The sequence below is a fragment of the Strigops habroptila genome, chromosome Z (genome assembly GCF_004027225.2).
Source record: "Strigops habroptila isolate Jane chromosome Z, bStrHab1.2.pri, whole genome shotgun sequence".
NCBI classification, from domain to species: Eukaryota; Metazoa; Chordata; class Aves; order Psittaciformes; family Psittacidae; genus Strigops; species Strigops habroptila.
Genome location: NC_044302.2, coordinates 78,249,513 through 78,393,691, shown reverse-complemented (window position 1 = coordinate 78,393,691; position 144,179 = coordinate 78,249,513). Strand labels below are relative to the sequence as shown.

General features: G+C 39.9%; 1 protein-coding gene across 4 annotated transcripts; it reads left to right on the top strand.

The window, feature by feature from the left end:
* Positions 1-57,946: 57,946 nt before the first annotated feature.
* Positions 57,947-117,940, top strand: PIK3R1 (phosphoinositide-3-kinase regulatory subunit 1). Of its 4 annotated transcripts, none has more exons than XM_030511795.1 (16): positions 57,947-57,976; positions 62,809-63,565; positions 91,086-91,178; positions 92,177-92,251; positions 95,837-95,968; positions 96,883-97,084; positions 97,286-97,365; positions 106,880-106,982; positions 107,599-107,697; positions 107,822-108,002; positions 108,477-108,602; positions 109,622-109,764; positions 110,051-110,227; positions 110,333-110,401; positions 112,711-112,881; positions 113,330-117,007. In XM_030511795.1, the coding sequence occupies exons 2-16, from the start codon at positions 63,232-63,234 to the stop codon at positions 113,517-113,519; spliced, it is 2,175 nt and encodes a 724-aa protein (XP_030367655.1). In that variant the 5' UTR covers positions 57,947-57,976; positions 62,809-63,231; the 3' UTR covers positions 113,520-117,007. The 4 variants fall into 4 exon arrangements, with proteins under 4 accessions (XP_030367655.1, XP_030367654.1, XP_030367658.1 ...); XM_030511794.1 differs by having other exon boundaries at positions 57,965-58,121; positions 113,330-117,940; XM_030511798.2 differs by lacking the exons at positions 57,947-57,976; positions 62,809-63,565; positions 91,086-91,178; ... (2 more) ...; positions 96,883-97,084; positions 97,286-97,365 and adding an exon at positions 103,023-103,351 and having other exon boundaries at positions 113,330-117,940.
* Positions 117,941-144,179: the final 26,239 nt, after the last annotated feature.

The following is a 144,179-nucleotide window of genomic DNA, read 5'->3' as shown; positions in this document are numbered from 1 at the left end:
TCTGCTTCTGTGCTTGAGGAAGTGCAGAGACCTCTCCATCAGTCTGCTGCTGTGGAATATTTACCAGGTCGCTCTGCTGCTATTCTGGTAGAATAGCCTGGCAACATCAGCAGTTAAGGAAAGGATTGTTTCTCTTCATGGAAAAATCCTTGTCGAATTGCTTATGAGTAAGTATCATCTGTCCTTTCCCCCACCCTAATACCCTACCTCTGTGCCAAATAGAGCAGTGCTCAGTTGCCTCTTCACAGCAAGAACATCAATATCATTAAAAGGTCTGCAGTAGCCTCTTAAGCTCAACACCAGGCTGACAAACTACCTGGACTTCTACAAAGCGTTTGACACTGTTCTGCACAACATCCTTGTCTCTAAACTGGAGAGACATAAATTTGATGGATGGACCACTCGGTAGATAAAGAATTGGCTGGATGGCTGCACGCAAAGAGTTGTGGTCAATGGCTCAATGTCCAACTGGAGACCAGTAATGAGTGGTGTCCCTCAGGGGCCGCTGTTGGGACCGATCCTGTTCAACATCTTTGCCAGTGATATGGACAGTGGGATTGATGCGCCCTCAGCAAGTTTGCTGATGACACCAAGCTGTGTGGTTCGGTTGATATGCTGGAGGGAAGGGATGCCATCCAGAGGGACCTTGACATGCTTCTGAGGTGGCCAATGCCAACCTCATGAAGTTCAACCAAGCCAAGTGCAAGGTCCTGCACCTGAGTCGGGGCAATCCCAGGCACAGCTACAGGTTGGGCAGAGAGGAGATTCAGAGCAGCCCTGTGGAGAAGGACTTGGGTGATATTGGTTGATGAGAAACGTAACATGAGCAGGCTTCAGTGTGCGCTCGCAGCCTGGAAAGCAACCGTATCGTGGGCTGCATCAACAGCAGGTCGAAGGAGGTGATCCTGCCCCTCTACTCTGCTCTCATGAGAACTCACTTGGAGCACTGTGTGCAGTGCTGGTGTCCTCAACATAAGAAGGACCTGGACCTGTTGGAGCAAGTCCAGAGGAGGGACATGAGGATGATCAGGGGCTGGAGCACCTCCCATATGAAGACAGGCTGAGAAAGTCGGGGCTGTTCAGCCTGGAGAAGAGAAAGCTGAGTGGAGACCTCATGGCAGCCTTCCAGTACCTGAAGGGGGCCTATAAGGATGCCAGGGAGGGACTCTTCATCAGGGACTGTAGTGATAGGACAAGGGGTGATGGGTTCAAACTGAAACAGGGAAAGTTCAGGTTAGATATAAGGAAGTAGTTCTTTCCTGTGAGGGTGGTGAGGCACTGGAATGGGTTGCCCAGAGAAGTGGTAAATGCTCCATCCCTGGCAGTGTTCAAGGCCAGGCTGGACAGAGCCTTGGGTGACATGGCCTAGGGTGAGGTGTCCCTGCCCATGGCAGGGGTTGGAACTAGATGATCTTAAGGTCTTTTCCAACCCAAACCGTTCTATGATTCTGTGAAACTATACCCTGGATTAAAAACATGCACAGACTTCACCGTATGTCAACAGGTGGAAGATTTTACTGTTTCCAGACCTTCTTCACGATGGAGAGTAATTATTATGATTACACGGCAGAGAGACAGCAGCACAGAGAGACACTACATCAGTGAGTCATTCACAGCAGTAGAGTTAGCAGAGGCACAGCCTGGATAATGGAACTAGCAAGGCAAGACAGATACATGCCTTGGGAGTGCACACACACGTGTGTGCTCATTAGGTGTCAAAATAGACAGCTAAGGATTACATTGTATTAAGAAGATCAAGCAGGATTTAGGGCACATTCATGTCAGCTGCATTGGTAAATTGATCACAGCACCTACAAAATACTTTCCTCTCTCCTCCCCACTACACATTTTCCCTGTTGTTTAGTTAACTGCAAAGCCCCAATGCTAAAAATAGAAGCTTAGGCAAAAGAATTTATCTCACTATATTTCTAAATATTGTGGAAGTATTCAAGACTATTGCAGTGTATTTATATAGAAACACATAAGACGCATTTCTCCTCTTCCATTTCCTTAAAGCTGGCATGACAGAACTTTCATTCCTTCCTTTCTTCTGTCCTGGAACAGTTTATTTCTATTAATAATTGTATGCCCGCATGGGGAGGGAATCAGTGTGATTAAGGGGTCAGGTATCCCTCATGGCAACTGCAGACTGGAATCACTAACCATGCAAAGCAAATTCCCAAGAGAGGGACAGGAATATGCATCAGAGTTCTTACTTTTCTGATACACGTAGCTACCAAATGGCAGCTACAACAGGGTACTCAAAAATCTTTGTTCTCTGTTTCATTTTTGCTCTTCTTTGAGTACAGCTGTGTGTTGGAACTGAGTAACAGTTCCCCTCAGGTTTTTCTCCAGTTCTGTTTTATAAAAGTCTTCTTTATATAAACTATGGTCTTGCATCACCTTTGCTATATTCTCCTATTGCAATTAGAAGCAAGGTGATAAAACCAAGGTTGTTTCTATCAGGACATTAATATCATGCAACAAAGTAACCCCTGCATTGTGGTCTAACCAAATATTTGTAAATAGTTTGCATCTCCCTAATTGCAGTGTATTTTCTATTCATTACGTATCCTACTGCCGTGTTCAGCTGTAGTTCAGAAGTTGTACAATGGAAGCAGTGATGGTCAGAGACAGTGCCTGTGCGGAGAAAGAACAGGGAATTTGGATAAAATCAAATGAGATCAGCATGCAGTAACGCTCTGCACTGAATCTCAAAGCACGATTCTTTGTGCCTTCGCCTACCAGTTTTAAAAATGCATGATGGTGTTATTTCCTACATCTAGGGTATGTTTCAGCTAAATACCCATAAAACTTTCACATCACCCGATCTTGAATGTCTTACATCCTTTTTCTTTGACTGAGAAGCATGCAGTGTCCATACCAGTTGGGAGTGTATGGCTGTTGGTGCCTCTAGCACAAAGCAATCTCATTAACTTTTCATGCTCATCAAGAGCTGCTCTACACACAAATATCTTCTCTAACGTGAACAAATCAGCAGTTCTGATTTTTATCAGAAACATAACAAGAACGGACATGCTTTTTTCCTCCCAAAGCAGTTGGTGAGAAAATACAGCATTTCAAGAGTCTGTGGGGATGTGCAAGAAAGTTGCTCCTCCTCTGCAGACCATCTTACGTCTGACACTGTGTAATCTACAGAGAGGAATCTGTGAAATTAATTCAGCGCTTGTGCTCTCTTTCATTTGCACAGATTAAAACTGGGAATGACTCCACCAGAGAAATGTCGTTACAGCAGTGTAATTAAGAGAAGACCTATACCCTGGGCCTCCACAGTGACCTGTATCCCCAGTGGGAGAAACTAGTGGCCTGAACCATTGTGCCAAAACAGGATGCAAACCTGCCTGGCAACAAGGAGGGCTTTGCTGTGTGCCCGCGGCAGAGGCTGGATGTTGGCAGCCCGCAGCATGGGGGAGGCACCCCCGGCTCTGCAGTCTCATCTCCATGGCTGCGGCAGCTGAGGGAGGGAGGGAAGGAGGGAAGAAGGGCCTTCGCACGCAGCCTTTTAAAAATATCACTGAGTAGGCTTCAGCTGAAGTGCGTAAAAATAATCTAATTCCACTCCTACTCTAAGAGGATAGCTTATATTGTTCTTTCTCTTCATCTATTTCCCCTGAAAGCTTTCTGCGCCCAGCTGCATTAATGAACACTGAGCTAATGGGGATGTAGATCAGATCAATATGGATGTATGCAGAATTAGGTCATTCTGATGGAGAGCAGGCCCAGCCACTCCAAGAACACTTGTCCAGATGAAAGGGAGTGAGCTGAGTCCTCATCCCTTGCTTTCGTTTTTCTTTATATGATATGCATGAGGGTGAAATCCAGCACATTAGCCGCGCATTTTGCAGAGACAGAAAATTGCTCTAAATGGGAGCTCAGAACATGAGTACCTTGTACACTAAAGTACCAACACTTGGCCCTTATCTGCAGTTGTTGAGGTCTCTAAGAGCTAGGCAGGAGCTGCTTTTTATAAGCAAGGAGGAGGGACAATTTGGGAAGAAGAGACAGATCTGCTCATATAGTCTGTGTGGGAAAGTAGCAAGTCTTCAAGTCCGGGGGAAAAGCAAGAATGAAGCCAAAGGGATCTGTCTCTGAGCAGGTTCACTGTTACATCCCATTTCCTGCCCTCAGTGAGGCAGGTAGGAGAAACTGGAAAGTGCAAGGGGGTCCCAGAGGGTCAGCTGCTGAAGAAAGAGATGTTCTGGATAAAGCCACTTTAGGGCAAAGCCATAAGTAGCAGGCAGGGGTTGAAGAGCAGGTCAGAAGTGAACCTTGCTGCTTCATGGTATTTCAATGCCAGTATCTCAACCTCCCAGCGATTAGCATGAGTTTTTATATTAAAGGCTATGAGCTTTACTTCAGAGCAAGTTGGAAAAGGCATGTTCCCGGACTTCACCTCAGAGTTACACTAAAAACTCAAGGAAGATATCTTGTGCTGAGGGTATGATATGCTTCATTAATAATACAAAAGACATGAAGTCTGAAACCGTTACCCAGCAACACTGCAAACATGTCAGGTATTATGGATGTAAAGATACTGTTATGCTGGTACAGCCACCTCCTCATACCTTACAGTAGCAGTACTGAGAAGAAGCAGGTAGCTTCTTGGAGCATTACAGGCCCCCACAAGTTAAGAGACCTTAGGGGACAGTGGCAGTAATGCACCTCTATTGCCTTGACCATGATCCCACCATAAACTGCACAAAATGTGAATGAAGGGCATGCCAGTGTTTGGCATCTCCACCCTGTCTCTCAGCAGTTCAGACCAAATGAGAAGTCGATACAGGCTACAAGAACTACCAGGAGATCATCACCTATTCACAGGCCCTGAACTATGATCTTACAAAACAAAGCAATGAAATCTAAAATTCTTGGTTACTCTGATGAACTGTTAATCACTATAATGATATTTCAGTTCATATATGGTCCGCTATTTAAACAAACTGAGACAGAGTTTTCCTGATATGAAGAATGAGAATATGAACTGCATGCTGGTGTATGATGAGTAGATGCTTCCAGCAGAGGTATGCATGCTGGCTGTCAGGACAAACAGCAAAACATTCCTGCCTGTCTGGAGCAAGAAGCACAGCCCAGGCAGTATTAAGTGGCCAGTACGAGACTGAAATTTGGTTCTAAAAAAGGTTGTGCTAAGGAAGAATGAGGGGGATGGGATTTTTCTTTTTAAAATAGATCTTTTCCCCATTTGTAGGTTGGTCTCATTTTGCAGCAGCTATATTCTACATCAGCACGTGGTAAACCAAAGATTAAGTCTCAAATTCCCAGACACTGGGTTAGAAGAGGCCACGTATGTCACAGAAGTGACAAGCTTAGTTTCAGGAGATGAGGATTTGGTAGCCATACTTTTCAGCACCTCTTGTTATTAAAATCTTTCAAGAACCTTGACATTTATAACAGAAGTGGCTAATTCCCACCTACCTCTTTCCTAGAAATAAGCTTTCAGTTGAAGGCTTAGCTAAAAAGAGCCCACTTATTTTTTTCAAATGGCAGGGGCTTACACCCTCCCACTGGCAATATTAATACTGTCCTTCGGGTTTTTAATGACGTGGTCAGGACTTCATCAGAGTGCACAGACTTGGAAGCAGGAAAATATCAAAATAAATACTATTAGTATTTATTTGAACTAGAGTTCAAATATGTGCCAGGTAGTCATTCAGCTACTTTACGAAATGAACACTCTGTTTTAAAATCATTGATAGCATATATGTCTGAACTCGTTCTGACTGCTGAGAAAATTATGTGCATTTTCAAGGCCAAACTCTTGGTTGAAGTTAGAAAATACAGACTAGGTGCATAAAAATTTAAGAAAGATCAAAGGGATACAGCTACACTACAGCGTGAAAGGCATTTCTAGGGCATCCTGCAGCCCATACACATTCAATCAGAATCACACCGTAAAGTATGGGCACTGGCTGCTCTCATAGGGATGTGCCTCAGCTCACCTAGTGGCTTCTTACATTGCAACTACTTTTTTAGGTGCTTATGCAAAGTTCCTGTGGCCTGCAAGATATCAAGTGTACAGGACACATGCGGATGTGGGAATCATGTTGCTCTTCTGGATGTTCCTGGGAGCACTCCATAATGTCAGGGAAGGCAGAGCTCTCCAGATTTGTTTGAGACTTTTTTAAGACATCATGAAAACCAGAGTCTATTTCTCAGTATCATTCCTGCTCTTTAATCCATATACTTCATCCCTAGCTTAAAAATTCTAAGCTTCAACATTTTTACTGTTCATATGGAGTCAGGAAACTCCAAACTCACCATTTTTCTCTGCCAGCGGCTCCGGGATGGAATGTTATCTCTGTTCAGTTCAGGGTTTCTGATTATGTGCTTCGTACTCAGAAGCAAAAGGCTGAGATATGCACTGGCTAAGAGCCTACTTCAGATCACTTCAGCAGAAAACAAAGTTCAGTCTGGAAAAGGAATGTAGAATAGTTTTCAAATATGTTTTTCCTGGATTGACATACTCTAGAGCGCCTGAAGAGCCAAAAGTCAGCTTCAGATCTCATGAGAGATGGCAGACAAATGAGTGCAGAGCATCTCAGTCTTTGTCAAGCTTATGCAACAGCAGAAAATAGCATTTAATTTCACTCACATCTCTGAATGGGAATTACGTTGGTTTTTTTTCAAAAGAAATGCTCATCTATACCCCAGTAAGTGATCAACAGCGCCTTGGAAAGTGAAACCTATGGAAGTCACAGTAATCCCCACCCACCTTTCAGATCAGTGAACTTTTTCCAGATCATTAAACAAACCAAGCACTGATGTATCAGCCTTTTCTACTGATACTCACCAGCCCTCTCTCCCAGCTACAACAGCCACTCCAGCCCACCCCATTTATCCAACTGTTCAGGTATCACCTCTGTGCTCATTAGCACCCTGTGCTTTTGGTTTCCAGAAAAGCTCTAGGTGTTGCAGCTATTTCAGGCTACTATCAGCATTAGATTTTAACAGTCTATCTTACACCACCATTTGGGATGCTCCCATGTTTACTGAAGACAGAAAGCAGAAATGCAGTAAAGCAGCTCTGATGCCTCCTTGTAACAACTCATACCACCACAATGGCTAGATCTGAAACTCTATTTCAAAGTAGGCTTGCCAGCGAAAGTTAAATTTCCTAGCTGCTACAGCTGCTGCCTTAAGGCCTAGTCTAAAGACCAGTGAAGGTAAGGAAAACTTCACTTTGACATTAGCATTCCTCCAAATTAAGGAACCACTTTGCATAACTACCAGTTAGTTTGTCACTGTTTTCATATTGACTACGCAATGGTGTCCATAAAAGTGAACAGCACCTCTCCATTTTATGTTTATATTTCACTCGTAAATTGCCTGTGAACAAACTGAAACTTCCCCAAATTCATTCTCTCTTCAGCATTCTTCTTTGTTTTCATAGTTGTTGTGTTAGCCTACAGATATTTGTTGTTTGCACCTTTGCGCAATAATTGCCATTGAAAACTCAAGCTGCTTTTGTTTAACAGGCAAGTTATGTTCATTGATAGAAGAATAATAACAACAACAACAATTAATAATGCACCATATTTTCAGTGCAGGTTATCATCACTATGAATCTGAAATTTACTCTCTCTGAATGTTCTAAATAATAATTTGAAATTTACTCCTTTAAAGAGTATTCCTTTGTACAAATTTGGCTCTAGAACTCTACTGGAAAGAGGATGGAAAAGAGGCATAAAATAAGCTGAAGCACACATTAAAAATTGAACAGGTTATCTATGAATATGTTTTTTGTAGTGTCTATTGAACTTTATTGGTAGTTAAGTGTGTATTTGATTCAAACTGCCATCTAATTTATTCTAGGATTAAAGTCATGTTTTACTTTTTTAATGAATCACTAACATAAATCAGGAGTTGTGAGTGTCAAGGAAATATAAAACCGTCCATGCATATATTTTATATCATTTGTGTTTCCTGTTCTAACATTTACCATTTCCCACTCCCACATCACAATTGACTTTTGAGCATACAGAGGAGCAGATGTATCAGAAGTATCCCAGGGCATACTGAAAGAAAGGGAAAAAAATTATTCAGTCCTGCATGGTTTAATAAGGTTGTTGCAAACACAAATATCCACTAGCTTAATAGCTTTAACTAAAAGCTGAGCATTGTAGTTCCTTTTGTCTCCTGTGCTGACTTGTCCTTTTGCATAGTTTTACTGAAGTTGCACTAAGTTTTGTATTTCAGCACATTCTCAGTGCATATTAAAATAGTGGAGATGTGCCATATGAAGAGATCTGATATGTAGCTAGACCTGGGCAAAATTTTTTTGTCCAAAATAAAATCCAATTTTTTTTTTTAATTTTTTTTTTTTCCCTTTGGTTAAGGAAAGAAGAAAAATCTTAAATCTGGAAAAATGTCAACATTTTAGTTCTGAGATACTTTGATTTTTAGTTCAAAGCATTTGGAAATCAACTTCAGTTTTATGAAAAAATGAACATGGAAACAAGTAACCTCTCCCAAAACCCAAACCTTGTTCTCAGTCAAAAATAATTATTTTTTCAACTTCTCATTTGGCTGAACACTTCATTCCAGGTTGGTACAAAATAAATTCTTGTGGATTTGCCAGTGAGCCCCCAGATCAATTATTTGGTCAGCTCTGGATACCGAATTCTAGTTGGGAGCACTTTTTGGCAAAAACACCAGCTATAATTTCTGTGTGAGTGTCATACTCCTAGGTCATTTTCAGATGAATGGTATACTTTCAAGTGACTGTCTTCCAAACACTCTCTCTGTTTGCACTTATCGTGCATCAGTATTTTGGCTTTCACATTGAAAATGTACAAAGATATGATGTGCAAAGATACAACTCATGGTCACGGAATCGTGAAAGAATGATGCTGATAGCAGGCCAAAAAGGAGTATCTGGTTTTGAATCTACAGCAATACAAACATGAATGCCTTGATGGCTTAAAGGGGATGCCAGCATCCTCCACTTCCATTTTACTCTTTCAAACCCTGGATCCAGCTCCTCGTGATGTAAAGGGTGAATGGAAGAATTTGCAAATAAAATTTGTTGAGAGTATCATAATAATAAAGGTTCAAAAAAAAAAAACCACGGACAATTAGGTGCCTGAGGCAAGATAGGTACTAACATCTCCATTACATAAAATCCTTGTTCTCTTATCTAATGGTAGTGGGAGACATGAGTGCTCTTCTCCTCTGAAAATCAAGACAAATACTTGTGCAATAATACTGGCATGTCATGGGCCTATGCAAATCCTTTTAAGTTTCCAGGGCAGCACAGGGAATTCAGGAAGAGTAAAGGAGGAAATACCCCCTTAGACAGGTGAGTCAGCCACAAAGACAGCATTTGTAAGAGGTGAGTCACCTTGTGAAAGGTGACAACAGTCTGGACAATTTCCAAGGTCATCTTTTTATGAGGCAGTATTGTTGATAATGCTATGATCATTATTCCGTGGCACCACAGACCTGAATCTACTACTCCCTGCCTACCTGGAGAAGATGGCAAGGCCTGACCAGCCTGTTGTTTGGTGAGTTGGGCCTGTGAGCTCAGAACTCACCTTGCTCTTGCACCATGTAAACAGCGTGATTACCAGCAGTTTCTGCGCATGGTGACCCAGGAAAGGGTTCTCACTCTTTTGGCCCTCATGCACAGGCTTAAGCAGATGCGTACGTATCCAATGCAAATCCTCATGTACCAGCCTCAGAGACCCTGCACAGCAATATGTAACTAGGGTCCTTTCCCTGCTAAAGGACTTTGAGTAACTGAACAGTGATTCCTCTTTTCCCTCTCTTCATACCTTTTTTATTTGCTTTCCTTTTTGTTAATTAATGCTAGATTTATTGCCTTGGGTGAGTTTCTCAAAGCACTCAAAGCTGGCCTAATCCTGCTGCTGTTGAAGCCACTGGGAGTTTTGCCAATGCTCTTAATGAGAACAGTTAGGCCAGTGCTGTCAGCTTTGAAGTCTCTGCTATGTGTATACTTGTATGAAGGTGGGGAACAGCGTGCAGGTAAAATGAGAAGCAGTCCAAACCTGGATCCAGCAAGAGAAAATAATGCAAACACAACCCTTCCTGTGGTTCAAAGGAATTTCTTCAGCCATTTCTTGCACCCCTTCCAAAAAGCATCAAACTAATTTTGTAACCAGCACCCAGTCTGTGGGGATGCTCCACTCTGTGGGCCTATAGCTTGGTTTAATGGTGATTTAATTTACCTTGTGAAGATGGCTGTTTTTCACTTTGGAAAAGTGTGCAGAATCCATCTTTTTTCTTCAAGTGCACCACTGAACAGACTGCTCATAATCCACATTTAGTCAGTTATTTTAAAAACAGAAGGGACCATCATGGTCATATAGTTATACCTTCAGCATAATAACAGTTTGTAGAGTTACAGACAACAATTTCAATATTCACTTACAACTTCTGTTTTAGTTATAATAAAATAGAATATTTAAGTGTGTGTGTTTTCAGTGCTATAAATAGAGAAATACGAAATAATCTACCTGGGTTGCGTGTGCCACAAGGAGAAAAAGCATTACCCAGACTGAAACAGGCAAAAGATTGTGAAGGACAAACTAAAACAAAACAGAGATTTTTTGGTTGTTATTTCTAAATTGCAGTAGCATTTTCTTGTTGTCCTTAAAAATAAAAAAATGTACTGATTTTAATTGTCATTGCCTGTTAAGATTGCTAGACAAAGTTTATACTTGTCAACACAAAATGCTCTCATAAGTTCAATTTCTTCATATGCATCCAAGACTAATACTAAGAATAGCATTTCTCCAGAACAGATTACTACATTGTCCTGGCTTATGCATTGCCAAGATAGACAATAAACAGGCTTCAACTTACTTGAAATACTCTTGCTAGTGCTAGCATTTCATGCAAGAAAGCAATGACAATTTTTACAATTATAGTATTTTTCATAAGCTGTCAAAGGCAGTTGATTATAAGATATTATTGTTTTAAAAGCCCTCAAGCCCTAGAGAATCCTTGCTAAAAAAAATTAGCAGAAAACATACAGCACTGGAATAAAAAAACCTCTGAATTAGAATCCTGGTCCTATGGTCAGATGCTCTGTGGTCTTCTCAGTGTGGCCAAGTCTCATGATAAATCAGTTAATTTCCTAAAGTTTCTGCTTCTAGAGTCAAGTGATTGCATGAGAAATACAGCTTTTAGGTCAACAAAATAAAAACACTGTTTCTTTATGGCAGTGGAGGATATCTTTAAAACAAACTCTCAAGGCTCAGTAACATACAAGCAGTTAAAACTTCCCAAATCCCAGTAAGGGCGTGGAGTAGGGCTGGAGCATCATTTGCACATATTTAGGCAAATCAAAGTTCATGCTCAGTTTAATATAATTAAATATAAGTATCCATAAGCTTGTAGAGGCTCAGAAAATCCTTGTGGACAAAGTATTATGGTATAAGAAGAGAAGTATCACTCTCTGATTGGTTCACATGTTCTTATACTCCCACTCCCATACTCTTAGACAAAGAAGTTGGGTACAGTGGTTCTAGTGGATACTGGGCTGGATGGACCTTCACCTGAACCAGCTGGTATGCCTGTGCAACTGAACACAAGAGGTCTAGGGAAGAATCTCAAGGTTTCTAGAGAGATTGAGATTTTGTGAAGTAATGTGAAGAGTGCACTATGCCAGAGTGGATTTTTATAGAATAAAATTCAGGGTAATGGCTTCATGCTCTGGGGTATAGAAAAGTGTATGAAAGGACACTAGGGGATGCAAAGGCTGACAGGGTTGCTTTGGAGGAATGTGTAGCGTGAAGGGACTGAACTCTGGTGCAACACCTACACTGCTGTTTAGGGGGAGTAGTCCCTGAGGATACCTGCCCATAGAACCAAAAATAGGTTGATCTTGGACAAGGTCAGTCAGAGTCACTTAAATAGTGTGAAGGAGAGAGCTAGTAATCAATCTCAGCAATCAGGATTCCAACACTCTTGCCTTCCTGGACTCTGTTTATTTAGAAGTTAAATATAGCCAATGTGGCTGTTCTTACAAGTTTCGGGAAGAACACTTAATTAGCAATTACATTGTGCTCTAGCACTGTACAGAAGTACGTAGTGTTATGAAAATTAGAAAAAAAATGGTTTCTAAAAATGGTTCTTAGAATTACTCTCACAATACTTGATCATTTTATTGTCAAGAACACTCTCAGATCTAACTTGCAGGTATCTTTTCCAGTATCATTCAAGAGCCTTGAGGAGTGTGTCTTTGGAATGTGTTTCCTAGTCTATTTTAATTCATGTTTTCACTACTGCTTTAAATGTAATATTTGACTGTGTTTCTTTAAATGTTTTTATGTACTCTTACTGTAAGAGCTTTGAATGTGCGTCTGAAAACCACTAAACAACAAAGTTGTTGTTTCCATTGCTGCTTGATCTTTCTGGGAGGCCAGTCCCACACAAACCTCCTTCTCTCTCCAGAATACTGCATATTGTAAATACAACAACAACTTTCAGTTTAGTCAGAGGAGAAGAATGCAGTAGCTTTCTCTTCCTTCAGATCGTGAATTAAGTTTTTGTTTCATGAATACCAGTTTCAATAGCTGCACAGCCATCTATGTTAACCAAAAGACCTCAGATATAACAAAAAGCATGAGTGCTGTGGTGAGATGCCATTTCAAATTTGCCATTCTGGGACTGAACAGAGCATTATATTTAGATGTGTTCCCAGATTTTTATTCCTTATTACACTTTTAGAGCTCTTCATGTGCTGTAATCACAGGCATTTAGTTGAGAAATTACATAAATAGTTATTCCCATCATACAGCAGGAAGATGTAAGCTTTCTGTTCAAGCCAGTGAACTCTGACACTTCATACTGTGATAGCTCTAGCACCGTTCATTCAACTGAAGAGAAACTAAGGGAAAAGCAAACTAAAAGAAGAGGAAAGAACAATATTATTCATGTTATATCTGGTCTCCAAATCTAAATGGAAAATTATCCTCCCCTTCCATAAGAGTTTTTGAGATTTTGCAACTTTTTTTTCCATGCAGAAATGGGAGGAAGTATTGAACAGTAGGAAGATATCATAAACTGATACACTAGAGAAGAATAATGTGGACCAGATGAACTGTATCATTTTATTTAGTCATGTTAGAAATTTTTCATTTTGGTTGTAGCTTTTTTAATCTGATTTATTATTCTAAGTGAGTTAAAAGATTTACAGAAAAATATAAGGTTAAGGGGTAAATTGAAACTTGTCTGGGACACTGAAGGAAGGAAAGGAAGGAAGAAAGGAAGAAAAGGAAGGGAGGGAGGAAGGAAGGAAGGGAGGAAGGCAGGAAGGCAGGAAGGGAGGACAGCAGGAAGATAGGAAGGCAGGCAGGCAGGCAGCAATAGAGGCAGGAAAGAAGGCAAGCAGGCAGGAACAGAGGCAGGAAAGCAGGCAGGCAGGCAGGCAGGCAGGAATAGAGGCAGGAAAGAAGGCAGGCAGGAATTCAGGAATTCAGGAAGGAAGTTAGGAAGGAAGGCAGGAAGGCAGGCAGGCAGGAAGGCAGGCAGGCAGGCAGGAAGGAAGACTACAGTTACGTCATTTGTGCAATGTTCTATTGGTTTAGGCTGTACATTAGGGCGTTCTGATGTCCTCCCACTCTCCAGTCAGGTGAAGAACTATCCTTGGAATTAGACTGTTACCAGGAAAGGTGGCAACCCAAAACATTTCATAGAAGTATAGACTAGATATATTTCATAGACAGGATTTTCAAAGAATCTCCTTCCAGCACATTCAGTTGAATTCTGAAGACCTGGGCTTCTGCTGACAGGATAGGGTACCATGCCTCTCACATGGCATGTGCCTGGGGACTGTTGCTGCAGGGCAGTTGGACTTCTAACTTCTCAATTGGGTCCATCCTGTACCTACCCCATTTATCACTGTTGGAAGAGTTCTTTAGTCTTGCAGACTAAAATGACTTTCAAAACAAGAAAAGAAACCACACTTTTTACATCTTGAAAACGGCTTTTAGTGGTAACACTTTCAGTATTATTTCTTTTTGAATGAGGGACCGTCTCTCCTTATGGCAGAAAGTCTCTACGCATGTTGTCTTTAACTACTTTTTTTTCATAGATTTCTAAACCTGTTAGCTCTGTCAGCTAGTGTGCTTCTGATTTTAGTTATTTTCTCTGAGTGTTGAATATCCTATTATCACTGATCAAACCCCCACAGTGTAAAGACTTTGGTGCTATCAGATTCTTCCGTATGTTTTGGCTTAGAGTCACAATGAAGCAGTAAAGCTGTATTTGCCATTACCAAGTAAGCACAAAGCAGTGCTCTACTTACTGGGAAGCAGAATTAAGATCTTGTAGAGCAAATGTAATAGAGGTATAAACCAGTACTTCTCAGTACTTCACCTCTTATTTCCCTGTTTAGTCTCTATAGCAGGACATGCTGGATTTGACTTTCTGAGTGTTGAAGCCCAGCCTTCTATTACTGCATGCACTGTAGTGTTCACCAGTTTAAGGATTACTTAGGTGATCTGCTCCACTGTTCTGGTTGAAAGGACCACTTAATTTAACAGCTACACATTGTTGCTACACTTGTGGTTCTGCCCCTGCAATTTGTGTAACTCTTCTTCCTTCTTGCTTTAGAAAATTATCATAATCCTTCATATTTTGTGTTTTACAATGTAAAGCAAATTAGGCTTTTCTGGTGTTTTGTGGCCTTCTCTAATCTTCTCTTTCCCCTCCATTCCTTCCTCATCATAGTCTGAACTAACCTTTCTGAAATATGACAACCCAACTTTGAATTTTTTTGTATAAAAGAGGTTTGTGGCTGCAAAAGTACTCCATTTCTGTTGGAAGTACTTCTAATACATACTAGTATCATGTTTGCCTTTCTGACTGCATCGCATTGGCAGCTTGTAGCTGTTCTTTACTCAACTTCATACTAAGCTCTTCCTCTTCACAAGTCGTTTCCAACTGGTCTTTTTGTTATGAATCACTACAGCGTCAAATTTTTCCTAATCCAAGTATAGAGAATTTCCATTGGGCAAAAAATGAGTTTTCTCCTAAAAATGTGGAGTAGTCTCATTGCAGTTGTTCATGATAGCATGAGGTACTAAGAAGTTTTAGCTTGGACAGATTTACAGTACTCTGAAGAGTACTCTGTGGCTTTGCCATGCGCAGAAAATGCTGAATAGTCATACCAATAAAAAGTCCATTGTATATCACATCATTAGTATTACTAATTGCATATCATTCATTTGGATCTTTTTACATCTGAGCCAGCACCAAAAATATGAAGGACATACTGGAAAACATCCAGTTTAAACTAAAAATAAATTGAAGAAATTTCGGAAGACTCTTTTAAAGTTTAGCTCTCTAAATGTAAAAAACTCAAAGTAAATTCACAAAACTATTTTTTGCCCTTACCATTCATTCTTCATCCTATCCTATTCTTTCTGATGACTGACATGAGACTTGCTAACAACTGCATAGAATTGCCTTGGGTATAAGTTTAGCAAAACTCTTAACTGTAATGCAGAGCAAAAGTGGTGTATTACCTCTTCCACATGAAGGAACAACCTCTACAACTGTATTTTTAATACCATTGTATTGAGAGGTCACTTTGCTGAAGGAGAATAACTGTACTATTTACCTTGTATCCAGAATTGCCCATAGTAAAACAATATTTAAACTAAAAATCTTATGCCAAGAAAATGGCAATACCTGATATTATGTGTATAAGAACTCTGCAAGCATAGATGTATTTTGTAATCAGAAATTGAAATTTGAGTATTGAAACTTTCTGCATTTGTCTTGGAAATTTTTTTTTTTCTTTTTTTTTTTTTTTTTTTGCTTTAAGTATTTCTGTATCTTCTGTTGCAGGTATACGTATTCCTATGTTTACCAAAATTTACCTGTACTCATCAGCTTCTGTCTCTCCATCAAATATAAAACAAAGATACTGAATCTTACGCAGTAAAATGTTACTAGTACTAGAAACATGCTTATGTGCTAAATCTTACTAACGGATGACATTTTTTCAGTGATAAAGCTAGAAAGAGAATATCTTTAGAATTTCTTGCCATGGAACTGCATGGTGTGTTTGCCAGCTTCAAGGTTTCAAGTAAAAATACATGCTAGGTCCTGTTTGTTTACCTAAAGACGTTTGAACCTGCAGTGTCCCTTTTTTGTGTTTTGCTAAACAGGCCAGTTCGTGGAGTGTTACGTATTATTATTTTAATGTGTGTATTTTTTTAGTGAAAGATGAGATTCTAAGGTAGTCATAAGATCCTTGAGAGATATTAAGCTGTGAGAGCTGTCAAAACGGTATGTAATTATCATTGACTTGAGAATATATTATGTGATTTTGAAAGACTTTTGTCATTGAAAGTAGATTTTTGAAAGTACAGTAACAAATGGTTTTGAAACTTGTGGTACCAGAATTAGAAAGACACGTATGCAAATATAGCCACTAAGTAGCACACTGACATTGCTGTGGAATGCAAGGCTGCTAGAAATTATGCACTTACTTAGTGTCTCGATATGATGCTGGGCTTTTTCTCGTAATAACTGTAAGGTTATAGTGCATACGGGCAATTGACATGACATTGGAATATATGACCTCAGCTACTGACACAGAATAATTACTTACGGAGATTAAAAAGCGTGCCCTTTAAGAAAGCAGTCTCTGAAACAAAGGTAGTCTAACAACATCCATAGTTGTAAGTCTTGCTAACAGAAAGCTGATCATCAGTGATGTTGTAAGAACAGTGAAGGAGCACAAAAGAAAAACGCTGGAGTTTGGCTGCTTCTGGGCAGCCAGGCAGCAGTTTCTCAAGAACACCTTGTTTTATATCTGGAAGGCAATGAGTCTGCCAGTTTCCCTGAGCTGCAGGTTTCTTCACTTCTCAACATAACTTTGTCACATGAAGATGAATACTAAATGCTGGATGATAGGCTTCCAAGAGGCTCACATGCACTGGGACAAATCCTGTGAATCTCAAGGAAATTATTCTTGGTGGTAGAAGTGACCAGAAAGTGCTTTTGTGGCCCCTGACCGTCACAGTATGGAGCATGCACCATGTTAGGCTGCTGATTTTAAGCAGCTATTTGAAGTATTAATTTGGTCTATGAAGCCTTAAATTGTTTATATCCTTGCTATATGAGAAGTTCCTTCCATTTCTTAGTTCAGTGGAGTTCATATTGATTTATGCCTGCTCATTTGACAGCTTTCTTTAGTTTCAACATCTTCCCCTTTTTCTTATTGTAATTCACAAAAATTTTGAAACGGAAAACAATTCTAAACTAAAACTCACTTTCTTTTAACTTCATTCTGACCCAAAGGATGTTTTGGCCAATTTGTGAATCAGGACGTTTTTTTAAAAACAGCTCTGCTATCAATTTTGGTTTGAATGAATGGGTATTTTGATATATGGGATTGGAAATTTCCTCACCAGCTACTTCTTTGAGATTTGTATTTTAATATCTAAAGCTACTGAACTGCGGTGTTAGTGTAAATGTAGAGACGCCATAATAAGTGACTTTATCAGTAACTGAGGGATTTTAGAATCAGATCCCTTTTAAGACAAAACTAGGGAGAGAATGTGCAATATTTTGTAATATTGGCAAGTGATACCATAAAACATGTGCAAACCTCTGGCCATGTTTTATCAATATAAGGCCATAAAGAGGAAGTCATAGTTTAGGTTTTTTCTTCTACAGCAGCATGGTTTGGTAATTCCAAGGTGTATTTCAAGCAACTCAGAGGCACACCAAGAAGTGAGAACAACTGCCTTCCTGACAAATTATCATTCATTCTGGAAATGTTAGGCAAAATACATTCACCTAGATCTACTCTACTGTGTAATACAGGACCATCTTAGATTTAAAACTTAATATTGTGGCAAGAACTCCTTAAAAATGTTAGCACAGTTAGTCTGCTAAGAGACAAGCTACTGCATAGCACTGATAGTTCAGGATATTCACGTTATACTGGGTACTGGCACTTTGCCAGTGCAATAATTATGTCAGTTGCAACACAATCACATTTTATGTGTTGTATATAGTTGGTGGTTATATTAGTTTCAGATGCAAAATGCTTAAAAATAAAGAAGATTCACTGCCTGCATTTCTCTGAATCCTGCCTGAGGGACAGAACAAGGAGTGGTGCACAGGCAAGCCTTTTTCAGCCCTCACTCTCAAGCTCGTTGACACTAATCAAGGAAGGGGACTAAGGAGATAGATGATGAAAGCTCTTCCTGGGCTCCTTCAAGATGATTTGGTTCAAAAACCGCTTCAAAGGATATAGTCAAACGCACGCTTCTTGGTTTTACATCTGTGGAACTGCATTTGCAAGGACTCCCTCTTCTCCTCACCTTCTCCAGACACTCTCTCCAGGACTGGCTGGGGCATGCTGGAACCTGACTGCATGGTTTTTTGCATGTGAATCTTTTACAGAAAAGACACAATTATAACTTTAATTTCTTTTTTCCCCCTAGGTACCATCTTAAGAATATTCTAACCAGCATTATATATGATGTCCAAAATACAGAGCCAGCCAATAGAGTAAATAATCTAAAACTTGTAGCGCTATTCTTTTAAAAGGAATTCCTATCTATTACAGCTAATGGATGGGAAGTACAATCTTTCGATAGCTCAGTGGTCTATATCTGGTTCTAGTCCGTAAACTTCCAGTTGTCTACAGACTTCTCCTTATTCACATCTATCTTCGACATTTGGAATAAAAAGCCAAGTACAAATCTGAATATTAGGGGCATGTGGGACAGATTAAATCGCCTGCTGTGGCTTCACTTTTGTCTGTGGGGTCTGTGTTGCACACACTGTTTGGATTTTCGTAGTCTCTGAAAGACCTGGAGGGTCAAAGGTTGCTCCTATCTCAAATTCAGCTGGAGCCTGATACAGCTCTGCAGTTAAATGCTAAGCATTTTTGTCAGTCTATGGGAACGGTGAGTCTGAGAATATTGACAGAGATGAGAGAGGTTAAACTGAGATTTGTTTATAGACTTCTATTTTAATGAACGGCTGTAAGGATTCTATATTTCACCTTGTTTACACCAGTTCATTTCTAGGACACGGAGAGCAAAAAGTGAGATCTGAGAGCACGGGATCACAGTACACCTTCACTTGCTGACAGTTTTGCCTGAGAAGGCACAGCACAGCATGGTGCCCAGTAGCAATAGATACTTCTGTCAGAGCTGGTCAGCTTTCTGCATACTTAGACATTAACCAGAATTATACACATGGAATGTTTAATTGTCACTTTGCTGCATGGTAACAGCTGATACCACTCAGCTATTCCCCTCTTCCTTTTGGAAATATCCCTCTAGTGCATAGTGTCTAATGCAATAGCCAAATACAGCTTAACTGTGTCTAACTCTGGTGTGGGTTGGTGACAATAATATTCAGGATATAAATATCCTAATTCTGGCTTAACCTTTGGCCACCAGACTGCATGACAAATATGTAGAGAACCAAATATGTGCTTGGAGGACTATAACTTATAGCTGCCACAGTTGACAGGCATTCCCATTCAGAAGGCTTCTAAGGATTCACACATAACTAACGCACTGGCCCCTGAAATCTTGCTGGCAAGGACTTACTCAATTTTATGACAACTGATCTTTCTTAGGACAGTTGCACATCTGTCTTTTTTTCCCACCAGTACTTGCCCTTTTTATTGCGTAGTACTTTAAAGCGTCAGTATTGATAGCCCTTTAAAATTCACCTATGATTTGTAGCAGAACAGAGGGGCTTTGCACAGGGTAATGACTTGAAAACTATTAATCAGTCTCATTAATAATTTCTGGAAAGTAACACTGATATCACTGGTTAATTCCAGAAGAAAAGAGAAATCATACTTTGCTTCTTAGTTAGGAAGGTAGATAGAGCTAGTGAGAAAATTACTCAACTCCATGAATATCTACAATTTCATCTGAGAAGATATATCAGAAACACCAAGATACCTATGAGGGAGCCTAAAGTGTCAGAACAGGATTTAGAAAATGGATCACTTCTCTTACATTACGCATTAGGCCCATTAATTCTCACTGCATCTCCAGCAAACAAACTGTAGCAAGGAGGAATATCCTGGGTATGCTGGAGAGCAGAACTGTCTTAGCACTAGGAAAAGCAGCAGCTGAGATGTACTACGTGAATATGGCCAATATATGCAAACCAAACATTACAAATCAGACTAAATATAAATGGTGCTTAAGAAATGGCACACATACACAGAGATTCTTCTCTAATTCTGGAAACCCCTCAAGGACTTGCACTAAAAACACACACTGAATGATTAATAGGGAAAATTCATCTGTCAACGGATTTATTTGCAAACATCACGCTTCATTGTCTTTGTCTTACAAATCTACACATTACTTCATCCCACTAATATCATTATAAAGTTGCATGGTATCGACCAGGGTTAAATAGCACTCACTTTATTTCAAACTATAAACTGAAGCCAATCAACATGCCTTGATATCACTACTCCAAATTCTCAATAGGACTGAATAATACAGAAGAGGTAAATCAAAGCTAACTACGTTAGCTCCAGCCAGTCTGTCTCCACTCAAAGCACCCATTCAGCTGGGAAGCACATCAAAATTTATAGCATAGACATTTACTGTGAAAGGCTTTAACACTACGAGGAATCCTATCCTCGTGCCTTGAAAGCCAATAATATGACACAGAGCCTATATTTGCACTGTCCTACAGGAGTGCTCAGTGGCTGACTATGACAGCAAACAAAAGCATTTATTAGCCTGTGAATCTTATTTCATCTGTGTACACTGACACTGATTTATTCTCCTTGAAGCTGAAAACACGAAAGACAGATTAGAAATGGACAGCTCCAGCCTTTTTCTTCTGCTTCTGACTGCGAGTCCAGATTCACAGAATACTGATACAATTCTCTATTAAAAACCTGGGCAACACAGCGCTGTGTTTCCAGCATCATAACCAAGGGACACAGAACATAAAAATTCTTGCACACGGAACACAAAGCAAATCCATTTTCCTGGACAGTAAAACTAATGTTCTTTCAGGTTTATGAAAAGAACCAAGGTTGCAAACATTCATATTGCTGGCAATTTTATGCCTTAATTCTTGATATTACCAGTGATGATATGAAAGACATGAGCATCTGAGTCACCCTCTTACTGTGAAACAATTATCATATGTTTTGGACAAACTCTCACAGCTTTTAAGAAAGACCAGTGACTCAATTAGAAATAGCAGAAGTATATCCTTCCTTTCTCTTTTGATCGTAAGTTTAATTTCATTGCATATTCCTCATGAGAAACATACATGGTTAAAACAATGCATAGGATATATATATTCCACTGAATTCCCCTTTATGTTTGAACAAGCGGATATCAGGTGAATTAGTTCTACACCATTTTCCCAGGTTGGTGTTCAGTCAGATGTATAAGGTAATTGAAGACCTGTTGGAGTCAGTGTCCTTTGCAACACTTGTATGGCTTACAGTATGTTCAATAAAGCCTGAATGTTACTAAAAGAGATGACTCTTTCCCTCATGAATGTAACAAGGAGCTGTTTGGCAAACAGGAAGGACATGAGATAGGATAACCTCAAAAGGCTCTTGATTTCATTCTTGACCTATGATTTCTTTTTACTTTGAAAAAGAAAGATTTATTTTAGCCCTAAGACCTTCAGACTGTCCTAGCATTCTTTACGGCCAGAGAGGATGACAGGCCATCGTAGCTGTGATCTGTGTTTTGTACAGCAGTGAAATGCTTTGTCACTTGCAGAACATCAACTGCTTAAGAGTGCAACCCAGAAGCAAAGAAGGATCTTTCTTTGGTTTTGTTTTTTTTCACTTTGCTTATCATCGAGTAATAACAGTACCAGATGTAAAATCAGAGGTCCAGCCTACTGAAGGGATTCTCAAACAATAGGAACTTCCCTAGATACTCAGTGGACATACAGACAGGAAAACAACCTCACATTAACATAGCAGGAACCTTCATGCGTTCATGAATAATCAGCTCACAGCATATTATGATATGAATTGTATATTTTCACCACAGCTAACTATGAGAGTTTTCAAGGGTTTCTGCTATCCTAGCCAAAATAGGATAATGTGACTGATTTATATGAGTATTTAGGGGAGGGGCTTCCAGCTGTCATTATGTTTACTTACCATTTCATTTCCTTTGTTTCTTTATTTAAATGTTCAGTAGATCTCTGAAACTCTTCTGTGTTTTGTGGGGTTATTTTTGTAATTAATTTGATAATAATATTTACCCCTTTCCTATTCCCATCCAGAAAAGTTCAGTGGTTCACTCTCCCCTTATCTTTTGATCTGTAAGTTTGTTTAAGCAAATCTAGGAAAGGAAGTTGTGCTTAGAACTGAGGAAAGGTACTAGCTGTTTAGAAATAGAAAGTTTAAGTTTGACAAAGCATCATAGCATTCTTTCAATAGCAACTTCTCTTCCTGGCCTACATTTATCCTGAATAACTCACCTTTTCCACATTTTGGTGGCTTAGTCTTTTCTTGTGTTTTCTAATTGCATGCCGATGGCTATGCACTCACTTTCTAGGAAGAAGGTTTTTAATCTGACATGACTAATGTATATTAAGGAAAAAAGAAAGCGAAAAGCGGAAACAAAGTACCATAAGGCAATCTATGTGAAGTCAAGCAGGGCCTGTATGCTGACCCTGACAAGCTTATCTCCTGATAGAACTACACTTTGCTGCTAAAACAAGTGAGTGGGGGGGTGTTAGCCATTCTGCTATAAAATCACTAGAGCTGATGAAAGTAAGAATTTGCTTTCCATTAGTTATTACAAAATTGGAAGATAAAGATATTCTATGTTGTTCCAAAATGTTGTCAAAATTTCAAAGGTTCTTTGGAAATGTGAAATTCCCACCACATTTTGCTTTGAAGTCATGACAAGCATTTCATTTCAGGTATTTCAAATCAAACTTCTACCAAAACCAGAAGCAACCATAGCTCTTAGGTGTCACTTAGGTGCACTTAACAAATCTGAAAACCTCTGGACTGCTGAAACTCTAGGGCAGCACACAGGATGAGAGCCTCCATGGGTGCCAACCTATTAAATCTTAGGTTCTGAACCTGAGGCTGCCTTATAGGTGGGTGGTCAAGCATACAACTGAGCAAACTGGCAAACTTCTGATAGAAATCTGTCTGGCAGGCAACTTTTGCAGCTCTCCTGTAAGAAAAGTTCCCAGCCTGTCCTTAGATTCACAGATCGGTATTTTTCCGTGAGCTGACTTCATGCTACTTTTTCAAAATTTTTAATAGAAAAAGAAGATCAATTTGGAAATTTCTGAGTGGTTCTAGTAAAATTGGTTGCATAAAATCAGGCATTATTCCCATTTCTTTTAATCTCAGATCCCCTTGATTTTCTTTTGGGTGAAATATTTTCACTGTAGACAACCTATTAGATACTTGTCACATCCCTTAGCTCACAGCCCCTATTGAGCAATGCTAAGAAATATTCAGAGATATTTAATTAGGGAAGACGTAGCTCTCGGCTGACTACTGTGCACTGTGTGATGTAGGACCACGCTCTGACCCGACTAGCATTGCTAAAAGCCTGAGGTCCCCTTGGAGTCCTGATAAACTATATCTGGGTATCAACAGGTTGTCAATGACTGACAATGGCGTGTGCTGTCTTTTCAAGTTAATGCATATTTTCTAGTAATCCTCACCTTATATCAGCACATTTGAGTCAAATTCCCAACACACCTCATGCTGAATACACGTGAAACACCAGGCACAGATCGGTGTCAGCTACAAAGTTTTTAATGTGACGCGTATTTTGAGCTGAAAATTTTACCTTATTCTCGTTGAAACTCCTTCCTAACCTGAAATATATTTAAGGCCAGATGTGCACAGCTCCTATCATTTGTCATGGATGGCCTCTGAGAGGCAGTAAGATTCGCTCAAACATATGCTTCCTCAGAGGGCGCACCACATAAACCACTTCTATTTTCTGAAAATATTAACAGGAGATATTTTCAAGACTATATGTTATTCTAGAGATTGTACTTTCACATTTCACAAGAAACATATCAGCCTTCACTCTCTGTGAAGGAAGCTGACTGGACATATGTATTCATAACATGTATATATCAGAGCTCAAACACCTGCAGCTTGGATAGTTAAGGTTTTGGGATAATCCCTTAATGAATCTGATTCCATAGGGTAAAGCTGAGCTACATTTAGTCTAACTTCCATATGCTGCCCTCAATAGTACTTCAAGAGAAATTCTTCTCACATGTCCTAGATCAGTGTTTGAAAAGCAGCTCCACAGGAATCCATAAGATCAGAAGAATAATTTGGTGTCACCTTGAGAGCTGTCAAGCACAAAGGATGACCAAAATAGATACAGCTCTCTTCCAGCACATTATGGTTACCATATGTGATATAGGAAGTATATTATAATATTACATGATACTGTCTTGTGCAGCATAAGCAACAGGAACCTTTCCCACCAATATATTGTTACAACTCATTAACTAATTTCTCAGCTGTGTTTGCAACCCTTGCATGTTCTCACTCCATGAATAATCAAACTCTTGCCTTTCAGAGCACAGATATCAATTAATAGTGAACCTATATTTCATTTGCTGAAAGTATTTGCTGTGGGTGCTGGTTTTAATGCTGTTATCTAATAAGAGGATTTCAAAAACAGTTGGTGAGTTAACTACATGTGGCAAGCTCTGTTGCCAGGGCATGACCAGAGTAAAAGGCCTTGGGGCTACAGGATGGAGAGGCAACAGTCAATTGGCAAAGGTCACAGTCACCTGTGGCTCATTAGCCTCCTAGGAAGCAGCCTGCAGCAGCAGAAAAGGAGACAAAGGGGAAGGCAGCTGCTAGTGAAATTCAAAGCATAGGGCTTGATTTTACATTGTAATGAAGGGTTTCTACAGATTTTTTTGTTTCATACTATTCCTAGGTGAAGAATATGTTTAAGCAGCATTATTATTTTGCCATGTCTTTCAAAGAACTCAGTGGCAAAGAACACAGAGAACCATTTTTCCATACGGACAGGAAAATATATGTGATGTTTCAGGTTTTAGATCATTACTCTACAATGTCATTTTTTCCAAACTGGATGGAAGAGAACACGAAGATATTTATAGTAAACAGATAGGGAGGTAGAATATGGCAATCTTATCTTCAAGTCTAGTTAACCACAGGAAGATTCTGTGGATCTTCAAAGAAGCAGATTGTTTATTTACCCCAAAGACAAAAGGTCCTGTTGGACCCTAACTAGATTTGGTGGGTAGGCTGGTGGTTTCATAAGAGGAGAATGGATAAAGACATTTCTTAAGAAGAGGAGACAAAGGAACCTGCATCCTGCCTGAGCCATAGGTAAGGCAAACAAAATCAGAGATTGTCATTCCCTGAAAGAATTTGATTATTCAGCAGCAACGTGCTTTTATTTAGCATGTAGCACAGCTCTGTAGCAAGTCGCATCATGCTATTGTTGCAAGCAGGAGTCTGGTAAACTTCTTAGCATGTATTACGCCCAGCACCATGGCAGCCTTCTTCAGCTAGCTTTGTACCCAGCTGGAGGAAAGGCATGTCATGCTTGTCAATAAACCACACCATGCCACCAAGTAAATCACAAGGGAACTCTTACTTTGATAAATGCCGGAGGCTGGCATCTACCTTGAGCACATCATAACTCCAGCTTGTGGTATGTTGTAAGAGCTGGAAGAGGGAAGAAGAGGAGTTGTCGCCATTAAAGTCCATGTCTTACTTTGACGTGGGATTAAAACAGGCCTTGGTGGCACAAACCGGAAATTGTTCCCAACTGGGTCAGTATAGATGAAGTTGTAGAATATATCTGCAACTATTTCTGTAAAATGTATTATAATATCGTTGGGAATATGATTTTATTACAGTTTTGCCTGGAATAATTACAGCAGAACTACTGTGCAACCTCCTTATGAAAGACAAAACATCTTACATATACAGCCTGCATCTACCTCCACAAATACAGGTCATTCTCTCTCAGCTCCTTTGGAACTTGGATGTTCTTCCGGCTTTTAATAAACTGTGGCTAAACACATAGTTCAGCAAAAGCTTCAGTGGCATTCTTCCTCAAGTCCTCAGCAAGTGCTTCTGCAGACACAAGAAACGAGGTCAGAGCCTATGTACACAGCAAGCTGAGGGATGTAGATGAAAGAGGAAACGTAAGAACCAAAATTTTTTGTTATCTTGCTGGAAGACTAGAAAAGACCATAAATTGCCTGAGGCCCTGCCACCAGCCCTCAGCCTATGGCAGAGACAATATAGGTATCGGTCTGTGTCCTGTAATCCTGGACAGAAGGGTAGTATTGAAAGATGGATCTGTATGCGGGGGTCCACAGTATTTGGGGAAAAAATCACCTTGGTCTATGGCACAGCTACCAAAGGAAAAAAAAAGCAGCAGTATTTGCAGGGTCTGTCAGCCATTAACTGCCATATTTGTGATTATAATACCTGATCAACAACCCATTAGATTGCAGCTGGATTGGGAAACCAGCTGCTGCTGCTGCTGCTGCCACCTCAGATAAGCAGCAGTACTCACATAGAGACATGTGGCTGAGTACTGGTGAAGTGTGTTCTAAGGCCAGTGGGCAACTGCCAGCTGTTGATAGGAAACCCGCAAAATGAGAAGTGTTGATGCTCAGATACCATCATAGCTGGCACACAGGGAGTTCCCTTCTGTGCTGAGCAGCAGTGCAGTGTGAACCATGATCACAGCAGAACAACAAAACATCTTGGGGAGGAGGGTATTGCTTTAGGCTCTGTGCAGTATGCTGTCAAGTAGCAAACCGAAGTTTAGGAGCAATGATTAAACCCAGAATTGCCTTAGCTTTGGGGGATACACCTGAGGCCAGTTCCAGCTGGTGTTCTAACTTTCTGTAGAGCTTTTCATCCTGCATGGTCAAGTACTTGGTGAAGGAATTTAGTGTAATTCATACACTTGAATTACATGGAGACTGATTCCTAGAGTTTTAAGTCCCATCTCAAGTTGTCTGCTTAGCTACATTACATGTAATTAGTGTTATCAGCTCAGTAGTAGTAAAGAAAATTCCAGGTGAAGAAAGGTGCTGAACTAAACAAATCACTGACCTAAGCATGGAAGACAGTTGCTAGTTCAGGACAAAAGCACTGACTGCAATATCAAATGTTTTTTACACTCTGCTTTGCAACTGCTGTTGGGTACACTGACAGCTTGGAAAGCCTTACCCCGCAGCAGGCTTCTGCTCAACTACATGCATCCTTCACCTGAATGGCTGAAGAAATAGCAATATACATTTCACCTTCAGGTTTTTTTTCTGCTGATGCAACGAGAAGGAGAAGGGAACAGGAGAAGGTAGTTTATGATTTAGTTGAAATTTCAGGATTAGGGCATGGTTTTTCCACCTGTATTGTGTACTGAGCTGGGTATTGGAATAAACATTAGGCAATATAGAATAGAGTGGAGAACTTGGGTCATCCTTCAAAGCAAGGAATTTTATTGTACTTGCAATTAACTGCTGGCACAATCCCTCCATTTTGACAGCTAAGTCCTTTACTGTGGACTGCATAAAAGGAAAACATTAGAAAAAATATTAGTCTTCTTGCATTAACAGGAGATGACTGAAGGACAGAGAAATTTTTAGGAATGTTAATAATTTATGTGTGACATGAAGTGAGGAAGAACACTTTGTATTCCATCCATTTCTGCCTGAACAATTCTCACGTTGTCATGCTGCTCTGTGCTAAAATGAATGCTATGCATTTGTAATGGCCAATAAACTTCATTGCATTCTTCAGAGCATTTTCAAAATACAGTTTCTCCTTACATCAAGAAGTGATGTATTTCTTTCCCAGAAAAAAACCTTGGTTTTCACCAAGTGAACACCAAAATCCCATTTAACTACTGTTACTACAAAGAAAACTAAGCTAAGGAACGTATGTTGCTGAAGAATTGAATAATAAGTCATGAAAAAATTGTAATGCTGTGACTGGCTCCTGTGATGCATTATTCCTACTGCTTCTGCAATTCTGCATGAAGAACTGCTTGGAGCAGACAAGGAATGGTGAGGAGCTGACAATACTAGGTTAATAAAGGTTTATTAACTTCTTCAACAGAAATAAAAATGAGTGAATTTGGAAATAGACTAGAAGGAGCTGTGTTGGCTTAGAAGTATGATAGGCAGACTGTATGTTCTTCCTGGCCTTCCTTCAATTCTATAATTGAAGATCAATTTAAAATGCCATAGCATGAAAAACAATACATTTGAAAATTTGAAGTATACTTTCTATTAGCTAGCTTTTGAAAGTTTCTTTTCAAGAAGTGAGTAAATTTTATTTGCTAATAAAATAAATACTTTTTTCATACCTTTTTAACAAATAACTTTTTAATAGAAGATAGTGAGAAACGCAAGTGAAAGCAATATGAATAGGAAACTTTAAACTAAGTCTTTAAACTAGGACAAAGAAGTTGATGTGGATTTGCCCTCTGTCAACAAAGTAATTTGTAAGTCATGTTAAAAGGTGGTTTCAATTACCTCCATACAGGTTACAAAGGATGTCTCTTTTGCTTTTGATCAGGGGAAAGATGTGCAAATACTAAAGTCAGCTGTACTAAGGATGGAAGCTTAAATAACCTACTTGGTGTAAGCTCTGTGCCTGAGTTACACACATGGAGTTTGCTGCAACTCCCATTTTAGATGACCTAGGCCTAGATATCCAGAGGTGTAAGTACTTCACACTATCAGAGGCAAAGGAATTTATGTAAGTATCTGCAATTTGGGATTTCTACCAAGATGTATCGCCAGATTCATCCGTTTAGTCATATAGGTCCTGTACATTCAGTCCCCAAGGAGTTGTGCATGGAGACTGAATTTGATGTAGCTGTTCTTTAATTATCTCTGGACAGGTAGGAAGATCAAGCTAATTTTGGACATTACCTCAGAACTGACTAAGCCAGGGACTCAAGCCATTCATTGTTACTCGTTCATTTGGGAAAGTTAAATACGATACAAAGTGTGCTAGATGGTGTCTACTTGTACTCTCTCCAACAGCAATGGGATACTTGCCAATGACTTCAGTGGGTGGGGGCTAGACCCTGAATCTCCATTCTCCAGCTCCAATTTCTCCAGTTCCATTTATGAGCTCTACCTACAAATGAACAAGTCAGGTTCTCATTGACAACTCTTTTAACCAAATAATGGAGATTACATACTTTCTATCCGCCATTCAAATTAATTTGCAACGGGAAGATAAATGTATCGTGCGTTGCAGATGGGAGTTGTCTTCCCTTTCCAAAGAGGGTTTCAGGCACTGGGGGGGAAAAAAGAACCCCAAACCAAAAACATTGCAATTGGGAGGCCTGGTGCTTGGTATTGTTGAGGGAACTTCTCACCTTCTGCATCAATTCCCTATTGTGTTAGTGGTATTAGTAACAGCTCAGTGATGGAAGACCTTTTAAAAGCCTAAACAGATTGATCTTCAAAAGTTACTCCAGCTAAGGTAGAAATCAATTTATAAAACTAAGTGAAGGAAGTTCTGCTTTTGGAGCTTGCTATTTACTGGTGAAAACACTTCCAAGTAGTCTGATCCAGAAAAAAACACTTCCAGAAGTCTGAGACATGTAGAACAGGAAACCACGTTTGTGCCTTCCGGCTTTTAGGGTACATAAGACAAAAACGGTTACTAGTACAGAGGTTATTACAGAAGCTGTGAACCTTCCTCTCTGAGTTATGGTCTGTCAAAACATGCCAATTTAATGAAAGCAAAATACTTCATTTGGAGTTCACTGTGTCTCTGCAGGATTTTACTATAACAACCAGATTTTGTATTAAGCACCCTATTTCTACCTAGGAAAAAAATGCAGATTATAATGGAACATTGTGATAACACTAAATTAACACAGTGATAAAAGCAACCCTTTGGGCTTTCCACAAGAAATTTAATATGTTTTTTCTTATTTCATTCTACAATCTGATTCCCACCCCTCTTGATGAGCTATGCTTCTGGCCTCTGGCATCATATTTTTATTGGGGATGCTTCCAAACTCAGTTAGAGAATCAGCACATAAAAAAACATCTTCTAGATGGTTGTTTAGTACATCTTGTCTTGTTGTACGTTTCTTTAGTGGATAAAACTCCAATAAATCACAGTTGCCATGCTGCAGAAAGAAACAGCCAATAGTCCACTTTGCTTTGGAATTCTAATTCTACATTTGTTTTTTATTGTCAGTAAAGTACAAACATTTTTCAAACAAACTTTTAAAATAGGAGCAGCCTTTTTTATAAGTAGTATTTATAGCATCTTTTTAAACCTATTGAAGCCCCATTCTTCTACCTGACAAGCTCAGTGGATTCACACATTCTACGTGTCCTGAAAGCTGAATACGTTTTGTAGCAGCCTTCTGCTACAGACTGAAAGTGAAAACTCCTGGTGGTGGGATCAAAGCCAGACAGAAAAAACCTAAACAGAGAAGTATCTAAAAAACCAGTAGCAAATCTGATGCCAAAATACAGTCAGCAACAGAGCTGTACAGTGCCCTGCAGTGGGAACTGAGATTCCATGTCCCTCCATTGCTGCGGAAACATAAGGAAGGCCCTACCTTTGCAAGTGTGATAAGGTACATTGAAAAATTCAGATTAGAGCTAATGTCTGCTTCTAATAAAAATACACCCCTCTGTGCACAAAGCCCAAGTGAACAGGCATGGGATTTATGTCTTCCTGTACACCCTGAAACCTGCCTGACACACAACCTACACAGTAAAGCATGTGTACAACTCACCGCCGTCCCAGATCCAGAGGCTTCATTCTACCTTACCTATGCCCTGCAACAGGATCACAAAGACCTGACATAGCAGAATCTATAATCGTGTTTAGAAAAGCAAACCAAATTGAGTAGACTAAACCAAAGCAAGTAGATTTAAACAGACAAAACAACAACTACAACAAAGAAAAGGAGCCTTGGAACAAACATGCGACAAAAGAATTGTCCTTTATCAGAAAAAGAGCAGCTTTCTCTTTATCCAACCTATAGTGCATTAAAAAAAAAAAAAACAAAACCAAACTACTTATCACTCGGTAATTATTATATCTGCAGTTTTACCTCTTTTTTTCATTTCCAAAGCCAAAGATGAAATAGTTGTGGGACAGCAATTAACAAATGAACAGTATAGCACTTTCTAAATTACAGTTCCTGTTCCACTATTGGAAGAGCTGCATAGTGAAGATGCTTGGTTGGGATACGTGAATTTCTTTCAATTGTCTTTTACTAAAATACTTTTAAAACTGGACATAGGGCAGTGAAAGTAATATATAACTCTTTTCCCACCAGAAAGCTTGTAAAACTCTTTTGGAAAAATTGAAGTCTACTGTAGGAATTTTCTCACCTATGTGGCTCCAGGAGCATCTGCCAGTGGGATTTCAAATGGTGTTTGCTAAAATACAGAACAATGCATGCTGTGAACAGAGAAAGTTTTACACTAGTGGCTTATTCATGTATACTAGTAGGTAGATCAAGTGTTCAAAGAAGTCAGAAAGAGATGGTAAGAAGGAGCATATATCTCTGCATGCTTACAGTTACTGATTGCAAATACCCTTCTAAGTATTTCAGATGAGAGTATTTTAATTTATTTATAAACCTCACATACTCTGGAATTTTATTAGTCTGCATTCCACTCCCAGGAACAAGTTCCAAAGAGCTCCAGGAGCACAGAAAAACATAAAGGAGGCTGCTGTTTTGGGACTGACTATAGAGGCTATAAAGTTATGCCACTGAATGAGAGCTGGGTGGTATCTTCTAATAAAGGAAATTGTCAAGTAAAGGAGAGAGCTGTTCGCTTTGCAATTAGAGGCATAATGAAGCAAAATGTATATGAAAGAAAGGTGAAGGCCTCTGCAGTTGTTAAAACTAGGGTTTGAATATGAGAGAGACGAGTCACAGAATGTCAAGTAGTAAAAATGAATGCTAAAAATTTAGGAAATGGCATTTGCAGTCACTCTTAGTATGGAGTGAGACTGATTCCAGTAAGAACCTAAACATTCTGGTTGTTGCCTCTCTCACCTCTGCTGAAATCCACATAACAATTCAAATCAAAGCATGATGTATTTCTTGTACCTTCAAGATACTGGAGATCTAAAATGAAAAAAAAAATAATTATCTACAGTCTCTGCCACATTTCCATGCCCGAGTTTCTCCCTGAGCCAACTGTGAAACTTCCATAGCTGCATTTACTTCTCAGTATGCACTCAGTAGAATGCTAGAATTCCTTACCCAATGATGGAAAAATAACTGCTGCTCATTTTGCTCAGCTCAAACATTCAGGCTACAGCATTATTTTCTTTGTCATATTTGAAGAGCAGTGACGAGTATGTTGTAACTGTTGTTTGAAAGAACAATTTATAGACCCGTACCTACCCTTCTTCAGAAGCAATGTCACATTTATCAGAATGTCACTCTTGCATATCTTATTACAAATGTTTCACTCTGAAACTGTCCTGAAGTCATTAAAAGCCATGAGTCAAAGCACTCAAATTCAATAAATGATAACTATTGATCCAGGATACCTGCCAATTCAATAAATGATAACTATTGATCCAGGATACCTGCCTTTCCACATACTGCACTCGGCAGTATGTGGAAAGGTTATGCACATTGAAAGGTACTGAGACTTCAGCATTCCTATAGCCACCATATGGAGCAACAGCACTGGAAAGAGGACTAGCCTTTGCTCTCTAAGAGCATGTCTGCCTGCAGAATGCTGCCTGGTTTGTGTCTACCACATGTATAAAGCATCCAGTAAATTTGGCAGGATTTACAATAACTTATTTTGGCATTTGGTGACTTCAAGATGAATTCATGTTAGTTTGTTGTCCCTTCTGAATAGCTGTCAGTTCTTGGATACAGTTCCATTTTTGCAGATACTTTGCAAGAGGATGCCTATATTTCAGAAGCAAAAGGTAGACTAAACAAACTAAAATCAGTCTCTTACCTTGGAAATTATATGCCCAGCACAGAATTCAGATCTGCTGCACAGTTCCATGTTATAGAACAAACTGGTCTTGAATTTACTTAGCTGAAAACATGTCAAATATAAATTCATCAACCTATCACCGACAAGAGACAGCAAAAGAGACCCGAACTAGTATTTGCCCTGGATAAAGAAGAAACTGCATCTTCACGTGGCGGGCCATGGAACATGTTGGTGTACAGAAGCCCCCCTCTCTGGTGGGGCTCTTTGAGGACCCAAGTCCTTGTGGTTGAGGCTGCAGCCCGCAGACAGTGTGAGGCCAGTAGTGGTCCCCCAGCACACTGGGCCTGGAGCTTCTTGGAGTCGGGTTGTTTGGAAATACAACCCAAAGCAGGTGGTAAACTCCATCTAAGGATAAATACCATCATGAGACTGATAGCCAACAAGTACCATAAGGGAAAGCTGAAAAGAACTTTGAAGAATGGTAAATGCTTCATCTCTGGCAATGTTCAAGGTGAGGTTGGACAGAGCCTTGGATGACATGGTCTAGTGTGAGGCGCCCCTGCCCATGGCAGGGGGGGTGGAACTAGATGATCTTAAGGTCCTTTCCAACCCTAACCATTCTATGAGTCTTTGATTCTATCATTACCAAAAAATAAATAAAATATCCTCTTAGCATAATCTACTTTAAAAACTAAATCTCATTTGTATGTTACTAGAGCTGCTACACTCTGTAGCATCCATGCACAGAGCTCCCATGAATTTTGAGAAGAGGGAGCTGAAGTTAGTTGTACTTGAGTATTTTGACACGCTTCTATAGCACTGGATGCAGCCACCTCATTAGCTGCAGCGTTACCCACAACCTGTTTCAATAACTTGCACAAAATTCTGCTCAAAAGACAGTGGAAAAAATATATGAATAAAAATCCAAATATAAGTGATGGCTTAATGAGATCCACTCTGAGTTTCTGCATTGATCACTCAGCTCATTGTTAGCTCCTGCCTCCAGCCACTGCCTGCGTGTTTTCTGTTTAGGCTGGACTGATGGGAGCAATAATTGTGTCTTCGCTACTCTTTGCAAACCACCTATCACACTTTGGGGACAAGTCTGACCGTTAGTTTTTGACCACAAACCACTAAAATTACCATCTTCCATCCTAAATTTTAAAGTATGTTTTAAAAGAGAAGCTTCAGGTCCCACGGGAGATTGCAAGAAGAGAGTTTCCCTGCAAGAAAGATCAAAAGAACCCAACAAACAAACCTCTTTTTTTTTTGTATTACTATTTGGCTTTTTCTCAATATCCACATATACCAAAGCTTTTCATGGAAGAGAGGAAGAAATTGAGGCATGGGGACTCTGGCCAGCACAGGGCGCAGAGCTGCAGCACCGGTGCACTGCTTCCCTCCAGCCCCCACTGACTCCATCCCTGATCCAAGAAACCTGGATTCTATTAGTGGCTTTGGCAAAGCCTTTGGGCAAGGGCTTTGCTCATGTGAACAACTGTGAGTCAAACAGCAGGACTTTCCTGCACCATGATTCAGTTTCCATCCCAGGGGACTGCTGGGGCTGAGTTCAGAGTTTCAGGAAGCTCCAAGGAAGAGGAGCAATGGGATGCAAGAGGAGGGCCATGAGGATGATCAGGACACTGGAGCACCTCCTGTATGAAGACAGGCTGGGAAAATGGGGGCTGTTCAGCCTGGAGAAGAGAAGGCTGCGTGGAGACCTCATAACAGCTTTCCAGTATCTGACGGGGGCCTATAAGGGTGCTGGGAGGGACTCTTCATTAGTGACTGTAGCAATCACACAAGGGGGAACGGGTTCAAACTGAAACAGGGGAAGTTCAGGCTAGATATAAGGAAGAAGTTCTTTACTGTGAGGGTGGTGAGGCACTGGAACAGGTTGCCCAAAGAAGTGGTAAATGCTCCATCCCTGGCAGTGTTCAAGGCCAGGTTGGACAGAGCCTTGGGCGACATGGTCTGGGGTGAGGCATCCCTGCTGATGGCAGAGTGGTTGGAACTAGATGATCTTAAGGTCCTTTCCAACCCTAACCATTCTATGATTCTATGATTCTATGATTCTCTGACTGATTTTATGCTGAGAGATGGGCAGCTGCAGCTTTAAAGAAGTAATTATCAGAAACACTGATCATTTACTTTTCAGGTTTTCGAACTGTAAATCAGGTGGAGTTTCACCCTGAAAGTCAGTAATGCCTCATCCCTGGCAGTGTTCAAGGCCAGGTTGGACAGGGCTTGGAGTAACCTGGTGTAGCAGAAGGTGTCCCTGTGCATGGCAGGGGGTTGGAACTAGATGATCTTTAAGGTCTCTTCCAACACAAACCATTCTGTGATTCTGTGATTCCACATCAAGGAATGAATTTGTTGGCAATAGATTGATATTGATCCAAGTAGAAAAAGAGACCATTTGCTTTTTGAGTGCATTTTACTTTCTGACTACTGAATTTCTGAATGAAAATTAAATAGGACTTTAATTTCAATGAATTGTAATTTCGTTTTTCCATCATTCAAAGAAAACTCTATGATCGCTGGAAAGTTGCCTGCAACAATATAATCAATGAAAATGAGATAGAAATGGGATCTCAAGAGATTCTCTAGTTCAATACTTTGCTTCAAAGTAGGAGAAACATGCTTTCATCGTTCATGTCAGATCTTTATCTTGCATTGTTAGTAAAATGCACGGTGGGGTAAGAGTTCAGGGAGAACAGCAGAAAGAAACGCTCTTTTCTGACACTGTCTAAGAACTGAATTACAGGACACACTTCACTGAGAATTCCACTCTTCAGAAGTGACTATGTAGTGAAATATGAAGTTCATGTCTTAATGCTAATTGTCCTGCAGTTCTTCTTTGGTGCAATTCTTTACCACTTGAAATTATTCATTTCTAAAGATGAGGCTCAATTTCTCCACTTCGTTGCACTTTTCTGAGCAAAGATTGTGTGATATTCTCTATACAGATGGCTACAGAAATTGAAAGGCAGAAAAAACAGGCCTTGAGGATTTAAGATCGAAGTGGAAGAAGAAAGTCACAAGGCTCTTTTTTCTGAATCTATTTGTGTGGAGAAGAACAGGAAGGAAATGTTCATTTTATTCACTTCATCCCTTTCTTTCAGAAGATAAACAGCTGTGTTAGCTACTGCTTCTTCCAGCTTGATAGCAGCATGCTTCATTGGTTGGTGTGTTACTACTCACTGTCTACTATTTTAGGTCTTCTGGGCTCAGGAGAAGTAGGTTTCCTTCAATGTGTTCCACACCCTGCATTATTTAAGCCCTACAATTTCATCAATCTATTAAAAAAAAAAAAGCAAAACAAAAAAGCGCCAAGCCTTCTGAAACTGTTCTCTCTGGCGTTTTCTTTTTTAAGTTAGGCATGCACACACAAAGATTTAAAACCAGTAAAAACAATTGTGTTGCCTTTAATCAGAAAGCCAATATGCATCTGAGTGGTGCTGCCACGGAATCCAAAAAAAAGTTTTACATAAGCCTTTTTCTTCATGGGTGATCATATATGTTCGTAATTGTTGATACATCTGAAGCCCAACAAACATGGTTATGGCTCACTAGCCAAATGCAGTACTGTAACAGCCAGATAGCTCAGCTCTTACTGTAAGGTTTACCTCTAATTAGAAAGCCATGCGTGTCCCCCCTTGTCATATGACCGGACTGGAAGAGAACTTGCTAAGCTGTTTGGTTTTCGGAAATACAATACTTTCCATGAGCTTTATTTCACCTGTGTTAGTATTATTGGTGTCAAATAGCTGGCAAATGAACTAATAAGGCATAATTAACTGAGTACCTTAAAAAATGCCAAGAATATTGAAGCGAGGCTAACAAATATCTATAAAACTAAAAAATACATGTTCTGCCTCCTTTTCTCATCAAATTCAGAAAAAAAGCATTGAAAGAGATGTGTTTAGACAGAGGAAAAGTTTATGACATTTCCCACTGAAATATAAATACTAAGTAAAATCAGTCAAGCAAAAGGGAATTTATTGCATGTTACACATTTAAAGTGATACTATTTGAATAACTGCTGCTACTCCAGCAAGCAAGAGTGAAACCTTACTACTTCTCTACTACTCAGTGAAGCAATGATAAAACTTTCAATGTGATATCTGATGCATGTCCAGCTAACACATTTGTAGTTGCACATCTATATATATATCAGCCTATTAGCAGTTTAACACTATTCCAATTCACTGTGAGTCTCAATGAAGCTGTTTATTTTCAGTCTACAACTGAATAATTGGTATAGAAGTCAATGGAACCAGTAGAGGCTTGCCAAAAGCCTGGCCCAAAATTTCATAGTCTTAGCTATTCTGGCAAGAAATCTATCCTCACCAGTAAGCAGACTGGAAGAAAAAAAGCAAAACCAACCAACCAAACAAACAAACAAAACAAAACCAAAAAATGCAAAAGCCTGACATCACACAATGACTGTATTTAATCAGAAGCACAAATAAGGTAACTTTCCAACCAAAGATGCATCATTAATGACATAGTGACAGATTAAAGACTAGGATATCACAAAATGTTTTTAAATAATCCGGTCTCCTAAAATGGACCCAGCATACCTTCTTCCGGCCAATGTTTTTGCAGAGGTAAGTGGGTAATTATTGACAGCCCAGGCCAATATTAATTTGAAAAACTGTCTTCATCTCTGCAACGCAAAGCCTTACCAAACAGAATCAGATCTTTGGAAAACAGGGTAGAAAGAGCATACCAAGAGGATGAAAAAATTCTCGTAACAAAAATGTGTAGGAGTAACTGTTTACTCCAGCAGCTCTACATTGCTGGGAGGAGACAAACCCAGAGACCACCTTTTTAAAGGGATTTGCAGCTTGCCTTTCTTTGAACAAATGTAATTCACACCTTATCTGTCCATCTGTAGGATAATGCCCAAAGCTGATCTGTGCTTGATGTGCAAATGCTAGGTCTATCATTTGCATGCACAAGTAATATGCAGAGACCCATTTGCACTTACATATGTAGAAGATGACATTTAAAAAACTGGCTCCTAGAATCATTCCTTCTGTGAATGTTATGCAGCCATCTGTACAAAAGTAGCGACCAAATACTTTGCCATCAGCAGAGTGTTAGCCTTTCAGATATGGTTGGTTGAAAGGGGGTTTTTATCCAAACTTCATTTCAACAGAAAACTGTTTTTTTTGACTAATACAATTTTTCAACATAATGTTAAATATGCTGTTGGTTTTCAGTTGAATCCTTCCTTTTCTCACCATTGCCAAATTTGATTGATCCGATAGATGCTAAGCATGTTCATGCCCTGAGACTTCAGTTTTCTCTCTGGTATTATGATCAGGGATTCTTGTGACACTTCCTAGCAGCTCAGTAAGAGAAGTGTGATCTCTTGAAGGACTGTAGTTGATGAAAAGGAACATTACCTCAGATAACACCACAGCATTTGGGGGAAAAAAAAATCAGGATTATTTTTCTCACCCCACTTCCAAAAGCATTTAAAACAAAAATCAAATAAGGAAAGAATTTTCTCTCCAGTCCATTTCAGTGAAATCTGAAAATGCAAACTTGCCACATAATGGTACATCATTCTTCCAGGTGGGAACTGTTCCAGGACAAAGGTCTTTTTCAGAGAAAATTATTGTGACAAATTGTCAAAAAGATTTATTTGCACTAGATGAATGTAAAGTCAGCTGCCTAAACCAGGTACAAACTGGTCAGCACTCTGTTTTCAATTAAGTATGTTGACACTTGATCAATGGAGTAGATGGACAAAGTCCACATTGAGAGAGGCATGAAGGCAGGACCTTGGACGATGATAACCACATATGAAATCTATGGGTCATGCACTACACAAAATGCTCAGTATTCTAATCTGTCAGGGACTTCACTGTTGTGACTCTGCAGTATGCCCAGTTACAGATACTAAATACGCATCTTGCATATTAGATTACATCTGACTCAAATAACCTAAACACAGGTGGTGGCCAATAGGAGAACCCATCAAAGAGTCATGAAAACAAGAGCATGGCAATTTTCCAAAATCTGCTGAAATAGCACACATGCCAGGACAGGTGTTCTCTGCCTCCACACACTGTGCCAGAGAAGTTAATTAGAAAAGTGGAAGAGTAACTTGTATTTGTCCTAATTATCTGTGTAAATATTCATTCCATGTTATCCTTCCTCAGTATTTCATATGAGACTGAGATCATGTGTGCACATGTATATAGAGATCAGAGACATGGATGGGATTTTTTCAGTGAAGCATAGTAAGTTTTACATTCTTTCAATCTTCTGCTGGGGAAAAAAATTAAATAAAAAGCCTTTTACACGTTAGCTATATATTTAGGACAAATTATGCTCTCAGTTACATAAATACTGCTATCTGTTGAACCAAACAGAATTTTATTTATGTATTGGGAAAAAATTTACTCTTCGTAAGGAAATGCTGCTGCAAGCCAACACCTTTTAAGAAAGAAATGTTGCATTACACTTTATTTGCAAAACCTCTCTGGAGAGCTAAGGTGCCTGACAATATCTGTTCTCCCTTTAGAAGGAGATACTTAAAATGCGCCATTTTTTTTCCACCCTTTCATTCACATCTTGCCTTGTTTTATATAAGAACACTGAAAGTGGGAACAAAGCTTTGGTAATGCATTTTTTTCCCATCCTACTTCCATAGCATTTTATATACACTTCCTGATAGGGTGAATTGTTGTGCAGGCTGCAAAACAAATCAGAATCTAGAAGCTAGTAGACTTGGGATTTTCCTTTGTATATGTTTGAAAAATGCATTTTGGTGTCCAGTCCTCAACTAGCAGCTGAAACCTATCAGCAGTGCTTTGTTTTTCTACCAGAAACCTTTCTAAGTCAGGTTTTAGTGAAAAAGGACATAAGGTAGGTGGCAGATTTTATGAAGTATATGCTTAAAATCATTCCCCCCCTCTCCAGGCTGACATCCATTTCCATAGAAACAGAGGTAGAAACAGACCATTAGCATCCACGAGTCAATTTAAGCTACTAGTGGTCAATTTCTACCCCTGAAAAAAGAGTTTGAATTAGTGAAAATGGAAGTTTTAAAAAGATTAAAAAAAAAAAATCTTTTAATGTATTTTCTTCACTTGCCACACTGAGTCTATGTGGGATACATTCACAAAGACACTCAGAGCCAGCAAGGGAGCAGAGGAAGAGGATGAGAACTCCAGATCACATGCAACAGCTGGAAGTAACAGCAAAACAAAGGGCAGATGAAACTTTGGGCTTCTAAAGCCCTAAAACTGAAATGCTAATTTAAAATTGCATAGACTTGTTTTTTAAATGGTGACTTTCTAATGTCTTTGTTTGAAAACCAAATTCTGAAGTCCCTTTAACAACCACAACTATACTCTTCAGCAATTCACTTTCCTTGGAAAGGTGCAATTACAGGAGAGATGCAGCTATCAATATCACAGGGATATTTAGTTACTAATCATATATACTGTGATATGTTGTTTTACCAGTGCAGTTTACCCCCAAAGACACGAAATAAGGAATTCCAAAGTATCTTTTGCTATGTAATTGCAGAATGCTGAGCTCTAAGAACACTAGACTTGAGGTCTCTTGAGATTATGGTTTAATAGCATGGTACAGATACTGAACCTCACATTTCTTTTATTGTGGTGAAACTCCATTGCCATTAATGACATTACCCCTGCTTTCTAAGCATGGGAAGCTTCCTTTGTGGGAAATCAAGGGCAATCAAAACCAGTTTTGCAGTGGCTGCTTTCAAGCCTAAGTGTGCATGTGCTCTATTTGCACATCATATCAACCACAATATTCGACTGCCATTTTTGCTCTTGCATCTTTGTGTGCAATTGAAAGTCTACACATTCTTTATGGTGTTGGTACCCAGTGCATGAGGCTTTAAATGCATCAGCTAGAAGTCTATGCTGCAAATCATACTTCTACTTGAAGACAGAGCAGAAACATTTTTGCACAGCAGTTTGCATGCCTAGTGCTCAGTAGCTTCTTCTCTCTTTGGATGAGTTTCACTCCCCTTGCAGATGGTTAAAGGATGAAAATTACAAGCTTAGTATTTTTTTTTATTTTTCAAGAATTCTGCCCAATTTCTACAGTGCATTGATATAAAGGTCAAATTCCACCAGCTTCTGCCAGAGAATTATCTGAAATTTGTTCTTTTTTCCAAGACACACAATGAAGCTGTACACTTGCCTTAAAAATGTTTTGTTAATTTATTTTCTTCCAAAATAAGTGTTACCTTTGTAAAGTATTTGCTGATTTCTGTATTTAGCTCCATTATTTCAGCATTTATTCTTCAGCACTAGGTTGAGTGTTTTTTTTCAATCTCCAAAGCTCTCAGAAGCGAAAGGAACATCATGTTCCTGCAGACTACCCAGGACACATGCTTCACAGCTGTGCCAAATTTGCAGCTGACCAATTGGCCTACGCTGCAAGAAGACTCATTTTCAAAATTTACAATCGTTTTTTTTAATGTGTGCCAGATAGGCCGATTCGCTGTGAGACTTCTTTGATTTTATTGACGTTTAGAGCCTCATCCAGTTCCTGGTGAAGTCAATGGGTGTCTTTCCAGTCCTTATAGCTGGACTTAGATGAATCTTTTAAGTGGGTAGAACTGTTTCCTGTCACCTATTTTGCCCACTGAGACATTCAAAAGATCACCAGCCCCTATTGTGTACCATTTATAATGGTATTTATCCTGGAATTTAAAGGAATTGCATGATCTTTAAAGGTAGCTACCAAATTAAAGGTGGCAACTGACTTAAACCAACAAATTCCTGTTAAGTTGTTAAGCCTTTCATGGAAATGGTAATACTAACAGATTTATTTTTTTTGAGTTGTTCCAGAAATGATGTGTACCTTTTAGAGTCCTTAAGACCTGCTCACTGAACATGGTGGCTGGTCTCCGTGACAGAAGTGCATGAACAAGCAGGTGTCAGGCATCTAATCTAAAATACTATGAAGTGATTTCACTAGCAGAATTTGTAAAACAGCGGAAGCAGGCATAATTCAACCATAAAATGTTTTGATTAGCATTTGATGTCTGAAACTATTTCAGACTGAACATTTCAGTTTACAGTGCATATAAACAGACTTCTAAAAATCAGCATTTGCAAAGATGAAATCATAACCTGGAAGACTCCAAACCCAGATGACATTTGAGGCCATAGCCAACAATAGCTTCCCTTCTGCAGTGTAAAACCAACCGGGCAGCAGCAATGTTCGTATACATACTTGTATGTGTATGTCAGCATACAAGAACAAAAAGCCCGTATTCTATGCATAATCTGATGCCATCTTTCTGCTGCATGCAAAATGAAAGAAAAAAGCAGACAAAAAAAAAAAAAAAACAACCAGACAATTTAGGGCTTATTGCTCCAATCACTCACCAAACTATTGTTGGGAAATGATAGAAAATGAAGCTGAATAATTCATTTCCCCAGTTTCTAGGGAAATTCTTTTCAGTGACCTGAAGCAGCATGACACCAGTATGGTATACATAGGGAGGAATGAAGAAGGCAAGATAATCTATTTGCTGAAAAAAATTAACTTTCTGGTACCCTACTTTTCTCCCTCTGACTCAGTGTCATCCTTCATCTCTGGAGTCATTATAAGGTAGCACACAGAAGAGACAAAAATTAAAAAGATAAATTGTTACAGGAAAATAAAATAATATTTGTCCTGTAAAAGAGTTGGCACACACCACTTTTCCTATACTGCTGGTGAAAGCTCACAAACAATCAATATTTAGAGCACAGTTGAAGTTATATCTCTCAGAACTTCCTGGTGTTTGAATTCAGGATTGCTTAGGACCCTAGATTCCTTGAATTGTCAGATCTTCATGCATGTTACTAGGCACCGGACTGTTCACTCCAAAAAGTTGTTGGAGTAAGACTCCTGAAAACAAAAAGAGAAAGTTGCCTTTTATAGGCACAAAACAATGTGATTTGTCTGAAGTGGAGCTAAATTATGGTGACGTGTTAAGAAAAATTTTGAGTAGTGATGTCTACAGGAACATGAAATGCTACACTAAATAGAAGAGTGGGAGAACCACTTCAAATGCTACCACTCAAGGCACTTCAGAATAGGCTATTTTGGTGAAGAGCATGAACTGGAAGTATAATGGGTCCTTTCCACCCCTACTTTCACCACAATCTAACATAATTGAAAGAGCATTGTTAGCAAAACTGATAAAAGGTACAAAATGTTTTTCTACATTTCTGTTCAGAGAAGAGAAATTCTGTAAAATCAGTTAAGAGAAGCACTAAATCTAAAACCTGGCAATTATGGAAGATGTGATGTTAGACTGCAAGAAAGAAGAAAGAACAGGCTTTCCTCCAAAAAAAGACCAGAGAAAGAATAAAAATCTATGTCACTGCAAACATTAACTTTGATAGTTTTCTTTCTGAAATAGTTTTAATTTCCAGATGTATTGTTTCCCAAATAGGAAACAAAGAAGTCAGTCATAGAGAGCTGACAAGATCATGCTACCTCAAATAAAATGAGAAGACCAAACCTAGGAAAAGCAAAAGCCCAGTAGCTTCCAAGGCAGCTTGGAGTCACGCAAGGATGTTAAACCTATTTTCTATTTCCTTTACTTTGCTTTTGCTTTTGCTTTCCTCAGACCCATCACACTAATCTCCACTCTTGCCCTTGCCCCACCTGGACAAAAGATGACTATAAGAAGCACCGAGAAATGACTTTTCATGAACCACTACATCTGGGGATATGCATAGTCTGGATTTTGTCACTATACCAGGAATGCAAAATATGAAAAGAACGGAAATCTGCCTCAGCTACTGGAGTTAGTCCAGTGGCTAGCTGAGGTAGCAGTCATTGTTTATTTATACTTCAATATCATTCAGAAGGTTTGTGTGGACCAAAGTTTCATAAACTTAGGTGCTATGTAAGCACAAATAAATGCATCCTCTCTTTGGGGCAGGAATTGTAAGGTAAAATGAGTGTCTGGAGCATCTGGCAATCAGTGTGGTGAAAGAGAAGAACAGGGGGGCAGCAGCTAGAGCACATGCCAAAGAAAGGGGCTGAGAAACAGGTCTCAAGCCACTATTTCTGCCTAAGACAATAAGGGCCACTTCACTTAGACAACTGATACTGTCCATAGGCTTAGCAGCACATTTAGTCATTTTATCTCCTTGTCTGGACAAAAGAGTGGCTCATACAGGGGGAGAATGTGATCATGAAAACTGCAGAGTGTGAAAGTGATACAGGTAATATGGGTGTGCATGTATGTGTGTGATGGGGAAGTCATGTCATTTTTCTTGGGTTTTTCTAGAAAGATTTCTTTGTTGTTCCCTGCATTTCTCTACTGACCGCTATAACAACAGTAGTACCAAAAGTCTATGAGGGGCAGTACTTTAAATTAATTACTCTCTGTATGCTGTGTTTCACTTGTTGTGTTAGGTAGTAGATCCAGTACCAACAGGCTTTACTTATTTCTTGGAAATACATGTGGGAGGCTGGTTCTGGGCTGGCAAACAAAGAGCTGAGACTGCTGGAGCTGACCAGGGCTTCATTACTTTCTGCCTGCCAGCTACACCCATGAAGAGGGAGGCTGCACAAAAACATCCTTAGGGCATTGCACCAGGGAGTAATAGTGGTGAGAACAGAACATAGATTTGCCCCTACAGTCATCAGGTCTGCACTAAAGAGTCACACTGCTGATCTTTAAACGGAAGCATGAACCTAAGTGCAGGACAAAGGGAAATGACCACAGAATGCAGCACGACAACAGTCTCCTCTGAAATATTAAGTGAAGTAGCACTGAGGCTCATATTGATCATGAAATCCCCTTTTTAGGAATATTTATTAAAAATGAGCCAAATTTCTCTCTGAGCTTATTTGTAACAATGGACTTCTGAATTCTATAACAGAAGATGATGAATGCTCAATTAATAAATGAATGGTTATGGTTCTGACATACTCGGTTCCACATGGGCTAGCAATTTGCTTGGAAAGCAGCAGATAAAAATCTTAGGCATAGAAGAGGAAATCGTTACTAGTTCCTTGCTCAATTATTTTTACTTTCAACACTGCCTCAGATAATATTCATACATTGTCCACTGAAGAATTCCAACTCCCTTGGTCAGAGATAAGCATACCCACAGCCAAGATGTTCTCATAAAAGATTAAAATTCCTTCCCATATCAACAACAAATTAGTCATTCATTTTCACACTGTTGCACTCTGGAATCAGAAAAATATAAATTATTAACTATTCTTACACTCCATTTACAAATGCAACTATTTTAGTTAATTACTAATTTGAGCATGGCTTAAAAATGAATGAGAAAATGTACTGTAAATGTTAGGCACTCAAGTATATAAAGTGGATTCTACCAGGAACAATATTAGCACCTAGCTGGAAGATTTGCGGAATAATTCTTCATAGGAATGACTCTTCATAAAAAAAAAAAAAAAAAAAATTGCTGAAGACTTCATTTTCCTACATGGTAGTACAAAAATGGATTTAGGATACTATTTCTGTGTTATATATCGCTTATAACTAAGACTGCATTTTGTTCCCTCCTATAGTGGAGAGTACTTTTACTGGTAGATACAGGAATATGGTTACATGCCCTTATGATTATTTAAGAAACCTGTGTGGTAACCTAATGATAAAATCCAATGAAATATTATCTATTGACAAGATGAATGATTATGACAAGAATATTTAACACTTTAACTTCCTAACATTCCAGAAAGGGAATCCTTTAAACAGATCTGTCTGCATTACACCCTTTTACTATCAATAAACCCAGATACATAAATAACCCTGTGGCATAAATACATGCTGGTTCACCTCAGGTGAGAATTGAAAAGCAGGCTTCAACAGGGCTCAACACAAGGACATGGGACTATGCGGTCTGGTTCCTTTGTGGGACTAGATATGACAATAGTTTTTTAAGGAGTAAAATATTTCAAGTAGGTAGGTCCTGAAATTATAAGGAATGTTCAGTGGAATGTATTCCACCTGAAGTTGCCATGTAAGGTAAGGAACATACGTAATTAAAATATCAGTCATCAACCTTCTGATGTAGCAGAAGGCTGTACTTGCCTCTTAAGGCTTCAGTTGTATGAACTAAACACATTCAACTACTCAAGGCATCTCAGAGAATGCTCTTTTTTCTTTCTTATTCATCAGTGAAGCTCCCATCAGACTCAGTTGGTGACCCACCACAGTGCGCCACCAGGATCTTGTTCAGCTCTTCTGCAGATGAGAGCGCTCCAGTACGCAGGCTGTGGCCGGGTGAGTTGGACAGAAAAGACTACAAACACAGAACTTTATACTTTCTGTCAGATTGTAGTAGCAAATATGTAGACCTAACAGCCCAGGCCTATGTTCCATGGGCGCATACAGGAAGAAGGAAGTTGGACACTTATTCTGCTGCTATAGCCCAGGTGCAGGATAAAGTTAATATGCAAACTGTGAGCTCACCTGCCGCAGACCAGGCTATGCAGACTCCTAGAAGGTCTCTCAGCTGTGCACTGTTCTTCTCCAGTAGATCTGTGTGTTGCTAGATGTATTATGGAAGACTAGTTACAGCCACTAGCTGGAGTGTAACTGCAGGGAAAGCACTGCGTCTCAGGAATTCCTCAGCTTGATCCCAAGCCTGACTGTCCATTCCTAGTAACAACTCTGAGGGCAACCACACTTCCCTGCTCTACCACACTGCTCCACTGAATCAGGATGCAAGTCATGTACAAGTCATCCCCAGTAGCAGTTTTCAGGCAGAATGCAGCCTCCACAGAAATACCACAGCAATAGTACTGAGCATACAGAGAGGCACTCGTCAACCTAAGTGTTTTACCTGTCTCTCACTGAACAGGTCTCCAGGATTGGCCTCTTTTTGTAAAGCCTGCTCCAAAGATAAGCACAGATGGGGCTTGGATCCTGATGCTTCTATCCACAGGGCATAATAAGACAATGAAATTCGAGAGCTATATATCACATCTGTTGCTATGAAGGTATCCCTGCAGCAAAATTACTGAACGGATTTGTCTTTTTATATGGTTTATATGGAAATGGTAACAGAAGAGAGGTTTTTTACTTTTTCTATAATCACACTGGCCTGGTGACACAGCATAAGCTATCACAAAGAAGGAATTTGGCTGAGACAGCCAGGGCAACTTCCTGCTCTCTTCATGGAAGGAGGAAGGACTCTTCAAGAAATACTGAGGCTTCAGAATGTATACTAGCACGGGAAATTAATTTGATGGATGGTCCACTTGGTGGATAAAGAATTGGCTGGATGGCCGCACGCAGAGAGTTGTGATCAACACTCAATGTCCGATTGGAGACTGGTAACGAGTGCTGTCCCTCAGGGGTCGGTACCGGGATCAGCACTGTTCAACATCTTTGTCAGCGACATGGACAGGTGAATGAGTGTGCCCTCAGCAAGTTTGCCGATGACACCAAGCTGCATGGTTCAGTTGATATGCTGGAGGGAAGGGATATCATCCAGAGGGACCTTGTCACACTTGAGACGTGGCAAATGCCAACCTCATGAAGTTCAATCAAGACAAGTGCAAGGTCCTACACCTGGGTCAGGGCAATCTCAGGCACAGCTGAAGGTTCAGTGGAGAAGAGATTCAGAGCAGCCCTGCGGAGAAGGACTTGGGGGTGTTGGTTGATGAGAAATGTAACACAATCCAGCAGTGTGTGCTCGCAGCCCAGAAACCAACTGTGTTCTGGGCTGCATCAAAAGAAGCGTGACCAGTAGGTCGAAGGAGGTGATCCTGCCCCTCTACTCTGCTCTCATGAGACCCGGCTTGGAGCACTGTGTGCAGTTCTGGTGTCTCCAGCATAAAAAGGACATGGAGCTCCTGGAGCAAGTCCAGAGGAGGGACACAAGGATGATAAGGGGGCTGGAGCACCTCCCGCATGAAGACAGGCTGAGAAAGTTGGGGCTGTTCAGCCTGGAGAAGAGAAGGCTGCATGGAGACCTCATAGCAGCCTTCCAGTATCTGAGAGGGGACCCACAAGGATGCCAGGGAGGGACTCTTCATTAGGGAATGTAGCAATAGGACAAGGGGTGATTGGTTTAAACTTAAACAGGGGAAGTTCAGGTTAGATATAAAGAAGAATTTCTTTACTGTGAGGGTGGTGAGGCACTGGAACAGGTTGCCCAAAGAAGTGGTAAATGCTCCATCCCTGGCAGTGTTCAAGGCCAGGTTGGACAGAGCTTTGGGTGACACGGTCTAGGGTGAGGCATCCCTGCTGATGGCAGGGTGGTTGGAGCTAGATGATCTTAAAGTCCTTTCCAACCCTAACCATTCTATTATTCTATGCAGTCTATTTCAGAGTACCTCCAAAAGCTGCCTCCCTTCAGCTTTTTGTTGCCAAGGCTCAGTAATATTCCATGCAGTACTGATAAGACACGAAATAAAGCACTGTGCAGGAAAAAAGCTCAACAGGCTTACTAGAAATACTTCATTCCCATTTTAGCTGTTACATTACTGTATGGGATCCAGATACATAGATCAGGTATCCATTCAGCCTGTCCCTGTTCCTACCACAAGTAGTGGAAGAAAATCGAGCTTATATTATATGATCACAGTCCTTACAAAGAATTGTAATGCTTTACTAAAAATCCAGAATACATGATACTCTCCAACTTGAAAGAAGGTAGGACTCCAAGCCCGCAATGAAGAATACCTGTAGACTATGAACTCCTTGATTTGACTTTTCTTCTGAATACTTTTGTTTTCCAGTTCACTACTCCATTGCTGAAATGCTATTCTGAGCATTTGCTGCATTATTTTAGAGTCCATAAGCAAGCACAAGAAAAAACAAACAAAAAACCCCACAAAACCCTAAAAAACAACAACAAAAAACCACAATACAAACAAAAAAAAAGAACACAAACCAACCTTAAGCAGAACTTTCAGTGATTTAAGACAGAGATTCTGGACTTTGAACTCAACAGGCCCTTCAACACAATCTCCCTTAGGAGATCCCCCAGGTCACCATGGCATGGTAGCACCATGGGCAGCATGTGTGACACAACACTCACTGTTCATCCACACCTCCCTCTACCTCTCTCTACTGAAAGCTGAAATGGTCTCCCAGGAAAACTGCTTACAACTTTTTTCACAGGTGAGTCTACCACACATGCCCCTGTAACTCAATTTCCATGCTGTTTACGTTAGCCACATTTTTGGTCTTCAGCTTCTTCAATTTTGCTGTTACTACAAGCAACTGAGAGACAGTTGTGGCTACTCTAAGGCACATAACTCAGGTAAGGTACATCATAAGCTGACCCAACATGGAGTTTCTCTGGGTGACACTGTAGTTGTGAATACCTGAATTATATTTATTATCTAAAAGCCTCTGTGCTGAATGCTGTATGAGCACTGAGAGAAGCCAGTCTTGAAGAGATATGGGCCCTCACTGGACCACCATTTTCTGCCTCTTGGTCTTCCGGAAAATTGGATCATAGCCCTCAGGTGCTGCAGGGCAATCTGAACAGGAGATTTGCTTCCCACAGTCCAGCCCCTTGGCAGTTTTGAGTTCAGTCACATACAAAACCAGCCACAGTTTCAGAACACGTCACGCTGCTTTAATAGCACTTCCTCTCATCAGCTTCCAAGAAAATGTTTTGCTGTAGTTGCAATTCTTCTGTCCTGCTTTTAACCATGATGTTTCCTACAGTGCATCTCACCATATCACTCTGTTCCCACAGCCTATAGAGTTTGTGGACCAGCGCTAGCCATCGGCATCTTCTGCTTCTTTTAAAATTTCTCTCTAGAAGGAGTCAGGAAAGTAAAAAACCATGGTTTTTAAATCAGATTCAAGACTTCTTATGTTGGCTGCTGTCTCAATCCATTTCTGTACTGAGCTCAGCTATTTCTTACATCTTCAAGGCTGTCACAAGATCCCTCTGATATCTGACTTATGATATGACACAGCTGATGAACTACAAGTTCCTCAAATTCCTTTATTTTAAAAAGTGATGCTTCAGGAAATAGGCCAGAGGGCAGTTTTGTCTCTTAAGAGTCTGGTGATCCTACCATAAGCCAAGTTGCATCACATTAAGGCAACTCTTTTCAGTAGCAACTTGCGTGAATAAATTGCACTTTACAACATAGTTTCTGCTTCAGGCAGCCACCACACTCCAGCAAGGACAGTGAGAAACCAAACTCTGCTCCAGTCAAGATAGATCATTTTCAGTGTGATCTGAGGGAGATCACGTTATCTTTGCACCAGCCACTGATTTTTCTTTGCCATACAAGCCTACGCCTATCCAAAATCAAAAATCAACCCCCTACAACATAACAAATACTGCCAGAGACTACGTGGCTCTGTTCTAGGTTCATTTCCATCTCTTGGAAAGGTTACTGGTAGGCATTCCTTCTCCAAAATGCATTTCCAGGGTTATACAAGAGTGAAATACTTGATCTCATATGAAACATGCAGCAACAATGCACAAATTTTGGCTAATGGGCAGACAGCACCATCCTTATCTTTGAAATTCCATTCTTTTCCTTAGACCCCAAACTCTTACTTAGAACTGTGGTTTTCTCCCCACACACCCCCCTCCCCCCCCCACACCCCCGTTTTCTTTGTGGTTTAACAGATAAAGTCAGAATGGGAGGAGGTTTCACCGCTTTTACTGCATGTAAAAACATTAAATTATTCTGTTATTCTGAGGCCCACTGATAGTATGAAGATGACAACTGAACACCAAGGATAGCATTTTCCTGTTCTGATAGTAACAAAGGGCTTTTTTGGCTGGGTTTTTCAATTTAGTAAATTCCTGATGCAATTGTCTTGATATGAATTCTTTTTTGTCTCCATTTTTTTCCCCAAAAGTAACATTCTTCTTTTCCCTATTTTTATTTTTGTGAAGAAAGTAATTTCTAAACAGTTTATACTGAAATATACCAGCTCACATGCATTTGTCAAATCCTATTTTTCATCTTATTACAAAGGTGTCCTAGTTGAAATGCCACATATAATATATTGACTCTACTACATTCCAAATGAAAATAAAAGCGATTCAAATTTCACAGAATCATAGACTTGCAGAATAATTTAGGTTGGAAAGGACCTCCGAGGGCAATTTAGTCCAGCCTTTCCAATTCACTCCAAGCAGAGCTAGCTTCAAAGTCAGACTGTGTGAACAAAAAGGAGTTCCAAACACTAATTGTTCAGATAATTGCTTGTTTTACACTGTCATTCATTTAATAGTTTTGTAACTATTAAACTATTTGTAACTATAGGTCTACAGTAAGACCTATGTTCTTGTAGTGCAGCAACTATGTTGCCATAAAATGACACAAACGCCCTACTCAGATGACAGACACTGTTAATCATCAATTACATGTGTATATGTGTTGGCGTACATACCGAGGAACCCATGATGAATCATCCTGTTCTTTACCTGCAAGGTGGAACTGGCACTATTAGTTCCACTTCCTCTTCCTAGTGAGGAAGAAGAGTAGGTAGGAATAATAAAGGCAATCTGCTGCCATGCTATTTCCCCTTGAAAAAGTGAGAGGAAAATATTCTCAGCCTTCTCAGCTAACTGAGGTTTAAGGAAGCCTGAATTTCTAAGGTGCAGCTCAAAGCACCTATTATCATTTTGAGCTTGCTAGAATGACAGCTGTCATATTGTGTGATGATATTTGCAACAAAGAGGTGGAAGCTTTCTGGCTGCGCTGTTAGCCACAGAAAGCCATGATACAGTTAATTAGTCATGTTGCAAATTTGTCTCAAAGTTTAAAAAATTTTTCAAAGTAAAAAAAAAAATATATATCTCTGGACCATCAGATAAAACAGCAAAGATTCATTCATTTAGTGCTGCAGTAAAAAAGAACTACTCTCCCAGCCTAGGCAGCTAAGGAAAACTGAATACACTTTTCTTCTGGCGCTGAACTCCTACTAGCTTCACAGGATAAGCCCTAATTTTGTATTTGCGTCCTAGTACTGTAATTGTTAGAGATGTCACTCAAGATGCATTTTATGTAGGAGCAACAGCACATGTTCCTGCCTGGCAGAATTTGGATTATTCATGCCCATATTGCAGTGAATTTCACAGGCTCTACAAAAACACATCTAAATTGGCAAGCTTTTCAAGGCTTGGTCTTGCATCTTATGCACTTTGCAAGAGAAGGGAAGGTGCCATCTATCAAGTACCCATATTGAGACTTACTGTGATGAGTGACTACTGTGAATAATTGATTTAAGGGTCCAGGATATCTCAGACAATTGCTAGTAAGATGTCACATCTTCCACTTCAACATTATTGGAAGAAACTAGACAACGTTTACCCTAGGCAAACTGATTTGTAATTACTAAATGGTCTCAACTTAAATTAAGCTGCAGCTACTTCTCAGACCAAGCTCACTACTGCAGGATGCAAATTTCCCTGTGATCAGATGTCAATACCAAAACCTACAAATGGCATCATTAGGAAAACAGTCTCAGTAGAAAACACGTCTACAGATGGCCCTGGAAATGTAGATACATTATTACACATGGGGTACTTATTACTCCTGATGGTCTTATTCAGACAGTCCTGATAGATGTCGGTGCACAAATGATACAGTGCATGTGAAAACTTCCAAGATTTCTGTTCACACCGCACCACTTGTCTACACAAGAAGACATGAGTCTTGCACGGCTGTCAAACCTAGACTTTTCTATCACTCAGTGTACAAGCACTGAAAGAGCAGAGGAGGAATTACTCATAGATTTCATAAAAAGCAGAATCTATGTTTATATAATTTTATATGGTTGAAAGATAAACACAGATGTTGCATTTTCAGATATGATATTTATAATACTATTTTATCAATTATGCTGTGCTTCACACATGGAAAAACATTGTCTATTTATTTGTCTTAATAGGCTGTAGATCCAAATAAATTTTATTCTAGATTTTAAAAGTTTCTTGACAAAATGAAGATTTTCATACATTTAATTACTCAAAATTATGAAACTAGAGAAAATAATAGATAAAAAGTCAACTTTCAGATGACTAATAGGTTTTTTAAAGCAAAATATTTTGAAGATTTTTCATGAACACAAAGTATTTTCTGGCTATGATTTGCACACAGAAATCTTGTTTTCCACTACTTTCATGTTTTAGAAATGTGCTCCAAAGCAAACTGGAGAAACTCTTTTCTAACAGATCATATTGCAGTGGCAAGGCCCTCTGCTTTTATAGCTACAGTCATCTGGTTTTCAGATATCAGGTGAAGTGATTTTTAGGCCACTTTGCTTCTGGCAGGAAAATTTAATTAAAAGAAAGCATGGTTGCTCAGGTTTGTGGCTTCTTCTCCTAAGTCATTAAATGCGTATATACATGCATTTAAGAAACCCATGAAAGGCCTGCAGTGGTCATCTACTCCACCTCTCTGGACAGGCAGAACAACCAGAATCTCTGCCAGGCAGCTGTTTGACTAGCCTTTCTGAAAACCTAAAATGATGGAGATTCCACCACCTCCTCAGACTCCCTGTATCTTGAAGAATGGAAAAAACACTTAGATGTCCACCATAGCATGAAATGAATCATACACTGGAAATGTCTGTAAAGGGAGATCTGTCTGATTAGCTGAGATACTGTCATTTACCACTGATGTCAGGTTTTTGGCCAGATAGAAGCCATTCTATCATTCCCACAGGAACTGAAATAAATTCAAATCAAATCATGCTGTGATGTCCAGCATGACTGGCATGCTGCTAATCAGCTTCCTTCCAGTTTTAACATGAAGGCTGTCAGGCTTACTTCTCTGATTCTTAACATGATAGCAAGCTTTGCTTCTTTCTTTCTTTCCTGGATTCTTATATCTTATTTTTAGCTCATTCTTTTCCTTCATATGCTACAATGCTTTTAAGTAGTGAAGGAACTTGCTTTTTTTGCTACTTATTTGTCTCCAGAAACACACTTAAAACTGCATTTTTGAACAGCAGTATTTTCTTTGTCCTAGCTACGACAGGAAAACATCACCATTCACAGTCTTTGATGCTTGTCCTTCTTGTGATTCATTTGATTTATTTTGTATTTAATTCATGTCTACAATAACTATGGACAGTTTTCCTGTTGTTTTCCTGACTCCCCACCATGGTCACTCCTTTGGGAATTTTAAATGAGTCATTTAGCAATGTGTACTAGTAGAACAGCATAGTACTCTGTATGAATTAATTTTCATCTTTGGAATAAGAAAGAATTTAAGTTGATTATCTTTCAACTTCAGCCTTCAAATCAGCTGGCTGAAAACCCCACTGCTGCAGGACAGTATGATATTATGTCATGAATCACAGGACTCTGTTCTGAACTTAATAAATTACATATGCCATTAGCATTCATCACACCTAAGGTATATTCCAGTAAAACTCCCCTGCACAGTCTCTTCAACCTTTGCCCAAGCTATCCAAGAAGACCAAATTCAGCACTGACAAAATCCACTAATGTAGGTATCTTAATTTACAAATGGGTTTGCCTTGATGTCTTAGAAGAAACAGAAGGAAATCTCCCTGCTTAAAATGTGCCAGTAAAGAAGAAAAACTGAGTTTGCCAGTGATAGTGGAAGAGTTTTGATGCTCTGGGAACCCTGCTTTTCCCACAGACCCTCTGGTGAGTGTGTTTTTTCCTCTCAGTCTCCGTACTTTAAAATTTCCTTTCTAAACTCAAGCTGAACCTTTTTCATCAGAGGAAAGGGAACTAACTTCTCTCCAATGCTGCATGTCCTTTACCACAGAAAGTTTACCCAGAGGTAAGATGCAGGCTCAAACCACCTGACTGCTACTAGGACTGAACAAAAGACCTGCTCGCTTTCTTATTGCATTCCCGTAAGCAGCCTTTTGCAGAAATGCTCAAGAGGTCTCCTGACAGATGGAGACTTACAGTTGTCTTCCTTAAGAACAAGTGCGTATGGCTTGTACCTTGATAATCCTGTCCTCTACCCATATTTCACCCTTCTGTCTTTTCTTCTTTCCACTGACTGTTGCCTTGACTAGTCCCTCCTGCTTACATGTTGCCTCAATGACTTTAGCTTTCAATTGGTCAAGAATATCCTTCTCAACAACTCTAGACCTAATGAAACATGTCTACACGCATTACACCCACTGCAAGCTCTGTATGCAAAAGCTTTATGTAGTCCGTAACAGCTCCTGAAAAGTCGCTGAATGAAGAAGGCACCCAGGGTTTCAACCTGTGCATCCTCCTCCTTATCAAGCTTTATACTAGAGTACTGCTTCTCAATATTCATAGCAAACCTTACTGCATAGCCTTCAGCTACTAAGATTAGACATAGGAAATTATCTCTAGAGACACTGGGACAATGCTGGGATCTGTGGGGAAGTGGATGTCTTCTTGGATGTCACTCAAGGATGGAGTGACCTTGAGACAGAAGTCACAACAGGCATCAAAGTAAAGGCAACAAGGGGTGCAACAAAGCAAACAGCAGCTATTGCCTACTTTTTCCTTTTCTGGGTCCCTTTCTCTCCTTGATCGACAGAGAAAGCAGCAAGTGAGATGCTCAAGGTGAACTCAGAAGTCAACTTCAGGAAGGAAAACTGGTAAAGAAAGCAGAGACCAAGGTGCTCAGCTACTACAGAGGGGAGGCAGGAAGGAGGTCCTGGACCCTGCCCTGGAGACTTTCTCCTTGAGTGAGGGACACCATGCCGGTAGAAAGGGGGCACAGCCATCGACTCTAGCCCTGCATTTCACCTGTGGGCCAAGCCTAGTCTCCTCAGTTGGGAACCATTACTCCGGAGGTTTTAGTTCCCTTAAATACCCATTGTCAGGCCAGTGCCCAGGACTGGCATTCCAACCAGCCAGTCTGTCTAATCCCCTTCAAAATCCATGCTGTTTTTGCCCTCAGCAACAGCAAATGCCAGAGACGGCAGTCTGGACAGAAGAAATGGAACATTCTTTCTTAACTCTGCCTCTGCCTGTGATTTCAATCCCACAAAAAATGTATGAGACAAAGAGCTGCCATTTCTCTCAACAATTTTACTATTTAGTATTTAAATTACAGCAATGCTTTTGCTTACGTACAAACACCAGTCTCTGTTCCAAAAGGAGTGTTTAGTTTAAAAGTCTTTTGTGTGTTTAGATCGCCAGATAGGCTAATGAGGGCATTTTTACCATTTTCCAGGGACTGGATCCTGTAGCTCCAAGGCTACAGCCTCACAGTGGTCTGCCACACCCCTGCGGCCTTAGTAGCTGTCATCTTCTCTCATCTGCAGTCCTGAAGTGAACTGAGTCCAAATGAATCAATGCAGAAATGATTAGTGGACATGAGGAAACAGCCTTCTAGTGTCTCTTGGAAGTTAAATATTCTTGAAAAGTTAGAAACTCAAGGGAGAAAAAAGTAAAATCTTCTCCAAAGTGTAAGAGTTGATGGAAGAGCATCTTTTAAAGAAATCATAGCTGATAAGAGATTTCCACTTTCCCCCCATACTTGGTACAACCAAATTTTTTGGTTTAGAACATTTTTCAGAAAAAATACCTCTAAAAGTCTAAGGATTTGAAAGCCACGTTCACCCATCTATTGCACTTTGCAGAAACTAATCACACATTGTTCTAGTAAAACTATTCCACTTTTTCTTTCCATTGACCGTGATCAGACCATATGTCAATTCATTGTTTCAGAATGCTCAACTACCAAATCAGAGCAAGGCTCTTCCCTTCCCTCCCAGCCAAAACATACTCTTTCTTTCAATCATGAGACTTCTCTCTTACTTGACCAGTTCCTATTGTTTCTTATAGGGTATTTCAGGGCCTGATCCTTGCACTCTGACCATGTCAAATGTTTTTTGTGTTCTACTTATCTTTCCTTTGTCTCCTTTTAATCACGTCAACCCCTGGCACTTGTTTTCACAGCATGGATCTTAATGAACCTTTAGCTTCTTTCTTGCACTGCTGCCCTTACATTCATTCCCTGACAGCCTGGATGTGTTATGTCTTTGCTCAGACCACTTTCTCCTCTTCCACAGCGACACCTACAATGACTGAGTCATGGGTAACGCATGTAAGCATATTTAGTATCTAAACAGAGACCTGTTCAAACACAGCACATACCTCAGCAGCACGACTCTCTTGCTGCAACCTTGTGTGTTGTGTCACACCCTCATGTTGTCAGATCCAGTGGAGATCGTGCACTCCTTGGGGCAGGGAATGACATCTTATTCTGTGCTGCATGGAACCTAGCCGAGCTGGGCACTGTGCGGTGGTAACTAAGAGTATCAACTGACAGCTGCTGCAGACAGCCACCACCTCCACCTATTCCACTGCGTGGGCTGCAAGGCCACTCTGTGTAGGCAGGAGCTGAGGGACGTTTGGTGTGTCACAGGGCTGCACAGGGACAAGGGGAGGACCATGGCCCTTTTTGTCACCCAAGGTAGGCCAGCCACCGCTGAGGCCCCTGAGGGAGCAGACCCAGAGCTGGTGCCCCACGCAGCTGAGGAGAGAAAGCAGGCTGCCACCGCCTTGCTGCACGGCATGACCCCACTCTGCGCCCAGCCAGACACCCACAGCCCAGGTGCCAGGGAGCCGACTGCTTTGTTATGGGCACACTGCACCAGCGTAACATATTACGTCAATATGGGGGGGGGGGGGGGGGGGGGGAAGGAAAAAGAGGAGAAAAATCCCCGAAGAGGAACTAGGCAGAAGCACATGTTCCTCTCACTGCCGCTCCCCAGGCGGGCCCGGCTTCCCACGGCAGAGAGGACACACTGGCCTTGCCGGCAGCCACCATCGCCCGCCGCGCCTGCGGGCGGCGACCCCGCGCCCCCTCCGCCGCGTTCTGCAGGCCGCCAGCTCCGCAGCCGCCGGCCGACCCCCGCGGACCGAGCTGCGCCGAGCCCGCCGCCCGGTCGGGGGCGGTCTGTGGCGAGCACCGCCTCTCGCTCGCCATCAGTCAGCGGGCGCGGCGGGGCGGTGGCGGCGCGGATTGGCGGGCGCACCGGCGGACGGGGCGGAGGCAGCGCTGGAGGCGGGTTGGGCGCCGAAGAGGCATTGAAGCGGTGAGCGGCTGAGAGGAGTGCGGCCCGCGCGTGCTGAGGGACGGACGCACGGCTGAGAGCTGCGCGGCTAGCCCGGCGGCGGGAGGGACACGGTGGTGCCGCTGCAGCAGCAGCAGCTGCTGCCGTTGCTGCTGCTGCTGCTGAGGTAAAGCGAACGCCACCGCGGCCGCCTCATCTGGCGCTGCCCCGCGGGCGGCTGTCGTGGCAAGGGAGTACGGTAGAGCGCTGCGGAGCCGTGCGGCCACCCGGGACCCCGGCATCGGCCCTCGTGCGGTAACAGGGCGAGCGGCAGCGCTGCCGCCCCGTGCAACTTTTTTCTCCGTCCGGAGCCAGTCGTGGCGCCGCCGAGCCCTCCGGCGCGGCAGGCCCGGGCGAGCCGCGGCACTCCGGCCGAGTCCCGGGGGTGGCGGAGTTTCTCCTTCCGCGGCCGGGGGCGGCACGGCGCTTCCTGGTGAGGCTGGGCAGCCGGTGCGCGGTGCCGGGGGCGAGGTCCGGTGGCCGCGGGGCTGCCCTGGTGCCCCGGCCGCACCGTGAGGCGTGGGGAGCCGAGCCGCTGCTCCCGCCCGGCTCACGTCCCCCGGGGCGGCGGAAGGGGTGTCCGGAGGAAGCGCTGGGGCGACTGTCGCCGGGGGGTGCGGACGGCGCGGCGTCGAGCCTGCCTGTCCCCAGGTCTCCGCCGAGGGCAGTCCCGGCGGCGCCGTCACTGTCCCCGGGCCGGGGAGCGCCGTCTCCGTGCAGCCGTGTCCCGGCCGTGGAGGGGCTGCGCCCCCTGAGCGGGATTGGAGCGCGGGGACCAGCCGCTAGAGAGAAACCGCTCTGCGGCGGGGACTGCTGCCCGGGAGCATGTCGGTGTAGGGCTCCGGAGGAGTTAACTTGCCGGCCACTTAACAGGATTGAAGCTCAATTTGTACTGTCTTCCTAGATTGATTGTTTTTTGGTTTTTTGGGTTTTAATTATGATTATAAATATTTTAATGATTTTTCTGAAGTGGTCTTGATGCTGCCCTGCGCTTTCCATAGCTTTGCAGCCAGTATAAAGTCTTCGAGATGTTTCAGAATGGGATGTGCTTTACAGTGTTCACAGTGCAGTTAATATACTTACGTGTGTGTGTATTTGAACTTGGTCCGCAGTAGAATCTCCACAGGCTCAAAATCACTCTTTCAAAGATTTGAAGTATTATAAAGGTATTTTAAGTATGTATCTCCTTGTTCAAGATGTATCGTGGACCTCACTTCATTGCAAAAAATACTTTTCCGATGTGGTACTTGCCTTGATCATCTCCATTTGGATAGCGGCAGCATCGTACTTAAGCGATAGTGCAGTTTGAGTTATAGGTGTGTAGACACCTAGTGGGGAGAAGAGTCACTATCCAAGCAAATTCCCCACTTACACTTCAATTCTCGTTATTTCAGTGCCTCCCTAAGCATGGTTGTCTGCTCTTCTATTGGCAAAGCTCATAATCGCAGTGGAAGGGAAGTGGTCTTAGGCACTGTTTCCTTTGGGATTTTTGGAATAAGTATGAGGGAGATGGCAGTACGAGGAGATATGGTTATTAAACATGTTAATATAAAGGTGTAGAAAATGTTTGCTGCCTTGTATAGGGGAACCGTATCAGTAACATGCACGTAGCCCTCTGGTTGGGCTGGTAGTAATGTGTATTTGTATTTGTGGAGTAGAAGTTCTTATTCTCAGTCAGCAAAAGAATGCTAGCTAGTGTGGGAGGAAATGCTTGGGTACCAGTGGAGTAGGAGCCAGACATCATTTTTAATAGGGGGATAAGTGAGGAATGGAAGTGAAGCTTTCATGTCCCCTTCCTTTCCCATTTAAATTTACAAGAATCTCTTGGGTCTGTCTGTTGAATCTTAAATTTTATAACTGTTTAAATGCCCAACATAAACCATTCTGCTGAGAGACCAGAATTCTGCCTGAACTCAGGAATCTTTCATTGGGATCAAGCTCCTAGGCAGTAAATAAAAAACAAATGAGCATTTGGTTCTCTTACAATACTTCTTCCTTCTTTTCCATTGCACCAGCCAAATGGAAATCCAGTAATACATCATCTCAAATACAACAATGTTTCTTGCCTAAAGTGTTTGGTTTGGTTTTTTCCCTGTACTTAAGATGGTCTCTGAGCTAAGCCTGGGCAGCTTAAGTCAGTTTGAGTAAAAATATCTGAGTGTAGAGACCATGTATCTTCACTTGGAGTTAAGGGAATTTGTTTATACAGGGTCTTAACAGAGCAGTAAGTAAAGAACTGTCAAAGAGGGTTCTTTGGAGATGCTGCAGTGCTACCAGGCTGATGTGAAGAAATGGTGTCTGTCTCTGTGTTGGGGCTCTCTGTGAGGTTGGAGTCTGAGTCTTCCTCCATCCCCAGACCTGACAGATAGTGATGATAGAAAAAGGCATAAATCAAAGAAATTCAGCGTGGCTCACCCACAGCAGTGTCTGCAGGTACATGAACCATAGATTAGGCAAGAGATAGGGTGCTGGTGGCCCTCTACTGAGGGCAGTGCTGAGGAGTGAGTGTGAGCCAGTACTGGCTGCAACTGCATTGATTTGTTCTAACATGCAAGGAAGTTTGACCTTTTGCCCTATATGATTCAGGTTTTGAGTTTTTAAAATACACTTAAAAATTGTCATAAGCAGTTTTTACATTACTATAACTTTTCCAGTTCTGTCAGCCCAAGTATAAGAGACACAAGTACTTATTTTAAACATCTGGCCATAAAGTTGCTATGATACATTTGATAATAAAAGATCAGAGGAGTAGGTCAAGTCAGTTAAATTATGCAGTGTTTAGAAGACTAGCTTCGCTGACTGCCAAAATGCCCGTAGGCAGTAGGAGCAAAATAAGTAATTGTAGCAGAGCACTTGTCAAACCTTTCTTAAAAAAAAAAATAAATATTTTGGAATATTTAATGTAGTCAAGTGGTAATTTTCTAGCAGGTTTTGCTATGAGTAGTTGGTTTTGATTGGAAACATTTAGATTAGCTCCAAAACCTAGCTCTAAGGTGTGCAAGTGTATTTGTTCGTTTGCTATATGAAATGGGAGGAACCCATGCTTTTGAAAAGGCTTCTGTGCAATTTAATTGATACTTGTGCTTTAGATCCCCCCCCCCCCTTTTTTTTTCCCCCTCTAGTTCTTGTCTACATACTTTCCACTGGTAAAAGAGGCAAATGAAATATAAGCGAAACTCTTTGCATTAAATGCAAAGTCTGTGATGTTTCGTAGTGTGAGCTAAGCAGCATAGTTTGGTTTTTCAGAAGTGGCTGCAGAAATTTCTCATTAAAATTTTGGTGGGAGCTGGATGCCTAACCCACGTGGATAGATGTTCAAGTTATTAAAATAAATACTTGTGTGTAGGCTTTTTGAAATGAGAAGTCTAATTTGGGCTCAGATAATTCTTTCCTACAGCAAAAAATGGTTGGAAGGGATGATAAGCAAGTTCTTCAAGAACTTCTAAGATTTTCTTCTGTGTTCTGTTACAAGAGATGTTGTGCAATAAGCTGCAGGTACTTGGTGGACTGAAGAGGAGCCACATACAAATTTGGCATAAGGGTCGTTCTCTGGCAGAGGAAGTCCATATGCATTCTTATGAACACTTTTTAGCTTGTCAGTTAGTCATGTTTCAGGGACTTGATGTCTGAGACATTAGAGAGAATGGTGTGGAAAAGAGCTGTCAGAGGTTCCCTGTTCCAGCCCTGTCTACTGGTGTCCCTTTACAGTGTAAAAGGGAGTGTCTCTCAAAAACACTCCAGCTTTCTGTACACTTAAGTACATAGTACACAGTCAGTAGTTTACCTACTGGTATTGCATAGCCCACTTGGGTCTTTCATTCACCTGTATTAGGAGTTTCAATGCATCTTTGAGTAGTTAGCACTTTTGGGTTCCCAGTGTAGCATTTCAGATTATGATTGAGCTTGTCTTTTTAAGTAGGTGAAAATGAGTGACAGCTTAAATAATCTTTAGAAAACTTTCACTGTTCTATATGTCTTTAAGCTACTGTTTTCTAAATTGATTTTTTTAGTCATATTTTTACTTCATAGTCGGGCAACCTTAAGTCAAATGTTCAGGCCTGTATTCTCTTGCCTTTAGTGTAATTTAAGCATACACCCTGATACTTCCCTCCTGCTAGTGCTGCTTAGGTGGTCTGGGTGTGCCCATTTCAGTTGCTGATTGTTTGTCTAGTGTTATACCATAAACACATTTAAAAATATCTGGAAGATGGGGGAGTGGGGAAGGCACTCTTTTTAAGGAAAAAGAAATATAGTGCTCATGCAAGCATTTTGGACTTTTGGGTTCTCCTGCAGATTATGAAAATACCCCTCCCTCCAATAGGTTTTTGGAATATAGGCTTTGGGCTGGGGGATTGTTACCCATCCTTGCCTTCTGCATAAGCAGCAGGAGATTGAATAACCCAGTGGTAAGGGTCTTCACTAATTACAGTGAGCTCCTCCTCTCTCCTAGGAGACCTCTTGTGGGGAAAGGTTGTGGCCATGTGTCTTCAGGAAGATAACATAAAATCTTCCTGCCAAGTTAGATACTGTACTACAGGGATAGCTCCAGGGTTTAGCCCTCACTCTGAGGCTTTAGTAGCCATAAGCCGTATTGCAGGGGTTCAAATCTGGTTCAAGTAATTGGGCATATATCCTTTATAAAGGCTCAAACATTAGCTTGCACATTTTTTTGTGAAGCCGCTTTATTTTATTGTTATTTAGGGCTCTTCTTTAGGACAGAACCTCTTCCAGGATTGCAAAAAGCTTGTTGTAAGTTGAATACTGAGTTCAAGAGAATTTGAAACAATTTCACCAGTTTTCTCTTCTCTTTCTAGGGAAAGCATGTGTGCAGAATTCAGTGGCAGAATACTTAAGGTACGTGGGCAATCTGTGGCAAGTACATTTGAAGAAGGTGTGACTGGCTACAAGAATCAGCTGACCTTGAGTACGGAGACTCAGAAGTGCCAGCAAGCCCAGAAAAGGAACTAACTGGAAGAATATTGCTAGACATAGAAGAAGTGGATCACATACTTCTGCAACAATCATTGACTTAGAATAAATACATCAGTAAAAACATCAGCAGTGAAATGACAGATTCTGGTGCTTTTTGATTCTCTGGTGGATTTTATTACTTAGACATTGCTATTGACATTTTTACTATCCCAGTTAATAAATCTTGAATCTCTCTGTATATAAAAATATAACTGGACAATTGCATTTTGATAGTTTAAGTTTTGAATGTTAAATAATTTGCCAAGATGAGTGCCGAAGGATATCAATACAGAGCTTTATATGACTACAAAAAAGAGCGAGAAGAAGACATTGACTTGCACTTAGGAGATATATTAACTGTGAATAAAGGTACCTTGCTAGCACTTGGATTCAGTGAAGGGGAAGAAGCAAAGCCGGAGGAAATTGGTTGGTTGAATGGCTTTAATGAAACCACAGGGGAGAGGGGGGATTTCCCAGGAACTTATGTAGAATACATTGGAAGAAAAAAAATATCTCCCCCAACTCCGAAGCCTCGTCCTCCTCGACCCCTTCCTGTAGCACCAAGTCCTGCAAAAGTTGAAGCAGAAAGTGAGCAACAAGGTCAGTACTGTTCTCAGAAGGTGTGTGTTTGTGTCTGCATGCTTTTCAGACATTTTTGTTTCATGCACTTGTCTGACTTTATGTTTTTGTGTTTGACACCTGCTGGTCAGCTTTTTTAATGCATGGCTCATTTCAGTCAATTAAGAATAGTTTCTACTTCATAGTAATTAGCTCACACACATTGTAATTTCATGTGCTTTGTCTCAGGCACCACAGAGACCAATAACTTACTGTGAGGTACATCTCACAGGTTGGAAAGTATGCTTATAATTCACAACTGTAAAGACTTAAATGGAGAATAAGCAGGGTAGCATTTATTTTAGGTTTCTAAGAAGCTGGTGGAGGCATTTCCTTCTGTGGTTCATCAAACTCGCTGTTGAGAAACTTCTTGGTGAATCTGACAGTACGAATGTTCCTATCATAAACGTTTTGCTTATAGCAAAAAGTATGTACCTTGTCATGGAGGTTAACGTGTGGCATTAAAGGTAAGACCAGGTATTTAAAAATGAACAGTGGAATCATGATAAAGAGAAAATCAGGTTCAACATTTTTGGGCAGTAGGGCATGCAGTAGAAAAAAGAAAGAAAGGTTTTTTTTATGTTTAAACATAAGTTGCTTTCTAACCCTAATTTTTGGGTTATGTTGGGCAGAACTCAGAATTTGATAGAACTCTTCTGTTAATAGAAGTCTTCCTGGTAGAAGCATTTCTAGGTTGATGAGGGCTTGATAAAAAGTAAGTCTGAACTGGTCTATGTAGCAATGTCCTTAAGCATGCAAGAATTGCTTGTAAGTGTATAATGCCTATGTGTACATTGTTGTTAGAATGAAGGTGGAGGCAGATGGGGATAGGTTTACTGTCCCTACTTCTTAAGTCCTCAGCCTCTAGTCATGAGTCTCATGGTTTCTCATTAGATTAATTCTGAAAATGGGGTATTTGCTTTTTAAAGAAAACACTATTACTTCTTCGATCATTCCTTGTATATTAGTATGTTCTGATCAGTAACATTGACCTTTTTCTTAACCCAGAGGTGGTTGCCTCCATTGTCTGTAACTGCACAATAAACATGGCTATTTGGATAGACACCTCAATGCCGCTGTGAGAGGCAGAAGGTGGAGAGAAAATGACATTCGTTACATGTGCATGCTGTGGTGAAGTAACCGGCATCCCAGGCTTTGATGCATTTACTGCTTCAAACGTAAAAGCAGTGCTTTGTAACTTGCTTGGTCTCTGTACTCATGCTTGCTTGATACTCCTGTTCACAGCTCCATGCTGTGAGCTGGCCACAGCACTGTGCTGAGAAATGCTGGTGTTAATCTTGCAGTTTCCAAGCCTGCCCCAGGACTGTGTAACCAACATTTATGAGAGTTTCGGCTGCTGGAAGTTACTCTGGGAAATTCTGCTTCAGATCTGAGGGGCCTTGCTTAAATGTAGACTTTTCTACTTCTCTGGGATGACACAGTGCCCAAGCCTTAGTGACTAGATCTCTCCTAAACTGAAGTTAATTGCCTCTAGGCAGAGCACTGTTTACATACAATGTGTTTATTTTTAATCGCTTGGGACTGTGTGGATTTAAAACAAGAAAATGTGTTAATTCAACTGGGAATCTTAATCTCAAAGTCGGCACACATGATCATACCATGCTCTGAAATGTTTAAGAATCAGCTTGCAATCCCGCCTTGGATTTTTTTCTGACTTAAAAAAAAAAAAAAAAAAAAAAGCTAAGTTCACATAACTCCTTTTGAATTAAAGATTTTAAGCTTCATGTAAAAGGCTAGGCACCTTCAGTAATACCCTAGGATTAGAACCCCCTCAGCTGAATTGGAGGAAATATTGAAATTGGAACTCCAAATAGCTCAAGAGTTAGGTTTAATTACTTTTAATGTATGTTTACTTAAAACAAATAAGTGGTCTCTTTACATATCTTCTTACTTTACAGTAAAAAGGCAGAGAGTGCTTTAAAACTTTGAAGCAAATTTGAGAAATGTTGCACCGAAAAAGTATTATAGAAAACAAAATGAAAGTGTTATTTTTAAGTGAGCAGAATGATACAAAATGATACCTATGGTGAAACCAGAGGTGCAGCTGGAAATACATTTTGAACAAAGAATAATGTACATTTCACTTTCAGGATGGCTCCACTATATTTGTATGTAAGATTTGGTGCAGGGAACAGCACAGTTAATATTGTCCAGCAGCCAGCATAATGGGCAGTGGGCCAGAAGATTCTTCCCAGGATGACACTTCTCTCTACACCCCTAGAGTGTATTTCAAATAAATTAATGCCTCGTATGAAACTCGCATGACCAAATACAGTCAAGTTTACATTTTCAGTACTTGATGATTTGAAACTGCTGTGGATCAAAATGATAAATTAATGGCAAACTGCAAGACTTAAATGTACCTCAGTTATTTGTAATCCATATACTTTTTTCATTCTGTGAAGACTCAAATCTGAATGTACCCTGTTGTGTATATGTTGAATATCAGAAACTTACTTTGAGATTTTAATATATGCAATCATATGACTTCTTTTAATTTGACCAATACATAGATTTATTTATAAGAAAATACTTAGTAATCATTTCAATACTTTTAAATACTTAATGATTTATTCCGAATGCTTTTTTTCCCCCTGGCTTTGATAAGCTTGATCACTTGCTCATCAATGTCCATATTGTTTTGTATTAGATCAAATTTGCAATATTTAGGCACAGTGCTGCCGGTATTCATAACGCTGCAGTACTCATACGCAATCAATCATAGGCATGTGAACGACTTTGCAGTCAATGAGGCTGGTAACATGGGCAGAGTTGTTCATCAGGCCATTGTCTTATGCAATCACAGTCTCATAAATAGGCAGCTCTTTACATATTAAAAGCAGATCTGAGACCAAATAAAACTGCCGGTGGTCTCAAATTCTATTAAAACATTTATTTATTTATTACAACGCTTAGGTGAGATCTTTCTCTAGATTTTTATTTTTTCCATGACCCATTTAAATTTCCAGAACCATCAGTCAAGATCAGAACTGAGGTTCTTCGACTGAAACTTTAGGACTGTTGCATTTTGCCTGTCTTCCCCTTACCTGTGTCAATAAAGAACTAGATTTAGTCTGAGTTTCTGGGGATTTTTTTTTTTTAATTTAATTTAATTTTATTTTATTTTATTTTATTTCATCCGAGAAGATGCGAAAAGAAATGGGATACAAGTGCCCCAGGAATTCTAGTGCCCCAGGAAGCAGTTTCAGGCCTGGCGCAGGTCAGAGCAATGGCAAGGCAGATTTAATTCCTCTTGATGGTGTGAAGCTCTCACTGGTCCAACCTGTCTTTTCTCCAGATTTCTTCTCCCATCAGGCAAGGGTGGCTGGCTGCTGCTAGAAGGGTCAAGGCACTTGCAACAGTGGAGACCCAGAACTAGATTATCCTTATGCCCCTCACTAAACATCTGAAGTTTACGTGAATGAGTAAAGATTTGACACGTATTTGGTTTTTTTTTTTTTTTTCCTTGAAATGCTTTCTGTTCTTAAATTGGAGCTACATAGAGCTGGTTCCTCTCACTTATCCCTGTCTCAACCAGTTCTTTGAAAATGAAAAGTGCATAAGCTGTACTGAGTCCAGCTGAGTTTTGTGAACTTTGATTCAGCTGATCTCATACGTTTAAGAGTTGGTTCCTACAGTATTGTTTCTCTACCTGTTTTGTGAAAGCTGATGGTAAGCAGACTTCGGAGCATAAAGCTTTGCTTGATCAACAGAAACACTTTCAGATTTAACTTGGAATGCTAAATTCCCACTTTGAAATGAAGGACAGACTGCAGAAGGGCAGACCAGAACTTTATATGAATACTTTGTCTGTTTTGATGTTTTGGAGCTTCCTGCAACTTCCTGTGTAACTTAAAAGGGTTGTGTATGTGGAACTTTGTACCATTTTGCTGGTTTAGAGCCTAAAAATAATCCAAAGCTCTTCCTTCTTGTGATTAAACTGTAACATAGATTCTTTAAAAAACAAACAAGCAAACAAAAAAAAACCCAGAACACCTTTCCTTACACTTTTCTCCTAGAACAGATTCAGATCAGCAGATGAGACAAAGATAATGACACACAACATTTAGAAACTCTTCCTTTCAGAGACCAGGTTATGCAATGTTTGACAAAGATCCAAACTGACAGCATAAAACTGTTTGTGCATGTTTGAACTGAATATGCTGTAGGATTTGTTTCTTTAATTTTGCTGTAAAGCCAAGTAGAGTGATTGCATTTCTGAAAATTATTTACACTTGTAAATTAGGGGACATAAGACTGAGTGGAATGCAGTGAGCCTGGAGCCTCCGTTGAGGAGAAAACAGTCATCATCTCTCCTGATTTAGGCAAATGGAAAAAGGAAATTATGGGGTGAAGTGATGAGTCACTATCTCATTTGGTAAATGTATTTGTCATTCAAGCCAGAACCCTTGGATTCATTCTAAAAAGCCCAGGTTGAGCGTAAGCCTTTGTCCTGCTGCAGTTGTGAAGTTCATGACAGCAGGACAGTTCTGACAAGTGGGTTGCTTTTGACTTTAACCAAGAAATGGGGTGGGTTCCTGCCAGAGAGCCTCACCAGCTACTTGTGGCTGCGTTACTTGGTGTACCAGGTAATTTCTAGCTGCCAGATGAAAACAAAAGTTCTTGCCACCTGCTTTATCACTGATGAAAACAAAGATTTTTCAAGATGCATTAAAGTGAGGCAGAGCATTTTTTTTTCACAGTGATAAAATCAGGATGGTAGTAACTGAAAAAGTCTTCGTATGCAGCACAGAGAGCACACGGATACGCTTGCAAGTACTAGTACAAATTGCACATTAACAGTGGACCTGGGCAAGTCATGGTTGATGTGTGGCCCCACCTGCTGGTAAAGGAGGAAGGAAGCATGAGGGAGGAAGAAGCTTCGAACCCAGCATCTTCCACGTTGTGTTTTAATCGTCACAGGAGAAGAATAAAAGAGAGAACTTTTGAGAAAAATATTTTAATGGACCAATTGATACTTCTGTGAAAAATGTATTATTTGGGGTACACAGACTTCTCTTTTGATTCTCAAAGATGAGCTCAGACCTGAAAAGGCTTATGAGGCTGAAATGCATCTTTTTTATTCCAGCCCTATCAGTCTAAAAAATTACTACCTTTTGTTACACATTTTGTTTTAAGAAGCTGAAAGAATAAGACACTTCTGTTTTGATACTGTAAGAAATATTTGTCCGGTTTGTATTACACTCATTGTAATATGCCTTTCTATAGTTACAGCAGTGGCATTATGTTGAGTGACTTTGCTTACCTTTCTTTAGCCTTCTGTAACACTGACTTAGTCTGTTAATACCTCTTGCTGACGGAAATGTTCCTGAGGCAGACTTAAAACAAGGCAAAGGTGAAGTAGCCTGCTCCTCTCCTTTGGAATCATCTTGATCTGTTCCTGTATCTATGATCCAAGAACATCTGAAAAAAACACAGGTTAGCAAATAGTTCTCACTTAGGTTTGCATATGATAACATTATTTTCTGAGTTTCAGCAACACATGGTGCTAAGTATTTTCCAAGAATGTATCATTCTGCACCCCAAGCAAATAACCATGCCTGCTTAAATAGTTGTGTGATGCCATATACCCATCCAGATTTTCTTGTGTGAAAGAACACAGGTCTTGTTACTGCAGCTGGCTGTGCACTCTTTCACATCTGCGTCTTGCTCCAAAGCCGCTTTCTGTGATGAACATCCATGAAATCAATCTGAAGGCTAGAATACAAAGAGCTGCTTTATTTTCATAGCTAAGAATGAAAAGGGGAGTTACAGGATTTTAAAGAAATATTTATGTTAACTGGAGAAGGATTTTAAGTCCTGAGAAAACTTTGATGAGAATCTAGATACTTCAGATAATTTAAAGGGAATTTTTTGCTTTTAAAAAAAAAAAAAGTAATATTTGTGGTTAATACATGCTAACTTGCATTTATGCTTTCAGCAAAATGTATGTCTAAAATACAATCCCATTTTCTGGTTTCATTAATAGGAGGGGTTTTTTTTGCGGGGGGGGGGTTGTTATGTATTACTGTTTCTTTTTTGTTGTTGTTTTTTTTTTTTTGCACTTCACTATAGAAAAGCCTCCATCCTTGGACATTGCCTGAAGTCTTTTGGTAAAATGTTAGCAGGTGTAACTTTTTGTACTAACTTTATTGCTTTTTGTTCAGTCTTTCAGGAATGCTGTATGTAGCAATCCACAAGAATATCACCCAAATGCTATTCTTTATTTTCACATACTGATCCACTTTATCAGAGTTTTCATGTAAGACTGCATTTAAAAATAATATTTAAGCTGACGGTTTTTCAGCTAAAATATATCTGTAATCAAAATCCTCAGGACAGAGTTTCAAACCCACACTACTGCCTTGAGCTAGGGAAAGATGTGTATGGTTTCCTACACTTTAAAAGTATCCTTTAAGACTATCTTGTACTTCAAAACTGCTATGTAAACTATGAAATGAATTATGAAAAAGGTCTTTAACAGTTCAGTTAGCTGTCAGATAGTTTGTATAATCCACTAGAACTGTTTGTATACACTTGGCATCATATGCTGTGTTAGAGCATTTCCCAGAGGTTGATGTCTGAGACAGATAGTTTCTTCAGTAGAGATTGTGGATGTTGAGGGCAAGAAGTGAGATCTACCCTTGGCAGGTCTGAACATGCCAGTTGCCATCCATGCTGGCAGATCACTCAGTGGTGTCCTGGATGGGAAGATGCTCCTGCAGAAGGCAGACCTGCTGCAGGAATTGCATTTACTTCTGGTCCACTCAGCTTCCAGAAGCTCTTCAGCAGCTATTGTATTTTTCAGTAAATAGGCCAGGCACAGATGAAGGTGATTTTTCCCTATGGTTTCTTTGCCTTTTTCTGTTCTGTTTTTAAATTGAGTTTCTGTATAAAGTTCTGTATTTTAAGTTTTCATGCTGCCTTCTAAAAAACATGGACACTTAAAAATGTAAAGATAGTGGCCAAATGCCAAACTATTCCACTTAAACACATCAGGTTGGTGTAATTGAAAGGGTCTCTTCCCTCCTTTTTCTGCCCCTGGGATCAGATGTGTTGGATGAGGCATGTCCAAGCATCCTTGTCCATTGCCTCCTCCTCACCAGCTGGGAAGGAAGGGAGACTAGCGCAACCTGAGATCTGTAGTCCAAGGAGGGATTGTACCTCCCGTGAAGCATGGCTGCACCAGTTTTTTATGTCGTGTTTACAGATATATCAGTGTAATTTATTTGTTGGTTTTAGGAAAGAAAAGCTTAGTGCTGTCACCAGTTGCTTCCTAAATCTCCTCATCCCACTTGGACAAGATCAGTAGGTGGCAGATAATCATGGAGGATTATTCTTGGTGAACAAACTTTTAAATGGTATCAGACACAGCAGATCCATATTTCAAGGTGTGCTACAGCTTCTCCACCAGACTGTCTCAAAAGGGAAGTCTTAATTCAAAGTTACCTTTTAATTTCCAAGCCCTCTTCCTAAGCTGTTTTTGGCCGGAGGCAGACCAAAGTGCTTAAATTAGGAAATTAATGAATAGAACCACTAATTATGCACAGTGGTAGATAAGGCTGCACAGCTGTGTCTGGTTTAGTTATCTTTCTATCCAGAAACATTCCAGAAATAAGCAGTTAAGGACAGGATTTGCAGTCCTTTTCTTACTTGCATGTGGTGTTCAACCCTGCGACCACACATTCCAGTGGTCTAGTGCTAATTTGCAATTTTTCATGTGCTGTGCTTGGATGGAGATGCAAAAACATCTGTTGTGTTTATGAACTTAGCCTTGAATTGTCTCCTCGCTGAGACACAGCTGCTTGGCATAGGTGAGGTGCGACAGAGGCCATGGCAAAACCCTTCATCACGTCCCACTTTCCTCCTAGGTAACTGGTTCATGCTTGAGGGTCATCTGCCCTGCTGTGGTCTGTAAAGGGCTAAGAGGCTCCAGGGCACCATGTAGCGCAGTGAGGTGCGATCTGTTCCCCTGGTCTTCCCATCTTCACCAGCGGGGGAGTCTTCTGTTGAGGGGTCAACACCCTATAAGAGCTCCTCTGAAACAGGACGCTCTTGGCTGATCAGGCTTCATGCCTCTTACTGTGATACAGTCTTTCATTCTTCATTTGATATTTATTGCACTGTTTGCAAATTAGCCATTCCCTTGAGAGAAATGTTAGAAAATATCATCCCTTGACATTTTGAAGCAAGTTATTTTGGGTACTTTGGAATTGGATTTGTACAGATGTTGGAGTATAATTTAGAATCTATTCTTGGCAGTCCAAATCTACTCCCATTGTTCTGAAGCCAGAATAGCATGCCTAGTTGTTAGCCTACATAAGCAATTTTCTTATGGATAGAAAGATTTAAGGAGACCTTTAGCTCCAGAGCAAGCCAGTTCTGAGAATAAAGGGGTTTTATAGTGGTCCTTGCAGTCTCGCCTTGTCAATAGAGAAAGTGTTAGGAACACGTATTCAAAACAGCAAGTAGCAAAAACTTAAATATCTGGAAATAAAGGACCTCTGTTCACTCAATGTGGGGTCTTTAAGGGCACAGAGGGATGAATGTTTGAATTCTCTTTGCTGTGCTGTATTTATAATTTATTACCATTGGTTGAAAGATTAGCGTGCGTTCCCCACCACTTTCATGTTTTTCTAACTTCCTCTTGGGTCAAACTTAGTGCTGACAACTCCATCACCCTTCTGGTAGTCTGAGTAAACTGCAGCCACTTACGTGAAATGAGAGATTTTCCCAATCCTAGTATTATCAGGACACTTTGGGGGAGGGTGTTTAGAAAATCGGTGGTTTAATGGTGTTTATTACAGAATGACTAGCATGAAGTTTTGCTGCTTTAGACAGTTCTCCTGGCTTTTGGGAGAACTCTGTCTGCTAGAGAAACATTTGGCGATCATCTGTTCTGTGTAATGCTAATCACTGCTTTGGACTATTTTCGTAATGATAAAGTCTCTTATATCTTTAGTAATAAAACTTGCACTGAAAAGGATGGTGGGCTGTGTGTGCCTTTCCCAGTGATTTAAGATATAGGACTTTCAGTTGCATGTACAGTTTAGCAAAAAAGGGGAAGATGGTTACCAACTGTTATGCTTTTTCTCCAGATGTTTCCTCTATGACAAATATCTAGGGTTTTATTATGACACAGTAAGAACACACCAATAAGATGAGAATGGTTGGGTGTTTGGTTTTTTTTTGCTTTTCATTGTCTGTTTAATCTAAATAGCCAGTCAATCTAAAACTGGTAGATCGTCTGGTAGTTTAGATGGAACATGCCCATGCTTGTTAATGTGAGCTGCTCTCTTCTAAACAGATTATTAAAATGCTTTATTCAAAATCCCTTTGTATGCAAACTAAAAATAAGATTATTTTAAAGTACTGATGTTCTTGAAAATATTATACATGGTTGTTTTGTTGGAGTTGGTTTTTTTTTTTTTTTGTTTACTTGAAAGACTTGTTCATACAAGAATCAGCAGGCTCCTATTCTACTTTCCTGTAAATTGGTGGGAAGACACATTTTGACTTCAGAAGAAACAGGATCAGACCTATAGTCAAGGTTTAGCGGCACTGGGGTAAATTCCACAGTTATTACTCTCATTTCTCTCAGGCAAAATTCGCATTGCCATTAGGGTTTGGAGCATAAATCCTAGCTCTATTCTGAAGAGATTCCAGTATATTGAATTGCATATAATATGAACATGCATGAAAAACTACGCAATAAACACTGATGTAAAGAATAGTGTCTGACTGTCCTTTCACAGATTTTGAAGTCTCAGAAGGGAAACACTGTTCGGAGGTCCTGGGCTAATGCAAGGTAGAATTTCACTAATTCCCATACAGAGCTCATAATTTCTAGATAGATTTTGAGCATGTTCCTGATTAGTCCAAAGTTCTCCCTTTAGTAGTCATGTAGATAATTTTTTAGCCATTTGTATGTCCATTATATAGTAAATATTGCAAATTTATTGATAGGTATGTCTTCATTTGGGACACACACGCATATTTAATTGCATTTGATGATGACAGTATAGAGATTATTTTCACCAAGTTATCTTCGTCCATTATATTCAGTCCTCTTAAGTTTGAAAAAATGCATTTGAAAAATTTGCCCCATGCTCCTAGATCCTTTGGCAAGGCTGTGGTTTTTTATTACGACTGCCTGTTTTGGTAACTAGTGTGATGGTAGTGAGGGTTTCTTATAATTGAGGAAATTATATGGTGACAGTTGTAATTCTATATTCTGTTATTGTAACAAATTTCTGCATTTCTGATAAATACAGAGTTTTATTACCTTGATGTATGTGCATATACATACGGTAAATTACACTCTATAGTAGGAGAACATTGTTAAGATTGCAAAACTATGCATCTAAAACTTGTGTCTATACATGCAACTATACCTTCTTGTAGTGTATGCCATCTGATACAGTTTTTAATTACACAGTCACCTGACCCCTTTTCCTGCTTACTCTTTTGTTCATCATTGTGGTCTTCCCTGAATAAGAATTGTTTCATTCTGGTTGTCTAGTTTGTGGTCTTACTCCTTTTCTTTACAGCCTTCAGATTCCTGCCTGTAAACAGGTTTCTTCATTGCCTCTTCTGCTCTTTTGAGTAATGTGGCTGACAACAGCTTCATTGAGCTTCTTATTCACAAATACCAAGTCATCTTCGGGACACTGTTGTGAGCAAAGGTTGGATCATGATTCCTTTGAGGAATGAGGTAGACCAAAAAGGCAATTAAAATAATAATCACTGGTTCAAGAGAGTTTAAGGTTAATCTCTTTGTAATAGGGAGGTCTTGTGGAAAAACACTTAAAAAAGCTGAATCTGGGGACAGAACTTAACTTAAAGAACTCTTAACTCTAACGCTTAAATGTTCATTGAGATAACTAAAACCAGGAATGAGAATTGCATTAGGTTTGACAGTGCAAGACATCACACATCACGAGGAGGGAGTACTATCTGCTCACTCCACGGCTGGCTTCAGTTACTGAGTACCTGGTGTCCAAGACAATTCCTTGCAGAATAGATCTTCCTGGCATACCTCTGCCTGCATCATCCAGCTTCACCAGCTAGAATCCAAATATAAAAACCAAAAGCAAAAGCATTGCTAGAATGTGGGTGCACAGATTCAACAGGTGTTGTGACGTAATTTAGTGTTCTCGCTTGTTTCTAGGTTCTGAGAATTCAAATTTTCAAGTTCTCAGTACTTTGTTGTACATGTAAAGCACATCTTGCAGTAGAAACATGCATTACAGGGACATGCACATTCTATGTACCTTTTGTTTTAGGTTTTTATGGTGCATCACTAGTAGTTTTGCTTTTTTCACTGTATTGTCATAGTTATTCACAGTGCAAGAATTTGTGCAAATGATGGCATGAATAAATTGCAATCCTCGAAACTTGATTTTAGTGTTCTAATGCCAATCAGTAACTTGCTTCCTTGATTTTGCTGCCGTCTTTACTTTGCTACTTTTGCTACCATCTTTACTCCACCATGCTGCAAAATGCAACCTTATTTAATCAAAAGGTGTGGCAGTGCAACTTCATCCTACTGTGATAGAAGCTTTTTTTCCTGTATTACTCTGTTGCTAACATCCCACATTACATTCCTCTTCTGGGAAATACTAGTTTAGGAAGTGGAAATCCAGGTGGCTTCAGTGTCGATGATGGTTAATGGAGGAGGTACAAAAAATACTCTTGACACCTGGCATGGTTACTCATTAACTTTCCAGACAAACTAAAAACATGGGAAGTGTTCTGCCGTGGAGGAATCTTGCACTAGACCTCTACATCAGATTGGAGAAATTGAAGGATATGCTTACTTTAGATGAAGTTGTCTGCACAACCTTTGAGTTTTTAGGTTTTTCATATTTCCTGTCTTGTAGATTCTGATACAGAAATTGCAGGGTCATTGGTTTTGTAAGTACAAACAAGACACAGGACTCTGAAGAACCATGGCATTTGATCTTTGAAAACCCCAAGTGTATGAATGCATGCTCCTATGAAAACCCCAAATTGCAAAAATCATTTGTAGTGGGCTAGAGAGGCATGTGACAGATTACGTGCAAGTACATACATGTGTGTTTCATTATTTGATTGCCTTAGGAGACTGGTGTTTAAGTTGGCAGATCTACTTATTAAAAGCAAAGCTCTTTGGCTGGCAGGATTACACTATGCCTGAAGGAGAAAGAGACCAAATGCTGAGAGAGAGAGAATGTATAATGTGCAGAAAGCATGGGGAAGCTATAAAGCCAATAGGAAAAAGTAGACTTAAATGTGGTTCCAATTTGTTCTGTTGGTTTCAAGTTGATAGCCATGCAGAAGTAAAAGCATGAAGTTCTCTCATTTCAATATGAATTTAATGTTCTGGAAAACAAAGTTTTCTGTCACGTTAAGTAAGATTTGGTCACCTGTTTGCAGCCTGTCAGAAATCTTTAAGCCATGCTTATTTTCCTGACTCAAATCAAACCAACCAACCAGCTTGCTTTGAAACTTTGCAAAGTACTTTCAGACTGTGGCATAAGTGGGCACTCTAATTGGCTCTGAAACTTTGTCGTTAGACTCGATTAGCCTGATGCAAGACTAAAGTATTGACTCCTAGTATATGTTAAGTTTCTGCATGTAATTTGGTGATATGTAGCTATTTGGGACAGGACCCAAACAAGAAAAACCCCAAAGCAAAACAAAAACCAACCCAATCTTTATGTGTGTCAGTTTTAGAACTAAACTACCCTACAAGGTTTTGGAAGATACAGCCAAACAAGTTGAGTATGTGTGTTTAGAGCAGTCTGCACCTATGGCCTCGCACCTTCTTACTCAAGCTGGGTCCCTTCACAACCTTAGGCAGAACAGATTAGAAGAGTCATTTGGTCCCTGGCATTGGAATAACCAGCTGCCTTGCTGTGTCTCCTGAGACTTCTCAGTTTGAGAGCAAGGTTTGAAATGTGGGAAGCTGATTGGTAGAAAGCTGACTGATATGGTGAAATAAAAAAAAAAAAAAGGAGAAGCAGAAGCGTAAGCTCCCCTGAGACATCAAGAAAAATGCTATTTAAAAGTAATAATAATAAACAAAAAGCTTTCCTCTTAAGACTGAGATTTAGATGATTGCTCATACTGATCTCTCTAAAAGAGGCTATTAGGGGCACATTTACCATGAAATATTATAACCCTTTGGGAGGTGGCCAGCTCCTGTTTAGCAGTTCTGAGTCCTGCAAGAATTAGATTCCTGGTGGTAGCATAGCAGAGCTTGGGTGAGTTACACCAGTGTCAACCAGCTGTCTGCTGCATCTGCCATTTTTGAGGAGCTTTATCTTGTAAAAGCCTCAGTAAAATTCTCTGAAGATGCCATGGCTGAGCTAATTAAAATTCAAGTTCTTCCAGCTTCATGTACAAGTTTGGAAGGGTAAAATTAGAAGGAGAGATAGTTTAAAAGATGCTTGTTCTGTTGTAGCAGGCAGTTCATGTGAACTACACTCAGAACCAGAGAGTCATAAGCCAAAATCAGGTCAGTTTAAAATTAATGCATTCCTCTTCCTTCTGTTCTCAAAGGGAACTTGTTTTTTTTGAAGAATTCTCCATCAGGGAGTCAAAGTGAGACATCCTTTCACTTCTTGGCATGGCCCACATTTAAATAAATAAATAAATAAATAAATAAATAAATCTATTCCTTTACAAAGGTAAAATGAAACAAGAAGGAGGTGTTCCCTTGTGGTAGGGTCAAATAAAAGTAACTCCGGTTCTTTGTTTTGGCAAGATGACCAAGGGATTCCTCTGGAGCACAATAAAAAAATTGACATGTAAAACTTCACTTTTTTCATTTCCCTCTCTTCTCCCCCTCCCCAGTAGGATAGCAGGAAAACAACTAGGATATACCTGGCCTTTTGTCAGAATAGCAGCCAATTCCCAGTCCTTGCTGGCCAGCATGGAAGAAGGCTTATTCCTTCCAGCCAGCAGCCTTTCAGCCTCGCAAACCTCCACCCATTTCTTAGTGAGTCATAGCTGGAAGACCTTTTCACATGTTTGGTCACATCTTGTGCAAGTCAGGGGTGTATTTTTACTTCTTTATTGCATCCTATAATCAACATTCTGAAACAACGGAGTGTCTGTAGCATTAAGCTCTGTTTGTACATATGTGGAAATAAAAATACATGTATAGATAGATAATGCCATTTTATTTTCAGATATGGATGGGTTAGTTAGAAGACTAGCTAATTCTCTTGGCAGGAGCAGGACGGTGGAAAAACTGTTTCAGGTTCTTTATGTGTGTGACCTGTAGAAGCTTTGTGCATTTGCAGCACTTAAATATTCAACAGATTAGTATTCCTTGGCTTCAACAGATTAGTATTTCTTGGCATGCTCATTTATACATTCAGTACTCCCCTAAGCTCAGAGACAGTCAACTTGAGCATTGATCCTGGTCCCCGTGAATTTTCTACAGGGAAGTCAGAGAACATCAGCAGCGCTTTCCCCTGTGCTGGAGTAGGCCAGTGTAGGGCAGCTGCCTGGTGGCGAAGGCAAGAAAGGGAAGCAGCAGGTCAGAGTGCTCCTTGCTCTCCTCTTGAGTCTCTGTAGAGGACATAAAAAGACCTTCTGCATCCCTGGCTTATTCTTTGTAATAGCAGCTTTCACTCGATCCACCTTAGTTAAATATCACAGGGAAACACACACTGCATGTTTCAAGAGGGACACATTTTTCTTTGTTTTAGACCCCACAGAACTGTTTAACACTGTGGGGTTGCATGACATTGCAAAAGGATTTCTCCAAGTTGAAGTGCTTAGAATTATGCATGGGTTTTCTTAGAGAGGCTTTGCCTCTTGCTTTTAGCCTTTTCACAAATGAATACTTCCAATGAAGGCTAAAATCCTGTTCCCTGCCTCCTTACCCTGACGTCAGTTAATCTTTGGCTTGCTGATGGTGATGTAAAAACATAGCCAGTTTTTCATGCTCGCTTTTCATTATGACCATGTTTGTTGTTATTTTCATTTTTTTTTTTTTACACTTCCTATAAACAGATTTTACACTATATGAATTTCCACAACACGATGTGCTATACAGCACACAAATGAAGGTCTTCGTCCAGTCACAGTTAGCCAGCCAGTTGAGACCCTGACTGCTTTGTAAAGGCCCGTGAAATTCATTCACCACTTTAACTGCTAAGGTCTAAATTAAAGTTACTTCAGCAATGGAGTGTGAACAAACAGTGGTTTATGGAAGAGATATCTTTAAGTTTAGGCATTAAGCGCATGTACTTCATATTTTGTGACATGCTTTTTGTACAGCATCTTAATAGTGTGAGATACACTGGGATGAGAAATCGACACTGACATTACTGTGCAGAGAAATCTTGCTAGGTATATGATACAGTTAAAAAAATCTTATTACATACAGACTTAGAGGGTTTTATTTTCCTCATTTGAAATTAAAGATGATGGTGGGATTAACTCTTTGTTAATCTAGTTCAGGAATTTCCTAATAATGTTCTTTCTGTGTATGTCAGATCAGCCATGGTTTAATGGCTGTAAGGATTAGCCCAGTTTTACTTGCTTATAAGACTGACTTTCAGCACTGCTGTATTTCTGTTGCTACAGCTAGAGCCCTAAGCTATGGGGTTTTTTTCTGTCTCCGTTTTTTTTTTTTTTTTTTTTTTTTTTGAAGACAAGGACAAAGGCTTGATTTGAAATACATTAGTTTCCAGAATAAAAAAGCCTTCCAATGCTGGATTGCTGTTACCATTGTTTGCATTTTTCTTTTCTGGGTGACTGCTATAAACTTATTATTTTTAACTTTCTGTGTACTTACAAATGTTTCCCATAATTCCCAAAAGATGAAGGAGCTGTTCTTGGCTTTTATCTGTCAGCAGCCTCTGCCAGTACTTTTATGTAAATCTTCCAGATCTAAACAACATGACTTCTCAAGCAGTGTAATACACTTTATCTTTTTCTTGCAGTAGTGAAGAGCTTATTTTTTTCCTCTAGATTGCTTGTCTGTGGATAGTTTGAGGGGGGTTGTTGCCATTTTTAATCCCATTAGTTTCTCTACAGTAAAAAGGTAGCAAAACAAAGTATTCTTTCAGAGCAAAACAACATACTGTCCTGATTTTTTATGTATTACGATGACTGAATAAAAAGAAAATGTCTTAGAATATGCTTCTCAAGCCAAGTTAACAGGCCTTGCATTAGAAACATCTTCATAGCAAAAAAAAAGGGAAACAGGGATGCTTTACAAGGCAGGACAGGTCATTGTGGAGAGAATTTTGGCATGCCGAGTATCTTACAGTGAACGTCCATCCAGCAGACCTATCTCAGTTACAAAGAGCAGATGCTGCTGGAGCACCATTACCAACCATCATCATGGTTATGTGGAAAGGCAGTTGAGGTTAGTAATCTCAGTAGGTTACTGCCAACTATTCAGAAGAAAATAAATGTCACTGCTTTTCAGGTAAAAACAGTTCCACATGAGGAACTATCTGTATCTGTGAAGTTTTACCTGGTGGAGGTCATCGAAATCATCTCATCATGACTTTTCAGTGGCTGGCCAGAACCAAAATTTTCAGGTGCCTCTTGAGATGGACCTCATAATTCCTTCCTATGAAACATACGCAGCTGTCTCTCTTTGATGAAGATTTCCAGGAACAACCTGTTTCCTTCACCACTTTGTAGGAAGAACTCAAGTATATATTGTGAAGTACTTTTGCGTAGGAAGCTAAGTTGAAAAGAGATGATAAAAAAATCAGGTCTGAAGAGGAAAGTAAACAGGAGAATATGAGCCTATTGGGCGACCTTGTGTGCTTTTACAATCTGGATAACGTTCCAGGTAATAAATACCTCAGCTCTTCACCTGGGTTCTCTCCATTGAGAAGACTTTGTGTGCTGAAATGGGCAGGGTAATTTAATGGGAAAAATTATATGTCATTCTGTGGAAAGAGATGAAAGCAGGAACTGAAATTGCACGTGCAGCCTTAGTTCTTTGTTGCCTTAAGTTTTGAGTGCTTGACCTTATGGTGTTGATGCTCTTTTAATGTAGTTTTGTTTATGTGTCTATGTAGCATAGCCAGCATCAGACAGGGGGAGCTTTCCTGCCAATTCGTTGTAGTGCCGGTAGAGAAATACAATGTAAATGTATTAACTTGTATATAGTTTCTTCAAAATAAATTATGCTTTTATTAGAGTTCCACTGTTTCTTTTAACAAAAAAAAGTCTACAGTGCAGAAATTAATAGAATATCGTGGCTTTAATATCCTTGGGAAATATGAGGCAGAGTTTGTCAGAAGCCAGCTGGCACCAATTCTAAAAGACTGCTTAGTTAATCATAAGACCTGTAAGGGAGGTTTTGTTTGTGGAGAACTATCACAGGTTTGTTCCGATTCTGATAAGGACTTCCAGGTACTGCAATCTGGATGTTTAATGATAACAATAACCCTGAAGGTTGCACTGAGAACCTGGTAAGTAGGTCACAAGATGTAGCTGCCAGTGGAACGTGCTGTTTGTCCTCCCACCTGCGCTATCCAGACTACATTTGAATATTCAGTGTCATGTTTTCTTTCTTGATATAATGTGTGGTTTCATGTCAAACCACTGCCAGAAGCTGGAATGGTAAGTTTTTCATTGCCAGTTAGTATCTCTGAGGAGAACTGGGCAGAATTACTCAAATTCTTGCAGAGCTTGGCTCTTTTCTAGCACTGGAGCAGCAATCCTGAAGGACGAGAAGGGAACATAACATGCAATGTTTTGCACTTCACTGGGTCCAGCTTCTTGGTTGACCCTGTCCTGTCCCTCCCTTGCTGTGACCTCTGTCATCATCTCCTTGCTTGTGGGGATGCAGTAACTTGGTACCTACACACGTGCTACCTCTCATCTGTTAATAGCTCTCTGACTGAAAACTGCTGGCAGGGAACCTGCAGACATCAGCAATACATAAAAAAAATAGGTGTTGGCTCATTAAAATATTTTCTTTCTCTGTCCTCAGTCACACTCTTGAGACCATGCTGGCTCATTCTGTTTAGAGACATTAACCTGCTCTTCTATTTAAAGTGATGCTCTTAGGGACTGTAAGAACACTGCTACCTGCTCTGCGTCTGAACATCACACAGGGCTTGGGGTGATCCCTGAGAATGAAGGGTAAGAGGGAATTATGCATCAGTCTGCCACCCTTGAGAAAAGCATGTGAAGTCTCTAGCCACGTCCCATGCTCTAGACAGCAGAAAGGAGGTGAGATGCATCTCTCCCAGAGACTGGTAGTGTCAAAACCCCAGTGCCAGCATGCTTGGGGTTCAGCTCCAAGAGTGTCTGTCCTGGGCCACCTCTGTGCTCCTCAGCTTTTACTGAGTGCCCTCCTCTGCTTAGAAACAGAAAGGCATCTTTTACCACATTCTTGCTTATTTCTTATTTTACTGTTTCTGCTTCTCTCACAGCCCTTTGAAAGAACAGTTGAATAACCAGGTGTTTTTCCCATCTTTCCTTTGTGTTCTGGGGAGAGGTTCTTTTGCAAAATGGTTCATACATTATGTATGGCATTATAGTGCAGTGTACTGCATGCCAGAATATTGAACATGGTTAATTTTCATAAGCCTTGCAATTTTTCCTCAGAACAGGGCTGCTAATTTCTCTAATTATGTTAACGCTAATTGTAAATCTTTGCAGCCATTTCAAAACCTAAATTCAAATTCTGGTTTGAAAAGGAGTATTGCAAAAGCTCACCCATAGAGGGAAGCAGAAGACTGTCTTTACAACAGTCTTAACTACAAGCTGCTTTTTAAAAATTATCCGTGCTTCAGTTGAAGCCAACAAAGAACATCTGTTGTCTTAATTATAGCTCCTATTTCTAAGAAGTATATTCTCTAGCAGATGAGAAAAGTGCCTGACAGCTCATAATTCATAGTTACTGAAGCTTAATCTGATAGAATATTATGTACAGAATTCCTTCTCTGTACAGACAGTATCACTTCCCTTTCAACAGATGATAGAAATAGGACTTCATGAAACATTAAATTAATAAATGTGAAACATGATTAGGAGCCACTATTAAAATTATTAGACTATTATAAAGGAATATAGTACTCTGCACTATGTTGCTTGGTGGTTTTATTTTTCTGCTTATGTGTGCAGCTAAGCTTTCTTCAAGCCAGACACCGTCATCTTTTTTTTCTTTCTCTCCACGCTTTCATTTCGTTTTGCCTTAGAGGAATTATTTGTTGATTAAGGCAGCAGCTCTGTGACAAACATTCATTTTTGTGTCAGCAAACAATAAAAAGACCCAGATTTCTTTTTGGAGAATTAGTACATTAGAAAGTCTGACTTTCTATACCAAATCAAAGCTTTATTCTGTCTAGTTCTGCCATCTAGATTATTTTCTTTGCCTGGGCTTCTTTCCTTTCTGTTCCATAGTTGTTACCCCTTATTCTCCTTAGCCCTGAGAGTGCAGGTGGTGCAACTTTATAAACGGGGTTGAAGAGAGGAATTAGTTCTCCTGGCCCCCTAAACTTCCTGCATACTCACCGTGCACATGATATTTTATCAATCAGATCATTGCTTGCATATGTGTGCTGATAACCCTGGAAAGAATCTAGGCAAAGTATTTGACTTGTCTCAGTTACAGGATTGATATAGACAGATAACTATGTCTTTTTTAACATGTGTAGCCAGGATAAAATGAAGTAACCCTCAATTTATATTCTAACCCTCCTAGATTCAGTGGGTTGGACTATAAATGGCACAGTCAGAACATACGTACACATTTGTCCTCCTGGAAAATGTCCTGCCTGTCCTTATTCTCTTAAGTGCCACATATATTATAACAAGTTGTGTACATTCTTCTATAAAAGTCAGTTTGAAATGCCCTTTTTCAAGCTTATATGTAATGTTATCAGTACCTACCTCATTTAGAGAATTCTGAAGATGTTTTGTGTTTTGGATGATACACTGGGACTGACTGGAGTTCAGAAGGTCATGCTGGTGAGAACTCCTGCAGTCATCATCCTTTGGAATAAGCCCCTTGGAAAAGTTCTTATCATTCTCAATTACTGATGTAGAATCACAGCAGAAATATGGATGCTTTAAAAAGCTATATGAAGCGTATTAACAGAGTATTGTTTATCCCTGAGGGTCAGATGTTGTCATTGAGATGTCCTAGGAATAGTGTTTTGCTTTATTCAGGTGTTTCTGCTTTGTTGATGAGGGAAAAAGAGCAACAGCTGGTGTGATAAACCATTTTTTTCAGTACAGATCTGTAATACCTTCTGTGGCTAAAGTCTGCAGCATGCTGTTAACAGAGAACAGCTGAATGCAGTTGTCACTTTGTCCTCTGGTTCATACCCAACATCTACTGACCAGTGGAAGAAGTAGGCTGTGCTGGCCACATAGAATTGAAGGATTTTAGAATTGGCAGCATTTCCATTCAGCTTCCCAGTTATACTCCAGTCACGTTAAGGTCATCAGCAGGCATCGTTTCCTTATTCCTCTTCATAGCTCTGGGGTCATTCATATCTCAATAAATCTTGACTCGCAGACATTTTTCTGCCTCCATGAAAATGGGCTTCTTGTGAACCGGAAAGATGATAGTGTTGGTGGGCTAGACCATTTCTTTTTCTAGTGCTGGTATAGTCTTCATCTCTCTTCATTTCTCCTGGATCTAGTCTCCTCTGGCTGCCAAGGCTTCTGTGGTATTCTGAGTCCGCAGTCTGCCTGATTGATGACATCTCATAAAAATAAAAGGCAAGTAATAGTAGACAGATTTATTAAGCCACTTGTAATGATGTGTCAGATTCGCTGAACCTTAAATTTCTTTCATATTTTTCCGTGAATAGTGTAGTCTTTTAAAATCTTTCTAATGTAACCAGTATTGGAGAAGGTGGTTGAGCCTGAACAGCTCTTCCTCCTGTCGTTTTCAGTGATGCTTCTCCTCTCTAGAATTTAACTGTTGCCAAACTAAGTCATCAAAGGTCAGCAGGGTCTGAGGAGGGGTATTTTTCTCTTCCAGCAGTTGTAGATTAATTTACTATTTCAGTCCCTGATTTGAGACATACTATGACATCAGTTTCTTTGTCTTTGCTCTCACCTTCTTGTCTGTCATCCTTGCCCAGTAAAAACATTTTGCTAATAGCAGTTGGGCAGTTCTGAACACTATTCTTTCGGTAAATGCTATTAGGCTCTTCAAAATGCAACAAATGCAAGGGCAATGGTCCTCAAATCTCAGAGTGAATTTTTCTCTGGTATTTGTTTGCAATATCGGACTCATCTTCTGTCTTGGTCTGGCATTAAACCCAAAGTACAGACCTCTATGGGAACTTTCTTCTTAGGGTTTGGGGTTTTTTTTCACTCTTTCATACTGAAAGTCTCTCCATGAACGTGCTGCTTTGTGAGACTATAAAGAAACATACAGGGGGCCATGGAATGCCCCTTCACTAAAATCTAGGATTTTGTGTAAGAGTCGTTTCACTCAGGCGAGTTGTGAGGCGTCTGTGGCCTTTCTTCCTCGGCTGATGGAAGCACATGCTGAGGGGGCATCTGGACCGGCTGCCACTGCAGGGCTGTGAGAAGCATCGGGCCCTGCTGTCACCGTGGGCAGGCACCTCCTGGTGCTTCCCAGTGTGACCGGATCTGAACTCGTGTTTCCACAGGCGTGGCTTTTGGTGTGTTCGCACTGCTGTCTCCTGAAGCACTGCTGTCTCTGCTCTGGGGGTCGCTAGCAGTCAGCACACAGCAGCACGAAGGCCTGCCTCAATTCATACCACTGCCTTACAAGCAGGAACGCCAAACTGCCCTCGTTTCCAATGCACCTTCACTTGAAGCTGACATTGTATAATGACAAACGATTATATTCAGCCATTATGGATCATTACTAAAATTCAGATTCTATTTCAAGGAAGATGGGTAAGAATAGTGCAACTTTTTTTAATTCCATTTCTCATACCTAGTAGAGTACACAACTGCTGAAATAACATCATTTCAACAAAGAAGGCAAGCTCCCACATTTCCCAGAATTTTGAATAGCAAGCATGATCGTTGAACTTTATGGAAACCTCTCCATTGTCCACAACTTGTGATGCATTATGCACTGATGGCACCACTGGCAAAAGTATTTTAGGTGCTTGATCAGCCATTGTTTCAGTATAGTTTGCTGGCTAATGCTGTTGGAGGCATTATCACAACTTGCTTGACAATGACCCTTACCACTGTCTTTCTACTTCTGTGTTCGTATGCTTATGTTTATTATAGTTAATTTCAGTGCTGGTCAAACCATTCACATTTGGACATGCTGTATGACTTTCAAACAAGGATATGTGTAAATCTATGAGTACGTAATTCACTATCCTAGTGAATCCAGTTGCATGTATAAAGAGTGAATCTGCATGCGCATAAGCCAGTTGTGATCATCTTAAGACCTGAGCTCTCAAACATTAGACTTTATGTAAAGCTGTGTTGTCATTGAATGCAATATATGTGTGCAAATGTAATGTCATTTCTGAAAAAAAGAAGAACACGCATGGAGTAATCTTGACTCAAAGCTAAATTCAAGTAATGATACTATGTAGTTCCTGCAAAATATTTAGAAATCAAACTCCTTTCTATGGTGTGTATTGTTACATTTTAGGTTGGGGGGGTTTTTTGTTTTGTTTTGGGGTTTTTTGGTGGGAGGTTGTCTGGGTTTGGGGATTTTTTTTGGTGGGGTTTGGGGTTTTTTTTCTTTTTCATATTCATATTCATATATTCATATTCATTCTTCTTCTAGCAGTAATGAAACATTTGGCTCAGAAGCCTCGGAAGCCAAATTCCAGTTTTAAATTTCCACTTGTCATTGCCAGGTACTAACTCTAAAGTATCTCTTCTTACTGAGAACCCTTCCAGAAGGTGCAGCTGCATGCTGGTTTCATCTTGCACTTTGTGGCTCTGTTGGCAACCCTTGAACATGATGTATGCTCCTGTCTCTCACACTGCGATTGCCTTAGCACTGTTCAGGTCTGTCTGTTTCAGGGAGAGGGAAGAGTTCACGATTGAAGCAAACCCTGGCTTGTGGTTCATCTCACTGGTTCTCACTGTGTCAAGGTAAAAATAAAGCTAGTGGAAAATTCAGCTTTTATCATGTGTCATCAGAAGCTTCCTTACTATATGGAGAACCACTACCAGACCTGTAACTAGAAAGAAGACACAAAAACTGTGTGAAAGCTTTTCAGAACCTTAATATTTTGGAGACTGTGGAATTTGAAAAAAATTACAGCAATCTGGGGGAAAAATGATTGCTTTACGTGAAAAACTGATACTGGATTTTAGCAAAGGGATCTACAAAATTGCTCAGATTATTAGGAGTGGATTTGGTTCACCAAACCTCCGTGCTGTACTGCAGCATTCAAAGCAAAAGATGCTTTTGAAATCAGGTAATAAATGAAGGTTGCATGTGAGCTTTTTTTTACTTCGCTTTTACTAAAACTGGTGTATCTGAAAAGTTTTTCTTTCCCTCTGTAGATCTTAATATGCATGCTGAGTTTTCTTCTGGAACGCCTTATCTAGAATCAGGAGTTCTTCAAGGATAACTTGTATTCTGCCTCTGAGTGTCAAATTGTGGTGTTTTTTTCCAAAATTAGGTGTAGTTTTCTTCAGTTTAACCTCTGCCATTTCCTCTCAGCATTTTGAAATTGAAGGGCACTGTTCCAAAATTGGGCTGTCTTCTGTGTAAATGTTATAAACTGGCTTCAGTTCTTGTAATGACTGCTAAGTCTTTTTTTATCCTGACAGATATGTGTTTCGTGGGGCCTTTAAATGAAGATAATTTTCTATTTTGTGCAAAATTTGGGAAGTTTAAAGTACAAATCAGTATGATGCTGTGAGTTAATTATATTGGAGATGGCGCAATAAGTAGGAAATCCTAGAACAGGTGGGAGGTTAAGTGATTTTAATTTGTTAATGTCATCTCCTACATGCTCAAGGAGGGAGTGTTATTTTCAATGCTGCTGAGCGCTACAACTATGTGACTTAGATGTATTCTTCTGTTACTGCTGTGTTGAAGATAACTGCAGGCTTTATACCTGCCATCGTGTGCGTATGTTTGTGTCTTTTTGCTGTAGAGTTTATACTCACCAGTGTATGCATAGTATTAAAGGAGAGGTGAATATCATGAGTTTTCAGTCAAATACACAAGTATTTTACAGTTTATGTATTTGTGGCATAAACTGTTATAATTTTAAAGGTTCTTTTCATTATCTAAAATTTCAGCAGTCTCTTTGGTAGCTAGAAATTTAGAGTTTTGGAGAAAAGGAACTTGATATATGGAGGAAGAGACATCAGGAATCACTTAAACTCCTAAAATTTTAGTATTTTTCAAATTGCATATTTTAGGGTAGCAGAGGAGTGATGGAAATCTTCTTTTTAACCAATGTGACATTGGCGTTACATACATATATGTTCTGTAGATATTACAGGTTTTGCATAAATAAAGGGTATATAAGGCATAGCTTCCAAAATCCTTTTGCTTTCACTAAGGTTAGTATTGATCCAAGAACACTGTACAATGAAGAGATTCAGTAACAGATTATGATACAAACCTAGTTTGTAAGCTACGATCCTTAAAAGTCTAGATAAAAAGAATGGAGCATCAAGCTAGTTGCAGGAGGAGGCACTCTTTGTTTAGGTAATCTAGGTAAAGTCTACATCCACCTTATTCCTTATGTCCCACGGAGGCAAACCGGTTTCTGTCTTTTTTCATCCTGCAAGGGCTTCTTCCCATGAGCTGAAGTCTTTCCCTGACATTGGGTTCTCCTTTCTGCTTTGCTTGGACTCCATCCCTTATCTAGAAAATCTAAATTTAGTGTGAAATAGAATTATTTTTCTAAATACACCCTGTTTATAGGTATCTCTTGCCATCATTTCAAGGCACAGTTTGGTTAATGCGAGAAAGTATGGTTCTCTCTACTTTGAATAGCCTTAAAGGACCATCCCTGAACTGCCAAGCTGCCACCAAAAATGTTTCAAATGCCTGTCACATTTTACTTCTGTCCTCTGTCTCTATTTCCCCTTCTTTGTCTCTCCTTTCTTTCCTCAGCTTTAGTTTAGACTGTTGCTGCATGCTGCCTTCAGCTGGAATTATGAGGTGAGCATCTTTGTTCAGAGATGATGCAATTTCACTGCTGTTATGCAAGAGGGAGAAAGGTACTTAATGTAACTAGCTACCTAAGGGATCAGAGAGTTACTTTCATCAGTAAAACTATGTAAACTGTGTTCTTAAAACCTGTTCTTCCTCTGCTTCCATATAAGGGGTGCATTTTATGCCCTTAGTATTTTGTGAGTCTGTTAGTATCTCATAATTCTAGCTTTTAATCACAGTGTTAGTCAACTATCTGACAAAACTTTATGTCTACTCATTTGCATTTTTCAGCTAACTGAGGTGCCACCAAGGAAGGAAGTGCTGTGGTTTTTAGCAGAATCTATCCTCTAAAAAGCTAAGCAGACAATCCTTAGTTACAGTGCTGTCTTTTATTGCTTTATCATGTCAGTCTAGGGTCATGTTTTCCTTTACTTTGTCCAGAACTGATAGCGTAACTAGCATGTAGTCATCTTACTTATTCTTTCTAAGTGCGGATCCAGCATTAGAACTCTTTTGATCTCCGGGAATTTCTCTGGTTTTTCACAGGTCATTAAAAAATAATACCATCAGGTCAGAGATCTGCTTAGGCAACTCTTTAGGGTCTCCTGAATGCTCATTTTCTGGGCCTCCTAAGTTAAACTGTCATGGCTAACACATGTTTTTCAGTTACGAATGGTCTAGAAAGTATTTCATCATTGTAAGTGCAAGTAGTGATAGGTCAAGGGGAAATGACATTAAACTGAAAGAAGGTAGATTTAGATTAGATATTAGGAGGCAAGTCTTCCCTGCGAGGATGGTGAGGCACTGGCACAGGTTGCCCAAAGAAGCTGTGGCTGCCCTGTCCCTGGCAGTGTTCAAGGCCAGGTTGGGTGGGGCTTTGAGCAGCCTGGTCTAGTGGAAGATGTCCCTGCCTGTGGCAGGAGGGCTGGAACCAGATGATTTTTAATGTCTCTTCCAATCAAAACCTTTCTATGATTACTGTAGCATCATTCTGCTTCTTTTTGCAAGGGACATGTCTTAGTCTCCCAGTACACTCCACTTCCATTGCTAGTTCGTATATAATTATTATTTATTGTCTTTCATTTCTCTCCTCAGTTTTCTGCACATCCAAACGTCTTCTCTACGTTCCTTGCTGTCTTCCCACTTCTTAATTTTTTGCATTTTTAAAAAGTTATGTATTTTTTTGCTTCCAAGATAGGGTGAATTCTCAGCTAAAAATTTCTGCTTTTTCTTTCTCAGTTGTGGTACATTTAATTTTTGGCTATCTCAAAGTTTTTCATTAAAAACTCTCCACTCATATTTATCTGTTGTAGGTTTTAGTTTTGGTTTGTTGTGGGCTTTTTATTCTTAATTATCCTTACTTTTTTTTTCAGTTTCAGTCTTTTAGAAATAAAGTATGTGCATGCATGTATGTATGTATACGTATGCATGCAGGCACATTTGTGCATGTGTGTTTAAGGATTGCTCTCTACTTGTCCGTGGTGAGTTTAATTGGGCAGATATCATCGTCACTTAGGCAACTGGCAACTTTTACTTCAGTGATTAAGCTTTGTTTATCAATCAAAATCCATCAATCTGTGCCAGATGTTTCTGGCAGTAGTTTAATAATATCTTTATGTAAACGGTCTTTTTTTCCAAGAGTTAAACAGGACTGCTCTAAAACTTTTGAATTACTCTTTTGGCAAAAATAGTGCATTGAGAGATAGACCATCCCTCACATCACAAAGCCAGAACATTCCTTTATGCAGTATGTTCTCTCCGTGAAGTAAATGGATTGTGTGAAAACTGACTTTGTGTAAAATCTGTATGCAGGTTTGTTTGAATCTGTGAAATGTCCCTTTCTGATTATGCTGCTATTTATTCTTAACCAGTCGCTGTAGAAGAGAAAGTTCTTGCTTCATGTGAAGCACAACACTGTTAATAGTAGTATGCTTGAAAATTGAAAGGAAACAGAAGTTACTGAACTTTTGTAAGAGTGTGAAATACTTCTTTTTACTGCTATTTCAGGCCTGCTTAAGTCTGTTTTACCCAGGGGATCAGCAACTCCCAGATAGTGATGTGTTTAGCTCCCTCATCTGGTGCACGCTGGATGTAAATGTTTCAGTCCAAAAGACTTCTTTCCTTCCTTGCGTTGTATTTCTGCCCATCCATAGATTGCAAACTTTCATTTTGTTTTCTTTTCCTAGGCAATATGGAGACTGATTCTGGGACTGACTGAGATCCCTAAAAGAATATACTATAAAAATGCAATTGTCGTCATATTTATTCAGCTTTCTGATTATTTGTGGAATGTTCTTGTTCAGGCCAGTGGGTTCTGTACTTGAAAATTACTGGTTGCATTACGTGTCATGACTTTCCTAAACAGAAATTGCATATAGCTGTAACTTGGCTTATGTCTGTTTTGTTTCACAGCTTTTTCACTTCCAGATCTTATGGAGCAGTTCGCACCTCCTGATGTTGCTCCACCGATTCTTATCAAGATAGTGGAGACCATTGAAAAGAAAGGTATGCTGAAGAACAATTTACCAAGATTTATTTTTTTTTACTTGCATGAGACAAGACTGCAGAACCAGATCCAGAGCTGGCATCTCCGCTTTCTAGAGCTGCTAACGCATCACATTACTTAACAGACAAGAAATAATTTTTATTTAAGGTTTTTAATAATTTTTAGACCATTTAAGGTTTGTTGGATTGGTTTCTGCTCAGTAGAGGCTACTTGGACTATGTTCCTTATTTTCATTGAAGTAGCGAAGTTGTAAACAGTATCTTTCACATGAAAACACTGTATGGGTGTATTCTATTCAGGTGGATTATCAGACGTATTTCTCTCATACCAGTGATGTGACACTCACCCTACGTACACAGTGAGGTTATGGTTCTGTGGATAATCAAATATGCCCTGAGGGTTACCTGTCCTGTAGAAGGGGCTGTGTGTGTCTGTTGACTACATAGGACGCCAGAAGTCAGGCACACTTGTAATGTAGAATTAAATCTTTTAAGTTCATTTAAATCTTTGAACCTATTAGGATGTGTCAGAACTTTTGTCGTGTCCTTGTCCCATTCCTGTGGGGTGGCCTGACTCAGATTGTTCACTTCTTACCCAACTGAAAGACCTCGTGTTTCCAGCAGGCATGCAGAATGTCAAGGAAGATCCGGCTCCCATGTTTCCCCTGCAAGCTGTTTTCTTCCCTGGGGTGTGTGAACCTGTTTCCTAGTCTTGGCCTTCTACAGTCAGCCTGTGGAGAGTTGTACAGAATATGTGGGACTGCTGGCAACTCTGGTTTTCCTTGGCCAGCTCTACCTGCAGACACAGCAATTTGCATGTACTAAGAGGTGTCTTACAGCCTTAAAAAGCAATCACATTCCATAGTGTGGTAGATGGATGGTAGTGGGAGAATGTTGCTATTTATACTGTAAGCACTTATCTGAAGAAAACAGAAGTATGTTGTATCATGGCAACAGTCACTGGAATATTAATGTACCCCATCAATTTTGTTTTGAAGGTCTGGAGTGCTCAACTTTGTATGTAACACAAGGCTCAAGCAGCTCAGCAGAATTAAGACAAATTCTTGAATGTGGTAAGTACAGTTCTCTTCCTTAAAGCACTAGTTATAGTTTGTGGTCAGACTGCTTCTTTCTTCTTTGCTCCCATACCCTGCTTACATATCTGTGCTGGCTCTGAATATTATAATATTAAAAAGATAAGTAAAAAATATTTGTAACTTTTACACTTAGTATGAAACATTTTTCAGTTTTACAGGGTTTCTTTTTTTCATGGTTTCACTGCATGTTTTTTTCCAAGACTAATTATTTTAATCATTTCTTGGTCACTTGCTTGTTCAAGGACTGACAATCTAGCTGTACAGAGAAAAACAAGGTGTTTTGTCAGAAGCAAGATAAAGATACACTATTCCTGTAAGGCTGCAGGTTATTATTTTGAAAACAAATGGCTATTTGTTTGCATACAGTTCTCTGTGTGGATTTTTTTGGTCCAGCAGATGGGGAGGCAATAGCTGCATATTCCCTGCCTGCTACAGAGATGATGCTGGAAGGCAAAGAGAATTGAATTAATGTTGCTGCAGTAGGCTGGATTCTCAGGTTTTGGACAGTAAAATGCAGCTGCCGCTAACACCCTATACCCATTCAAGTTTCCTGAAATATATTTCCTTCTCTTTTTGGTACTCTGTATTTCTACTTCAGGCCAGAATATACTGGCATGGCAACACTATTACAGTATGACGGATCAGGAGATGTTGCAGAAGTGCTTGACCACACCTTTGCAAGCTGGGGTGCAGTGTCAGGTGTGAGCTTCCACTTGCATAAGAAAGCACAAAAATACAAAATGAAACTGGTTACATGCCATGTTGCTAAAGGGACAAAGAAGGCAAATTCAAACTGTGAATTAGCTCTCTTCATTTTTAGTAATTGCAAATATTAACAAAATGAACAACGGCTGATACTGTGACTTATCTGTTCCTTCAAAAGAGCCATCCTTTTCTGATGGTGGTGGGAGTGAAGTGAGTATATGAGTGCAAGCAGGGAGAGGAGATGTGCATGTGGTGCTAGGAACCTAAGCTGTATTTTTAGAATTGCAATTACATTTTTCAGTCCAATTAAATCCAGATTTTCTGTGGCATCAGTATAGATGTATCCCTTAATTTATCTGAATCCCTTTTAAATCTCTAAACTGAGTGTACCTTTATGAAAGGTTCATCTATCTCCTGAGATCAAGAACATGTTTACATGTGTTCTTATTTAGAATGTAATTACATTTGAGAAAATGAAACAGGACTTTACCCTTTAATAACAATGTATCTTTCTGGGTTCTCATTAAGATATCATCAGAATCTTCCAGGACAGAGCTGGTGCAGTGTGTGGGTGTTCAGATACATGGATAAAGACAGATGTCATCTCCTCTGCCTATTGTCTTTGAATTAGCAGAGCACTAATTCAGAGTGCAAAGTTGGCTTTGGTCTCAAAGTTGTGAACTGCATTAGTGTGCTGTTCTGCTTGTGGATAAAATGTTCCCCATATTAATTGGATAACTGCCCATTAGCTTCAATACAGTACTATCTAGGTCCAAAATCAAAGCTGACTTGCATCTGGCCAGCTCAGCAGGTGGAATAGTTCAGGTCTATTTATGCCACTACATCCAAAGAGTTGCAGAGTACCACAACTTTATTCTTTCTCATGTTTTCATAATGATAATCTGGGATATATTTCAGAGAATGGGTGAGCACTGAAAGGACCAGGATTTGGATTGGTTTATGAAATAAAAAACACCTTGGGAGCGGCAAAACTAATGAAAACTATTTCTTGTGGCAATCCCAGGCACAGCTACAGGTTGGGCAGAGAAGTGATTGAGAGCAGTGCTGTGGAGAAGGACTTGGAGGTGAAACTTAACATGAGACAGCTTTAGTGTGCACTTGCAGTGCAGAAAGCCAACAGTATCCTGGACTGCATCAAAAGGAGCATGACCAGCAGGTTGAGGGAGATGATCCTGCCCCTCTACTCTGCTCTTGTGAGACCTGGAGTACTGTGTACAGTTCTGGTGTCCTCAACATAAGAAGGACCTGGACCTGTTGGAGCAAGTCCAAAGGAGGGACACGAGGATGATCAGGGGCTTGAGCACATCCCGTATGAAGACAGGCTGAGAAAGTTGGGGCTGTTCAGCCTGGAGAAGAGAAGGCTGTGTGGAGACCTCATAGCAGCCTTCCACTATTTGAGAGGGGCCTACAAGGATGCTGGAGAGGGACTCCTCATTAGGGACTATAGGACAAGGGTTAATGAGTTTAAACTTAAACAGGTGAAGTTCTGGTTAGATGTAAGGAAGAAGTTCTTTACTGTGAGGGTGGTGAGGCACTGGAACAGGTTACCCAAAGAAGTGGTAAATGCTCCATCCCTGGCAGTGTTCAAGGCCAGGCTGGACAGAGCCTTGGGTGACATGGTTTAGTGTGAGGCGTCCCTGCTGATGACAGGGTGGTTGGAACTAGGTGATCTTAAGGTCCTTTCCAACCCAAACTATTCTATGATTCTATGATTTTGACACATAATTGCTTTTGTATAATTCATGCCCACACTGCAAGTTTTTTATCATCTGAGCTATATTTTTTTTTTCCCTCATACAAATTCCTTGGTGTCTGATAAAATTGACCTCCTACTGCAAGTTCTCCTTTGCAGAAAACAAAAAGGAGGTGGAGGAACACTCAATTTCTCGCTACCCCCTCTTGGCTGCCTGTTTTTCACATTCTGCGTAGACACACCACATACCTGATTCCTATACTTCCCTGTCAAATTTGGATCAAACTGGCCAAGTAGATTCAGCAGTTACTTTACAGGGGACTTGGCTAGCCTAAAAAGTTGGTCAGCATTGATACCTCTGAATTCTTGTACCAAATGTATCTTTCTGTAAACATTTAGGAGTTTACTGCAACAGAGTTTAAGATGAACCCTAATCTTGCTTGCACTAAGTAAGCATTTCTGTATTTTCCTATTTTTATTTGTGCTGCTGCTATTCCTTGCTCCAACAGTAACAAGTAGTTCTTTATGTGACACTCCGAAGTCTTAGCCCAAGTCATAACCATCCTGGAAGGGTAGCAGATTTTACAAGATAAATACTAACAGCTGCATAAAACACCAAGCACCAAGTTCTGCACATGTATATTTGTTTCGACTTGCTCACATGAATACTTACAGACTTGGAGCCCCAAGTTGTTAATCAAACTTCCAATCGTAATAGAAGTAGCTATCATCAGCAGAGAAGCTGCATTTGCCCAAACCCTTGATTAATACTTCTTACACAAAATATTTACAGGTAAAAGAGGGAGCTGTTAAAAATATTCTGATGTTCCATAACATTGCCAACATGCAACAAAGTCACTAACTACCATTATTCTGAGTTCAGCCCTGTGCTGTATATGACAGAAGGCCACGCACAGCTGTGGAAGCCATTTGGTTCATCAGATGCCAAAGGCCTGGGCATAGTGTTGAGCACCGTATGTTCTTCATCTCAGAAATGTTTCTTGGTGTCTTGCATTCTTTCTTGTAATTTGTTCCCCATAAACCAGATAGAAATTAGCAGGTTTGGGTAGGTATAATATCATGAGTTTGTGTATTTTTTCCAGTTCATAATGTCTAAAAAATATGTTGCTCTTTCTCTTTAGATGCTTCTTCATTGGATTTAGAGACATTTGATGTGCACACTTTATCAGATGCTCTCAAGAGATATCTCCTGGACCTGCCAAATCCCATCATTCCAGCAGCTGTTTACAGTGACATGATTTCTGTAGCTCAAGGTATGATTATCACATCATTTCACATCATATCATATGATATCACAACATATCACATCAGGCAAAAAAGCTTTTATTAGGATTCTGAATAGCCAGTGGTCTAGCTGTCACCCACAGAACAAGGAAGATTCTGCACAACCTGGCAGCATTTCAGAAAACATGTATGCCTTCCCCACTTTTAATAAAAGCTGTTTCAATTCAGATGTAGACGTGCATTATTTAGTTACCTATTTAAGTAAACATAATGGAAAATATATGGGATAACACAGTTCTCTTCATTTTAGTAAGTAGGATGACTATAGAAAAACTGGGGCGAAAAATCAAGGACTTATCTGTATGCAGAAAGCTAATTTTTAACTTTTTATCAGTGCTGACAAAGTAAATGTATTAGCGGTCATGGCATTCTGCAGTATGTTGGGACTTGCAGATTATGAAGTGAGAAATACATACATGTAAGATTCATCATCTACAATGGTCATTTCAAACAAGTACAGGTTACACGCTTTCAGCACATGGACCAAGTAGTCTGTTATATATCTCAGGACAGGATATTGTTACTGGTAACCTTCAAAGTCACAACAGCACCTGTGAGACTTATCTAGTGCATCTCAGAATTACCCAATCATGTGTGACGCTAAACATAAGACAGACTTCTACCAGTACACTGTGAACACATTGTGGTTTTTACCAAAATGCGTATCTGTTTCCATTTGACTTTTAAATACTTGTTCTTTACTCTTGCCTGAGCATTTCACTTTTTTCAAAAGAAGAAAGAAGTCTTACGGCACTAATGAAGGACAGAACTAATTCTTTTTTCCTCTAAAATTGATGCTTCTAAAGGAGTCACATATAGTTTCATTTTACTTGTTGAATGTTCCTGTGCTGATATTAAGAGCCTTTTATCTGTTTGCTTGCAGAAGTGCAGAGCTCAGAAGAGTATGCTCAATTGCTGAAGAAACTCATCAGATCTCCAAATTTACCTCCCCAGTATTGGCTCACACTCCAGTATTTGCTCAAACATTTCCTCAGAGTTTGTCAAACCTCCAGCAAAAATCTCTTGAATGCAAGGTCTCTGGCCGAAATTTTCAGCCCTCTGCTTTTCAAATTTCAGATAGCAAGGTACGTGGGTCATCTCTATCATATTTTGTACTATGCATATGGGTTAGTTTTACATAAGGGTAAGTTCAATAAATTAATTTCCTGACCTTCTAATGTGGAGGGCACTTATGTAAGTTTTTCCAATTTCCTTTTTTTTTTATAATTTTAACAAACATTTGCACTTTTTTTTGTAGTTCTTACTGCTTAAACCATCTTTTTCAGCTCTGACAATACTGAACATCACATAAAAATCCTAGAGGTTTTAATCACAAGTGAATGGAACGAGAGACAGCCTGTACCAGGTAAAAACTATTTTTAATTTAAAAAGTTACATGCAATTGTTTTCTTAAATACTGAAATTCAACTTAAGGACAGTAAATGCTCATTATTTTTCTTTTTTAATAAAAATCCTCAGGTTTCAATCAGATATGTGATAGGAGGAAGTCAGAGTTGCTAACTCTGTGCAAAGGAAATTGTTGACTGAAGACTTCATAGGTTAGCTTAAAGTAAATCCTTTTACATGTTATTAACAGAGAACACCCAAAAAAGGATAGGGTGGTGGTGAACAGAAAATTGGGCAGGCTGTAGCTTTCCTGCCTCTTTACTCAAAGTACAAGGTAAAGTTCATGGCAGTAGGATTTGTAGGGATGCTTAAGAGTTAGAACACAGCAGCAGCAAAATGCCTTATTTCTCCTGTTTCAGGTAGGTGCATTGTATAATCCTCTTTCTCAGTTACTGAAGATTAATTTAAAATGGTGAAGATTTTTGTTCCTACTGCTGTGAAATGGAAGGCTTTTTCAACCTTGCCAGCTGTTATTTAGGAACCTTTCTCTAATATTTAGTATCCATCTGTTTTCAGCTACTTTATGCCTATTTGGTTTGTTCAATTTTTTCAAAATAGTTAAGCAGGCATTTCCAGAAGCGCTGTGTGTTTTCTTCCTAATGCTTCATAACAACCAGGAGAGGCCAAACTTGTATGACTAGTTGTCCTGTTTTACTAAGAATCGGCAAATAACTGCTAATTGTTAAAGAATTCTTATCTTTTTCACCTGCTACAAGCCTTAAGAAGCAAAATACATTATTGAATCCTCTGCTATTTTAAGGAGCTTGGAGGTAGCATTTGTTAAATTACATGTTTGCAACTGCCTTAGAATGTATAAATTTATATGACAAGAGGCACTGGTTGGGAGGTTTCAAAGGTAGAGTCAGCAGTGAGAGTTTCTTGAGTTTCAAAGTGATGAGTTTCTTAAGTTGCACTTAAGAGATCACTTGGTTGCATATCTTCCTGAGTTGCTTCATGTGAGGGAAGCATAAAAGTGAAAGATGTTAATGTTAGAACTACTGAAGAGGACTCTTGAACGTATCATTAGGGCAATTGAAGAATGTGGCTCTATCCATCAGATTTATAGGGTTTGACTCTTAGTAGAACATTTGCACATCTACTAAGCTGAAAAACCCCTCAGATACAAATTCTCAAGCTTTGTAGTTCTATGGTTAGCTATCCACTGCTCTTAGTTCTGTAAAACACTTGAATGATTTTCAAAAGTTGAGTCCTAATAGAATGTTACGTAAGTTTACAGGATTAGAACATGAGTCTGGTTTTCACGCCAAAATTACTCAGTGACCGATCATTTGAAGTGCTCTTGTTTTTATAGTTCTCATAGAAGACTAAGATTTCTTTCAAAATTACCGTCCTCAAGGTTATAGCTTGTAGTGGCTCGAGTTTCCATGAAAATTGTTTAGAGACACTGTAATAAAAGGAAGATTCCTGGAAAACATAACTTACTTGTCATATAAGTGTTCTGAGAATTACAATCTGTAATAGAATTTTAGAAGTGCAGAAGTTAAGAGGTTTTAAGCAGAAAGAATCTTGTTGAAAATAATGTAATGACAACTAAGTGGTAACAGGGAAGCCAGTCCTGCCAGGTTTCTTCTAATTTTCACAGGCTGGAGTGATAGCTTCTATTTCTGTTATTCTCAAGCCTGGATGAAAACACTCTGTCTAAAATGAGCTGTGCATGAAGTTTTATTGGTATATTATGCAGTACATAGATGTATTAAGTGTCGTGTTAGAGATAACTAAACTGAATAGAAGGAGATCTTTGCACAACCGTGGGGTTTTTTCTTATCACATCACCCACTAATTATCTTTCTTGCCTCAAAGCAATAGAAAGTGTGCAGTTGGACCTTATATATATCTTAAGATTAGTGTCTTAAATTGGGTATCTTTAATTGGACATCTTACAAATTAAAGTGATGCTTTGCACAGGTAATGCAAAAACTGGAGTTACTCCTAAGCCGTTACTTGATTTTTTTCATTACAGGACAACTCCAGACTGTTTTTTTTTCTTGCTGTCAGTGTTCAACAGCAAATGATGCATTTAAGTTTGTGAATTAGAATAGTGCTTGGCCTTCCACAAAAGTTAAAGTACCAAAGTTAAAGTACCAGTTGTGCCTATGTGTGTAGTAGGTGAACACAAAATAATGTTGCAGGAGAAGTAAGATTGGAGAAATGATTGGTGTTTTGAATAATTGGTAGCCAGATCCATCTTCTGATTCCTGTCTCGTTCTTCAAGTTTATCAGTAGGATACCTGAAAGATGGTTAGTGGGCAAGCTAGGTGGTGTAGCATCCTCTTTTAACACCCCAACTTCATGAACAGCTAGCCACACATGCTTTAATTTAAAGAATAATGCTGATTTGACACTCAGAAACAAAGTGCATGTCTCTAAATATGCTATTCAAAACAATAACATTCAAAGAAAATATCTTAATTGTAACAGATAATAGCTAACAGTGCTGCTTATGTCTCACAGAATCTCATACATCATACAGAGGTGTGAAGGCCTGTGTGCTTTAAGAGGTAAATATTGAAAAATAGGCTATATTTGCAGCTGTAGAAGACTGGATGGTTTTTTTCAGTTAACTTTCATGAATCATAAAGTCTCCTGGCTTTCCTGTCTAGAGGAGGCCTGCCTTGGATGCTAGTCTGAGTTGACCATGGGGCCCGGTGGGTGCTCGGTGCAGTGCAGTCAATTTGGAGCTGGTAGCTGGGAAGGCAGGTCATACATGGGAAGTTGGGGTGATGGGAGAGCTCAGAAGTGATTTTCCGGGGGAACTCAGGGAGATGGGGGTCCTTTTAGGGTCGGGGAGTGTTAAAATGTGTGGAGTGGCTTTGGGTGTGTGAGATTAAGGTGTTTCGTATCACAGGAAGGCAAAGAGGAAAGGGGACATGGTGAGAGAGTGAAGGGACATGGTGGCACTGTGGGCAGACAGGCTGGTGAGGAGCAGAGGGAGAGCTGTATCTATGAGTTGAAGCCTCTAATGGCCTATGCACTAACTCAAGCTGAGCTGCTCCATGTAGACTGTCTATCCCAGTTTATTCCTGTTTCCAGGCTTGTAAATAACACTGTAAAAAATAGCTCAAGCTGCGAAATATTGCAGTTTTTAGCATGAAGATGAAGGGTTTACTCTCACAGGGTCATAGCGGAAAGTAAGGTAACGAGACTGCCCTACATGTAACTGCGCACTTGCTGGGGATGGGTTGAGAGTCTGGGCAGTATCGCCAAGATGCAGACACTTTGCTTTCAGCTGCGCGAAATATCAGCAAGCATACTAGCATGACAGCCAGCACCGGGGTGTGTGAAGGCTGACCTTTCTTCTTCCTCTTGGAATCCAACACAGAGATCCCCTGGACTGCTGTGATGGTCAGGCTCAGCCCATAGTCCTGTTGGTTTTGTCTTAGGGACACAAAAAATATTGTAGGAACGCTGTCCCTTGTCAGGACTTTCCTGCATCACATCATAGGCTCTGCTGGACTATGAGCTGTGCTGAGCGTGGTTTGGGGCTTGCAAGAGGCAGTCTGTCCCGAGGAGAGCTAGTGCCGCAGAGGGATGTTGCGCGTCTGCCCATCACCCGGCAGAGGGCTCTCCTTCTAAGCTAATAAATTCAGGCGTTGTACCTGCTTTAGCGGACAGCAAAATGCTTTATTAATCACCATACTTAGGAATGCTGCTGTATTCTTGGCTCAGGTTTTGACAGTAGCCTATGCTTTATGTTTCTCAATATCTAGTTGAATGGATTTGGTAAAACTGAAACAACATGTACGACATCACTAGAATTTTGTACAGACTGATATATGCGTGTGTTTGTATGTAGGTATGTGTAACACAGCAAGCCTGTCAAGCCTTCACACATCATTTTTTTAGGGGTGGGAAAGAAAGCTTTATAAATAGAAGAACACAGAGTATGACTGCAAAAAGAAAATAGTAGGCTGATGACTTTCTGCATATACAAATCAGTAGATTCAATGGACACCACTCAAGGCTTTAAAATTCAAATTTACATTTAATAAATGTGAAGATAGAACAATTGTGTGAAAATGCAACTGCGTGCATGCCGCTATGGACAAAACACTTGATTCCCTTTTGCAAAATGATTAGGAACCCATTTTTACATAAGGCACTGGAATACAAAAAAAAAAAAAAAAAAAAAAAAGACGAAAAAGAAAAAAATTTACTTGGGAAGAAAGCCTTATCTTTTATCTCTGTGTTGGTACCTGTGCTTTTTAAAATTATAAACAATTCAGTGAACCAGGTTTTTGGTTGTCTTTTCTCCTTTGAGAGTATGTGTGTTGTGTATTGTCTCCTATAAACCTATAAACCAGAAGTGTTATCAACCCCTTCTGTAATTTTAACAGTAAACAGGAGGCATAGAAGTAACTGTCAGAAGCTGGATTAGTGCAGAAACACAGCTTACTATCTCCATTTGAAGTAGGCTGTACATTTATGGTTGTGCTGCATTAAATTATATATAAAACTGACAATTGTTCAAGCAGGCAATGGCTAAAATGAGAAAAGCAGGGGATTGTTATGGGTGAAGCTAATCAATCAACTGTAAAACATCAAAAGTGTACTCTAGATATTTGGAGTTTCATTATTAGGTAGAATTGGTATTTTGTAGCATAGGAGGATTTTGGTAGATGAAGTATTAAGGAGGTGAACACTTTACAGTACCATTTGACTGCCTTAAGGAGCATAAGCACATCTCAAGGGATGCAGCTACTAGAAGTTCTCACAGTTTTCAACAAGCAGGAGGAAAATATTAATGCCCTTCTCATCTTTCTCTGAACTGAATCTTATGGTCTGCTTCTCTTTTCACTTTTAATTTATTTCCTTGTAAAAGTATAGCTGGCAGAGATGTTGGCCTCTGTAAGCAAAGGGGAGTGGGCTCTTCAGTTGCTGCTCTGTTCCTTTAGCCAGTCCGATTTCCACCAAACACTAAGGCAAGGAAAATAAATTTTATCCAAACTGCTCCCTCTCTGTGCAGTCCCTTTTCACGCCTGCCTGCCCAAGAAATGAACAACCCTGATGTACTGGAAAACACCAAGGATACAGACAGGTGTTTCCTCTACTATTTTCAGTTTATAGGAAATGGATAAAATGCCTCACAGCATCACACCAAGGGTCTTCAAGCAGCACCTGTATTTGTGATCCAGCATGAGTGTGTAGGAGGTGATGCTGTGCTTGCAAGCAGGTTATTCTGCTTGCACGGGACTGTTCTGAGAGATGCAGCTCTTTTTAAGAAAGATTTTGATTCTGCTTTTTTTTCAGCAGTAAGTTAGTAAGCCACTTCCTGTATTTTTCTGTTCATGGCAATTTTCTCAACTTTAAGACTGCACTCAGCAGCCAGTGACAGAGACTATTTTAAGGCCTCTTACAATGGTCTTCTCATTTACTTAGCTAAAATGAGAAAGTTAGCTATGCATTGGCCACTTGTTAGCTGATGACAACTTTTACTTTGAATCTGGCCCCCCCTCCCCCACCTGAAATCCCTGGCTCAGCAAATATTTGAACCTGCCCAAGTTAATCATGAAACTGAGATCTTTATCAGCGAGAGACGTGCAAGCTACTGAGGGTGGTGGTTTCTTTTTTTTTTTTTTTTCCACGGTACTAAAGTCAGGTTCACTTTTTAATGATGAACCAGAGTAAGTGGATACCTCCTGCACAGCACAGAGCTCTAAGCAGTTGAGAGGAGAGAGAAGGCTTGGATTTTTCTCGCTGCATGTTACAGCTCTTTTAGGGATTTTTATGGAACATTAGCAGAGCAACCTTTTTCCAGATTTTTTTTTCCTTCATTGCTTCAGAGAAGCTTCCTAGTAAAAGGAGGTTTTGGGGGTATTTTTTAAGCAAGATTTTTGTAAGAGGAAACCAATTAATTTTTCAGGTTATTGGGTTATATTTTCAGGCTGTATTACAAGGGCAAGCATTTGTGATGCATAATTTACAAAGTAAGTGATTTTGAATTTCTTTGTGTGTTTTCTTCATCACCTTGTAGAAGTACTGTACTATAACTGATTACCAGGTAGAGCTTTCATGGTCTTAAGATATGTCAATGAAAGTGAAGTATCTCAGTACCCCTCCAGGTTATCTAGAGAATGGGTAATCACCTATCTGCCTCCTGTCTTTTCTTGCCTGAAGCTAGGCTAGTCTGACCTGAGCTCTAACCTGATTATACAAGTGTGGACACTCCAAAATTTGGCCACCAGTGAAGCCCTGGAGAAGTAACTGTTCCTGAAAGCCTTTATTCAAAGGAATAAAAAATCCTACTGTTCCCGCATGAGATCTAAATGTAGCAGTGTAGTCTTTGTAGGAAATCTTCTTAACTTGATTTAAATAATTACTTTGGTAACTCAACTGTTTGGGTAGCAGGTGGGTTAAACCTCCACATTCAGTGTTTGGACTTGTGTCTGGGATGATTTTAAGTATCCTATTTCATTTTGGAAATGGAAGGAATCTTTAGAGCATGTCTACCTAAACAGGGAGGGGAGTCTACTTCGGAATGAATTTAAGGTTGTTAATGTATAAAGCAAACTAGCATGCATTTTTTTGTAGCTGTTGGTACTCCAGACATGTTCTTGTATGTTAATGCTTGTCTAAAAGGGGTAAGTTGCTGAGCGGCACGGGGGGGTGTAGATATGTGTGAAATATTTGGGAAGGATATAAATTTTGTTAATTTTTTTTAATGACGCTTTGTGAGATAGAGCACTTTTCAGCTGCACGAGGCTTTCTTTTGGTGTAGGCACAGATAGTTGCTGCAGCTACTCTTTGTTGTGGTTATTTTTGGTATCTGGTTTTCTGCCCCCATAGATTATAGCAAGTAGGAAGCATTCACATTGTTTTACATAGCATGCTGCTGTGGAATTAATAGTCTATTCTGTGCATGTTTCTTCGAAGAGGTCTGAGAGAGTTACAGTCAGTGATGGGGAGAATTAAGAAGGAATATTTCTAAATGGTAGGAGGACACTGATGACATAAAGTCAAGTGAGGAATGAGACACTGACAAAGGACTCTCGCCTTTAAAAACAATTAACTTGATAAATATCTCAATGAGAACAGGGTAGAGAAACAATGTGAAGGCAGACTAAATCTTGTATCCTGACAGGCTGGATTTTTATGTTCAGCAAAATCACTTCTCAAGATCTTGCTCAGTTTTGACTTTCTTCCACGATTTATGCAAGTGTGCTGAATGTAAGATTACAATATTTGGGGTTTATATTAAAAAAGAATTTAATTTCAATTGGAATTGTATTTTATTACAAAATGATATGGGGGGAAGATATCTCTGCAGTAAGCACATTTTATATAATAGTATCAAGTATGTCAGACTTGTACGTCCATTAAAATAATAGAAATCTGCACAATTTAAAAATATAATCCATGTTTCATTATGCGGAGATACATATGCCTCTGTATGTGTGTGTAAACTGAATGTGTAATACACATACACACAGAGTCATGCTCTTTTCCCTTCTGCATCTTTAATATGTACATGAAGTCCAGAAGCCTTTTAAAGCTTTTTGAACGGTAAACTTCAGGCATCCAAGCAGGAGAGTGCAACTGAAATGTGACCAACCTACTTCTAAAGGGAGCTGTGTGTGAGTGTGCATGTGTTGTGTGCGCCTGTGTGTAAGAGCTACGTGCTGCAGCATATCAGCCTTTTGTCATCCTGCCAGGATTGGACTGTACCATGCTGCAAAGTCAGGAAAATGAGACAGGAACAGGGGAGAGGAGAGCCCAGTTACTCCTTTTCTTTTTAATACCAGGTTTATATTGCAGTTCTGCTAAATGTAGATTCTTTCTGAAACTGAAATTGTTTTAAGATTAATGTAGAACAAAATGAGGAAACAGGAGTGGTCTGGTGACATTATTTTGACATGATTGGCTGAAGATTATGATGTAATAGGTTACAGTGCAGCCCCTTATAGGTTTTAAAATGAATTCCAAGACACCATTACAAAGAGAGCCTCACTCTTTTCTTGAATCTGAGCTCACTCAGTGAAACTTATACAAATGTACAATACTGTCTGGAATATGGAAGAACTGGATATAGAATATCCTAAGACAGATATAAATTGTGGCACAGACTTGATGTTTTACATAGAAATGGATCCACCAGGTAAAACTGCCTGTCTTATTATGGAAGACTTAATTCATTTTGGTCTTTACAGTAGCTGCTGAAAAATTTTCAGTGGATATGTAGGATTTGTTTACTTTGTCATTAGTACGAATAGTTTTTCCCCCTTTTTTTTTTTTTCATAAATCAGAATTAGATTTTGGTTTAGTGCATGTAATTAAAGTCTTAACCTGTAGAAATACCTGTCTGCTTACTTAATTTTCACTGAATTTACCTGTTTCTCTTTTGATTTTATTCTGTCAGATGTAATTCTAGTTCTACTGTTGTATCCTAAAAATTTTGTATTTCTGTTATTATTTTTGCTATCTTTGTTCTATTGATCACACTGTAATTAAAAGGAGATGCTGTGGTAACAGTGTTTTTTCCTGAAACAGTGATTGCAAATCATTGTTTTGTATTGTTTGAAGGAAAAAAAACCAACTTTAAAATCTAGCAATATTAATTAAAGACCTGATTTTAGATCCTCTTTTTATATCATATAAAAATACTATGCTATATTGATGTACATTGTAACTTTAAAAGCATCGTCACAGGGATGTCTGTAAGTAATGATGTACTTACTGGAGAACTAAAAGAGCCAGGTTGATTTTTAATCCTCATTCCAATGTAGTCCCCCTTGCTACTAAGTCAGGAGTGCTGCAGTATCTTCTCTGGCACTCACTGGTATACGTATGCAGCTTTGACATTGAGAAGAGGGGGATGTGGTTTTTAATCAGTCCTAGCATTTGGAACACAATTTAGTCTCTAGAATACTAAGATTAACACAGAGGATATTTGGGTCACTGATGGGTTTCTTGAAGTGTTGGTTTTGGCAAATCATCGCGCAGAATGCTGAGGATCACAAAAGCCCAATTCTTTAAATATACAGTATTGCTGTGGATTTGCATCTTTTATTACTCAGGTTCTAGGTGAGGAATCAGCAACATTCCTTAAGATCATTACATAGGAGGAAAAAAAAGCAATTTTACATGTTTTATTATTTATATTCACCTGACCATAGTGAAAGAAGGTAGAAGCAAACTTCAGATTTTTTTTTTCCTCAAATGCTTTCTTCACAGGGGGAGAAGGTATGGTGTTATATTTTGCTTAAAATGTATTATTGCAAAAGTAACATACTGCTTTTGAAACAGTACGTCTTTATTGTGGAATTGTATTGTTTTCAGTAAAATATCTTAATTCCTCCAATGTCTTTTAAAGATTGTTAGTAACAGAAAACTCTATTTTGTGACTTTTTTCTTTTTTTTCTCTCATTCATGTAATAATGTGTAATTTCAAAAAATATATGGTCAGGTTTTCAGTGAGTTATAATCAACTTTCTCTTTTTTTCTCCTTTCATTTGCAGCACTGCCTCCTAAGCCACCAAAACCTAATACTGTAACTAACAACAGCATGAATAACAACATGGCATTACAAGATGCTGAATGGTACTGGGGAGATATCTCAAGGTAAATCAGCTCAAGACATGTATTTCTTACGTTCTTGCTATGCTATTTTGTGTGTATGTATTATGCTTAAGTATCGAAAAAATACAGTTCTAAGAGCCAATTTTAGGATATTTTCCAAAACAAATGTGTTACAGTTGGTTTTAATCCAAACATGACTAAAAAGTTACTGGCTATATGAAATCCTAGCATGGCAGGACAGCACAAAGATAAGTATTTTCTTCTTGTCTTTCATCCAGAACCTCAACTGTAAGCACAGCAGTTAACAAGCCAGACTAACAAGTGCCATATATTAGCAACATTTTTAACTGTACTATATATAGGTATGCTAGACCAGTGCTGGCTGCTCCAATTGTGCAGGCTTGTATGAACAAGCAGAAAGACCTTTGCATGAATATAATTTTGTCCAGCAGTGAGAGGACATAGAATATACCATTTTTATATCCCAGTTGTTCTCCAGCAATGTTAAATAAGCTATTAAGTAAGCGTATTTATTAATATGGAGATCAAGACTTCTAAAACCCACTTATTCTAAAAAACAGAAGATTTTAAAGCACAGTGAGAGGAGAAATGAGTGAGAAGTAGCTGAAATGATTGGTTACTTTTGCTTTCATTTTAGAGAAGAAGTAAATGAGAAGCTCCGAGACACTGCTGATGGTACCTTTTTGGTACGAGATGCTTCAACCAAAATGCATGGGGACTACACACTTACGCTAAGGTAAGATTAGTTACAGTAGGTCTGTAATGCTTGACAGTAGATGCAGTACTGCATTTAAAATACAGTGTTCTTTACAAAGTAGTACTTGAATTGTGCCTAACTTTTCAACAAACTTTATTTGCAGGAAAGGAGGAAATAACAAATTAATCAAAATCTTTCATCGAGATGGAAAATATGGCTTTTCTGACCCATTGACTTTCAACTCTGTGGTTGAGCTAATAAACCACTACCGGAATGAATCTCTAGCCCAGTACAATCCTAAACTGGATGTAAAATTACTGTATCCAGTATCTAAGTACCAGCAGGTAACTTCATCTATTTTCTCTGTGTTTCACTTAAATATATAGAAATTACCACAGACTTGGCAGTCATTTACCATGAAGAACTTTGGCTCTGTTAAAACTTGAAAAAATGAAGTGGGTATAAAAACTTATATTTTTGTTTAAAACCAACTCCACAGTTTACGTAGAAATAATTAAAACTTTAAATACTGCAGATACATTATTAAGAAATAAACTTATGTTAATAAATATCCCACTCATTATGATGAAATATATAATTTTCAGTATAAAGCTGAACACTCGCAATGCAAAGTTGCTTTTTGTCATTTACTTCTCATTTGCATATTATGCATGTAGTATGTTATATCTCCATATTTATGAAGGAGGAGTCACATTTCCATGTAACTCTCTAGGCATTTTTTAGCAGTTCTATCCTGAAAATCTGTGCAATAGAATTGTTTCTTTATGGAATATCTTTCCATCTGCTCACCATTCCAGGATCAAGTTGTAAAAGAGGATAGCATTGAAGCAGTGGGAAAGAAATTACATGAATATAATACCCAGTTTCAAGAAAAAAGCCGAGAATATGACAGACTTTATGAAGACTACACAAGAACATCTCAGGTGAGCTGGATTTGAAACCTAAGATTTAGAATATTATTGTAAATTCATGCTGCTATCTTCCTCCATCTTCATCTTCCTCCCTTCTGCCACCACTACCATTGCCTTAAAGAGGAAACATACCTAATGTGCTTGCTCAGTATAGTAGAATTGCTTATTGGTGTCTGAAAAGTCACCACCTGTAACCTAACCCATGCTGTGCCCAACTCCGACACGTGCGTCCAAAGCAAGCACAGAACTGTCCTGATATACCAGCCCTTTTGACTACTGACCTCATGAAGTTCTGAGTTATAGTTTTCAAGGCACATTTGCAGGGAAGCATTGCATTTTATTACTGGTTTTTGAAGGGTCTAGTTTCACCTATGCAGAGTAGAGATGACATATAGATATAGTGCAGGAAAGACAAGCTGCCTCTGTCCTTCTTTCAACTTAAATCAATTATTAGCCAAGTCCTGAAGTTCCAGTGAATTAGTGCGGTTTTACAGACCCAGAATCAAGACTGCTTCTTAAAATGTGCAGGAAATATGGCTAAAAAATAATTGAAGAAAGGTGGAGAAGTGCAGGCAACTTGAACATTTTAAAATTATTTAAAAGACTTGACTATTGACTAGCTATGTAGGGGCAGGAGGAATGACTAGATGACATCTTGACACCTGTCCAGGCAAGTACCTTACATTTTGATTTCAGAAAGCCGTATGTGCCTCTGAGGACATTAGTTAGTGCAATGGGCAAAATGCATTGCCATAAGGCTCTAATCATCACAAATAAAATACAGTTATACAGAAAAAAATACTGTAGGTAGCTCTTTGTCTAGCAGTTTTTCTTACTTGGAAAACCCCATCCTGGTAGCCTTTTGCACAGGTCTGTTCTCTCTCTGTTACAAGGCTCTGCAAGCAGAATGCATTCTGGTAAAGGGATGTTGAAGTCATCTTTTACAATATACCGAAGTGTTTCTGTGATGCAACCAATATATCATCCCCTCTGTCTGATAACAACTGTAATAAAAAATATTTTATTTTCAGGAAATTCAAATGAAAAGAACAGCTATTGAAGCATTTAATGAAACAATAAAAATATTTGAAGAGCAGTGCCAGACACAAGAAAGATACAGTAAAGAATACATTGAAAAATTTAAACGGGAAGGAAATGAAAAAGAAATACAAAGGTCAGTATTTGTATTTGCATTTCAAATTGTATGATTTTGGAGAAAGAAGCTATGCCAAATATAGATCTGCAAGGTCGCAAGTTTAAAGTTGTTCATCAGTTGTTCATTTCACATCTACCCCATTTGAAGCAATAGAAGCTTCAAATGGGGTAAATGTGAACTTGCAAAATGTATAGCTACATCTAGAGAAATAATCTGTTTTCTTAAGTGTCTACACCATTGAACAGCAGATTATAAAGTTATTAATAAGTTGCCAGAGTGTAACCTACCACATTATTTCATTCAGAATCATGCACAACTTTGAAAAACTGAAGTCTCGAATCAGTGAAATCGTGGACAGCAGACGTAGATTAGAAGAGGATTTGAAGAAGCAAGCAGCTGAGTATAGAGAGATAGACAAGCGTATGAACAGCATTAAGCCAGACCTCATACAGCTGAGGAAGACAAGAGACCAGTACTTGATGTGAGTATCATTATGAATTAACAGAGGTTTTTTAAGTGTTTTTTTAATTGGTATCCAAATTCTGTGACTAAAAAATAATTTTGTTTATTTGCAATTACTGTCCAGGTGGCTGACTCAAAAAGGTGTTCGTCAAAAGAAGTTGAATGAATGGCTTGGAAATGAAAATACAGAAGAGTGAGTATTAAAAGATTTAAGTATTTCTGGTATTTCAAATCATCTTATGTTAAAGCGAGATTAAGCATATTTAATTCCTGAACCACACAGAGGAAATCTTAAACCTAGGTCTCCTGTAACAATGCATACTGTTAAAACATGGCAGCCTATATAATGGAAGTATTAGGAAGGATTCTGTCTCGCACCATACTCTACATTATTCAGGGAAGTACATAATCAAGTTACTGTAGCAAAGCACTGGAATGTAACCTGTGCCTTTATTCTTACTAGGAAAATGAAGGTCATAAGGTGTTTGTATCTTATAGAGAAGCCGTACAGATAGATAAATTGTTCAGGTCTCTGAGGCATGGGGCAGGCTTTTTCCGGTTTTCAAGCCTTGGTACCGTGGTGCTATCTAGTATAGAGGTACTCACATTAGTGTATCACATTGCTATTGGACATGATAAAACTGTATAAGCTGAAGAGTGGTCCTTCTCTGGTTTTGTGATCTAACTAATTTTTCTGGGAAATGGCAGGATAGTATTCTGAGATTTCAAGCAGTTCAGTTTACTGTAGGTTCTGACAGGAGCTTGGCTAATAAGTATGTTTCACTTCATTCCTGGGAAAAAAGCAAAAAGCATCTGGGTGGTGTAAATGTAGACCAAATGTAAACAAAAGCAGTCCACAAAATAATATCAGAAGTGTAATGACAGTGAAGAATGAACACGTAGAATAATTAGAAAACTGAAGTTGTCTGAGTAATATTTGTATCAACATTTTCTGCTTATATAGTTTCTTGTGCATGCCTTTTACACTGCCTGGCTGAACATGTAGCAAAAGCAGCAGACTGACAGTGGCTCTTCAGTGGATTTACATTCTAGCCTTGTCCGCATCTGTTTTATTTTGTCTTGGTTTATTGAGTCTCCTACTGTTATCCTGGAAATTGTGCATCTCTGCTGTGGCTGTACTGGTAGAAGCGGGGGATAAAAATGGCATACACGTTTTAAAGCCATATTGTTTACTCAGTCTTACCACAGCTCAAAGATTATATGATAGAGACTATGTAGGCACATGTTTCCAGTGGTACTCCCATCACTTTAAACAGTAGACAAAGAACAATGCCAGGCCATGGTTTTAGTGTAGCATTAAAACAAGAAGTGTAACTGTTTAAAGAAAATCTTCCTTTTCTCTCACTCTGTGGCTCTCCTTGCCAGTGAGTCTGGTAAGTGCTCAGTAAAATATCAATATAACGAGCAGCAGGTAAACCAGGAACCTCTTTGTGCTCTGATATTGAAAATAGAGCCACTGCTGAATGCATTTGAATACCGTGCAGGACAAAAGAGTATACAGTGGGATAAGAGACCTAGAAAGAGTCTAGGTCTCTCTACAGACCTTATTGTCATCTGAAACAAAAGTCATTCTTGTGTGAGATTGCTGATTTCTGTAGACTACTTTGAGAATCTTGAGAAAGACAGAACTGGGGATGAATGAGAAGTCATGTTTTCTTAGGGCAAAGAAAACTGATTGAAAACCTATAATAATACATTAGCCAAACACAGAATGATTGCAAGCTGAGGAGGAGAGGCAGGGCACACCAGTGCAGGCTACTGGGGGAGTGGGGAGCTCTGGTTCTGCAGAATATCAAGGTGGTTATCCACACAGCTGAACCAGAGACATCTTATTTCATGGTGGCCTTTAGCTCAGAGGGTTCTTTATAACTCCGAATCAGCTTTATAGTTGGTGGCTGTTTTGATAGAGAAGGCCCTATATTATATGCTCTTGTCATAATCTAGCAATAAGTTGAGACAGAGCACTCTGCTCTTCCACCCTTTCCACAAAGCCATCTCCCCTGTAAATAATTAATCTATCTACCTGTACAGCTGCTCATAGCTTTCCCAAGCAGCAGCTGTAGTTGATACATTGCATGATTTTTCACTGCTGACCAAGTGTTCTGATCTTTGGAAATAAAGTTTACTCAGAGGGAACTGATTTTGTTGGGCTTGCTGTTTACCAAAACAGTTAGCCATAGTAGAAGTACTGATGTGCTTGCAGCAGATTCTAAAAAATAACACCGCATCCTTTTATATACTTCTTCAGACCTACATGAGTGTTTTTAAAAGAAACAAGAACCAGAATTTATATTTCATTTTTATGCAGTGGTTTGGACAGTGATTTGCATGGTTTACATCCCTACTTTTACCAGGAAGGCTTTCTAGTAACCACTGACTTTTTTTTTTTCTTTTTTAAAGTAGTATGAAATGGGGACTACTTAATTCATGGATTTTGCTCTGCTGTGTGTTTCACAAACACATTTTATCCTATTTCAACAGCCAATACTCTATGGTAGAAGATGATGAGGACTTGCCCCATCATGATGAGAGAACATGGAATGTGGGAAATATCAATAGAAGCCAAGCTGAAAATCTGCTGCGGGGAAAGCGAGATGGAACATTCCTTGTTCGAGAGAGCAGCAAACAAGGCTGCTATGCCTGCTCTGTTGTGTACGTACCCTAATTTGTGAATAATGTAACCAAGATTTGAGGCACCTACCTTGAGCCGGGGACAGATAGACATTTGAATATGCTTGGATCCCATTAGGCCTTTGGACTTAGCAGCAAACTAACAAGTCCTGAGGCCATCCTTATTGCTGCACCATTTCTTTCACAGCTCAAACCTTCCACAGATGAGCCTCATGCAAAAGAAGGGAAACCAAAGCATGGATGCACTCCTCTCTATGTAGCTGCTAATTACTGCCTATCTCCTCCCTCTCTAAGCTAACACAACATCTGGGAATTTGGGTTAAACCTGGGCTTTTACCATTATCCTACCACAGAATACAGGAATTCTATGTAGTGACTAGCATCTTAAAATTTATTGCCAATACCTTATTTTCTAGTTTAACTTTACTGACAAACCGAAAACCGTTTGGTTTTTTTTTTCCTTCTTTAGGGTGGATGGAGAAGTAAAGCATTGTGTGATAAACAAAACACCTACTGGATACGGATTCGCCGAGCCGTATAACTTGTACAGCTCGCTCAAAGAACTGGTGCTACATTATCAACACACATCACTTGTGCAGCACAATGACTCTCTCAATGTCACACTAGCCTACCCAGTATATGCACAGCAGAGGCGATGAAGATCTTAATACTCTGGGTTATTTGGGTTTTTTCTAAAGAAAAGATTTGACAACATTGAGGCCTCTGGAGAGAAAAGGCTCCTTTCAGCCTTACTCAAGAATTTTATCTGCAGTATCAAAGCTGTCTGTCTTCAGATGGAACTAGAGCTTTCCTTCACAACTGCAGTGGGAGAAATCACAGTACTAAGCTGTGAATGTATGTTTCTAATCTGAAGTGCTTTTTTTTTTTAATTAAGAAAAACACAAGAGAGAGAAATCCAAACCTGATCTCCCTGCAGGGACATAGAGGCCTTTAAGCTTGGTGCTTGTTTACGACCACTTCTGAAGCTTTACCAGCTAGAACATTGGATTCTCCAGACACAAGGTATAAGAGGTCTTTGTCATTTGATTATTGGAATTTTACATGGTCACAACCTGGCTTGGATTTGGTGTTTCTGCGCTCAGTGGATCCAGACACAAAGCATTGTGGATTTTTTGGTTTCTGGTGAATGATATGTAGCAGAATGGCACTTTCATTTCTAGGGGACACTTTAAAAGGACTTCAGTTACAGTATGTTGTTCCAAGTAATTGTAATAGCAGAGTGCCAGGAAGTGTTTTGTTTAGACGTTTGAAATCCAGTTTTAAGAATATAAAACTGAAGAAAATGGGACTTTCAGTGGCATACAATATATAATTATGTACATAGTATTGGATGACTAACTATCATGGATGGAAACTATCAATACCAAACTGTGTCTCTTTTCCCTTTTCTGTTTGCTGAAAGCTAAATTCTTAGACCATGCTATGCAATACTGAATTTTCTTTAGGCTGTAGTCTTTTCTCAAGCAGATCTACAGGTTAAGCTTGGTTTTCTTACTTGTTTCCCTGTCTTCTTTTTCCTTTTATTCTTTTGCCTGAGAATATATTTCCTGATGATTATTTTTTGTTACTCATTTTGTTGTTTGTTTGGTTTTTGTTTTGTTTTTTTGTTTTTGTTTTGTTTGTTTGATTTGGGTTTTTTTGTGGGTTTTTTTTTTTTTTAATGTACAGAAAGCCAACAGCAGTTGGCTTCAGAATTAAGACTATGAAATACTTTACAATTTTCTTTGTATAGAATACTGAGCTACTAGCTCAAAGTTTTAGGAGTTAGGTTGGGTTTTTTTTTGACTAAATGTTTTGTTGGGCAGTGCCTGATAAGCTTCAAAGCTGCTTTATTCAATAAAAAGATATATGAACATTATGAAACATCACTGAGTCCAACAATATTGTTTCAGAGATATCTTCAGAATACGGTACCACGCTGTTTGCTTCTTAAAGCATTTTGAACTTCTGTCATGATTGTCTTTGTATTTGGAAGACGAAAAATTGTGTATCCTTCTCTGATAGCAATTGCAGAAAAAACAGGGGATATTTAGCTATTGGAGAAGATAGTTTGGATCTTAAAATGATTCCATTTTTCACAGTAAATAAACGACTTCTTGACCTACTGTGGCAGAATTTTTGTCAGCATGTAATGGTATTTTCATTTCATATGAAGGAACTTTCTCTAACCTGTTGCCTAGGTTTGTTTTTTTGTATTAGTATTGTGAAAAAGAGACTCCCACCTTTACTGAAAATGTTTGGATACAACATGGAGCTAATTAAGACTGGAAAATGTTTTTTAAATCATTAGGTTATCACATTTAACATTTTGGATTTATTTTCATAAATTTGTAGGCTGAGACAGTATCAAAGTGAACATTTTTATAATTTCAGGCACCAGGGACTTACAGAATCATGGTGGAGTTAAAGGAAACGAATACATGAATCCCACTAATGCAAACTTACTAGGAATTCTGGGATAATTCACTGTGGGTGGTTTGCAATGGTTACTTACTGTCCTGACGACTGAGGAAATTCACACATTGCAAACTGATAAAGTAATGAAGTTGAGAGAAATCTTGGAAACATTTTAGCTAAGTGAACATACGAATTTATTCTTTCCCAAGATGCAAAGGCAAGACCCATTACTATTAAAGAGAGTTGTACACACAGTTAAAAGAGTGAGAACCATGGTGTTCTCTCATAATAGCTCTGGTTTAGAGATACGTGTGTTTTAATTCAAAGTATCGAGTACTTATTAAGCTATTGGAAGTAATAAGAAATTTGCCAGTCTCTGGTAGTTTCCATATTATTTTTGATTTTTTACATTACTCCTTCATTTCTGAAGCTGTAAAGCTTTTGATTTTATTTTGATTTTGTGCTCTTTTTTTTTTGGGGGGGGGGGGTGTCTTTGCTTTCCTATAGATGTGATTCGTGATACAAATTCTGGTAAGAAAATAAGATTCAACCAACATTAATGTTTCAGGGTAGTCACAACTTATGAAATTATTCTGAATATTTTTTCTCAATAGAATTTTAGTCTTCATCCCTTCCTTTACTCCTTCCACACATTTCAGGCCTGTAGAACCATGTAAATTTGATTTACTAATAACTGGTTTTTACTATGAAAAGCACTATCAATTACTCTATCATGCCAGTTATACTACTGGGCTTGAAGTTATAAATTAGTTCGATATACAGTTTAACACTTGTAGCAATCCAAGATACTCTTTTGACATATATTAATTTTTGAATGTTAAATATTTTAAGAGTAAAATTGTATTTTTTCTCTATAAGCAAAATATATGTAATCTGAATTGATGTTTCACGTAGCATTTGTCAAGAAATTTTATTGTAGTTAAGGCATTTGGATCTAATTTTCCTCATATTAAGAAATCCTCTGCTATGTCAGTGGGCCTTATCCTTAGCATGCCCAGCCCAGTATGGAATATAACTTGTTCCTGTTGTGCTCTTCATCTGTGGTTGTAGCAGAGAAAAAAAAATAGTGTGTGTACAAATTTGGCACTTGCTTTTCTTGCACAAGCAACTATGAGAAATAAGCACTATGTTGTGGGGATGAGTGCTTAAGACTCTTATGGGGATATCCTGCCTACACAGGGTCTGTGCAATTTGCAAGGATCACTTACGCCCTCAGATTGGCATGAGTGGGTTTTCTTTGGTACTTACATATTGCGTGGCCTCTGCATTTCCCTCCCTGCTTAATACACAGTGCTAAGTCCTGCCAAAGGCCCTGTTCACTGCAGAGTTGTTTGTCCTTAATGTACCATATTGTTCACTCCAGTTTTGATTTGATCTCAGACTAATATATACAGAAAAAAACCACATGGGTATAACTGAAGAAACACGATGTTTTTCTGTATTTCTAATGGCATGTATTTTTTCCCATCCAATATAATTCAAGGGCGGGATTTGTTTGTTATGTATTTTTGGTTTGGAGTACTTTTGGTTTATTTTAAATCCCTGAGTTTCGCTGCACTGCAGCATCACTTTCACAAGGCCTTTGAAACATATGAGACATAACACAGAGAACCAAAACCCACAAGCAAAATTAGGAGTTTCTGATCTCCCTAAGTTTAAATTTGAATTGGCAGGTTTGGGGATATGTATCTGTGCATATGTGTGCACAGTTGCTGTGTTTATGTATGAATAGATACCAATATAGGCTCATTTTCACCAAACGTGATCATTTTGATGAATTCAGTAAGTGATATAATTGACTTTGTTTAAAGACACACGCACATGCACACTAGACCTTTGTGAGTGCAGCATGTTTCCAAATGCAGTTAGAAAACTGAGTTTCTGTGTTGTTGGATATTTTCTTAAAAAAAAAAAAAAAAAAAAAAAAAAGCTTGTCTGTATGGTTCAGTTATCTAAGAAATCTTGTCAAGCAATCTGTAAAACCAAATCTTAAATTTTCTATTTGGTGTCAACTGTTCTGTAGTGAAGAAATGGCTTTGTCTTGTAATTGGCAATGAAATAATAATGCTTGGGAAAACATTCTGATGCTTCTAATGGGGAAAACTTCTGCCGATTTTCACACAGTGCTTTTGCTATGCATGGTATTAAGTTGGGAAAGTGAATCCTGATACTATTTCTCTTCAGGGTCACTTTAGAAATGGGCAGCTCAAACCACAATGCCTCCAATGGGACAAGGTTCCAAAATGCAACGTTTGATATAGAATCATGTTGGATTTACTGCAGTTGAAGACTGATGTGGGCTGTGGGAGTTGATAACATTGCATTGTACTTGTCCTAATGAGATTGCATTAGCTGCCCAAGATGCTGCTACTTTTTTTTTTTTTATTCTTGTTTTTAAAAAATAAAGCTCTGTTCTGTTAAATGTCTTCAAAACATTAAGATTACTTTGTTTTTAAATGGTCTTTGAGGAGGTGGAGGGTAAAGTGGGTTGGAAATTGCCTTTTCAAGGCAACAGTGTGACAGCATGCCTCCTTGAAATTTTGTTCAAGCTATAGAGTTGATGGAGCTGTGTCTTGTTTTTAAGTTGCTTTAAAAATTGTACTAAGTCTTCAAGCAGAATAAAGGTTGTTTTGAAACTGCATTTCAGTTGTTGAGTCTTCAGTAAGAACTGAACTGTCTGTTTACCAGCATCCTTGGCCTACTTTTCCTGTCTATATATGGCCTACTTTGAAAATGAGGCCCAAATGCTCATATCATTAGAGCAAATTAGGGAGCAAATAATTTCAGCTGACTCACAGCCATCCTGTGAACTGAATGGAGTAGTTGAGCAGCTCCAAAATGGTTTTGTGTCAAGCAGTGGCAAAACAACAGAACTCATCTCATACTCTTGTAAAAGCGGCGCAATGATCTACGATCTGCTTTTTACACTGCAGATGAAGTTCTGGTTCTTCTGAAATCAGTATGAGTTTTGCCACTGATTTCCATGAAGCCAGCCTGTCAGCCTTTATAGCTAGAAGTCATTTACCGGCTTCATGGCTGCATCTAACTGTGAAAATCAACGTGAGAATGAAGAAAAGGAGGGAGGATGGGATTGGGCAAGACCAATTCTGAGCATTTTTTTCTTCCCCTCATTATTGGTATGTGTTATCTGACCTCTTCGAGCCCATTCACACCTTGTCCCTCCGCAAAGCAAATGTCCTTTGGGGAAGCCAGCCAGCCACTCTGGAAGCAGAAAAACATTCCTATTCCCATTCTGTCCAAGATTTCCATGCCAAAATCTGCCCACACTTTGGTTGCAGTAGTCGCACAATACCCCCTGACTGAGGTACTCAGGTAGCACAGGCTACAATATTGCCATTGGCCCTTACAGGTTCTCACAAGAAGCTTAGATTGAAGGCCATTACCGTATTTTTAGCCCACTTAATAGAAAGAAGGGCTAGATCTCCAATGAACATGTCTGTTGCAGTTTTTCTCAGTTAGCAAGCTGATTCTTTTAAACAGATACTGAGTTTATCTTGTTCCTGCTCCCTGAGCCGGTGTTGAGCAACACAAATGATTCAGCAGCCATAGAGCTCAATATCTAAAAATAAGGTTAGCTAGGTCATGAATCACGCATTGTCCGTCATCAGCTATTGAGAGAAATTAACACTGGCTGATCATAATCAGCAGAACTCTGCAGTTCAGCAGGTATCTTGACTGTATCATACATTGTAGAGAAATCTCTCTTGGCAGATTGGAAAAATAGTTTGCAAAAATGTCGTTCTATTTTTGCTATCTGCAGACAAACACATCCCCACTTTTACTCGCTGCTTTCTTGCTAAGGCTCGATGGCCATTTCTCATAGGGAATATGAAAAACTGCTTAAATCTATCTTCGTGCAGCTACAAGTGGGTGTGATAAGTTTAAAGGCTTGTGAATGCTCATTGTGAGTTTTTTCCTTCCCAAGCCACTCGACTTGTGTGAAGTCATGTGTGAGTAACTTCACACAAAGCGCTTTGTCTGAGCTACGAAGCGAAAAAGGGAAGAGGAGATGTTGAAACTTCCCACTGCTGCCTTCTCCAGGCTTCACTGTAGGGACAGGTGGCATCTGCTCCCCTCAGTCTCCAGCCCCAGCATCCCACCCCAGATGCAGCACCCGGGTTCACACACGGACTCTTTGGGGATGATCACATTTAGGATACACCTAGCATTTACCCCAGGGGTCTGACACACCACAGGGACCCTTGTTCAGAGGTGGAAACTGAGGAAATGGCAAACAGTGAGGTCCTGCCCGTTGGGAAGAAGGCTAAAAATTATCAGTTGTGCTTTCCCTGCAGGACAGCACACAGGGGAGCAGCACTGGACACGCTCCCGTCAGATGTGGGCTGTACAAAAGGCGCTAGGCCTTTCCCATCGCCTCTGGAACAAGAGAAAGCATGAGCTGTGGGAGCACTGCAGAGGACGTGGTTCTGGTGTCTCTTTCTTTTTTAATCCCTTGGAAGGACCTATGTCCTCAAATACGTAGAGTACCAAAAATAGAAACAGGAGGGACTTTCTGGGCAAAGAGATCCATCGATCTGCCGCTATTCAAACTTTGGATAATCTTTGCCGGGACCAGCACTTTAACCTTTGAACAGCGATCAGATAACCAGAAATGTCCAGACACTTCTTTGAAAAGGCAGGTTTTTATCCATGGCTGCATCAGGCCGTGTTCCCTGCAGAATGGCAGTGCAAGGACGCCTCTTGTGAGGTGTCCTTACCTCTACAAAGAAACCACCTTTGCATACTAAAAAAGGAGGAGGTTGGCCACTGATTTGAACGTGCAAATATTGACAGGAGAAAAGTTTTAACAGGTAGCACACAAAAGGATCTAAAACTTGCCATCCTCAGGTCTTTGAACAAACAATATTGACAAAACTGGACATAAATATAGTTAATTCAGGTGCTGGTCTCACTGTCATCTATCTCGTACTCCTAATTCCTTAGAAACTGTAGCCTGAGAAGAAAAGTAATGAATTCATACCTGAGAGCATTTCATCCCTCATAAATGGTTATTTCCTACATGATTTACTTTATTTTTCCACAACTCTTGTGCCTGGTGCAAACCAAGTATTCTGTGAAGGTCCCTGCATTAAACCTTTACATTTTCTTTTTCCATGTTGCAACTACCCAAAGTACTCCAGCAGATTCATCCATGGGGTAGACCTCGCTGCAGGGAACCATGTAGCTGGTTTGTGTGACACGGTGGTCCACCATAGCTGCCTGTCCTGTACCACCGCAGTGCTTCTTAGTGATGCAGGGTTTCATGCGCCCTCAGGCCTGTAATTGCACTCAGGGGAACAAGGCGTAAACTTCACCTGCCTAAAAGATGGGCATAGCAGCTCTTAGCGGCTTGTATGCTACAAGGCTGAATGGGAATAGAGACCTGAAAGAGTGTGAAGTGGAAGTATGAGAGGAATGCAAATCCAGCAGCTGTCAGAGCCAGAGCTGGAGCCAGCCATGCCGTACCAGGGAGCGGAGGTGAAGGGCCTTGCACTTCTCAGCGCACCCTCTAGGCAGGAGCACAGATTGCTGGGGCTCCAGGCACCTTCTACCTTCCCTGTGAAATCCATGCAAGATTATTATTCTATTGGGTAAAGTCTGACACTTAATCCAGCAGCTGTTTGTATGCTCAAGCAATTTGCAGCTCTTCTTTTTTTAAGGAAGACACTGAGGTTGAACATTTTGAGGTGGGATTTGTCTCATCTAATTTTAAGCACCTAAAAGAAAGGCTTGTCATCAAAGCCATCTGGTAATGCTCTCTCCACAGAGAGATCCAGGCAATTCCCCAGTGTGATTCACGCCACCTACCTCAGACACTATTCTTAGGATGTGGTGAATCATGCTCTGGAGTCACTCCATTGACTGGAGGGGGAGCCCAGGCAAATGGCTTATGCTAGACGTGAAACTTTAAAGTGGTTAAGGTTAGATGAACTCATTCTTTTTCCTGCTGATAGGCAATTCAGTTTTAATCTTTCCAGTAGCAGCTGTGGTGTCTTCTGCTCCTAGGCATATTGATAAGGGACAATTAATTTGGGGCTAGAAGTTCAGTTGGTTAATAGAATTTGGGTCTTTCATAATAATTGTAAATGTGGCAGACAGGTTCAAAAGGATGTTGGGCTGTATTCTCTTTGGAGCTGTAAGGCTGGACTCCACACAGAGCAATCCAGATAAGCAGTCATGCCAGAATACTGCTGGCTTCTCTGCCTGCTCCAGGGCAAAACCTGGCACTGACTTGGGCCCAGCTTATCGGTGCCTTCCAATGGCCTGTCTGTGTGAAAACCATAGACTTGTCTTTTGGGGAACTACTGATCTCTTGCCAGCCATGTGGTCAGCTCAAAAGACATGGTAGAAGAAGATGCTGCTGTTTTTTCCAAGTGAGATCAGTTTGTTATTCACCACATCTGTATTTCCTTTCTTATCCAGGGGAAACTTGGGGAACTTTACTTTCTTTCCTTCCAGTTGATCCATAGCCAAGAACACAGGGTGGGATATTGTGTCAGTGAAACTAAGATAGGAAGGGCTTCAGTCAAATCACTTTCCAGTCTTACTGAGCTCTACCTCAGGGCAGGAAAGCCCTGTGAAATTCCCCATGCAACTACTGCATGGAAAATTCAAGAAGGCCATACTATGTTTGTGGGGTACAGGAGCATTTGCATATCTGCCCCAGTTAAACTAAAACTGTCAGCGGAGAATGTACTGAGAAGGGTCTGCAGACTTCATGGGGGGTTTTCCTGTCCGTGGAAATGGAAGACCTGGACTTGCATAGCCTCAGTGGCTAGAACAGACACAATGACAGGTCACAGGCAGGAACATTTTGGGCAGGAGCTTCAAAAGACTTGAGATGAAAGATGAGAAGCTGTTATGCAAACAGCTGTTGCTCAACTGATAACAGGCAATGTAAACAAGACAGCCTTGGACTAACAACCCTTAGGCAGCAAGAGCCCTCAGGATATGTGAATAAGATCCTCAGAGGGAGTTCACAGCATTGCACCTCTTTATGGTAGGCACTGCAGGTAAGCAGACAAAAGAACAAAGCTCCTAGGTGAAGACAGACTGACCTAGCAGGTGAATAAAAGTGCACAATGACTCCTCTGCTGGACTGTGAGCATTTCAGAGGGGATGAGAGGACAAACTGATAAAGAATTATGACAGAAAAAGCCAACTGGTGTACACATACCATTGCATTTTGTCGATGTTTCAAAACGTCTTGATCTTCGTTACCAATAACTGTTACTAAAACTGAAATCATGTCATAGTCTGTCCATTTCCCACTGTAATCTTGGCATGCACAGATGATCAAGCTCTCATCCATGGCTCTGCAGTGGAGAAAATGCCTCTTATCTGGCTGGGCCACATGGGCTTCCAGCAGGGTGTGGCCAGAGGCTGGACCCAAGAGGCCTTCCTTTAGTCACTTGGGTGCTTATGCACTCTCCTGGCCAGCTGTATGTGACAGCTCCCTGCCAAGGCTGGCTCAAACAGCCATTTCCAGAGGACAGGAGCAGAGGGAAAGGGTCTTGGTAAGATTTCTGTTCACAAGAATCTTTCTTTTGGTGTCGCATACAGAAGAGTACATCTTCTATTAAGGTAGTTCAAGAAAGCTCCTTTACTGGGAAGGTGGTTAGCTGTGGCAATTAAATGAACAGGTTTCTCTCCTTTATTTTCAGAACATCTATAGCAATGTGAATGCACATGTTCCCTCAACACGCCTGTGCTGCAGACACTATAGTACCTGCAGGCACACCCAGGCTCACCCTGACATTTCTTAGCTGAATACAACTAGTAACATAGCCTCAGGTCTGAAGACAAGCTGACTAGCTGAGAATGTATTCAGCTTCTTAGCCAGGCTGTGCCAATAAGTAGTCTTCGTTTCAAAATGCCACACTCCCCCCATTTTTAAATTCATTAATCCCTTGAAAATGGTATAAAATTGTTGAAAAGCACCTTGAGAAATCCATGTCAATGCCTCAGTAAAGAAGTAACCACACTGAACGAGTGAAACAGACTGCTGTAGGAGTTTTCAGATAAAACACTGGAGCTTGGAAAGTGAGTCTCAGCTCCATCACTGCATCACATCCTTATTGCACATATCATGATTTCTAGATCACATTTGCTGGATTCATCTCCAGTCAAAAAGCAAAGACAGCTGTCTTTATGACTGTCCTCAAGACCTAGTATTCCAACCACTGACAGGGGAACCAGCTGGAGCAGGCCAAAACTGCTCCCATTCACACACCCAGGAGCTGCTTTCTGTGGCAATGCGGCTGCAAGGGAAGGTGGTGGCTGGTTTATGCCCTGATATGAAATCAGAATGCTCCTGGGTAACATGCCTGATCTCAGAAACTTGGAGAAAGTGTTCTCATATCTGGTAATGTAGGCTTTGACTGGTGCATGTCCCAGCCCAATTCAATGTGTATGTTTTCTTCTTTGAGCTGTCATCTTCAAAGCTTTTTCACTCACAAAAGGCATCAGCACAAGTTAGGTAGCTGGTTCCTTGTTCCTTTTTTTTTATTTCATATCAGCTCTTATCAGCTCTGCTCTATGCAGTCTTGAAGCTGAACCAGCTTACTGTATGTTCCCATGAGACAAATAATGGATACCTGTGGGTATCAGTCCCAGCAGATACTTCATGTCTGAAATACCTGTTCACTTTCACCTCTGTAGCTTCTGAAGCAAACCTGGCTCTGGATCTTTGAGAACTGGCTCCCACTGAGAGCAAGGGACCATGAGACCTGGGAAAAAAGCTTTTCTTCCAGTATTTTCCTGAGCTACCTATTTTCACTGAATCAATTTCCTGGGAGAGCTACTTGAATGCAAGAGGAAAGGTCAAGGCAGAGAAATATGACAAGATTGTTAATGACTAGCTTTTCTATTCACATAGTCTTCTAAAAGCCTGGGTTTACTTTTCTTTTTAATTTTTCTATGCAGATCATTAAAGGCAAAATTTTCCAGCCCAACATCTTTATCAATTTAAAGTTATTGATGTATTTGTTAGTGCTGATGCACTTGATAATCCAAGGCTACATTCCTGTGTCAGATAAATGGCCCACTCAGCAACAAGATGTCGTCATTCTCCATCATGTCCTAGCAATTAATCTAGTCATGGAGCTTGAAAAAGACTAGGAATGTAAGGCTCAGCATGTACATACTAGAGTTGATCAAGAGTAGTTCTGCAAGGACAATTATCATTAAATAAAACGCCTTACTTGTTTGATGTGAAACCCTAACAAGGGTTACGGGTTCAGCAGAACTTTTTCGATGTTCAAAGTTAAAAGCAAGACTCAATTTTCCATATACTATAGCCTGTTAGCCAACAGTGACCATACTAGCAGTCATTTAGCATATGTGAGATCTAAAAGAGTCTCCAGCGAGCGGTGGCTAAAGTCAGAAATAAGGCATCCTAGATGAATCCTTTTCCCAGCAGACTAAAAAGCTAGCTTCAATCCACTGGTGGTTTTACTCTATATAAATAAAAATATTCATTAGGATAAAGAAACTGATTATAATGCCCAGTCATTGTGGCATTCACCAGAGAGAAGGGAAGACTGGATTCACATCCCTTTTTCAACTGTTGCTCCATCTGTACGGCATGAACCTCAAGCTTCTTGAAAAGTAAGTGGGCTTAGGCTGAGACAGGCAATATAGTTGTAAAGATGGTGGTGTTTTTCTCTAAGCATTTTGATTCCTTGGTTCTTTACTGAGTTTTACAGCTCAAAACCGGACATCTAGATCAGAACTACTTTTAGATCAATACTTGCATTTCAAGGCCTAATTGGCCTGCAGTGTGAGTCTGGCTTTGAATTCTAAAGGACCAGAGTCTGAAAGGTTTGTCTGTCATGAAAAACCATCTCATGCAATTATAGAAATCACAAACCTTCTGCTTTGAACAGATATAACTTAAAAACAGAACAGGAAACCAAACCCAGCCAGATCTGAGCATGACACAGAAACCAGATCGGACTGGTGTTTTCATAACTGTACTTTATACACTCACAAATCAAAGGTATTTCAGACCTTCAGTTTTGGTTTGGCTCCTTTTTAGTGAAAAGCTCAATACTGCCTAGTTTTCTGGATCAGGAACATGAACATTTGAACACAGCAGTAGCAAAAAGGCCAGTGAAGATGTTAGAAGCTTTTACGGCTCTAAAAATGTACCACAGTTCACCAAATTAGCTGATTGGAAGCCCCAGTTCAGAAAAAAACATTTCAAACCTCTTCCCTCCAGATTACTCCAATCCCAGCACAAATTCACATGAATTAGAAATGGACTAATACTCACGATGAGACTGTGTGTGCCAGAAATCTCCTTAGGTTTACTGACTCCATAGAATCCCTGCACAAGAATCTCCCTGGAATTATCTTCATTCCCTATAGATAGGTTTGGCTGCCATTCAGGTTACTATTTTTATTGTTTAATTAAAGTAATTAGCCCTGCCACTTGTTAATCAAATATATTTTAAAATGGTTTCTGCTTTCCTTACCAACGTTTATAACTGCGGCTGAACAGAAATCACTGCTCACAGCTCTTAACCTTGAAGATATGCGTGGTCTAGTAAAGTAGAAAGTTTTCCCATCACCTGCATGGGAACAGTATTGAAGTCCAAAAACTCTGAGTGGGTGATAGAATTACACCACAGGTATTCATTTAAGAAAGTTCAGTAGAAGAGAAGTCACATTAAAACTTCATTCAATCCCTTTTGGAAGGTATTGGAGGAAGACCTGTTCCAATGCTGTTCCACCAGCAAAATGGTGATCATATCCACTAGGCAATCTGTTTGACAACTTTCTCAATAATTTATTTACACTGATGATACTGCATTTGTAAGTGAGAAAGTGTAAATTATCAGCCTCATTTCATTTTGCTGCCACTAGCTCCCACAGCATGCTTTTGTACTAGTGTCACTGAAAACTGTTCCCCTTGTGTGCCCGACTACATTCACCCAGCGTACCTGAATGGTAGTTGCAATGGAAAACAGAACTTGTATTTCCCACTTAGAGAGCTTGACTATTCTTACAGATGCCTGAGTTTCTTGAGTATTTTGTCCATTGGATCTGAACTGTAAACATTGTTTAAATGTTGTTCCCACATTGGGGATTTCTTTTTCTGATGTTCCTCTGCACGTTTGCCTCCCTGCCTAAAAAACAGGCGGTGGGGAAGGAGGAGAAGAGGGCAAACTGGCAGTCTGATCGGATGCTTGACTTATGTGGTCACTTTCAGTATAGGATGAACAGTTAATATGAGAGCAAATTCACAGGGGCTGGTGATAGATGTTCTTGTGGCGGCCACCTGAATCAGGAAGGTTCAACTTTTTCTATCTCTGTTTCATTGGGAGTGGTGGGGAGGAAGTGGTTTTTTCGTTAGTGGTAAAGGCAAAGGGAGGTGTACATTTCCTCTTCTAAAACTGCAATGTATGAAGCTGCTTGCGGGTTTTTGTAAATGTGTAGGCAGGCATATAAGACAAGTCAGTAATTGTCACTGCTCCAGCACCAGCTTGCACCATAAGCACAATCAGTCAGAAGTCCTATACCTGCCTTTTTATTGTCAGGTTGACAGAGTAAATTCACACCTCAGTCTGTTGCTTTATCAAACCTGAATATGTGAGAAAGCCTTTTTATAGAACCTAACCCGAAGTTCATAAATTGGTAAGCAACTCAGCTGTTTCACAGATAGTGGAAATCTTAGACTACATATGGTTGTGGTCTTCTTCATCTGGAAAAGCAAATGAAAAAACTAGCAAAAGTACCAGGCGGGATGACAAAGATGGTTGAAGCTGTGGAGTAGCTTCACTGAGAGGGAACATAAGCCAGACTCGGTTGCTTTAGTTTGGAAATGAAGCTGATGAGGACGTGATAGGTACGACCACTTCTGAAAGACACAGAGAAGGCAGAGAAAATCTAGTTACTGCTTCTCAGAACACAAAGTCCAAGGGCATCAGACAGACATAATAGGTGGTTGATTTAAAACACATGGATACAAATAATGGGTACTCTTTGGCCTGGGTAGCTGTGAATACCAACGAGTGATTACACAAATCCGTAGCACTCAAATCCATTAGGACTTCTGAACAAAAAGCTGCTGCTACAACCGCCAGGCAATAAAATCCTTAGGCTGCAGGTAGAACTAAAGAAATGATAAACCAAGGAAGCTATTACAGAGCAACTAATCAGGTATCTGAAAAGTTACTGAGATAATTCAGACCTGGATTCCAAACTTATTTAGGATTTGGGGTTAGGCTCATTATAACTTCAGCTGCAATGTTCAGTTCCATGTAGTTATTTCAACCTCTACATTCAGAGCGCTGTTGTTATGTTTTGGCTTTTTCTTTCATAATTTTGATTATGACTTTTTTTTTTTTTTTTACCAAAAAAAAAAAGTCTCCAGGAGCTCATGACTGATCTAATAAAAGTGTTTGAAAAATCTGTGAGAATTCCGTCTCCACAACAGGATGTGAGACTTTCAAACTTCAGGGTGTACAGTACCATAGCTACACATACTAAAATTACATCAAGTGTTTGTCAACATAAACAAATATGGGGATATTCTTACTGTGTTCTTCTGACCTTTTGCTTCAATGGTAATTGCAAGCTTAATTTCTAGTATTTCTCAGCTTTTGCAGAGGCATTCTAAGAGGCTCAGTTTTAAACAAGATTGAACATGTTCACAGCTGAACTCTAAATGGGTTGTGTATCCCTGTTGAAATGTTCTCCTTAAATGTTTGATCCTTAATGCAGTCTACACTCTGTCCACAGCAAATGTTCCTCCCAGCTGCTGTTCTTGCCATTAACAGAAAGGGGAAGATGAATTAAGGTACTTCCCTATCCCAACATGTTGCTGCCACCCAGTATGCAGTGGCCTATAATAGATTGGATAATTGCCTGCCCATATATTCAGAACTCTTATTGCATGAAAAAAGCATTCACTTTGTTAGAAACATTTTCCTGATCATTTAGTCTTTTTAATTTCCAAACATTCAAATAGGGCTTCCTCCTCTTTTCCATTCTGAAAAACCCTCTCCCAAAGGATAAAAAGATCATGATTTTTTTCATTATTACCCAGTGCTTAGCCATAAGGGAAAGTTTTGTCTTGGAGCGGAAAGAGGGAAAGCAAAAGCCCTAGTGTCATGCTAAATTCAGCCCATTTATCCCTGAATTATAGCAGATCATTCATGGCATTTCCATCTGATGCATTTCAAATTTGTATTCCCTCTTGCCGTTTGTATATTTTGTCACTCTCCATTGCTTGAACAAGTACTAGTAAAATGAAAACTATTTCCAAATACTGCAAATATAATAAAAACCCAAACCAAACCAAAAAAACCCCTGTTTCAGATGACAATGACATACCAATTTTTCTTTCTAGCTTTTTAGATAAAGAGTCAGGCTTGTACCAAACTATATCATTCTGAATAATTCTCAAGGCAAATATCCCAGTTCCTCCTATTCAGTGGCACGTGAAGAAACATCTGTAATTCATTCCAGGCACGAGGTGAAGCTCTGTCATAGAAGATAGTATGCAACATCGGTCTGATAAAGTTTGGCCTATTCTTGATTCAGTTTCACCCAGTAGCTTTTCAGCCATTTTACTTCACTTTTGGCCTTGTGTAAGAATAGCAGATAATTGGCATGAAGTTTTGCAGAAGTTTTTTGTCTATCAGACCAGCCTGTTCACGTGAACCCCTCTGATAATGACTCCCATGAGCATGCCTCTTCGATCCAGATGGCTCTGGGAGAAGTGGACACAATTCACCTAAAATATTCACGTACCAAAAGTTTATTCATCCCTCCCTGAGAATATGGGAGGGTTCTTTCCTCCTCAGATTCCTTCTTTTTCCTTTTGTTCTGCATTTTCTTGTGGTCTTCTGACTTCTACAATGACTAATACTGTTTATTAAGTGAGCTTGTGAGTGTGCATGAAATTACTCAGTGCAAGTTTGCCATTGCAATTGGCCACATTTTTTCTTCTTTGTTTCAGAAAAGCGTTATCTCTTAGCTTTCTGCCACAAGCTTCTTTGAGGTGGGGAAGAAAGGCATGATGAATACTCAATCCATAAAAAATTAAAAGTGGAAAATCAGACATAAACACAAAAAAGAAAAAAACTCTGAAATTTAGTAGAAGCAATTTCCACAGGCTCTGTAGTCGCCAAGATTCCATGGTCAGTGTCTGGGAGAAATGATCAAGGACACTGCACTTCTTGAAGAATGTTGTGGTATTATAACCACGCACTGAATTCAGCAAACCAATATCGCTACCAGACTCCATCAATACCAATCTCTTTTGTGGGAGTTATTCTTCTCTATAGAAATAATTAAACATTCACAGGCCCAGAGCAAGGATAAGCAATTAGGAGGGATATGATGGCCCAGTGGCTAGATCTCTCACCAGGGGATATAGGAGAACAAGGTTCAAAATCCTACTCTGGCATCCATTTAATTATTTATATACCCTAATAGACACTATTTATCTACTTTAATAGCACTAACAAGAGATCTCACTTGGAAAAGTCTTGCTGCAAGTACCTATTAGCATCATTGTGAGAGTACTCCACTGCATCGTGAAAAAGATTCTTTTTTATTCTTAAACTGACTCAGAGACAGAAGCTCATTAGCAATTAGCCATTCTAGTGAGCAGAAGATGGGTGTTCCTCCCCCTTGGGTTTTCTCCCACCAAACAACAATAATATCTTTTATATTTCATTTACTTTCATGAAAAAAAGCAAACTGTTGCCTGCCACTGATGTGGCAAGAAAAGACTTCATCCCAGCTGGTGAGTTTCCTCCGCTCAGTTGATACCTTTTCAGAATGTAGAAGGAAGCCAAGGACTGTTGCAAATAGGCTTTGAAGTCACCTGAAACAGGCATTGCTTGTGGAGCTGTTCAGAAGTGTGGCATCACCTTGTCTCATCTACATCCAGGCAAAACAACCCCAAGAGGAAACGTTCAAGACTTTAAAAGCTCAGGATGAGGATGGCGGGACCAAGAGCTCTAGCCCCAGAATTGAACTTGCGGAAGAGTCTTTGTTACAAATCAGCTTAGCTGAGAAACAATTTTTTGAGGATTACTGAAAGAACAGCTAACAGCGGGATAATTTGATTAGAGACATGGAATTAGATGAAGGAGTGGCTTAAAATAAACTGCTTAGATATTTTAAAGCTATGAGTAATAGGAAAGACTGGGAGAGTGCTTTGGATTTTGATTTTTTTTTTTTTTTTTTTTTTTTGGTTAGATTTTCAAAGAAAGCATTCAGGAGATTTGCTAGTGCTGAAGGCTGTGTGGAGGAGGAAGTCACGCGAGCATGAGCCTAAGGAGCAGGGCAGAGGTAACAAATCCCAAAGGGCTGAAGAGTCTCTTTCATGGGAGAGGGTGCTTGGAGGGACATGGTTTAGGAACAGCCTTGTACACATGGGGTGTTATTCCTGTGTGGACTAGGAAATACTTTTCTTAGTTCTAATGATGTATCGTGGTTGCTGTTTACCTCAGAGGTAAACTGTTGTGAATGCCACTAGAAACTTGCTAGAGAAGTTAAATAGTGAAAATATACATATATCTATCTGCATACATATCAGTGATGGATGTGTCTCTTTGGAATCCAGTTATACCCATATGGTTTCCTATTTATATTATGTTAAGAGCAAGACAAAGTTTGAAAGTGTATTGCTCAATGCATTGTCACCTAGACTTCACCCCAGAACGAATATGGGCAGATAACAAGGTTTCGAGCATATTAGCCTGCAGCCTAACATAGTTTTTGAGCTGCAAGAGTTGCAGTGCTTGAGCTAACAAGAGTGAGAAATGATGCATTTTAGACTCCTGATATAGGATCTCTGAGGATCAGGAACAGAGTTCAAAATGAAAGGATATGTTTATGCTGCAGATTGCTTTTTCTGCTCAGCAAAATATGTGGGCAAAATCTTGAATGGTCTTGAATGCTGTCATAGCTATGGTGTAGGTGTGGTGCAAAAGCTACTTGTTCTTTGCTCACCCCAGCGGGGTTTCTAGTTCTAGTTGTGCCGATGAAGCACAACACACTTGTAGTGATGCAGTGCAGGAAAGCGCAGAAAACTGCTGGTTTGTAACTACATGCATAGGACCACCATGCATGGATGGGACTTCAATCAGACACTCCTTGTCCAGCCAAGTGCAGCTCTGTTGCACAACACCAAACTGCTGCATTATCCCAGGACTGCATCTGAGCCTGTCTGGGCTGTTGTTGACAGGGAGATTACAGAGGTTTCAACCTCTGCCCACCAGCAGATACATACTTCCCTACCTGTACTGCCCCAGGACTTCATTTGCAATGAGCCTTTGGCTCAGACCTCACAGAGGGGAGGTGCTGAGCACCTACTGATTCTTTTGACTTCTTGGAATTCAAAGGCATTCATCACCACTAGGAATTACACAACAGCTAGCAAGCCCTGAAAGCTTAAAAGAGGAAACACTGAATGAGATCTATTTCTCTGTTACGTCTTTGCTATAGGTGTGCATGTCAGACCAAGTGCAGGTTTGCTGTACAATTAGTGACTCAAAACCACAGTTAGTTTTCAGAAGTCCTCCACTACATACTTGTCAGATCTCTGCTCACTCACTACACTCAGAATTCATTATCCATAATACAGACAACGCTTCCACTTGACATTTCATCTCAAAGGAAAAAGTTCACATTTCAAAGTCCGTGACTAAGAAATTCTATTAGGCACTTCAAAGCTGTAACTCATTGAGGTTCCTTACCATTATATCTAGAGTAATCTGGACAAGAAAGTAGATAATGAAAGTTGTTTCTTTATTATGGCCATTCTGTTCTGTAGGCCTCACTAGGCCTTGAGTATACCAGTCCTCATCACAACATCAAGTCAAAATGCTTGTTTTCTGACTATGGACCATGACTCTACAACTGTGCAGGCAACAGTGATCTGCAGTACCATCAGACATCACTGTTCTGCAGTCCCATTGAGACTCTACCTCGACCTCATGAGAATGACAGCACACACCTACACTTAAATGAAAGCATGAGAGATACTTCGAACAATTTTTAATGCAAGATCTTATTTATTTTTTCTGGAAAAGAACTGTACTCCTACTGTTCATTACTATATGTAATTGCCCCCACTCTTGGATCTGTACAGCATCAGATAGCAGATAGCCCGCTTAATCTCCTGAAAATCAAGGGAGAACCAATACTTCCTCATGGAGAGTCTGAAGATTGTTAAATGCCCCTGTCAGATGTTCAGCAGATTGATAATCAAAATAATAATCCTTCCCTCCATCTTTAGTTTCAGAAATAGCCTCATAAGCAATGAGAAGTATGCATTAACAAACAAATAAAACCAATACTATAAGAACTGCTCTCTCAAGTCACTAGTCTGCCTTCAACTGCTGCTTTTTTTCTCTGAACCTGATCTTTTGATGAACTACTCAGAAGGACTGAGCCGGTTACTGGGAGAACCAGCTCACTGAGAAAGAGACTGAGGTTTTCAGATTAGGAGCAGAAAAGCACCCAGAAGCTTTGAAGACTTTTTTCTATGTACATTTTTGTATGACTATGCTTGTCTTTTTGCCAACTTTCCGATTTTTCCCTTTCAACACAGCCAACAACTTCTAGGCTGGATTACTTTATCTTGCAACTGTAGCAAATCTGAAGGGCCTAATTCTGGTAGGCAGGAAAAATGGGTACCCCAATTGGGTACCAGTTGGGTACCCCAGTGACATTTCTGACTGTACTCTTCATTTCAGGTGCCTCAAGACCTCACGTCTTTAATAGCTCCTACAAGGGGTACTTGATGTTCCTGAAGAGCTTCTTAACCTTCACTAGACATAGGGCTGTGCTGTGCTTTTGGAGGGAAGGGATGCATTTTGGCATAGTTTTTTGATGGTTCTGGGACCAGTAGAACTGGGGGACACACTCCCCCCACCTCCTCTGAGCTGCTTGAACCAGCAGAATTATTCTGAATCTTCTGGGGTGTGGAACTTGGAAATTAGGAAATCAAAATCAGCTAAGATTTAACTAATCCAAACTCAGAAAAATCATGTTTGATTTATTTAGCGAGACATATATATTTTTTTAAGGCGCGTCTTTCCATACGAATTTGTCTGCATCAATCTCCAGGAAGGTCACAGTATTAAGAGCTTTTCACTAATTTCTTCTTTATGGTATAAATCCAAGAGAATGTTGAAGAGGATTACATATGTTCAATAATTAAGGTTCAGCTCTTAGAAACATTTTGTTCATATGGTTAACTGAATGTAATGAACTCTCTATTGTATACATGTATTTGTAAAAATCAGAAATATGTTCTAATTTATGTATGTAGTATATGCACTGTCGATGACACAACACATTTCCTTTATGTAATTTCGCTGGAGTGCAATGTGACAGAATCTGGGCTGCTCCTCAAAAAAACTAAAAGACAGTTAGACATCTCTGGGATGGCCTTAGTTGCCATAAGGTCAGTCTATGCCATATAACATACCATGCATGCAGGTGATCCTGCTGGTCTTTTTTCCCTTGCTGTGCTGATATCAATGTCTCAATTTGCAGTTTCAGTAAAGATGAGAGCCCACAGATCAAAACTCCCAGATTTCCAGAACCAGACAGTCAGAAGGTTCTGGAAGGTCAAAAGTTAACCAAAAGACTAAATGTTCCTAAGTACGGGGAGTCCACACACACCAGACATCACAGTTCTGAAATTCTCTCTTCCTCTTTAGATTGCATAGAAATACAACTCAGTGCAAATTAGCACTTCTCTCAGATAAGATAACACTCCTTTGAGAGCAGAGATACTGTGTCAAGGAGTTAGCTGTTCGGAATCCAAATGTTCTTCCCAAGACCTTCCAGGGATTTCAATCTTTCCAAACCTGTTTGGAGAATACAGGTATTTCATTAACCTTTGCTTGTTCTGCTGAAGACAAAATGCAACTCAGAAAGAAGCTGGTTTTATCCTCACTTGAAGATTAGGGCATTATCTGGAGCAACCCTGAGCTCTGTCACTGCCCAGGTCCACTTTAGCCAAGTGCTTTGCTCAGTACATCTGGAAAACTTTCCTCAGAAATAACCTAATAAAAAATTTGTTGCTTGTTCTCCTGCTCCATTAAAGTAGTGGTTATCCACCTCCAAAGTCTTGGCCTTGGAGCTCTTCTGATCCCCACCCTCAGTCTTTAATTGCAATTCGTGCAGCAAAGGTTCAGAGACAGAATGGGCTACATTATTCAATTGATGGGCTTCATCACCCATTTTCCCAAACAGCTTTTACAGTAACTGGTTTCACTTGCATAGTAAAAGCTAAAATAAAAGGTTGCATTTATAGCTCATTGCATCACCAACCACAGCAGCAGGCCCCATTAACAGCCACCTAGCTCAGGGAGAGCTGCAGTCCCGAATGCAAATCAGTTAAATGGGAAGGACTGGCATCTAATGCTAGATAAAATTATTTGACATAGTCGAGGTCACAATTGCCTGTCTGTTTTTGAAAGATACTGCTATCAAATTTAAAAGATGTAAAAGGTCAAGCGTATCATTTTAGGAAATACAAGGTTAAGCGGAGAACAAGAGAAGGTGATTTAGCCTCATGCTCCTTAGTTTATGATATCCATAGATTATTCTTTCATTAACTCACAGAACAGATGAGAAAGAACAATACCTCTTTGTTTTCCCCTTACACCTGTCTCTACTGCATAGACTCCACAGGCTATAATCCAGCTTCAAGTAAAGTAACTTCACATGCTTCTGGTAGGAACAGAATTTTATAGACCTCTGTGTTGGTGGGGAGCAACATTTAGAGATTTCTCACTGGGAATGAGTCACCAGTGGAAATCTTTTTCCCTAGATACCTGGAGCTTGGTTTGAACCATTATCAGACAACAATGCCAATGTCAGATTTCAAGTGCGGAACAGCAGCTAATCTCTTGTGAGGGAATTATAGTAGTTGCAAAAACAGGGAGCCACCAAGTGAGACTAGAGTGCTTCTCACAAGTAGGGAACCAGAAAATTATTCTCTTACATATTCCACTTTTCAGTGTGAAATGGAAGGCTGAAAACCTGTCTATAGAAGTATTTCCTTTGAATGAGATCAAAATTTAAGCTGCTTTTCAGCAAGTCTCATACAACATGCTTTCTGAGACATGGTTTTGTCTGTGTTCTTTTCTTTTTTAAGTATTAAGATTCAAAATCATCCATGCAGTTCATATTTGCTCTATTTTGGGGAAAAATCAAAACATGAACAACAGAACAGTAGCTGCACCTGTCGGAAAATTAGGCCATCAGAAAAAAAACAACATTCCTTTTTCAGAGATGTCTTGTGATAGGGACAGTCTGATAATCTGATTTACATTCTTATCTGTAGCAACATGATTTACACATTTTTCCTCTGACTTGAGTTTCCTAGCATGTTTTACATTTATCTGGCTGGATCTCTGCTGAGATACTGATTGAAGTACCTCAGCACTGTCCCTTGGGTTTAGCCTGTTGGAGGATCAGCTAGCTTCTAGGAAACCCATGAGGCCCCACCTTGTCTTCAGTGGCATCTTGAATCAATTCCCACTAGTGATGGAGCCCTGATCTTTACAACATGATGGCTGTTCTCTGATATGTGCTGATCACAGAGCCTGCGTTGGTGTGTTCAGGACGTGTTGTGTGCTCACAGCTGGATGGGAACAAGCTATCATAGCACATTAACAGTGATCAGCAGGACATAGTTTAGATGCTTTCAAAAGACCCCACTCGAGAGCATGCGGCCCCTCTGTTTCACTAGCATCCTTCAACCCAATCAGATAAGCAAAAAATAAACTTTAAAAATTATATACAAATGCAATTAAAAAATCAGCATGCAAACCAGAAAGTAAGTCAAGTTTTACTCACAAAAGAAAAAAGTATCTGAGTTCTGAAACATTTGACTATTACCATTAATTTTACCTGATACGCTTTCAGGTATTTTGCTAATGGATAGCTACAGAAAATGTCCCAAGACAGAGTTGTAGATGTACCCCTCAGTGAAGGAATTGCTTTGTCCTGAACTCTTGCATTGTTTCTCCACATCATAAAGCTCCAGAGTGTAAAATCATGAAACCTGTAGATATCTGTAATCCAATAAAATAGGCAGAGCTTCTTTTAAGAGCATTGCCTTGAACTAGAAATGTTTCAACATGAAGTGCAGTAAGGGCTTGTAATGGCAGCTCTTTCCTTTTCCTTCAAAAAATCCAGAGACTCCTTTACATAACAAATAGTTCAGTTTCACTCTAGTAAAGCAATCTGCTGTGCATTGGCTTCTATATTTCTGTTACAATAACTAAAACAGCTGCATGAGGCAAAAGAAAGAATTGTTCTGGCTTTGTCTTGTTCAAAACAGATACAAAAAAAAATTGCTATGAAAATCATCCCTCAATGCCTGATAAAAATAGAAGTGCAATTTATGCTCCCAAATACTACCTTTATCTTAAGGCTCTTAAGGAGCATTTTCAGTAATAATGGCTGATTTAGATGGATTCCCAGGGTGCTGGATCATTGCCGATGACATTAATGGTTTAAGGCTCCCTGAATTTTGATTGATTGCTGTAATCTGCAGAAACTATCTCAGGACATAGATTTATTATTATTAAGCCTATAAAATGGTGTCAGGGTCAAAGCAAGCTGATGATTTGTGTTGTGATGCAAACATTGCACAGGAGAAGATGAAATCTTTTAATAAACGTGAAATTCAGGAGAGAACAGTGCTTCATCTTGTTCAAAGAATCTGTGGCCAACCAATACAGATTAAAGCAGCAGGGAAGGTGTATTTAGGCTAAGGTTGCAATGCAAAAAATAACCTTCCACAGCATGCTGAGTTCATTCCATGCTATTCCACCCAGTGATTGAGATCTTCCAAGGTGTTTCACTAAAAGTTCAGCCTTACCTCCTCTTCATAATTCTCTATCAGTACAATCTGATCTGGTATTCTCGATTTCATGAAACATTGTGGACCTAAATCCATGTAAGAGGACAGAAAATTTAAAAATTATTTTTCTTGGTGATTTTTTCCCCATACGACTCCTAGTTAAAGAAGAGGGAAATGGAACTGCACTCTGACTCCATCAGAATATAATTGAAGAGGCCATAACTGAATCTGGATATCATTGGGATTTTTCCTAACTTTGTGTGTGATCACAAGCAGTATCAGAGCAGCCAGTTTCTTGTACAAAGGAGAAATACAGGATTATAGCAAAGCAATTTACAGCATTGCATGGAAAAATGCAAAACTATCTTTGATTGCATTTGTCCTTGTGACTGGATAAAAAGGAAATTGTCAGATCCAAGAATAGTAGTACGGTCAAGAAGAATGGGAGACTTACTCTCAAAAATGAAGTGTCACATGGATGCTTTGCCTTAGCCCAGCCTGTGTACTGGTGAGCTAATAGGTTATTTACGCAACTGAATACCTGCAGGCAAGAGTTTATTTTCTGCAGCTGACATCTACTGAAGCACTGAGAGGTGCACAAAATTTGATAATTCACTTAATCCTCTTTGTTCTGATCAATTAATGACTTGAATAAGAGACTACCAGTAAGCTCCAAAAACCATGATGTTTATTTCAGGCTGGCACAGTTCTACTTCCTTGTGTTCTACTATGTCGAAAACCACTGCCATCTTGCTATAACTTTTTATGTTATTATTGAACACAGTCCACCATGATAAATAAGGTGCAAAATCAGAAGGAAAATGCTATTTTAGTCTCTATAAGCCCACAAAAGTAATTTTAAAAGTAGAAGTAACTAAAGAAATATGATACAGGAAAAATCAGTAAAGTGCCTGGGTTTTCCAGTGGCCATACTGTTCCACAGTAGATTGTGCTTTTATGTAAATATTTGCAACTGCTACATTTCACCTCATTAGACAGCGTTCACTGGAGTTGGGTCAGGCTAGTGGAGGGGTAGGGGGAAAAGAAACAGGCAGGGCAAGGAGCACAAGGGCTGCCACAACACGATATGGATGTGATCAAAACCCAGTGCCTGCACAACACATAAGCAACCAACAAGAATACGAAGCTGTGCCAGTGCACAAGGTTTAATAAATGGCCATGTCAGGAGGCTGCAAAGATGTCTCCTATTCCTGGAAATGTAGCTGCTGAGCAAGAAGCCCTGGAAGATTAAATCATGTTTGATAATGGGGGTCACAGAGGGAGAGTGGAGAGAGGAAAGGAAGGGAACTCATGTCTCGGTGGGACTTAAAGGAACCTTTTGCATCAGTTGTCACAGTTCAGATGCCAGAAGAAATGGGAACCTGTCAAGAATGACCATAAGTACTTTCAAGCCCTGATCACCGAAAAGGTGTTATACAAAACTGATGAATTGTGAGAAAAAAAACACCGTTTGTTGAGTATGTAAACTTCTGAGAGGCTATTTCAAATGGTAAAATTCTTCCAAGTCAAAATGTTTCTGAACTTTCTTGGTTAGCCTAGTATCTGTTGCATTACGTGTAAGAGTCTATCTAGAGGTTGTCCTTCATGCCCTGAAAGCAGCCAAAATTAACTGCTCCGCCCAAAGGCAATGAAGACTTTATTTGGGGCAACCCCTATATACGTGGTGCTGATTCTTTCAATTTACTGTAATATGCTAGAGTCAGGCTGCAGTCCCTGGCAGCATAATGCTCAGGAGTACATGTAGATAACAAGCAGTTTGTCTGTGGGAGTTCAGCCCTGCGTCTTTGGCCACATTTGGGAGGCCTGCCCATAAAATCTTCAGTAGAGTGGAGAAATAAAAAATATACGTACATGTAAGTGTGCACGATTTTCTAGTTATGTACGTGTAGAGTTATGTATAAAAACTATATGACTTTAAACCATCTATGCAACTGTAACCTACATTTATAAATACAGCTACAGAACTGTAAAACTACAGATATAAACACATACACACACACTTGCTTTTTCTTGTATAAACTCAAAAATTACCCTGACAAATGCTCTGACCCGATGAATTCTAAAACATTTCCAGAGGCTCCAGATAGCTGCAGGACCAGCTGGAACTTTCTAGAAGCTTGTTTCTTCCCTTTCTTTGCTCTCCGGTACTATGCCGAACCTGTGCAGACCTTATCGGTGTTTTTCATTTGCTGCCTTCCTACTTGACATGTTATGGGCCATCATAATTTCTGCAATAAGCAAAACATTACCTAAGTAAATACCCCCACTCTGCTCTTAGTTCACCCCTCTGCATTACAGCCAGATGAAGGGATCTGCTTATGACCGTAGATGAACTTGGTAGCACAGCATTGAACAGATGCCAGATCTTTTGAGTCACAACCCAACTAAATAACTGTTTTGGCAATTTAGCTCAATTCAAAAACCGTTCAGCATTGCTGATAAGATTCCTGAAGAATGTTTGGAAGCAAAAGGTAGTATTTGCAAAATTGAAATGCATTCCCAAGGTTGCATTCCCAAGGTTACATTCCCAGCCTCATGAGAAGGAAAGGCAAAGCAAGAAGGCTGCAATTATATATTTATACATATATTTATATATAAATATATATTTAAGGAGAAGGATGAGCCCAAACCTGTATTCCTTCTAGTGTCTGATGGCTGTGATCTCTACATGGGGCATACGTGGGGCACCCCTTGTGTCACCTCCCAGCAGTACCAACCCACACTATATCACAGCAATCTGGAGGCACTGCGGTGTGGAGGAGTTAGAACTGATTTGCTCTCAGTGACAGAGAGACAGCTCTAAAAACAGCTCCTGAAATCCGTGGATGAGCAGGACTGTCTATAAGTGGATGACTCCCTCCTCAAAAGACACAAAGGCTTTCCAGTAAACGAGTCATACAGCTTCCAAAAGAGACTCAAACAAGAATATCTTCAAATTTACCATACCTTTCTCTACTGTATGCCTTCTTTGCCATTTTTGTGTATTAATTTCAGGTTATGGAAGAAAGCTAGAGCTTAAGTTTGAGAATCTTCTAAGAAAGGAACCTGTCCCTGGCTCCCAAAATCATGTGTAAGGCACACATGCAGGGTGACCTAGCCAGCCAAGAGCAGACTTACCCTGGGGCACAGGACCCACTGCAGGATACCCCTTCCCTACAGGACTGGATCTGAGCTGTGCAAGGCAAAGTAGTTCACGTTCCTCTAAAACAGAGCAGAGGCATCGCTGTCCAGAGCTGCAGGTAAGCATTGTATTCATTTTATTTGCCTTCAATTAAGGGGGAATCAAGCTCCTAAGGGTGGACATCAGCCTTCCTCCCTACAATGCCTGGACCCCTGCACCTTCCTCCTAAGGCAGCTGGGGAACAAGTGACATGTTAAAAACTACTGGTCTATGAAACAAGTGTTTAACAGGAAGACGGGCACAGAGCAAGGAGTGGGGAGGCTGAGAAGCAGCGGAGCTATTATCAGTCACCCACCCTTATCTTTTATATATGAAGAAGCTTTGGTACCAGACCCAAAATATTCTGGTAAGAAAATTAAAAATCTCATCACTGTTTATGAAGGGACCTACATAGTGAATGAGCCATTCTATGTGGTCTACAGCAATAAAGGAAACACATCTGGAGCAGAGCTGTGATAATGAAGGGTGGACTAACAGGCACTATGCCAACTGCAACGGCATGCGGAGAGCCTCAAGCATGATCTGGACCTTAAGAGGTGGTTTTGGGTGAGTTGTGCCCTCAGAGAGGTACACACAAGTCTAGCAGGCCCAGGGATCAGACCAAGAGCAGAGCTTTGTCTTCCTTTCCGTCTCTCAGAAGAAGCAACCTGCCTTGGGTGCCCTGGTTTACAGGCAGAAAGTCTGACAGGTTTACTGTGATTGCACTTTACGGAAAAGTTAAATGGGGTAGAAAGCAAACCTTTCCCAAACAGTACAAAAAGGAGCTGAATTTTAATGCTGTGCCTTTTTTCTGACCAAGCTCACCCTGACTGTTTCCTAGCACCAGAAAGGTAGGGCGCTCACTGGACAGCAATCCTCTTTCCATGCAGTATCTGAAGATAAATAAATTAGCCAGTGAGTAAGGCAGTTCCTGCTTTCCTTTGCTGGAGTGAAAGGACACAATCATTTAACAGCTCCCTACACTTCAGATCAAACTTGCCAAAACACTTTTGCCTCACAGATAAAGTTACATCTGCTTTACTTGGTCTATGCTCAGAGTGCTCTGAGTAAAATTCAAGGAGAATTGAACTGGCTCTATTCAGGCCAAAATGAGGTATGTTTTAATTGTACGTGAAAACAATCAACAAGTTTTCTAATAAAGGTTCAGTGCAAGTCATGTGGTTGTTTCAGAGTCACATCTGAATTCCTTCTTTGTGTAATGTAATCTGTGTCAAGTGCCCTTGGGCAGGAAGCCACTGTAAGCAAGTTTACTAGTTTACCTTATTCCTTTATCAAAATTCCTTACCTAACTAACCAGTTCTGCATTTACTTGAAGATCTGTGAAGAAATATAAAATGGGCTACAAGAATAAGCTGACCTGCTAATCATCCAGGTGGAAAGAACAATTCATGGTTAATAACTTCTCCAATTAAGTCAGCTTATTTGCCTGCTTCCAGAATATCCATAAGCAGACCACGATTCCCCCTCATTTATTCTTTATTTGCATTTTACCAATGAGTACGTTGCAAGACTGATTATACCCTATGACCTACTCCCCCCTTCCTTCTCCTGCCCTTTAAATGGCTCTTCTTTCCCTGAGAGTCTCTCCCCCTCTCCTACCCCCATTGGCTCCCCTTTGCACACTGAAATTCCCCTTCTTATATTTTAGTGAGAGCCTTCAGTAGCTGGCAGCTACTGGCCTCAGGGCATTCTTTTTCCCCTCCTTTCTGACTGAATGGTCCATAGTGAGGGCAGAAGAGAGACTGGAGTAGCCCTGAGGTAGCTGTAATGAATAATTACAGCATCTAAAAAAATTTGTGTGTAAGGCCACACAGGCTTCTTGCTCAAAGAGCCTTTCCTGAGTGCAAGTTCTGTTTAACTGAGTAAAGTCCTGACAGTCAGCATCCCCCTCTTCTTTCTCCATGAGACCAGACACTTTCCTGAAGGATACGTCTCATTTAGAAGGGTGTCAGTGGGAGCTTCCTGACTGATGTAACCCAGAAAATGATGCTAGCAGACAAACTTCTGAGCCCAGTCAGACCTCTGCAACAGTTAATCCATGCAGAAGTACCCCTTCATGTCCATGCAGGACCACCTCCATGCCAGGATGACAGCAAAAAGCTCTGGAAGCCTTTTCCTTCCTTTTTCCCAAATGTCAGGGTGATCCATTTAAAGTATTACAGCTGTATACTACAGATTGCTCTGGAATTTTCTGTCATTGCTGCTGTCAGTGGCACAAAATAAATAAGAGTGTGTAGTATGTGAGCCCACTGTCACCACCTTGTCTTATCTTCCTGCCGAAGAAAGGAAGTTAGGAGCCTTCTGCTCCAGGAACCTACATCCCAAATCTGCTGCCTCCCATAGACTTGTTGTGCATACAAATTTTCATTGAAGGTGTGTAAAATGAATACCCATAGGAAAAATGCTATTGTGTTCCCTTTAAGCTGCAGTACTATCCAGAATTAATAGTACCATTCATTACAATGCTTGTATCACCCCAGAAAGCAAAGAATGCTGTATGGCACCTGGCATATGAAATCAGTGCTACGTGCTTGGCCCAGTGGAAACAGAGAAGTGCACAAGTAGTGCAAGGGCAAATGGATAGTCAAATAGACAGACAGACTTACTTTCAATGTATCTGAGACTTGTTTCAAGATTGTTCATTTCAAGATGTTCATTTGTACCTGTTCTAATAGACTTGTCCCATAGGACTACACAGCAAAGATTGGTGCAGCAAATAACTGAGCTGAAGAAACCTATCAATCAATAAAATAAATTTTATTGTGATATAGAAATCACAGAAATCTATATAGAAATATAGAAATTGTGATGCTAAGAAAGAAGAGATTTCACTAGCTGGTGAAGATTTGCACTGGGGATAGATCCACCTTCACATATATGCCAGGTTTTAAATTTCCCTGCCTAAAATGCAGCCAACCTGAAATTGGAGTCTATTAGTAAGAACCATCACATACACTTGCGTAACTGTCCTCTGTCCCATTCACTGCACTTTTTTTCCCTGCTCTGTTTCCATGGAAATGGGAGTGAGAAGGTCAGGCATATGGTATAGGCAATTGTTTTAAAGATGCTTGAAAGGCTTTGCTGTTCCCTGATTTGATTTTTTTCTGAGAATGGAAGTGGGAATGAAAGCTAGACACTTTTTGTTACCTTTTGGTGGTATTTAATTTGAATTTGTAATCCCAGGAAGCCAGGAAAGGCCATTTTACTTCCTTCTATACCTAGGAAGAAGATTCTTCTTGGGGAAACGTGATGTGATGGGCAGCCCTGGGGTCTATTTCTGAACATGTTATCATGGTCCTGTCATGTCACATGCTATGTGACACTGCTATGCAGTTGCTAAAAGGCCCAGTCTGAGACAAGGGCTCTGTAAGTACATGAGAAGGGAGCTTCAAGACTAAGAAGTCTGATTGCCCATTATGAAATGGCACTACTATTTACCTTGGGAATGTTTTGATGCCAACTACAGTCATGTTTGGAAAGTACTTTGAGATCCACCATGGGAAATGGCTCTAGATAGAAAGCATTTGCCTTGTTGCTACTACTAAGCAGAAGAAAGATAAAGGTATTAGACTGCTCTCCTTTGATGATTTTCTCCGGTTTTATTGTTATGCTGCTAACCTCCATTTCCATGGAAACAGGGCTAGAGAGGCAGTTTGTAGCCATGTGCAAGCTATAGTTAGTTGGGAATGACACATGTAAATTTTAGCTGCTGGATGTTGGCTGATATCTGTAAAAATTAAGTCACAATACAAGAGGAATGACAAGAGGAAAAGCGATGGACACAGGAAAGGAGACACAGAG

Excerpts from the sequence above, each read along its gene's own strand:
- PIK3R1 (XM_030511794.1), top strand. The coding sequence starts at position 63,232 with ATGAGTGCCGAAGGATATCAATACAGAGCTTTATATGACTACAAAAAA. Across the intron at positions 63,566-91,085 it reads AGCAGAAAGTGAGCAACAAG|CTTTTTCACTTCCAGATCTT; the intron begins GTCAGTACTGTT and ends TTTGTTTCACAG. Across the intron at positions 110,402-112,710 it reads GGAAATGAAAATACAGAAGA|CCAATACTCTATGGTAGAAG; the intron begins GTGAGTATTAAA and ends CTATTTCAACAG.